Genomic DNA, 142,481 nt, shown 5'->3' on the forward strand with positions numbered 1-142,481 from the left:
GTAGTCATAGGTAGTATGTGACGAGACGGAGCTGTGTGACGAAACCATAGCAACGGGTAGAGAGGTCAATTCACCAGGTGATGAACCCAATAGCGATGATTTTTTGCCGTAGTTTGAATTTAGTATCACAGCACCGCCAAATGATGTTGCGTTTATAACAGATTGCGGCTGACTTATTGATGGGCTTGTTTGCAGAAGACTTGAGAATAATGTAAAAGTTTTCAGTGAGGTGATATCTTCAGCTGTTGAGATGCCATAATGACGAGTGTACCGTAGCGATGTGGAAATAGCAAGACTGTGTTTTTCTGTTTCCGAAACTACTTGGTTGGTACTTCGAGGACTAGGATTAGTTCTTTGTGTGACTGAAAGTGACGTGGCTTTTGTAGGTGTGAGGACTTTTTCAACTGCACTAGATCCTTGAATGGTAAATAGAGACAAAGAAGTAAATGGTGTCATTACAACAGGCGTGAAATCGTCCCTTAAAGATCCAGAACTAACCAGCTTACTCTCTGTGGAAATCAGTTCACTGAGCCGTGCGGATTGGCTGGTCTCGTGGACTTTTCTGAAAGACGACACCGACTCATGAATACTGAAACCGACAGCGGGAGTAAGAGAAACTAGCATCGACCATGTGCTTCTGCTTTGATCAGAAAAAGAAGATTTCATTAAGCTGCTGGTTTCTTTAACCGTGGTGCTGTACTGTCCATCTAGCGTTATTGGCGAGATCGACTGCGAGGACACCCACTCGTTACTGAAAGTGTTTCCCGGTAAGCTTCCCTCCAAAGAGTTTACGACGTTGGTTGATTCTGACAGCTTGTAAGGCAACGAGGAAGACAGGTTGGAATTTGTGATGGGTGAAAGTCTACTTGCAGAAATATCTGACCCTCCTATTGTTAGATTAACTGTTTCAGAACCCCAATGGTACGTGACAGCGGACGAACTTGTCGGACCTAACTTTGAACGATCACGTTCCTTCGTTGTTATTAGTAAGTCGACACCCAATCCCGTTGATTTAGAGTTATTTAACTTTGACGAATTTCTGATTGCAGTTGAGATAGAAGACCAAACATTTGTACTTCCAGGCGATGTTACTCCAGATACCAAGGTTCTAATATCCTGGGCTGTTGAAGTTAAGGTTCCAGTTGTTGACTTTTTCTTAGTAGGCAGGGACGACGTACTATAACTAGGGTTCTGAAGACCAGGTGACTTAGCTTTGCTTTCAGTAAAGTACCCAGTGGATCTAATGATGTTCAAGGACGACACTGGAGTAAGAAAACCACTTTCTGAAGATGTCTTCCTTTCAGTAGTATCATCATCATTCCAAGAACTTGTTCCATGGACCAGGTAAAACGAAGTTGTAATCTTCCTTTCACTAGATTTAGGCGTATGCGTTATTGGCTCGGAGGTGGTGTACAACTTAGTAGAGTCCTGTCTTGATAACCATTGTGACGTTGTCGATGTTGGACTTGATAACTTTGGCGGGGCGAAAGTTGATTTTGCTGGTTACAATTTTTTGTTTCATAACGCGTCACCAGATCTGAAGACTGAATTACTGTTGTTGGTGTTAACGTCCTGGCAACGGATGTTGTTTCCTCTGATAGACGACGAACTGTTGTGTGAACTGAATGCCAGGAAAGTTGTTTGTTAATGGATTCTACAAGGGAAAAACACAAAGGCTTTAATCATATGGAAAACATATGACCTTTATAGTTCGCAAGGGTTGCATGGTGAATGTCGAAACGATCAGTCTACTTAGTCCTGACCATTTCTGCCATTTTACCGCTGCTAAATTTCGCCGTAAGCTTTTCACTTCTGCATAAAATTTCTGATGGGGTCAAATTTTCTCACAAACTACCGATGAATGTATCCAAAGTAACGCTACAAACAAATCTCAGGAATATCATAAAAGCAACGCCGTCACTAACTGCGTCATTTTGTCCATTAATTATTCGACAAAGTTGTCCTTCACTGATGGAACCTTAAACCAACGTCATATCATTTATGAAATTTCGTAAAACTTGGCAGATTGGTAGTAAATATTTTACATTAGTCAGAGCTCGTCATGTTTTCAGGGAAATCTATAAGACCAGTTTTTTCGCAGCGGTAAAAGACGTAAATTTGAAAAAATCGAAAAACCTGCCTCTACAAACCCTACTTTTTTCGTGTTTAAAATTTCTGTTCCGCAGGAGGAGATATGCCGTGAAAATTTTGGAAGATTTTACCGAAGGAAATTCAAGGAAATCGCAAGTAAAGCCATAGAAAAGTAAAAAAAAAAAAAAAAAAAGAAAATAGAAAAAACATATTTGTTTGGGTATTTCTAATTCAAGACTAAAACCAATAATTTTAACAGAGATGATAGTAAAACACTACTTAATCATTGCTTATTACATGTAATTAGTTTGAGAGGACTGGGTGTAAATACGAATGCAAAAACGGCATTCAAAACAGAACACTTGCGCGCTCAACGCCATAAATGATTACCCTATGGAGCCACCTTAATCAAATTGAGCTACAATTTAAAAACCATTGTATAGAGGCAGACCAGCTTTATTACCAAATCTTACGCACGATCTTTCAATCTTCCAGCACGTTCCTTTTTAATCGAGACTTAAATTATAACTGACAGATATACTTGTGGAGTTGCTGTCAAATGACACGTCGGTTTCCTTCGTGGCTAACGGTCTAACCTCTTCCTTAGCAACCGGTTTTGCCACGTGATCATTTTTCAGACGATTCTTAAAAAGTCAAATTTTACCGTCTTATTTTTTTCGTTTCTAAGTTATTTACATAATTCCGAAAAGAAGCGAGGAGACAAAACCATTCCTGACCAAATAGTTAGGAAATACGAGAATCTATCACGACTTCCGTCGTGGAATGAAAAAAAATGATCATGGCTGTTAAGCAATCAATGATTAACAATGGTCCGCAATTAACTGCTAGCCAGTAACTATTTCCTTTTACATAGACCGTATATATGTGTTTTTTTCTATAATATTCCTGTTGTTATCATATGAATATAACTTATTTTTTCATAAATTAAGGCTGTAGGTTTGTTTCAGCTTTCTTTTTGCTACTAGTCTTGCAATTCCTGTTCTACCGTCGTTAAAAATGAAGAGAAAACATTAATACATAATTTCGATACTTTTTAGCAGTAGTTTGAAGTTCCACTTTTATTTACGTAATGAGATAATTGCAGAAGCTGTAGATAATTCAATTCAAAAAAATCGAAAAAAGGAAAAAAAAATCTTTTACTAACCAGAGGAAGGCTGTATGGTGTTGAAAGAGCCCAAGATTGTGGTAGGTTCCTTTACGCTTGTGTTTCCTGATGCAAATCCCGTGTTATTTTCACTCACTGCTCCGCTGTAATAGTGTTGTTCTCTGTTATAGAGTTCTCTTGTAACGAGGTAAATTACAACTCCTCCAATACCAAGAAGAAGAATGAAACCAAGTGTTAGCAGTGCTATTTTACGCCTTCGAAGCACTCTTCTTTCATCTTCAGTTGGAAGCTGATATTTTCTGGCGCTTTTCGACAAACTAGCAATACAGGCCTCCTCGAACTTTATCCCATCGGGAGACAAGTCTGTTTCAGAGCTTCCGACTGATACTTCGTCCGAAGCCTGTTCCAAAATAGGCGAGAAGGTGACCGATTTTGTCTCAGCCATTTCGCAGGTGATATTTCCCTTGCAGCTTGAAACCTCGACCACATCATTAGCACCCACCTTTTAGCTTCGAGACAGTTTTCATGGTAACGAAATATGTTTACAAGTGCTACGAACCACAAAAAGGGTTAACACAGTAGAACTTCTATTTCGTCATTACTTGTGCGGGTGGCAATCCATTAAGAGCAAAACAGGCACTCGTATTTCAGTTCGTAATAGATGAGGTGTTCATACTATTATATCGCTTCACGCGTTCAGTATAATCTTACCTTCCAAGAGGAAGAAAGAAAGAAAGAAAGGTGTCCTTATTTCTACGAAATAATAAAATAATTTACCAAAACAATTAGATCTATTGCTCCCGGTGTTAATGCAGTGCTTAAGGCACTCACATTAATAATTAAAACGAAGGATTATAACATTACCAATGTGCGGGAAGAAGGATCGACGAGCTTGAAAAGCACCTGCGCCTATTTTGTCTCTGCATGAATTAAAGCCTTTGGTAGATAACGCTATATTCTCGGTAACACTTAGTCTGAAAATAATCACTTCTTCTTTCTACTCCTGCTCCCCCCGCCACCCCCTCGTTAGCCATCCTTCCCATTCCGGGAAAAAATGGAACGGCTGTTGAAGTTGTAGATATCATTATACAGATACGCCATATTGATGATATCCGTTTCTAGAACTAAATTGGACTATTGGCTCCAACCGTTTATGATATGATTATCATTTATTATATAAATAAGACTCGATTTGTCGATTTGTAAAAACAATTTTCTCCCGTCTTAAAGATTTCCCAAGATTATCCGAGTGTGACAGGAACATTTTTAAACATTTCACGAAGGCTGTCAAACACTAACGAAAAGAGATAGGATGATTTTTGGCTGCAAAACCACTATTTGAAGCTAATTCCACGTTTTTTTAAAGGGTGTAAGCATATTCAAAAGCGGCCGCCATTGGCACCCTCTCGCATTTTGCAATTCAATTCTGTTTTTTTTTTTCCACCCGAGCAATCTCGCAAATCATCCTATTGTAGTCCATAAATGCTGTGTACTTTTTTTAGCACCTCCCAAAAGCCTGCTAGTATTTTTGTCCTTCTCAGCCCACAAATGTAAGTGTATTTGATGATTTTGCGCATAGTCATAAGCCAAGAGTAAAACATTTTAAAATGTTTTAATGTTGTTTTAAGTTCTGTATCTGCCGACAAAGAATTCAGAGGACATCGCAAAGAATTTTAGAATTCTCAAGAAGTGCCAAAGCAAGCTCGACTGTCATTTTTGAAATGCTTGTTATCAGAATTTTGGCCGAAATTCAACAAACAATGCGACTCGCTCCGCGCGAAAGTATTTGTTTTCAACACTTATAATTCTCTTCACCTTTTTTTTTTTAGCTTGTAGTTATAATGTTATATTTTGTACAACTATGCATACCATTTGCATTAGACTTTTTTTTTTAAATTTTTATCGCCTATTGTTCCAGATACATATTTTAGCGTTTTTAACCATATCATTTATGCCTACGTTTATTTTTTCTTCTATCGAACTTGAAAATGGCCTTTGAACGGTCGAAACGTTGTTCGCTTATAGCGTTAATAATTATCACAAAATCAACTTCAAAAAACTTATTGATTCGAATTATGGTTAGTGGCAGTTTAATTATCACTTGTATTGCCCAGCAAAGGAAGAAGAAACCATGAATATATGCTTCACGTTCTCTCCCTTAATTTAATTTGTCGCATTTAAGCACGGTGAACGATGATCAAGCAACGCGAAACTACTACTATTTATAATACCTATTGATGTTGTCGCGTGCGCTTTAATGCTCCTGTCAGACAACCGATAGTGTCTTCGAAACTGTTAAAAAGTAATGGTTTGGTACCGTTTAAACCAATCGAGTCCTGTATGACAAGATATTAAAAATAACAGTTGATAAAGGGTGATTGCTTGTCTAACATTTAAGGGATAGTTCACCCTCTTGCAAGATTCTCGAATCTTGATCAATAAAATAAATTTGGGCTAAAGAAGACTCAGGCAATCCCTCATCTTATTACAATGATGACGATGTCGCTTTTCGGTGTGTTGTGTTTATCATTTCCACTGTACGAGTTAATTTCAGTTTCCTTCAAACTTTGCTCCTGTCATAAACTTTTTCAGTTTCACAAAACTTTCAGTAGTTTCAATTGCAATCATGATGAGTTGTGTGAAAACTATCTTTTTGTGTGTGATGTGAAAGATACATTAGTTTTTGTATTTTCTGATTTTCGAAAGTTCTCGATGGAGCAAATGCCCAAGAAAGTACAAAGTGCTTTTCGAGACATTCTACAAAGCATACACATTCCCTCAGCCCCGCTCTGATGGGTAACCTCATTGTATCCTGTTTTGCTCGAGTGTTTCAAGAAGACTTGTTTTCCAAATATTCAATGATTCAGGGCAGTCGAGTAATAAGATCAAACGAATTAAAGGAAATGAATTATTGTCTCAGTAAACATTTTATTCATTTTATATTTGGGGTAATTTATCTATTCCTCAAATCTTCCACTTTCTGCTACAAACAGTTACTTATACTACCTCACGGAGGACACGAAAGAAAAAAAAAAATGGTTTCTGGAAACAAATGAAATCTTCCTTAATGGGAATAAAAACGGTTACTATAAAAATTACTGAGAACCCTGCTGGATTTTTTTCGCGCGTGATTTTGAATTATTTTAATATTTCAAATTCACTTTCCTGTCCTTGTGCATTACAACAAAAAGAGATTTCGAACAAGTCTACGGGGTATTGTTTACGTGGTGTATCTGTTACCTAATCGACACTAGTGTAACGCTCTTTCTTGATACACCCGTGTACATGATCGTAAAAGTACGTTCCTGTAGGTAAAAGAAGAATTTATACTGATTCCTAGTACTGTGGGAATCATTGGTTAAATTAACAAAGCAATGAAAGGAGTTACTCCACATAATTAACACGATCTTTCATTGTAGCTAGGTATGTACTTTTTGAGTTAAATGTCTAGAAAACTGTAAGTAGAAGTTCAGTTCATTTACACATGAAACACGGAAGAGCTCTCAGAAACTCGTACAAAATTACTTAAAGTGACAGCTGGCTAGAACGTCACATAATAAATTTATAAACACTTTATAATTATAGCAATACTTAAATTTACGCGAACGTAAACTTTTTGACTAAGCTGCTTTAAGTGCAATTCAATTTATGTACTCTGGACAGCAAGTTAGCACGAGACATATTGGAATTGCCGAAATGTTGCTGTTCAAACCTTTAGCAAACTAGCTTTCTGTTTCAGTCGTGAGTCAGTCTATCTCAGAAACAACGAAAATGCTTTCCGGATGGGGATTATCGAGTTTCCATGATTTGAGGGACAAATGTCCGTCTTTACTAGAGGCGATACACTTCGCGCTGTTTCCGACTTTCAGTGCCTTGAAAGGGCCAGAGTTTATCATGAATGACTCTGGCACAAAAGCCGATGTAGTCGAGTCCGCCTCTGTGAAAGGCTGTTGAAAGAAAACAGAAAAAAATAATGATAAGTTAATATGTTAACAAACAGATTACAAATTACAAACTTTTCATAAATAGGAGTTTCATTTAAAGAATTCTGAGCTTTTAAATTAAGGACAGTGTGGAAGTGGCAACCGGAACTTACCGAGTCTAATGAGCAGTTCAGCAGTAGCTTTGCATGTGCGTAATAAATCTCGATACATTTCGTAGCCGCGCGCTCTCAAAACACGACAACGTAAAATGAAGACATTCGAAGTGCTGACGAATTGTATAGGATCGGGTGAATTTTTCATGTATAGCCTCACACAAATCAATTTGTTCTATTCCTGTTTGTAGGAGATAGAAAGTGAGACTGCTCTAGATTATGGCGAAATTTTTGTTCCTGACGTGAGGCAAGTTTGTTTGTTTGTTTGTTTTTATGGGTGGGAGGGGGAAGGGGTCCTGACGGTTAGTTAGAAACTACGACACGGTTACAAGATGCAAGCTCACAACTGAATACTTTCTGTGCTAATCCCGTGAATTCGTCCCTAAACATTTGGCAATCAGTCGATCGGGGGGAGGGGGGAGGAGTTCTTAACAAGCCCATGCTCTTTGATGTACTAATTTTTGACAGAAAGATAGCCTTTTCGTATTGCCTTCTTAGATACTGCATCAATCCTGGGCTAGCCCAACGAGACTTGAATCAACAGTTTTTTTTTTAGGCCTAGAAATAGTGAAGTTAGATGTTCTTTTCTCTCAACTCAAAAAGCTACAAAAAGCTAGCAAGGAATGTAGCAGTTACTTATTTCAACACCAACCTGGAGGTAGATTGTAGCCGGAGTCGTCTGTTTATCTACCTGTAATACGTATTCTGTGCCATCATCAGCACGGAACTTAAAGTGATAGGAAACCTCCCCAGGGATTGCGCTTTTAGTATTACGAGTGAGTGAAATCACACCTGAAATATATAACACATATAAAAATTCTGTCACTCCAGATTTTGATCAATATTTTCGAAAATATCATAGTTATACATTCACGCAATTAAAGTAAACTATCTATCGCGGAAAAGTATTTTTGCAATTTTTGCCTTTGCCTGAAAAATATCGTAGATTTATTTTATTGCGAGAGTTTTCTCTGGGCTTCACAAGGCTTCGCACTAGTTTGCTGAGTTTGCTGAAGAGAAAGGTAGAACGAAGAATGGAAATCAACTCGGTTTGGGATAAATGGCCACAAATGTAACTATTTTATTTGAAACTAAATCGTGAAAACCTAGAATTAAAATCTCTTCAGGAAAGTTTGGGTTGAAAATTCCGTCACACTAGAAATACCAAGCCTTTTGCGAACGACATTTGACGTGGAACGCCCGTGCACTTGGTCACTTGTAAGATCGTGGGCATGCCATTGCCCGTAGCGTACACTAAATGTATTTTTCATATTCATATATGCAGATATAGTTGTGTAACTTTTAGCTTTTTTAACTAAATTTTCTGTTTGGGTGGCACCTTGCATGGGTCCTTTGGGTATTATACCTTTTCTTCCGTTTATTAGTCTTTTTCTTTTTTTTCCTTAGGGTAGCGTTTTTTTTTTTTTTGTTTTTTTTGTTTTTTTTTTACGTAATCATGTGTAAGATAATTGAAACCCAATAAAGCCTTTACTACATATTCGACGCATTGTACGCTTGAGACTTATCACTAGTTTTCCTAGCTAGGTAAATACGGCCAATCTTGATATCTTTCGAGCTCTATGATTCGATCGTAACACGAAGGAAACATGTTGTATCTTTATTTTCTTCAGGAAGTACTTTGAGGCTGAAGAGATCAAAAAATCACTGGTTTATTTTGATTAGCCGAACTGTCAAAATGTCAATTGTATTTGCTCAGTCATCACCACATCAACGATAGTTCTGAATCGGTGTGTCTATCATGTTGTGGAAACACAGCTTTCGCTACGCACTTTTTTACAGGGTGTTGCATAAAGTAAGAACTAATCAGTGACCAATAAGCTACAGACCGAACTGAACACGAATTACTTGAAAGAGTTGCCAAGGACCTCACCAAGGTTCTCTTGAAGAATGGGATTGCAAAGTGCAACCTTGAATGGAGTCTAAAAGATCTTTCAAAGTTCAGGCACTCATTTCTTTTCCACATTAATGGTGTAAATAAAGAAGCGGAGATGCCACAAATTCAGAGAAGGGCAACATACCTGACTGTTCTTGTCCTGTCCCTGTGCAGTCGACAGTTGGCGTATTGTCACCATTTTTCGTTAAAACCAAGTATTTCTGACTAACCAAGGACCAAATGCGATACTCCTTATCGGGATTCATTCCGCTTGCTGTTGTCGAGTTAGTCTGCTATTGTAAACAAGGAAAAACAGTATCCTACATTGTCACAACTGTAATTAAACTACTTAGTATAATCACCATAACATAAATATTTGAGGTCGTGGATATTTGTATATGTAGACATAACATATTAACATTTAACATTTACATTTAACATCAACATTTACCTTAACAATGGTGTTAAATATTTTCACTCACTGGACGGTGAAGCTGTTGTTAATGTGCTTTGTGATCATTCTTTTATATCGAAGAGACCGGAAGATTTTATGTAATCACAGAACATTGGAAAATGCAAAACCAGTGCTCGTGCCGAGGTATAAATTTCCTGTTAATTAGAATTCTAACATTTCGTTACTGTCTGGTCCATCCGGCTCGCAACGTTGGAATATACTTCTTTTTTTCATGACACGTGTAGGCAAAAAATAAGAATTTAAAGCAATCCGCGTTAGGAATTATAAACGCTGACAAGCGATGACACACCATTACCTGAAAAGATTAAAACAGAGAATATAATGGCAATATGATGCCATTATGATTATATCGTTCTGCCCACTTAACGTAATTTTAGTTTCCAATGATCTTGTCACACGGAAGAATGTGACCTTAGGCGACGCTTTCTGTTATTAGGACATCCTGTTTGCCCTAAAAGTAACGTGTCATTTTAATTTGAGAGAAAGCTTGAAACTGAAAGTTGAAAAACAAAGGTAATTTTGCATGTATTGTCTCTGATCTTAACGTCGCTGGCATAACCTGAGTACAATCAGTCTTTTCAGTTTCTACATGTTAGGTGCTTTGGCCCAGGAAGAATATTTTTTTACTTAATTAATGATAATATTATCTAATCAGACAATATCAAAAGAATATTTACCTAAGATCATTCCATTAATCTTGTTTCAAACACATATTCGGTCAGTTTCACGAGACGACAGAAATCTAACTGAGTTGATGACTTTGTTTAAGCAAGCATGGCATCTCTCAACCTCAGCCTAATCCTCGGGCGAAAGACAAGGAACAATGGACATTTCAGGCTACTCGCCTGGTTAGGAACCGATTAATATATGTTTTTTTTTTTTTTTTTCTGTTTTTGGTGAGAATTAAACAACCCAGAACCTTTACAAACCGTGGATTGAGGACTCGGATATTGAATATTGTTTTTTATAGTTTTCAAGAATTCAATCTTTGCTCAAATGACGTTCTGTTGCCGGTCTTATTTAGATTTCTTCTTGTTGTCTCATTCATTGCGGATTTGTTGAGGCACATTTTCATAACAGACCTCTCCATGAGATGGGGAGAATCGAGGTTTTCATAAAAAATCGAAACGGCGTTTGCTTTTGTTGCCAGACTTAAATCATACATACGACTCCAAAATAAATCTACGTAAAGAAAACAAATGAACGAACAAAGAGCGAAAGAGGGAACAAATTGAATGATTGGATACATGAATGATTGATTGAAAGAATGAACAAATGAACGAATGAATAAACGAACTAAATGAAGGAAGGAAAGAAAGTGGAAGAAAGTAGAAAAGGATGGAACAAAGGAAGAAAGGTTGGAACAGAGGAAATAAGTTACAAGAGAAGGTACGAAAGAAGAGGAAGAAAGAAAGTTATGGCTCACTCATGATCAGTGTGGTGAGAGTTAAGTCTAGTTGAGGGTCGAGGGTAATATGCCGAGGGTTTTAAGTAACTCAGAGACCCGAGACTCGGAGAAGCTGATTATTTATCAACCTTCTATAACATTCAAGTTCTTGACTTCTTTTATTCGATAGTTTCGATCGTACTTTTCCGTAGCGTGACAATGAAAACAATAAATACGGTGTCTGCTTATAACAGGGTGCTCGCTATATTTGGACCCTCGACATATGACATCAGTCAATTGCTCAATCAATATAACTGACTCATTGAAACAGACTGACTTTATGTCAGAACCAAGTAGCTTCCTGGCTTTTTGACTGAATGAAAGACTGACTATATTGATCACGTAGTCAAAAAATGAATGGAATGGCCTAATGATCAGTTTAGAAGTGTTTAATCATTGTTTCCCTCGTTCTTTAGCTTTTAGATTTGTCAGTATAACTTCTCGATTTTTCATCCCATAAAGCAACCTAGTTTATATGATAATAGCATAATATGTGCGATACGAAGTGTAGCATATATTTGTATTCTGTGCGTCTGGAATCAGTACATGTGCAGGTAGTCATGTAGTCCCTTGGGTTTTCCGTGGTAGGTGTATTTAAGCGAGTGTTTAGCATGGGTTCATTCTCTCGGCGTGTTACCAGCGCTGTTTCATTTTGTCCCTCAATTCAAGTTCCTTTATTTCTCTTTGTTTCAGTGTTGGGAATTTGGTCATTTAATTCGTAATTTTCCCAAGAGCTCTCTCAACGCCTCCTCGTCGGACCGTCCGCCCAGCCGGGAATGACTAGCCGAATCTGAACGGTCAGCTTTTGACGTTGATGTGGATGTTGTCGAAATCGATGAGTACCCTTTAATTGATGATTATTTAGGAAGCGGGGTAGAGTTTGTTGAAGGCTCCTCCGGTGTAAAAGGTCGCCTGAAGCAATGTTTCAGTTATTGAGAATCCACCATCTGTGCCCCACAGTTTGTTTTAGGCCTGATTTCTGAAGGCTATAGATTACCATTTGTCAGATTTCCGGATAAGTGCTATTTAGTCACCCCTAGAGGGTTTCTGTGTCTGCTGCTAGTTTATTGCATCAGAAGGATTTAAAACTGTGCGGGTTAAGCTGAACAGGGAGAAATCTATGTTAGAGCCAATGCAGGTCGGTCAATGGCTGGGTTTGTAATTGACACTATTAAAATGCAGTTCCGAGTCCCGCCTAAGAAAACTACCAATTTTAAGAGCAACCTCGATTCCATGATTTCTTCTGGGAGCGTTACTTTCAGGGAACTTGCTCGAGTGGCCGGCTTCATCAATTCGCTGTATTTGGAAGTTGGCCCTATTGCCAGGTTATTCACGAGGCAGATGCATGCAACTATTCAAGCCCGTTCGTTCTGAGATTATTCCTTTTCTGATTCTTCGCCTTTATCGGAAGAATTGCGTTTCTGGTCTACTAATATCGAGGCCTTTAACGGATATGGAATTCAGCCTAGGCTTACTCCAAGTGCAGTAATTTTTTGCGTTGCTAGCGATTACGCCTTTGGAGGATATCGGATCAAATTGAATGATCAGCCTCTCAGTGGTATGTTTAGCCGTTTTGAGTGTCAGCAGAGTTCTACTTTCAGAAAGCTTAAGCCATTTTCTATGTTATCAAAACGCATGTTGCATCTCTCAGGTACAAGAAAGTTAAAGTTTTTAACGGATAACGAGAATGCCTCTAGGATTGTTTCAGTTGGCAGCCCAAAGCAGCATCTTCAGTGTTTAGCGCTCGATATTTTTCAGCTGTGCCTAGTGAACGATATTCTGATTGATGCGCAGTGGATTCCTCGCGATGCTAGTGTTAGAGCTGATCTTTTAAGTCGTTTTGTGGACCAAGATGACTGGTCTTTAAACTGTGAGATTTTTGCCCAGTTGGATTCCAGGTGGGGTCCGCTTTCTGTTGCTTTCTGTTTCGATTTGCCTCTCATTACAACGCTCAGTTGAGGAGATTTAATTAGATTGCTGTCGCCAGGCTGTTGTGCAGTCGATGGTTTGTCTCAGTATTGGCATGGTGAAAAAAGTTGGTTCTGTCCACTAGTGTCTATTATTGTGGATGTTATTAGACACGCGCGTGCATGCCGCGCGATCTGCACACTCATCGTTCCTGAATGGCCGTCGGCTTTTTTCTGGCCGTTTTTCAAGCCTCGCCCTTCCAGATTCGCTTCATTTGTTGTGGATATCGTACGCTTGCCCAGAAGATCTGATATGATTATCCCTGGTCCTGGCCAAAAGGTTTTTTCAGAGCGGCAAGCCCTCGGTTTTTTTTGGTTGCCCAAAATTCAGCATGCTGGCCTTACGTATAGATTTCAGGTTAGCGTTGCCGACCTGTCAGTTTTTGTTTGTCTGTTTGTTTTTGTATTTACCATTTCTAGGCTTTACAGTTTGCTTGTATTGTTGAGCATTTGCCTGCAGTTAATCAGTCGGCCCGTGTGTGACATGCATTTGCCTCGGTTACCGGGGGGCATGGCTTGTGTGCGTTGTTACAGTCTTGCGAGTTTTGAGCGTGGTAATAGTTGTATACCACGGGTTAGCATTTGATGTGCGATGCGGATCTTACCGAGGCATCATGTTGCCTACCTTAGGCTGATACACTTGAGAAGGTACATCTGTTGTAGCAGTTTGTTGATAGCTGCTGAAGGTGCTCGAAGGAAGTTAGCGAGACCCGTCCAGCCCAAGCAGCCTTTGACGCATGACTCTATTGCTGATATTACCTTAAGCTTGAAGCATCTGCATCTTTAGCAGATATTCGCTTTTCGTTTATTCGTTTAGTACGATGAAGTTTTGAGTATTAGAGTGCGGGATGTTTCCATTTTAGAAGATTTCATGAAGGTTTATCTCATTAAGCGTAAAAACGACCAGTACAAGGATGGGCACGTTTCGGTGATGGCTAGGTCTCGGAAACCTAACTGTCCGGTGGGGATAACTGAGAGAATATTGTCTTTGCTGCCTGATTCCAGTGGTTCTAGCTATCCTATTGTTCGCAGAATCGTTAATTCTAGGCATTCTAAGAAGCGATTTCATGAGTCTCTTGGGATAAGTTATTCCACAGCTTATGCTAGTTTTAAGTCCTACATTTCGCCCTTTGTTTCTGATGGAAGTTTGTATGGTACACATAGTATTGGAATCAGCGGGGCTAACGATCCGGAGTTCAGGTCTCTTGATTCCTCAATGAAAGACAGGCATGTTGGCTGGAAGAATCCGAAGTCCAAGTTTTCGTTAGAAGAGCTTATTGCGATTACTCGGTCTATGAACATTTAGTCGACTATTAGGGGTCCAGCAGGAGGACCGGGCAGCCGTAGCCCACTTTTGTTCCTACCCAGATTTCCTGCGCCAAACTTGGTGAGGTTTTTTCTGGCCTCCGAGTGTCCGCTGCGGTAGATACGCGCTCGGCTTGCCTTGTATTGCTTGAATTTTTGCATTTTATTTTTTTTTCTTAGTCTATGTTTTTGCTAGCCTTTATAAATTTTTTGTTGCACGAGCTGGGGTATCCAACCCCCGGAGAATGTTATATTTGCTTGTATTTCAGTCTGTAATTAATATGGTTGTCGTATCTTGTTGTTTCAATGGTACGGTTAATAGCACAGAATAGTCTTATCAATTGAGCTACTCTTTTCAACGCAGCTCTAGCAACTCGCTGTTAGCACAGACAACGCTATATGAGCTATATGAGTATGAATGTTAAATCAGAGTCAGTTTCGTATTCCTGAAATTTTGAGGTGGGGTCATACGGGTAGATTTTCAGAAAAACGTGATTTAACCTACTAGTGCCCAGTCTCTTCTTTAGGTACTCGGTCGTTCATTTTGGCCATTCGACTTAAGTAAACAGTAAATAGAGAAAGGAAAAACGTCTTGGAAAATTTTTCAAAAGAGTTAGAAGTTGGGTTGTTATAATCCATCAAAACCGTAGTCAGCAACCGTATTAAGCTCCGAACAATGCCCCATCCATGGTCATGTTTGGGTTCGTTTACTGGCCTTGGTCAGGGAACCTGTTTAGCCTTGTTCTCTAAACTTTAGTTCCTATTGACTGCCTCAAGAACTCTGTTGTTCGCTTCTTAAAGTCTCGCGAAAGTGTTTGGGTTAGTATGGTATTCTAAAAGGATGTTTAATTAATCCTCTAAGGACAGTCATCCCATGTGACCCACGCAAAGCTACCGATATGCTTTTCAAGTGCTTGTGCATTTGCCAGTAGAACTGGAAGAAGAAGCAGTGGAAGTGAGACCATGATTGTGCAAGACAGTAGTCCGAGAAATAAAAGACCCAGCTAGAGACCAGGTCTAGGTACCTCCTCGTATTAACAGAGGCAAGCCGATACCATGACAGGATTCGCCCTACTCCACTTGGTCTCGCTTTAGTAGAAATGCATTTGAGGAGTAGGGATGGCGCAGGGGTAAGAGCGCTCGCCTCCCACCAATGTGGCCCGCGTTCTATCCTGGGGCCTGTTTCTCGAAACCCCCAGAGACTTTTCGGGCCCGCAAGCTATTTTTACTTTATCTGTATCAAAAAACAAAAGGTGTATGCTCCTTTAAACTTCTTGTATGACGGGAACATCTGGTCATATTAGGGATATGTAAATAAAACAGCTCTGTAATCATAAGATTTGAGACTGTTTTGTGCTACGGCTTTCCGAGTGCGAAAACTTTTCGGGACCTTCGGGAAACGGGCCTCTGGCCCGGTGTCACATGTGCGTTGAGTTTGTTGTTAACGTTGATTTTCGCCTTGGTCCGAGGTTTCTTCTCGAGCTCTGGTTATTCCGGTTCTCTTCCCTCCACAAAAACCACATCTCCAGATTCCAATTGGACCAGGATAGAGAACCTGCATGAAACCCAGCCAAGGCTGATGTGGCTTCCTCTATAAACATTGTAATTTATTTAGTTATCTATATGTATTTATAATTTTAATAACACCGTAAAGATGTTTATGTAAAAAGCACGTTAATTAAGAAGCACCACGTATACAAGTACACACTTAACTCTTAAATAAAATAGATTCAAAAGTACTGTGCAAAACAATTACTGAACAACAATAGAAATCTAAAAGTCTTAAAATCAATTCTAAAAATTTTAAATTTGTACAAAAACCTACTAAAATGTGTGTTTAAATATCAGTAAAGCTGCGCCTAACAGTAAAACGGCTAGATCTGAATAATGGTTGTGATTTTCATGGCATTGCCAAAGACCTTGAATCAGCATGTTGCTCGTGCCGATATTTTCTGGTAAACATCAAAACGGTTGTGATGAGGCAAACGGCACATACAAGGGCCAGACCCATGATACCGACTGCTAAGCCAGAGCCTTAAAATAGAAAAAGAACAAAATAATTATGTTAACGCTGTTGTTGTTGTTTTGCTGTTGTGCTTGCATGAATTATGGAATATTAGCGCGTCAATTGCTAAGTAGAGTTGGCAATAAAACAATAATTATGGAACAGTGCGTTTTGTCAACTTCACTGGGTATAGTGTCGTGCTTTTATCTATTTAATCTATGTTTTGTTATTATTTTCTTTTGTAGCTTAACACTTTTAACTCACTGTACCTATCACCTTGGTGTTATTTTGGGATCATCGAGTTTTGGTTTTCTGATTTCACAGAAAGTACACAGAAAATACAATCCAAGATTGCACATGCAAGATGGCAGAATACATCACTTAATATCCCATCATGTGATACTACAAGCAACCATCAGGCTACTTGTTTATTTGGTAACGCTTTCAAACTGTGATTTAACACGAAAATACGACCGGAATAACTGGATGAATTCGTTTTTGTTGGTGTGAATTTGTACCATGTATGAGGGATATAAATCGCTTCGCAAACCGACTTGTGCGAAATGTACTAACCATTCTTGTTACATGTACACGATTCAGCTCTGTCCAAATCTCGCTTCCTGCGCACCAAATGGACAGGACCCTGTCCAAGTGACTACCCATCGATCAAGTCATCATGAACTTCACGCTTTCTAAGTCTACCATTCGATGATGGGCATGTCTTCCTGCACTCAGACAAGGAGTCATTCCTGTCACAGATTACCACGTGACAGTGTATGAAGACAAAAGGGTGATTGCCAGTAAACTGAAATGCAGTAGTTGTGAACCGCTGGGCACTTTCCGAGTTGGTGGATAGGAAAGCGGTACTTTCATCAGCTGGGCATCTGTTGGTAATAACGTTTATGGGCTACTTATTGAGCTTGTTCGTTGTAAATGGGTTGATATTTGGCCAAGTTCCTTTTCGCGAGTTTATGGTCTGACAGGCAAACCAATGTCGAGCCATCTTGACCGAGCAAATTTATTCACCGAAGGGCTATTTCAAATGGCAGAAAGAACACTATTTTCTAGTGGGTAATAAGGGACAATTAATCCCGAGCGAGCAGGATAGTTCTATCTTGCCCTCTTGGGTGGCAGATAGCGGAGCAGGGTTTGGTTCATCTTGCCTGCAAGAGAAGCTAGCCTTATTATGAATATAACTTCCTGAATATGTATTTCATGGTTGCCGGAACTAAACTTTAAGAAAGAAAAATCTTTTCGAAATTGTGAATTACTAAGCTAACCGTTTGGGTACTAAACATGCCCAAGGCGCGCATGGGACCTTCGACCGCTTCTGACCACTTCTTACGAATCATGTCTGAACGAGCACAAACATAAAATTCGACTGGGACAAATGAAGGTAAAGGCAAAAATAGAGCCGTCCTGTGAAATTTGAATGAATTTCGATTTCCCTTCCGTCAACAACATTGACATTTTGAGGTTTAGACGGAAACCCTTGCAACGCCCACAAAGATGACTGAGGAGCTAACAAACAAATAACGAAAGTAGGAGACATGGAAAGCGTAGAACGTCAGAATAATAATAACGAGAACAATTAAACTCTGATCTGGCCTAAGAAAAACATGATGTGTGCACTTATTCCAAGATTGGATATGAAAGCGCTTGACTTGAGGTCGAAGAAAATGTTACTTTATATTTTTTGTTTTTCAGCGGCAAAGCGCATTTTGTGTCTAGTTGGGCAACCATGATAACGCCTTTTGGAATGATGTCCCAATATACTTTGCTTACCCGTTTTGAATGAAATTGTATTCTACAGAGCCACTGTGATGTTGTGTTGGCGTGGCATAACAGCGATGAGCGGCGATTGACAACTGACTGTCACCAGTTAATACAGACACCTCAAAGAACAGGGGCTGTTGGAGTTCTGCCGCAACTGGCATGTCCTTGTGAGAGTAAGGAGTTGCAAAGTCCCTGTTCGGAAACATATTCAAGGTGATGGTGAAATTCCCTCGACCTTCAACGTTAAAGTCGACAGCGTTACTTTCAGGTTTCCAACCAGATGAGGACACCATGCCAGACTTGGAGTACTGGCAACTGAATGGAATCTGCACCTGCTTTTTGCGCGTTACAGCCCCATTTATGACCATGTCTGACGGGATTTCAAGGACTTTGTTAGAGTATATTAAAGAAGTGGGAGTTTCACTGGCCGATGTGAGACAACCATCAAGCGGTGTTGTAAGTGAAAAATGAGTGGTTGACTCTGCCGCCGAACAGGAGGAATTCCGGAGTCGGAGATGTCTGCGGTCAACCCCGGGAAGAAGTGCTTTTGCTACCACGACAGTCATGTATTGGTTTTCACAGTGAACAGTTACCTCGGGAGCTGGAAAAAAATATATATATTTGTATGATTTCACACTGTGCAAAACATTTCCAACGGTTAAGAAGCTTTTCTTTTTAATATCATGATCTAGAAATATTGCTATTATTGTTAGCTCGTTCTTTTTATTTTTGCTTGTGAGAGAGAGGTTCGAATTGTGTGGCGTTATTTAGGTCAAGTGGTACCAACAACGCTCAGGAAGAACATCATGACTGTACATGTTGATGTATCCAGAGAAAATGAGGAAGAGAGCATAATCCTTCACACATGGGCTTTTTCGGATGAATTATATTTCAAATCTGTTGTTAATCCTGTTTCAAACTACATGGTATTTTGGTGTTGACAACTGATTGGTAAGTTACTGAAGTCATGTACTTCAGTGATCACTTCAGTAGTCATGTATTGTTAAGGGAGACCTTTGAATCATGGGAACGAATTAAAAATAGGACGGCACAGACTATAAATGTATTTCAAACTACCTTCGTGAGGTACAGGGATATGCTCTCCTTATTTTCCCATTTTAACACTGTTACCAACTCGACTGCTGTCAAATTCACACATTCTGTAAAGATCTTGATATGTTTCGTTGACGTACCTCGAGTTTTTTCTATCCTTGTACATTTTGCGTCTTGTCTGAGTAAGGGGTTCCGTTTGTGAGATGGGGCTTTTGAATCTGACTAAGCTTTCAGTTTTTTTCGCGGCTCGGTGGATGTTTTAGTTTCCACAACTGTTTACGACTGTTTGGTAATTTTCAGTTATTTTTAAACGTCTGAAAAACCATTCAGTTTTAAAATTAGTGTGGTAATGTTTACTTTCCATAACGTATGGCAAGTTTCGGTTTCACTTTTTGACGGCGAATTTTTGAAAGTTTTGCTTTATATCTCTGTGAAGAGTTTCAGTTCATCTCAGCCCTTAACATTTCAGCCGTTTGCTTATAACACCATCAAGTATGATGTCAAACCTTTGGATGACGTGGACCTTCTTTTTCAGTGGAGCTCTTATTCATAACAGCCAACATGACGTTATCAATGATTACACTTTACAGTGTATTTTAATCACTCTCATCTAATAGGAAACATTTCTTACTTACCCCAGAGCTTGATTTCAAATCTTTTGGTGCTGCAGTGACCGTAACCATTTCTTGCTCTACAGGTGTAGTTACCAAGTTTTTCGTCCGTCAGCGCACCAACCATTAATGTGCACCTCATTCGTGAGGCTGCTGGAGATCCAGCGTGGCATTTATCTCCGACTCGTTTATCTTGAGGATCAAACCATTCAATTATATGTGGTTTTGTCTTTGGACTCTTTGCCATGTCATCAGTCTGCCACGCAGTACAAGTCAAATTAATGGTTGTGCCAATCGCCAGTTTGCTCGATGACGGAGTCGAGGAGATTTTAATCTTAGGTTCAGCTGAAGGAAAATACATACGCAGGCTAACTTAGGTCAAAATCTGCCGGAGTCTGGTTTTCTCTCTCGGTTTAAGCCTTGCCCGTTGCTTAGTTCTCTCTCGGCTCTTTTTTCGCGAAACGGATTAAGCATTATGGCTGAGCCGAGGGGCTTGGATTTATCACGATTTAACCACAAACAGCTTCTGGGCATAACTGACACTAGGTACATGTAATTCCAATTTTAAACTTGGCGAGTTTTGACAAGTATCAGTCAAAGAAATGGCCAATGAATGCCTTGGAACCCAATATCGTTCCTTCCTCCTTCTTTGCAACTCCCTCCCAAGGCATGCCCTTAGATATGTAATTGCATTCTTCTTCTTTCTCGATATTACTGGAATTCTGATAAACGTACCATTTACAGTGTTACAATACTGACACCAGGCAGCTGGAAGACTCGACAGACCACTGATAACAAGTAACAACAGGGAATACTCTGTCCCGCAAACCAGAAAAGAAATGCTAGCCATCGATCATCAAACGTCTACATATATAAACCGTTCTTGCGGAAATTATATGAAATTTCAAACTGTCAAGATAGCAAAAAAGAAAGATATAGAATCAAAATACCATTAACTTACTTAGCTTGCTTAAAATCAATAACCTGAAACTTGAAGGTATTTGTACAGCCGTGGCCCTAGTACAATATCACGAAAAAGTAAACTGGTCCCATGAATGAAAGCAACCTATCCACGAGAACAAGAACAAGCATTGACATGTGAAGCCATTGAAACTGCAAACGTTAGAAATATGGACCCCACCTTAAACTCTGGATAAATTTGCGACAACGTTACTTAAGCTCTTAACGTCCTAAAATCATGTGCAAAAAAAGACTATTCGGCCAAGTTACCTCAGTGCAATAAGCTCGGCCGTTTAACTCTCTCGTGCATACATTTAACAAAGAATGATACTTCTATAAAATCCATAACGCACATGATAATCAATAATATAATACTCGTGGCTAGAACACATTTAAGAATGTATATTTACCTTAAATTGGTCCTACAGTCCTCTCTACCAACTTTCTCACAGAATTTATAGATCAGTACATCTTGTCATCACAATTTTATATGCTATGCACCGGAAAGAGAAAAAAAAGTCACATATAGCATCATTTTCGTTTTTTTTTTTTTTTAATCTTATTTTTCATGTCTCATTATTAGGGTCTGCACAACAACCGATAAAAACCTTTAGTTAGAAATTTCAGTTGTCATAAATATAAACGTAAATCCTGAGTCAAAAGTTTTAAATAATATCGAGAAGAAAAAATTGTTCATTGAAATATGATTAAACTTTCCTTGACAATAATTCCGCATAAGTCATGCATACAGTTTTTCGTTCACAAAATGGATAGAGTTTTGATGGAATTGTATTGGAGAATAAATATGCCCACTCACGTGACCGAAGTTTTGAACAAGGATTGGCCAATGGTTTCCGACGACGATACTCATCATGTTTTTCATGAACTTTGGGGACTAGGGTTATTTTCGGAATTTTCTAGGTTTCAGCTTCGTAGCTCATTGATCATGATTGTTTGCAGTCATTCTGCGAGTCCCGTGGTTCAAGTACCCGCAAGGGCCACAGATATAGCTTTTGTCTCAAAAGTTGTTTGTCTTTGTCCTTTAATAGTTCTTAATTCTAGAACAATAGCTGCCATCGGTAGTCATGTTTGGGTTTGCCAAGGCTTTGCCTAGGTCCTCTAATAAATTTCCTTTTTATGCGTCGATTCTCGACGGGAGAATATTTTATTAATGATATCAAGTGCTTTGCTGTTCATTTGTGGGAGTCCCATTAAAGTTTTTTGATTAGCATCCTGTAAAGATGATTAATCCTTCAGATCAGTCGTCCCGTACGCCCACACATGCCTACCGATAAGGTATTTAAGAACGTGTGCATTTCTTACCCAATCAGAAGATTATTGTGCAAGTCAGAAAATGGCAAAATGACATGAAACAATGGAAAAAGCAAATGAAAACAAGATTCCTCCTTCCTCTTGTACGATTTAATACATTGTTGGTAATTTCTTAAAAATGGCTAATTTAATATTTTTGAAAAATGCTCCGAAAAACCCAGAAAGTTGCTTTTAATTATTTTGTTGCTTCCTGTGTCATTTTTGTCGAAGCCAATTAAAAAAAAAAAAAACATTTCAGGCCCCGTCCACACTATGCCGGAGAAATTTGAAAACGGAGGTTTGACTCTGAAAACGCATATTTCATATATATTAGAAACAATGAAGGGCGTGCAAATTTTAAAGAATGCTAGCTTTGAAGTTGCCCAGAATGCAAAAAGTTCAGTGCTGAGAGCGATCGGAAAATATGCTCGAAATATTAAAAGTTGCTTTAAACTTTGAGTACAACATTAACAAAATTGATTAGGGTTATCGGAATTGTAATTCCTTTTCCCTTTTTCTTCAAAATAGCACCGATTTAAGGAAGGCGATCCGAGATTTTTGCGTGGCCTAATTTCTGGAGTAGAAAAATCCAAGTCAAGTTCCGAAATAGAAACCAGTACTCAAACTTCGTTAAAGAGCGGAAAAGAGGGGCGGGGTTTGATGGCTAGAAAGACCATAATTCTGCGCGCACTAAAATATGAACTTGATGCACGGGAACATGTACATGAAAAGGAGCAAGCCCTAGGGAATAGGGGCTACTGTGAGCTAGTTATTTTTGTTTTAGCTCCCAACTCAAATACGTTTTCCGACTGGAGGGGAACGTTTCACGTGTCACTAACTTCTTAGGGTGAGCAAAACTCACTAACTCTCTAGGGGGCTGAGGGTCTCGAGGAAAAAAATCACTGTTTCCCTTGGGACGTGTCATTTAGTGCTTAGTAACAAGTTGATTATTTGAATGCGTGAAGGAATTTTGATAGACTGGCAAACTATTAAAAAAAGATTGAGAGCATACTAGATGCTCACATTCGCCTCAGAAGTGTAAGCGTTTATTCCCAGCAAATGTTTTGATTTGGACATCTCCTCTGAATATCGTTATTTTTCAAGACATCGTTTAATTATACCATGTTTCTACAGTTATCTCTCAGTTAAAAGCTACACTGACCACTTACCTTACGCGACATGCAGATGAACACAAAGAGTGTAAGAGTATGACTTACTTTTAATAAATCTACTTTGATTAAATTATGAATTTTTTTCTTCTAGTCCCAGGGTACTAGCTAAACATTTTATTATGCCTTTATCAAAAGTGAGAACAAGGCAAAAAAACTGGACTGTGCGAGGTTTTACACGGACGGTTGTATTTAATTATGAAACAGCAGTGTGTATGATTTGAACTTCTGACTACGTGAATAAAATCATGTTGCGAAAAAGGAAAGCAAGTAGAATAATTAGTCTAATCGCTTTTCAGGAAAATCCAGGCAATGACATAATTTTTGGAGGTTTAAACTGTCAGAAAATATTTCAGTTTTTATGAAGAATTTTCCAGTACTTTCAGTTGCTGTGGTCATATACCTGTAATTACATAATTGAACGTATTTGGGAAATAATGGAAAACGAAAGACGACTCTAAAATTCTAGAATACCTGCAATCTTCACAAAAAAATAATACAGATTAGTAAATTTATAAACTTTACTTGAAATATTATTAATCAAAGTAAAATAATTTTCCAAAAAAAAAAAAATATAGACTAAACAGTTGATTCTCTTTCTTCAAAAATTGCTTCCCCACTAAAAATGAGACTGGGTCTTCGCAATGATGGTAGAGGACCTTTAAAATTATTACTGTCTAAAGATTTTAGGTGCAGATAAATTTCTTCGCATTTGACTTTGTTTTCAGTTTTAAAACCATGGAGGTCTACGGAAAGCCTCCTTTTTTTCCTTTAAAAGCACGTTTAACTGTAAGGTAAGCAATGAATATTTTTAGAAACGTTAAATTTCTCAGAATTTCTATGTAATCCACTACGTCATTCTATTTCACATTCTGAGAGCGCTTTACTTAATATGGGATAAGAAGCCCGATAAAAAGGGGAACAGTCCTCAACAACTTTAAACCCTTGTAGATTGAGAGAACTGTGCTTTACCTGTAACACCCTGATATCAACTGCTATTAGCCATGGAGAACACCAAGATGTGTCCTTTAATCTTTGCTCTCGCTGTGATGTCGTCTTGTTTAATGGTTACTTGGTGCCAGTCTTGCGGAACAAAAGCGTATGGAGGTAAGAAAAACTCAACTAAGGAGTGGGCTCATCCTTTTCTTCAATCTCTTTTTTCAACACCTCGACTTTAATGAAACCTATAAAAAATGCCTCGAATCCCTGTTTTAAGGAAACCAGGACACCATTATGTCTATGAAATGAGCAGCTTGTTCACCATCTCTCAATTCTTGAAAGGAAACTCGAAAGATAACTTTTTATTCAACAAGTGTTTTGCTGGTTCTTGATGTTCCATGCTTGTATAGGTTCGGTAACCTAGTATTACGAGCCGATCTATCTCTAACTCTGTCTTTAAATAGTGCTCGTGATTAATACTGTTCAGAGTCATCCATGAGTATCAAAATTCAGGAAAAAAAAAGTGGAAAAGGGTTAGATAGAAAACTAAGCATATTGGCAGAAAATTAACCAAAGAATCCTCCTCTCTTTTACAAGTTGCTATGAGTCACGAGCTCGTATCAATATGATGCTAAACTATTCTTTAGGAACATTCACACATTACTGTGTGGTTAAATGCGTTAAGAAAGTCTACTTTGTTACATGGCAGGTTCACCACAACTGGAATTCTACGCCACTAAACTGGGAGAGCCCTCTCGTCCTCAAGATACGAATCGTTTCTTTAATTCTGTCACTGTTCATCGAGGCTCGAGCATCACTTTAACATGTACTGCAACAGAACCGCTTGGTTTCCCATCGAGGCTTGAACCTTATTTACGGCCATATGTCATAAATTGGTTCGTGAATTCGTCCACGATCCAGGTATCAAATTGTGACGAGAAGCCCCGCAAAACGAAAACATGCTTGCTGTCATTGGTCAATGTCAAACCACGTGACAATGGAAAGTACTTCTGCCAGGCAGCCAACGAACTCGGATGCACCTACAAGCAGCTGCACCTAAAAGTCACTGACGGTGAGAAACTCTTCACATCCACATGACAAAACCGGGATGACACGAGTAAAATTGCATGCAAATTTTGAGACCTGATGTCATTGTTAAGTGTGAGATTTTTATGATTGTTTTATAAATTTTTCCAACCACCATTGAAATTTATGCAGTATTAAAATTAGAATTTTTTTTTCGATGGACCAAGTCACGTGTCACGAGCAAAAGCATCCGAACGAGGTTGGGGTGCAGGTTTTCTTATATATATCTCTTTTATTTTGTCCACTCTGACTTCCGCACGGCGCCATAGTTCGTTGGGATGCGGGAAATGTCTTAGCAACGTCACTTTTAATGGATATTTAACTGATAAGTTTGCGAGACGGTGATTTGAATTTCTTCTCCGTTTCAGGTGAACGTCCTGATCTTAGGATTGGCAGAATTGTTAGTCGCCAAGGAAATATTTCCAAGAAGTTCAAACTGAGAGCCTGATGGTTTTTCCTCTTTTTCTTAACACTTTCATTTGATGGGGCATTTTGTAAACCTTAAAATAATTTTTGGTATATTAAACTGTAGTACTAAATGCAATGTCTTGCTACCGCCTTTGCTCGTTTTTATTTTGTTTTGTTCAGTTTTCCTGTTTGAAGCCATATAATGTATGTACGCGCGAACGTTTTTGGCAAGAAATAATTTGAGAGAAATGAGGTGCCCGTGGTAGCTCTCTGTTAAACCATCAAATTAGGGATTTCTTATTTCTGGCTTCTTTAATATCCCCTCATAAATTTCTTTATCCGGAATGTCATCAAACAGTGCAATATGAAATACCAGAATGAAATAAATTCACCTTATCTCTTGGTTTAACATGCAATATTCGCGTATATTTTGCGAGTTACGCAGTAAACTACGAGAAATGACAAAAATCTCGGCTCGTAATATTTGTGAAACCATCGAATATGGAATTTATTATCCATTATTATGTAATTTTCTAGTATGCCAGCTCCTAGTTTTTGAAATACATCCTGCATCATCCGAAAATTGTACCGATCGCATAAGGTGCGTGGGATTAACGAAAGCAAAATACGTCTTGACCTATTATGGTAAAATGACGTAATATTGTCTACGAGACCTATTGCGTGTCTACGAGAGGTATTGTCAAATGACATAATATTGCAGCAACGAAACTGTACATTCATTGGCGATTTTCAGTTTTCTTCCTTGCTCTAAAGGAGAGCGCTTTGTTGTAAATGGCGCATCTTCGGAAAAATATCAATAATAATAGGGGATTGTTCAGCTTTATCACGTGTTTACACATAGCATTAAATATCACGAAAACCGAGTTGCTCAAGCCTCTTCATCAAGGCCACGCCTGGTGCTTAACCATTCATATGAAAATGAGTTTAATTTGCCTGTGGATGAAGACTCGTTCTCATATGGAAGTATGGACATCAAGACTCACTTTGGGAAAGAAGCTTAAGGTAGGAGTGATGAAGTTTTTACTCGTTTGTCTCACGATGGAGTTACTTTAAGATGTAGATCGCGAAGTTTCGACTGCTATACTGCTAGTCTTCATCAGGCGATGCGGTCAATAGGCCCTTTGCACGATCCGGTCACATGAAACGAAATTAACTACGCTGGGACGTAAGTTACATAGTGGAACTTCTAAAACAAAGGATCTCGTACCAGTTCAGCCCGACTTTCCTTTGTTTTGAAAGTCCCACTGTGTCACTTGCGTCCCAGCATAATTAATTCCGTACCATGTGACCGGATCGTGCAAAGGGCCTATTGTTGCGTGTCGCTATTTTTAGCACCTTGGTTCGCTGCTATTGGTTCTTGGTTAGCTGTTGCTCTTGTTGTGTTCATGAGCTTCTGTACAAATGAGGAAGGATATCCATTAGAAAAATGACATGAACGTGAGAGAGACATACGGTTTGCTCGTACATAAACCTCCGAGATAACAGAATACGCCAGCGAGGCGGGGCATTTACCCATTTGAGTCAAAGTCAAGTTTATTGATCGTGACCCTCACTGGTACACACGAAGGGTCAAGGAAGCTATCCATGTAAGACTTCATCCAAATCACATCAATAGAGACAGTGGAATCGAAATTCCTGAAGCATGGATACCTACATTCAGAAAGCACAACAACCGGTCAATTAGAAAGCGGACCTATGAGGGAACAGGGTCACAAAGTCGGAATAATAATGGAGATCGACATGCACCAATAGCAGCGAACCAAGGTGCTACAAATAGCGACACGCAACAATTGATCTCATCGCCTGATGAGGACTAGCAGTATAGTTGAAACGTCGCGATCTACATCTTAAAGAGACTCCATCGTGAAACAAACACGCGTGTGAAAAATCCATCTATCCTATCTTACACCACGATGAATGATGTACACATCTTTAAGCTAAAGGTAATTCGGAAATGGCATATTCGATGCTGTGATAATCACAAGTCACCTAAAATTGATCACGTTTGTCAAATACTTGGTTAGACCACAACAAAGAGGAAATGGAGCATCAATACCACTGTTTGAAAAATATTTCATTTTTAATAATAAAGTGTATTATCGTTTGTCTCACGATGTAGTCACTTGAGATGTAGATCGCGACGTTTCGACTGCTTACTGCTAGTCTTCTTCAGGCGATAAGGCCGACTGATTGCACGGTATCATTTATATCACAAAGGTCGGCTGTGATTGGTGCATTTCGATCCTCCTATTGTTCCATTATTCCGGCGAGTAGCTGTTCCCTCAGTGGTCCGCTGTTGTACCGTTCTCCTGTTGTTGTGTTTCTTGATCGGGGGTATCCATGCTTCAGGAATTTCAATTCCGCTATCCCTGTTGATGTTGTTAGGGTGAAGTCTTATGTGAATAGCTTCCTTGACCCTACGTGTGTACCAGTGAGGATCTCGATCAATAAACTTGACCTCATTCCAGATAGGATAGTGGCCGGTCTCGTGGGTGTGTTCAGAAACGGCGGAGGTTTGGGCTCGGGCGAGTCGTATATCCCTGTCGTGTTCTTTGATCCTCTCCTGCATAGATATCCCTGTTTCCCCGATGTAGACTTTGCCGCACTCACAGGGAATCCTGTAGACAACACCATCTTGTTTAGCCGGGTTGACGGTGTCCTTTGGTCGCACTAAGTGTGACCGAAGTGTCGTGTCGGACTTAAAGACGGTGCGAATGCCTTGTTGTTCTAGGCAGCGGCGGAGAGACTCCGAAACTCCTTGGACATAAGGTAAAACGGCGGTGGATTTAAATTCCGCGACAGGCTCTCTTCTTGGGGTTGTTCGTGCCTTTGTGATCTTCTGTACAAAAGAGGAGGGATATCCATTAGAAACAAGTACAGATGACAGATGTTTCTTCTCTCCAGCGATTACTGATGGTTTGGTGACGAGACGTTTAGCCCGGTCGTACAGACACTTCATAATACCGCGCTTTACTGAACGAGGGTGGTGTGAATCATACGCTAAGTACTGATCAGTATGTGTTGGTTTCCTGTAGACACTGGTGGTAAGGCGGCCATCAGGTTCTCTGTAAACTGACGTGTCGAGAAAGGCGATCTTGTTGTTGTTCTCGATCTCCATGGTGAAACGGATTGATGGTTGTTGACTGTTCAGGTGTTGCAGGAAGACGTCAACTCTATCCCGATTCAGGATGGTGAAAGTATCATCTACGTAGCGTTTCCAGATCTTAGGCTTGCAAGGTGCGGACTCTATTGCTTGTTCTTCAAATATCTCCATGTAGAGATTAGCAATAACCGCGGATACAGGGCTCCCCATGGCTGTGCCGTCTCGTTGTTCGTAAATCGATCCGTTGTACTGGAAGTACGTAGATCTTAATACGAAATTCAAGAGGTCCGCGATTTGAACTGGTGTAAGTGTCGTGCGGTCAGCCAGGCCTGCGTCGTTCTCCTTTTTTTGTAGCGCGGCTTGTACGGCGCCCTCGATCGGTACGTTGGTAAACAGTGACTCTACGTCGAAAGACGCCATGATCTCGTGGTCCTGGATCTCTTCACTGGCGATGGTGGAGGCGAAGTCAGTTGAGTTCTTCACTGTGAAGTTCGAGTTATCTGCAAGAGGAGATAATACGTTAGCCAAGAAAGCGGACAGGTCGTATGCAAAGGTGTTGACACACGACACAATTGGCCTAAGCGGTGTGTCGGCCTTGTGGATCTTCGGCAAACCATAGATCCTATGTGGTTGTTTGTGTCGAGGTCTGATCTTATTATAAACCGCCTCTGATATGTGTCCACTCCGTTTCAGGGTTAGCAGCTTCTCAGATAGCTTCCGGGTCAAGCGGTCTGTCGGATCTTTGTTGAGCAGCTGGTACGGTCCGGAATCAATTAGCGCTGACATTTTTGTGTGGTATGTGTCAGCGTCCAGGATTACGCTAGCGCGTCCTTTGTCGGCCGGAAGGACCATGATTGAGTTGTCCTCTTTTAAGCTTTTAAGAGCCTCCTGCTGTTCGTTCGTGATGTTGGGCGTGGGTGGTTGTGCCTGTTGAAGGATGGTGTTGACGGATCTCTTGACTGTGTCTGCTCGCTCCGCATCTAGTGGCCTGACTGCTGACTCAATTTTGGCGATGATCTCGGTGGCTGGGACGCTCGTAGGAGTCACGGCGAAATTTAGACCTTTCTTCAGTAGGGACACCTCAGCTTCGTTAAGGGTCCTGGATGACAAGTTGATAACCCACTTTGTTTTGTCAACAAAAGTTGTAGGAGAAACAGAAGACTGTTTCTCTCGCAAAAGTTTCTCAAACTTGCGCTGTTGACGGTCTTTGGTGGTATTAAAGACTCGCTGGGTAGTGGATTTAACCTTGTCGAGTACCTCTGCAGCGTCATTCGCAGAAAGAGCAGATGTTATGCTCTGTGCTGTTGATTCGGCTTCTTTCTTCGTATCTGCCTTGGCTCTCTGCGTCAGTCTGATTCTTTCCCTCAGGAATCACATGGATGCTAGTTCAGCGACTCTGCGTGCGCCTCTGGTGGGAACTGGCGGCCGAACTTGCAGATCTCTTGGAACAATGTGGTTATTAACACACCAAGGTCATGGAACGTGCGGTCCAAGTTCAACTGTTAGCATTTTTTGAGGTTAACAAAGTTCTGTCGGTATATCAATCCGGCTTCCGTAAGAAGCATTCTACCGAAACCGCGGTTGTCCACTTGGTTGATCATATATTAGAACACATGGACAAACAACAGTTGACTGGCGCTGCCTTTATTGACTTAAAAAAGGCTTTTGATCTTGTTGACCACAAATGTCTCCTTCACAAGCTAGAGCACTACGGAGTTAGAGGGCACAGTCTCGGCTGGTTCAGAAACTATCTCACCACCCGCTCGCAGCGAGTTCAATATGGAAAGGAGTTATCATCCAGCCTTCCTCTCGACTTCGGTGTTCCTCAGGGTTCCTTGTTGGGGCCTCTATAATTTGTGATACACATAAACGATTTGCCTCAATGTTTACTGCACTCGTCGATTAGCATGTATGCGGATGACACTGTTATCTATTATTCTGGATCTGAGGTTAGCAACATCAGGGAAAATTTACAAGAAGACCTCAACCGTGTTGAGCAGTGGTTGGTGAACAGTAAGCTAATACTAAACCAGAGCAAAAGCAAAGGGTTACTCTTTGGAACAAGACAACTCCTGCAAACCACCTCAGACTTTGTCCTGCAGATTCAAAGCAAGGACATAGAGAGAGTGACGAAGTTCACTTACCTTGGGACTATGCTCGATGAACAGCTTCACTGGAAAGAGCATATAGACACTACTTGTAAAAAAGTTAATAAGCGTCTAGGACTTCTAGCACGCATACGATCTTGCCTCACTCTTAAAGCAGCAAAGTGTGTCTACAATACCCTTATTGAGCCAATCTTAAGTTATACTGACACTGCTTGGGGTGAACTGTCTGTTGGCTCCAGCAAAAGTCTGCAGCGGTTCCAAAACCGTGCTGCCCGTATCATTCTCAAGCGTGACTCTTCTGGAGATACTTTTAATGTTTTAGGGTGGACTGACTTAGAAACGAACCGTAAAATCCACAAATGTGTTTTAGTTTTTAAATGTTTGCATAACTTAGTTCCTCAGTATTTAAGTAACTATTTCATTAGGAACTACAATGTACATGGTTACAACACTCGAAGGAAGGCTGACCTCCATCTACCCAAACCCAAACTTAGCCTTGGCAAACGTACTTTTAGATTTTCTGGCACAGCCCTTTTTAATTCACTACCTTGTAAAATCCAACAAGCTGTATCACTCTCCTCTTTTAAAAATCTTGTCAAAGCCCATTTTATTTATAGCACCTAATTTATGATATCTATTTTTTTCCCTACCAGTTCATGCTTGTAACTCGTTTCAATTTTTTAAACTCTTTTTATATAACTATTTCAACTACTAGACGTTAGTTTTTTTTAACTCTATTTTTATAACTATTTTATACTATTAGACGTTTTATATTTTTAGAAATTGTATTTAGCAGGGCCCCTCTGGATATCAGCCACTGTGCTGAATGGGCCACCCTGCATAAATAAAGTTTTACCTACCTACCTACCTACCTGGTATAGCGTGCAAGCTTGCGAGAGCAACGCTCATGTCGACGAATCAACCTTAGGGCTGTGCGCCCATATTTCTGGTCAATGTCGAGGAAAAGGTTGTTGTTGAAGATCCACAAGGCCAACACACCGCTTAGGCCAATTGTGTCGTGTGTCAACACCTTTGCATACGACCTGTCCGCTTTCTTGGCTAACGTATTATCTCCTCTTGCAGGTAACTCGAACTTCACAGTGAAGAACTCAACTGACTTCGCCTCCACCATCGCCAGTGAAGAGATCCAGGACCACGAGATCATGGCGTCTTTCGACGTAGAGTCACTGTTTACCAACGTACCGATCGAGGGCGCCGTACAAGCCGCGCTACAAAAAAAGGAGAACGACGCAGGCCTGGCTGACCGCACGACACTTACACCAGTTCAAATCGCGGACCTCTTGAATTTCGTATTAAGATCTACGTACTTCCAGTACAACGGATCGATTTACGAACAACGAGACGGCACAGCCATGGGGAGCCCTGTATCCGCGGTTATTGCTAATCTCTACATGGAGATATTTGAAGAACAAGCAATAGAGTCCGCACCTTGCAAGCCTAAGATCTGGAAACGCTACGTAGATGATACTTTCACCATCCTGAATCGGGATAGAGTTGACGTCTTCCTGCAACACCTGAACAGTCAACAACCATCAATCCGTTTCACCATGGAGATCGAGAACAACAACAAGATCGCCTTTCTCGACACGTCAGTTTACAGAGAACCTGATGGCCGCCTTACCACCAGTGTCTACAGGAAACCAACACATACTGATCAGTACTTAGCGTATGATTCACACCACCCTCGTTCAGTAAAGCGCGGTATTATGAAGTGTCTGTACGACCGGGCTAAACGTCTCGTCACCAAACCATCAGTAATCGCTGGAGAGAAGAAACATCTGTCATCTGTACTTGTTTCTAATGGATATCCCTCCTCTTTTGTACAGAAGATCACAAAGGCACGAACAACCCCAAGAAGAGAGCCTGTCGCGGAATTTAAATCCACCGCCGTTTTACCTTATGTCCAAGGAGTTTCGGAGTCTCTCCGCCGCTGCCTAGAACAACAAGGCATTCGCACCGTCTTTAAGTCCGACACGACACTTCGGTCACACTTAGTGCGACCAAAGGACACCGTCAACCCGGCTAAACAAGATGGTGTTGTCTACAGGATTCCCTGTGAGTGCGGCAAAGTCTACATCGGGGAAACAGGGATATCTATGCAGGAGAGGATCAAAGAACACGACAGGGATATACGACTCGCCCGAGCCCAGACCTCCGCCGTTTCTGAACACACCCACGAGACCGGCCACTATCCTATCTGGAATGAGGTCAAGTTTATTGATCGAGATCCTCACTGGTACACACGTAGGGTCAAGGAAGCTATTCACATAAGACTTCACCCTAACAACATCAACAGGGATAGCGGAATTGAAATTCCTGAAGCATGGATACCCCCGATCAAGAAACACAACAACAGGAGAACGGTACAACAGCGGACCACTGAGGGAACAGCTACTCGCCGGAATAATGGAACAATAGGAGGATCGAAATGCACCAATCACAGCCGACCTTTGTGATATAAATGATACCGTGCAATCAGTCGGCCTTATCGCCTGAAGAAGACTAGCAGTAAGCAGTCGAAACGTCGCGATCTACATCTCAAGTGATTACATCGTGAGACAAACGATAATACACTTTATTATTGCATCTACCACGATGAATAACAACAACCTTTTCCTCGATATTTCATTTTTACTTATGCCATCTGTACCATCTAGAATTTGAAGTAAATACAATGGAATGGGATACAAAACTATGTTCCTTGTGTGGCTAACAAGCCACATCCTCGCTTTGTAGTAGGCGTCTAGTAGGTGAAGTCAGTGCAGCCGAGTACCAAAGAGCTATAGTAATATAATGGATGCCTGCATAGCATGAAATCGTTTGCTGCCTCCAAATCTGCCTGTTCAACCGAGGATAAAAAAAAAGATAAAATTGATGTGGAGTGCGTATTAGCGACTTTCACATATATCAAATTATTAAATACTTCCAAATTTTGTAATGTGCATGTACAGGAAACTGAAATTGGTAAATACAGTTTGGAACATTACAATATTGAAATCGATCTTTTAAGACTTTTGTAAACAATGATACATAAATTCAAATTTTTCGTTTAAATGTTCACTGGCACGAACGTTTCCCCCTTTTAAATAAAACTGAAGTATCAACTAGTTTTATTCGACCGTTATACGCCCTCCATAGAAAAAGAAGATTAACAGCCAGCGCATGCATGTTTGAGGTACTGCATATCCGTTGCTAGCTAATGTTCATCTCCACGATGTTCATATCCACGATTGTCCTATTTGCCAAACTGATGGTCGATGTTGCCGCTTCAACAATCCATTCCATTCTGCCAGTAAGAACTCAAGACATCAGAAAGCATACATGGAAACATTTCCCGTCTCTTAGATATCTTCGGCTTATCACGCCCAGTCAGCATTTCTCTTGCTTTCCTGCGTTTTGAAATTGTACAGCCGACTCCCACGTTATTGTCCTGTTCCTCATCCCATATTATGCTGTGACAGACACACACACAATATACTTCTGCGTCAGTCTCCAAAAGCGTCTTCAGACGCCGTCCCAAGTACGCGATACAATTCACAATCGTCTTTATAACCAGGATTCCGCGTCACTACTAATGTCTTCATTTTTTGTATTAACATATGGTCTCTGAAATGAATATGTGTACGAGGATGATATAAGTAAAACAACGATAAAGATCGATGAGAGGACCATCGATTGGTCTGTCTGTCTGTCGGTCTGTCGGATAGTGCTTTGGCCAGTCCGTCGGTTGCTTCGTCGGACCGTTGGTCAATCGGTCGGTCTGTCCCTCATACATGCATCGGTCGGTTGTTCAGCCGGGTCAATCGATCGGTAGGTCAGTCGGCAAGTCGGTCAGTCGGTCAGTCAGTCAGCTGGTTACCCGGTAAATTGATCAGCCATGAACATGTCTGTAGCCTGTATAGGTAGTTACTAGGGTGTTTTTAATTACGTCATCATTCTTTGACCTTCTTATTAGAATAAGTAAAATCAAATAAAATGTTATTTCGTCGACCAAACTTTTAGACACGATGGATTCATGGTCGCGCATTTGTTTTTAACAGAAAAAATCACCTAACGGAATACTTTGAAAATTAAACGAGATATTCACTTTTTAAAAGGTCAAAGTTTGAAAGGCAACAGTGCTGCAAATAGCCGCTTAAACATCTCGGGCCAAAAAGACGAGACAGTGAACAATATCAAATAGTAAATGATTAAATTATTTCATATGCACACCTTATATTCTTTTGTAAGGTATTTTTGCAGCTGTTTTGTGATACCAGCAAACGTTGGCCTCATCAAAGGGTTCTCCCTCCAGCAGGAACTCATCAACATATACCTAAGGTTAGCAGGCGCATCGTTATAATCCTTATATTTTCCTTCTCTAAATAATATTTCACAATCTCTGCGTTATAATTTTTTTTTCTTTGATATAAATACTGGTTTCAATCCAAGGCATGTTTTTAGCAGATAAATATGTCCTTCTTTCCAAAAGTGAAAAGATCCAGCATTTGCCATGAACAACAAGGGAGGTCATACCTTTTAAGTCCCAAATGTAATGACCCTCGTATCGTCTGGATTTACTTATCTTTCTTTATCGTTATTTTCGGAGGCCGCTTCTTTTGGGAGGTTTTTACTTGTGGAACTTAAAGAGAGGTCTTCAATACGTGCTTCAGACAGACTTCAGAACATTTTAAGGACAACTTAGCACCAACGAATCGTTTTCATCAGGAACACCTATAAAATTTGCCTAAACGAGGTCGTTGAAGTCGGGATGACTTCTGTTGTTCGGGGCTTTATTTCGTAAATCTGGTATCATCATTTATACAATTCTATGAGACCAAGAATGTTTTTTATTTCTCGATTTATATCCATGCCATAACTCCCTCCCGTCTTTCCGCAGAAGATAATAGCATCTTCAATAATTTAATGTGTGAGCAGCGTTGAAAGAAATGTCATAAAAGGATGAATGACGAACTTACATTTCCTCGCAGCAATGGTCGGGACGAGGCATCCGTTTCCCCGAAGAGAGGAAACTTATAAGGGCGGATGGTGTGGTTATGTCAGGGTATGGCAACTCGCCTGACCAGGAAAATAAAAGATACGTTTGATTAAAAACCTCACAACTACCATCACCACGCCAGCGTGCTATTTGCACAGTAAGAGTTGTACGTGCCTGTCCCTCCAGGATAAATTTGTCTTCTCTGTGAACTCGGTAATCGTCCAAAACTCACCTCTCATTTGGTAATCGGAATTCTGACTTTGCCGAGTTGTTTGAGGTTTGAAGTCATCGCTTTGAATGATGCACGATTGTTCCAAAATGACCCTATAGGGTCATTGCACGATCACACATCAAAATCTATGGTTTTCGAGGTTTCTTTTCTCTTCCTAACTAGCTGCACGATCTCGTATTGGTAGGCTTCAGGTAATGTTGACATGTATTATTGAGGACATCTAATAAGTCCAGACGCCTCTTGCAATTACTTTCATGCATCATTTTGAAATGATCATGTTTACAGACTTACCATAGGTAGTTATTTCCCACAAAACAATGCCAAATGACCACCTACAAATTAAATAGCACATAGATATTAAAATAACCACAAGAAGTAGGACAAGTCACCTAGGAGGAATTTTTTTCAGTCGGAAGACATGATCTTCCCACTGAGGAAATACACAAGTCATGAAGAACCAAACTGGAACATGAATGAATCATTTCCACAAGTTTTAAGTTTCTTCTTTTTTTTTTTTACACAAGGCGATTTGAAATGTGGAGCCGGGTTTGTAAAACGAAAACAAACAACATTGCAGCAACGCAAATAGGAGTACATGGCATACCAAAGCCTTTAAAATAAGAAGTTCCTTTACTCTCCTATGACAATCAACCAACAAAGCACAGTAGATCTACAGTCGGTCCAACCGCCGCCATAGAAAAATTTGATTTAGCGTTGACCTTGTTTACATGCAACTGCCTTGTTGCTTTCTTGACAAATACGAGAATTTATTTTTTTTCAGAAAAGTTGCAGTGACAAGGGTAGACATTGCATCTACTCTCTGCAACTGTTGCATCAACCCAAGCAACACACGTACACAATTATTGCACCCGAAAAAAGGGTCCTAAACTAAGATAGCAACACATGCAATGCAACTTACACGTCACTCTGCGATGTATAAATCCCATCTCGTAAAGATTCTAAAGAGGACCATCTCCACGGAACTTTACCCTGTGGAGTAGAAATTTTGGCCTTAGAACTAATGAGTTTAGTGACCCCTAATGTTTGTGTAATGTTACAGCCTTTTGTTATACTAAGAGGAAATATTAATGACGATGCATCAGCCAATACGAATCGCTAACGTTATGCTAAAGCCTTTATGTAATCAGATCTGACGCTTACTCTATGACGAATCCTTCATTACACTGGTGAATCACCATGTAAAGATAAAGAATACTTGTTTAAGCAACGCGCCCCATTGAGATGTTTCAATGTGAAATGTTTTAAGTACGTTAAGAACAAGGTAGGAATGTGTATTACGATGGAGTTAGTCTCATTACTCAGGCCTAGATCACCACATGCTTACATTGGAGGTCTTGGTGTATATGCCTTCATCAGAGATGTCTCTTGCCAGTCCAAAGTCTCCAATCTTTGCAACCTTGTTATCGTCAATAAAAACATTTCTCGCTGCTAGGTCCCGATGAATGCACTGATGAAAAAAATATGTTCAATGCTTCAAGAAATTCGCATGACTCGCAAAAACAAAAACAACAAAAACAAAAACAAAATGTAATTTTGGTATAAAATTACTTTACTTCATTTAAGTGTCAGCTAAGGTCACAAAAACGAACCACAATGCACACACTGTATTCTGCTCCTACCTTCCTTTCCTCTAAGTGCTGCATTCCTGAAGCTATTTGCAGTGCGATTTTTAACAGTTCTCGGTCATTGAACTCACAATTGAGATTCGCATACTTATTCTCCTCGCCACGACCATGTCTGGACCTCAACAAACTTTCAAGGCTACCCCGAGGAATTAATTCTGTGACCACAAGGATGTTTTCTAAAAGCATTGAAAATATGCATCTGATTAATTTTACATTGGAAGGACGGATCGACAGAGAGAAAAAACAGAATGGCCGACGAAAAGGCTAAGTGGCTGACAAACGGACAGACGCACAGACGGACAGACGAGCGGAGATGGACAGACTGACTGACTGACTGTCTGACAGACAGACGGACAGACAGACGGACGGACGAACAGACAGACAGACAGACATACAGACGAACAGACGGACAGACGGACGGACAGACGGGTGGGCAGACTCACAACATATCGACTGATTTGGAGGGATGACTGACAGTTTGACTTACCCTCCTGAGTGCACGCACCAACTAAGCTGACGATGTTAGGATGTCGACCAGTTTCTTTCAGGATCTGCATTTCGCCAAGTAGGTCAACTTTGTTGGTCTCACACGTGCTATCTACACCAAGAATTCAAACAGTAAAAAACATAAACTACAAGTAAGAATCATATTATGATGTACTTCAGAAAGAGGCTAAAAAGGAGAAACGTAAAGGAAATTTAACAAGTCATTATCAGAGGATAGATGATGTCACGGTTTGGATACTTTTGATTTATCAATAAAAAAAAATACAACTTGATTTCGAAGACACAAACAAAGGAAAGAAAGAAAGGGCCTTTTAGTCAGTTAAGTGTAAATGAAGAATATATATTGCACCTTTTAACTGCTTCACCGCCACATCGATGACATTTCCATCGTCTCGACAATACCGGCCTTTGTAAACAATTCCAAACTGCCCTTCTCCGAGAACTTCAGTTTTGACTTCAAGCCTGTTCAAGTCGATTTCCCAGCCTCCGTTGTTCTCCAGGGCAATCTCTTGGTCAAGGTAAATGTTCTCTCTACTCTCTGTACTGTCATAACCACTGTCCTTACTGTTTAGGGTGTCTGACTTCTTTAGCTTGGGATCTCTGCTCCGTGACTCCATCGCATACCAACATCGCACTTTGTGCTCTGTACTCTCTTTTCTTCTGAGCTTTGGAGGTCTTTTAGGAGGTGTGTCTCCAAGGCCTGCTATTGGACAGAACTGCCTTGCTTTTGGAGACTTTCTAGCTGGAATCTCAACTGTTAATTCCCCTAACAACGGATGGCCTTCAGAGTGAATTTCGACATCTGGCAGCTGTATCTTTTCAGACTCTTGAAATGGTATTGGTGACTCTGCAGGACCCTCAGTGGTATCGAACATGTTCCTGATGTCCCCCCGTAACGGTGTGTTGTTTGCCTCAGATGACGTAAGTTCGCACGGCAATGATATCCGTTCCACAGACTCGGCGCACGTATTGAGAGTTAAAGGAATCTCTACATCACGTGCCTAAAAGAGGCGAACAAAACCATTGCGGATTTTAAATTCGCACTATAGGTCAGAAACGCAAAGAAATGAGATCCGATGCTCACTGTAACATTATCCTTTTTATTTCATGTCCTGGCTGTATACAGTTAGTGGTAGTGTCCCGAGACAGTGTGAACAGATCCTACGATGAAATATATTACCCGATCTTAACCGACTTAATTAGTAGATATTTTTTTCGGATTTAATTTTTTCGTCTTCTCGTTCATTTGTAAATTCCATGGAGAAGGTTCATACAGTGCACATCAAACGCTTCAGATAATGTTTTATCAAATTTTTGAACACACCAAATCTCGTCAACAATAGTACGTTACCCGTGTATATTAAACTCTTTCTCGGTACTTCTCATCAAGCTTACTAAATAGCAGATCACCATAGTTTCTTTCATACTGGACTGATCTCATAATTAGTCGTGGTCTCATATGTAAACTTTAATACTGGAGGGGGACATGGGGATTTACGGTGTTGGGGTGTTGATGATTTTTTAATGCGGTGATGCGGTGAATAAAATCTCAACTTGCAGTGTTGCGGTGATCTCAAACCCTACGGTGTGCGATGTTGTGTTTTTCACGCTGCGGTGTTCGGTGAAATGAAATTGTTTGCGGTGCTGGGTGTTTTTGATTTCACTTTCTCAAACCTAAATTTAGCATGTAAACTTCGTTAATCGATGCTAATTTATGACAAACACGCACCACTGAGGTTAATAATTTGTAATAAAATACAGACCATCACTTTCTAGTCAATCTTCAATATGCTTCGGCTGCCAATCCGAAGCTGTTTTCATTTATACGTAACTTGACAAATAACTCGACCTCTGCCACCCGGAGATCAGTGTTCGGTACAATCCTGGAAATTCTGGAAACGCGAAGGCCGAATATAATGTATTATTGACTGCGCAGCTTTTTTCTACGAAAAAAGGAAAAGGTGGCGAAAACTACCGGCCACAAAATATATTCAGATGTCGCGTCGGCAGGGAAGAAAGAAGGCTTTCTAATTAAGCTAAGGAAACTTTGTAAAATACACACGTTTACTATTTTTTTCCTGTGGCTATACGGCTTCGTCTATAGGATTCTGATACCGGTCTATACCCGCTCCAAGGTCCTGCGACTTTCTTGACCTTCTATTTTTTTCAAGCGATTATCGATATCGAACGCAAATGCAGCTAGCTCCGGAAAGCAATACTTTCAGTCAAGATAGGGCTTCAGTCAGTGGGTTTATACACCAAGAAAATAGAGTGAAGTAAAAGAAGAGAGGGATCTGGGGTAAACGCCATCGCTCGCGGCTCCCGGCTCTTTTTTCTTCGTCCGCTTTCTAGTTTCGTGCAAGCTTTCTTCACAAGAGCAAGAAAACTGATTTACAGGCATCAGCAGTATCGACATATGCGCAATAGAAAGAGTTGTGATGTGTTTACTTTGTGGAAAATTGTTGAGGTGTAAAAGTGTTATTTTAAGTGTAGATGAACGAATCGTGGCGCTAAAAATACATGTTGTGGTGACGGTGTTTCGTCGACTTTTCTTGCGGTGATGCGGTGTTCGTTATTTTTTTTGCGGTGTTGCGGTGTTTAGAACCTCCCATGTCCCCCTCATACTGGGTGATAGGATGTTAAAACTTCGCAATGCGTAACCGGAACCAGGAATTTCTGAAAACGAAATTTTCTTCACACCGGATGTGCCAAATCAAACTTTCAGTTTCTGAGAAGTCGTATACAACGAAACCGAAACAAAATCCTGATTGGCCCAAGGGGAGACTATTTTACATTAACGTCTTTGAAATACACAGCTCATTTTTCTTAAAAATAAGCTATATATGGGCAGCCCGATACATGGTGCTGCACCGTGGTCTCACTTACACGTCTTGATCGATGATACCACAGGAAAACACTAAGTCCACAAATCATCATGGCTAAGATGATGCTGGGTATAACAATAGCAAAGATCTTCGCTTTTGAACTGCTCGCCCGTTTTAGGACTGATGGACTGGGTGCTAGAAAAGAATAAAAGAAAGGACGAAAAGACCATGGTTTTCATCTCTATTAACAATGCAATATTTTAGGTGATAACAAAGTTATAAGATATTCTAAATAGGCTAAATGCTTGGCTAAATTTACAGCGGAAACACTTCTCATTTCGGCAGAAATCGCGTCCATTTTGAACCGCAAACAAAATTGCACCGCAAGTGGCAACAGTTCTTTTTTTTGTTTGTTTTTTAATACTCACCATTACAAATTCAAACATCTGCGAATGGCGAACCAAAAAGAGAGCTAGAAGTGCCAAAGCTCTCTCTGAGATGTTAACAACGCTCCCTACGCTCGAACTATTCACCACCACGAATAGTGCAACCGTAAAATCTGTATTAACCGGATACCGTTGAAACGCTCACTAGTGCCGCATACAGGGTGTCCGATCCAGGCAGGTTATTATATATTGTGCAATAAAAGTTAATTATTGACCTTTTTGCAACACAGTGTAAGGTGAAAGACTTTTCTTGCATAGTACAATGTCCAGACATTCAATGCATCAATCTGGAATAATCTATACTTAGATTTAACACGACATCGCTGAACAATGTTAAAGGAATCTGAGCTGAGCTTTTAAATGTAAAAAGCCGTGGTTCGCTTATTGTAGGCTTTGTGCAACAACAAGGCTTAATATTGGTGTCCGCGTCCGCTTAGCAGGGGTGTCCGCTGAATGCAGGTTTATTTTAGGGCAAATGTCCAATAGAGGTGGTCCGCTTAATATGCGGCCGCTTAAAACAGGTTTCACTGTATTCGTTAGGAGGTTTTTACCTACAACCCCTGGATATAAGAATGCCACTTGCGATTCCTTCACTCCAGCGCTGTTGTTTGCAACACTGGCATTTTCCGTAATCTTCAATGGTCACTCCTGTTATTACCAGCTGACTGAGGCCTTTGTCATCATCTGTTATGATCTTTGCTCTTGGGCTGGATTTTACCGAATGTGAAATACAAAGCCTTAATTTAGAATGAAATCGTGTGGCTAAACGGGAATTTTTAATAGGTTGGGGAATAATTTATCATGACTGATAAGAAGGATATTTTATGGAACAACCCCCTTACCAACTGGTCCTGGAAATAGGAAAGCCCTTCTTGATGCCATTACTCCAGCACTGTTGTTTGCAACACAGTGATACCTTCCATAATCTTCACTCTTGATTCCTGTCATTACCAGCTTGCTGAGACTCTTTTCACCATCTGTCGTCACCTTTGCCCTTGGATTGAATTCTAAAGAGTATAGATCATTGTCCTTCGCCCATGTGATTAATGGCTTGGGTTTACCAGTGGCAGCACAGCTGAAGGTTACATTGGAGCCTAGAACAGCAGTTTGGTTCACTGGTTGCTGGACAATATCTGGACTTCGACGTTCTTAGGAGTGAAAAAAAAAAAAAAAAAAAACATTTTTAAACATTTTTGTAGTTCTTTACCGGCAATAAGCCAAATAGACTCATTTGCCACAAACTAGCTCCCTAAGCAGATGGTGGGGAGGGAGGGGGCGGAGGGGCTGGGAAGCGAGCGAAGCGAGCAAAACGTTCCCCACTCGCCACCCCGTCAAATCTCCCGTTTTGCGCTGGCGTCCAGTTCTCTCGCAATTTTAATGGCGCGTTTAATGACGACCGAATAAAAATACGAGAAGATAGCAGGCTCTGAACAGTCCAGCCAGAAAACAATACATATTACACATGAAATGAACAGAGTTATAAGCGGATAATAAGTAAGTAAGGGACCAGTCATTATTTATCGCGGGGGTGGGAGAGGAGTCAAAGGATTTTCGGCTTAAGACAGTAACATTTAGCTGATCCCCCTTTAAATGTTATCTTATTGAAGGGATCCTCCTCTTAACTCTTGATAAATTTCTTGAACTCCCCCCCCCCCCCCCCATTCTTTGCACCCATATTCACCTTTCGACGTGTATATTTAGTGCTTTTAACGGTCAAATGAAAGCACTATTTCTAACAATGATGTTCTCACAGTGTAATGAAGCCGCCATGGTGCAGTCTCTTGATCCATGTTTTTTGCTAGTCTGGATCTCGATATCTGATCAGGGTTCTTGGCAGAAGTTTTCACAGGCGTCCAATAAAGCATAACAAGCGGTCTAAACTACACCGAAGTCTGAAGGGGCACGCCAACCTAGGGGTGTGCGGGGGCATGCTGCCGCGGAAAATTTTGATAATTGTAGGTTGCCAAAGATTCGATTTCATGCATAATGGGGGAAAAAGTGTTACGGAAATTGAGTTGTTTCTGACCATACAATTAGACGTAGCAAGTAGAGCTGTTTCACTTTTTTAAATACTATTTTCTTCTTGAAACGTCTCAGGCTGTAAGTCTTAATTAATTGTTATACGTCTTATATGAGTGCAAATTTTAATAACATTTAATTTTACAGCCCGTACCGTGGAATTCTCAATGTCCATTCAGTCAATGCATCAATCTGGAATAATCTATACTTAGCTTTAACGCGACATGAGCAATGTTAAAGGAGTCTGAGCTGAGCTTTTAAACCTAAAAAGCCCTTGAAGTGTCCGCTTATTGCAGGTTTTGTGCAACAAAATGGCGTAATGTTGGTGTCCGCGTCCGCTTAGTAGGAGTGTCCGCTGAATGCAGGTTTTTTTTCAGAGGGAAAATATGGGAGGAAAACTTAGAGACTCAAGCTGGTGTCCAATAGAGGTGGTCCCCTTAATATGGGGCCCGCTTAATTCAGGTTTCACTGTATTCGTTAGGAGGTTTTTACCTACAACCCCTGGATATAAGAATGCCACTTGCGATTCCTTCACTCCAGCGCTGTTGTTTGCAACACACTGGCATTTTCCGTAATCTTCAATGGTCACTCCTGTTATTACCAGCTGACTGAGGCCTTTGTCATCATCTGTTATGATCTTTGCTCTTGGGCTGGATTTTACCGAATGTGAAAAACAAAGCCTTAATTTAGAATGAAATCGTGTGGCTAAACGGGAATTTTTAATAGGTTGGGGAATAATTTATCATGACTGATAAGAAGGATATTTTATGGAACAACCCCCTTACCAACTGGTCCTGGAAATAGGAAAGCCCTTCTTGATGCCATTACTCCAGCACTGTTGTTTGCAACACAGTGATACCTTCCATAATCTTCACTCTTGATTCCTGTCATTACCAGCTTGCTGAGACTCTTTTCACCATCTGTCGTCACCTTTGCCCTTGGATTGAATTCTAAAGAGTATAGATCATTGTCCTTCGCCCATGTGATTAATGGCTTGGGTTTACCAGTGGCAGCACAGCTGAAGGTTACATTGGAGCCTAGAACAGCAGTTTGGTTCACTGGTTGCTGGACAATATCTGGACTTCGACGTTCTTAGGAGTGAAAAAAAAAAAAAAAAAAAACATTTTTAAACATTTTTGTAGTTCTTTACCGGCAATAAGCCAAATAGACTCATTTGCCACAAACTAGCTCCCTAAGCAGATGGTGGGGAGGGAGGGGGCGGAGGGGCTGGGAAGCGAGCGAAGCGAGCAAAACGTTCCCCACTCGCCACCCCGTCAAATCTCCCGTTTTGCGCTGGCGTCCAGTTCTCTCGCAATTTTAATGGCGCGTTTAATGACGACCGAATAAAAATACGAGAAGATAGCAGGCTCTGAACAGTCCAGCCAGAAAACAATACATATTACACATGAAATGAACAGAATTATAAGCGGATAACAAGTAAGTATGGGACCAGTCATTATTTATCGCGGGGGTGGGAGAGGAGTCAAAGGATTTTCGGCTTAAGACAGTAACATTTAGCTGATCCCCCTTTAAATGTTATCTTATTGAAGGGATCCTCCTCTTAACTCTTGATAAATTTCTTGAACCCCCCCCCCCCCCCCCCCCCATTCTTCGCACCCATATTCACCTTTCGACGTGTATATTTAGTGCTTTTAACGGTCAAATGAAAGCACTATTTCTAACAATGATGTTCTCACAGTGTAATGAAGCCGCCATGGTGCAGTCTCTTGATCCATGTTTTTTGCTAGTCTGGATCTCGATATCTGATCAGGGTTCTTGGCAGAAGTTTTCACAGGCGTCCAATAAAGCATAACAAGCGGTCTAAACTACACCGAGGTCTGAAGGGGCACGCCAACCTAGGGGTGTGCGGGGGCATGCTGCCGCGGAAAATTTTGATAATTGTAGGTTGCCAAAGATTTGATTTCATGTATAATGGGGGGGCAAAGTGTTACGGAAATTGAGTTGTTTCTGACCATAAAATTAGACGTAGCAAGTAGAGCTGTTTCACTTTTTTAAATACTATTTTCTTCTTGAAAAGTCTCAGGCTGTAAGTCTTAATTAATTGTTATACGTCTTATATGAGTGCAAATTTTTAATAACATTTAATTTTACAGCCCGTACCGTGGAATTCTCAATGTCCATTCAGTCAATGCATCAATCTGGAATAATCTATACTTAGCTTTAACGCGACATGAGCAATGTTAAAGGAGTCTGAGCTGAGCTTTTAAACCTAAAAAGCCCTTGAAGTGTCCGCTTATTGCAGGTTTTGTGCAACAAAATGGCGTAATGTTGGTGTCCGCGTCCGCTTAGTAGGGGTGTCCGCTGAATGCAGGTTTTTTTTCAGAGGGAAAATATGGGAGGAAAACTTAGAGACTCAAGCTGGTGTCCAATAGAGGTGGTCCCCTTAATATGGGGCCCGCTTAATTCAGGTTTCACTGTATTCGTTAGGAGGTTTTTACCTACAACCCCTGGATATAAGAATGCCACTTGCGATTCCTTCACTCCAGCGCTGTTGTTTGCAACACACTGGCATTTTCCGTAATCTTCAATGGTCACTCCTGTTATTACCAGCTGACTGAGGCCTTTGTCATCATCTGTTATGATCTTTGCTCTTGGGCTGGATTTTACCGAATGTGAAATACAAAGCCTTAATTTAGAATGAAATCGTGTGGCTAAACGGGAATTTTTAATAGGTTGGGGAATAATTTATCATGACTGATAAGAAGGATATTTTATGGAACAACCCCCTTACCAACTGGTCCTGGAAATAGGAAAGCCCTTCTTGATGCCATTACTCCAGCACTGTTGTTTGCAACACAGTGATACCTTCCATAATCTTCACTCTTGATTCCTGTCATTACCAGCTTGCTGAGACTCTTTTCACCATCTGTCGTCACCTTTGCCCTTGGATTGAATTCTAAAGAGTATAGATCATTGTCCTTCGCCCATGTGATTAATGGCTTGGGTTTACCAGTGGCAGCACAGCTGAAGGTTACATTGGAGCCTAGAACAGCAGTTTGGTTCACTGGTTGCTGGACAATATCTGGACTTCGATGTTCTTAGGAGTAATAAAAACAAAAAACAAAAGCAAAACAAAACAAAACAAACCAAAAAAAAAAACAAAACAAAAAACATTAATGAACAATTTTGTAGTTCTTTACCGGCAATAAGCCAAATACACTCATTTGGCACAAACTAACCCCCTAAGCAGATGCTCTATGGGTTCATATGGTATGCAATCATTCCTTGCTTGCCATGACGACTCCAAAGAAGATCCGCATATAAAAAGGCGGCTTGCCACAAACTAGACTGTTCACAGTCTCTCTCTCTCTCTTTTTTTTTTTTTTTTTTTTTTTTTTTAATGCACGCTATGGAAAGAGCGAGCGAAGCGAGCGTTAGCGCGAAGGACGGGGGGGGGGGGGGGGAGGAAGGGAGGTGACGTTTAATGGCGATCGAATAAAAATAAGAGAAGATAGAGTGTCGTGGACAGTTTAGCCAGAAAGCAATAGTTATAACAAATATACAAATGTACAGAATAGGTAAGCGCATCCGAAGGAGCTGTTAATAGAAAATGATTATTTTGGTGAAGGCCCAGGTCCCTCCATGCCAGCACTAACTATTAGAGATGGTAGAGCTGGAACCACAGTAGGGAGGGAGGCGCTGGATCTGGCCCTGGATTAAAGGTAGCTGAAGTTTAAATGAGTTTAATGAGCATGCCACAAAATAGTATATTTAGTTAAACATTATTTCTTCTCTTACCAGGAGGATAAATTTCAATTCTCTTGATGCTGCAGCGATAGTTACTGCCTGCTTGGCAAGTGTAGTTTCCAAACTGTCTTAAAGTCAGGGCACGAACCATTAAAAGACAGCTCATAGCTGCATCTGGTGGTGATCCTGCTTCACGTTTGCATCCGTTCAGTGATCCTTGTGGGCCAAACCATTGAATATAGACTGGCCTTGACAAATGTACAAATTTATCTGCCAGCTCACCATTTTGAGATGCAATGCAAGTGAGATTGAGCGGCGCACCAAAAGGCAATGTGTTGGATGACGGGCTTGATACAATTCTAACTCGGGGGTCAGCTTCACAGAAAGGAAAACGTCAATCAAAATAACTAACCGCTTGAGTCAAGCTCGGATGAACAAAAGTCCTTTATTTATGGGACTATTGAATGTGAAATACGTGTGCATATTTCACATTTGGAATAAAGCTACCAGGGCACTTATTTTGGGCCTTTTCAAAGGAATGTTTATTTGTCTGAACAACAGCAATAAGAATGAGTTTCTCCAGCAGTTCACAAAAAAAGTGTGACAAATAATTGCATGCAAAATGTTTGAGTAAATGATTAAGAAGTCACACGACTTCTGAAAAACATATTGGAGCCGCCATCCTATCCGCCAACCTGAGAATTTTGAGGAAAGACGGCTTTTTGACATCAACAATCCAAGGGGATTTCAAGGGAAGTTTCGTCTCCCCGAGGACGCCTTCATCATTGAATTGGAATTTTAAATGAGGCCGGCAGATTTTGAAATGGCAGAAGAGATATTAAAATTTGCATTTGTAAAAATACACGTGCATTCAAGCGGGATTTTACAATTGTAAGGCTATAACTGTTATTTACACTAGTATCCTGACTCGCGGTACACGTGTAAATTTTAGTGTAGAAAATACTTTTGTTGAATCCCTTGTATTTGAAGCCATGCTTAACACGTGCTTAAACTGCACGTGTAAAAACTACAAGTGTAATTTCTTAATTAAATTGACCACTGTAGTCGTATTACTATAAGTACCACTATATCATTTGGAATTTGAAGGAAAAACATTTGGACGTGCTAACAATTAAGAAAAAAATCACTAAAAGAACTTACTCTGCTGAAGCACATTATGGCATATCTGACATGTAACAGAGGGAAGGATAAATGGACCAGTGAGGAGAAATAATAAGAGAGTCTCAGATATGCAACGTTCCACCCAAGATAAGTTGGCCATAATCTCATGAACCATCAAGTGCGTTAGTGGTCAGTCTAGCAAACTCTGAAATGAAGTCAACAATTGTTATTAATGTATGCATTAAAATGCAGGTAATTCATGCCAAAAATACAAATTGCTGCAAGGAAAAGGCATTGTTACCTGACACTAATTATTGAGGTTTGATACACGGTCAGCTGGTGAACAATACTAAGAGAAAACAAAATCAAGTTTACTTATCAGCTACTTTCTAATGAGTTAAATGTATTCACACTGTTCTTCACCAAAGATATTTATCTTTTATTACATGGCTATATGGCTATATCTTACAAGGACTGGGAACTACCGAATTCAAGAATTTGACTGGCTGAAATCTATGTTGAAAGCGGTCTAGATTTTCCCATCTCGACCGGCATCTAGACCGGTAATGTCTTGCGCTGTAAAATTTGCAAACTAAAACGTAAAAATACCGTCTATTTTCTTATAGCAATAATTATTAATGGAAGTGCCAAAGAGCCTGATGAGAAAAGAAATGTAAAGAGGACGAGCAGATTTTGGCGGAAATAGGTTCAGCTCATTGCCGTTCGCAAGCAAAATGTCAACTAGTACAAACCAGTTACATTGAACGAATTAATTTTTTCTTGTTTGCAATACAATAAACAAGGAGAACAAGGAGAACCTTGACCTTGACCACCTGCTCCATTAATAAGAGCTAAATCGAGATGATGTTGGTAATCGCTGTCACGCAATGCTAGCATTGCGTGACAAAGAGAAGGCCAGATCATGTCTTTGTTTTACCATTCATCTTACCTAACCTCCTAAGTTACACCCGCTTTCGGTGTTACGTGCATAGCAGCTATCTCTCGACATGCCATCTTTTGACATGCTATGTAACCTGGCCTAAGTCAAAATGTAAGCACAAGTGGCTTCTTTACGGTCGAACTCGACTTTTAGTCATGAAAGATTGATTTATTTGACAACAAACCAAGGCTAGGAACATCAAGAAAACATTATGTGGGGGATAAATTGACTGCTTTGAATGTTAACATCTTTCGAATATTGACTGAGCGGTAGCGGCCCAATTCTACCGGAAGTCACTATTGAGAGCCGATCGACTACACTAAAATCGTTTGAATTATCCCGTGAATCGGGAGTCCACAATCTTCTTCATTCATTTGAGGTCAGTAATTATCATATACTTGTCATTTGTTCTGCTAATAACCGGAAAAATTACTAGTTTCACAGGTAAACGGTATTTCAGCCGTTTACATAGCATGTCGAAAGATGGAATGTCGAGAGATGGTCGAAAGATGTCGCCTATGCACGTGACACTGAAAGCGGGGGTAATATATTATGTCGTCGTTGTCCATTGGGAGGGGTGAAGAAACAAAAGCTCACAATACCCTCTTCACCATACCCCCTCCCCTCATTCGTCCACCCCGTTCCCCGTTGCGTGAGTTCTGATCTTCCGGGTTTATACGGAAGCCGGATTTTAATTACCGGCTGGCAAGAAACACAAGGCACGGATAGCAACGTTCGGTTTTTTACCATCCCGACGATCCAGTCAAATCTTTTGGATTTTACTGACGATATAAAAATTGAATTCTAGCCAAACATGAATGACGGGAGGCTAAACATGGCGATCTTTCATTTTCTTCGAGCAAGCACCAAACAGCATTTGAAAAACACAAGATGCGCGTGCGGAAATAATATTCGCCTACTCGACTTAACCTATAACGTACCAAACTTCTAAAAACTTAAATATATTGTTTCTTAATAGAGCTTCTATACTTCGCGTGTCAAAGGTGCTGGAAAAATCTCTAGACTTCCCAGCCTACGGACACAATTATTGACGTTCACTTTACACTAACCTTTCAAAAATGCGGCGAGTACAGCGTGTCCTGATTACCACAGAGGGTATGAAACTCCGTTGAGTTGCTACGAAGATCGTGTCGACGGTTATAATCGCCTATCATTCAACGACTTCAACCCAAACCGCGTTTTCAGCGACGAAATAAAATGTCCCGGCAGCCAAGTTCCAAAGCAAGCAGGAACTGAATAAAACGGGCGTTGTGCAACGAGCCCCATTATCATATTTTCCGTGAGTCAAAAGCTATTTTTTCCCTTCTGCTTCCATCTGCAATTTGTCAAGCGTGACGATCGAGCGTGACCCCATCACATGATTCAGTCAATGCATTTCCGGTTTTTCTTTCAGTTCTCTTTTTTCGTAAACGGAAACAAACATGGGAACAAAAAGCTTACTTTCCAGCATTTTCCCACACATTTGCTGAGACAGAATTCATAGCGAAACCTGCAGTTTGAAATAAGTTCTAAAACTACGCTCGATCGTAATTAATTCAAAGGAATCGAAACCGATTTCTAGTTACACCTGATCTTGATTTCCTGGAAAAGTTAGCTATATTGATTCTTCTGACAGTCCGCGCCGGGGCTCTGATTAGGTTTTCCACATGAACGCACATAAAAAAAAAAAAAAAAAAAAAAAAAAAAAAAAAAAAAAAACACTCTTATTTTGTTAAACTCCTGTCCTACGAAATCTATACGATGTTTGCAGTACGATGTATTTGCAATACGTGTCACAAAGGCGAGCAAAGGTCAGTTCTCGGTAACTGGCGCGTTATTTTGTTGTTCACTTTGTCAGTTAATACTTTAATTACGAATTGCATCGCTTCATCTGCGTCATTTAAAATTCTCGGAAATCATGGAACCGCACTGAAAGGAAAAATTAATGAAAGCAAGGGATTGTTTAGTGCTATTCAAGGAAACAAAAACAACCGACCGCTTGAAATTGCCGGTATAAATCATAAACAACGGGAAATACGTCAAAACCGGATTTAGCGAGATTTCGATTCAACAAATACGTTTGGTAGCTATATAGCATCCCATTCTCGTGACACACATATAGTACGCTGAACAAAATTGTTCTGGATCGACGTTTCACAACAAAAAATGAAAACAAGCAAAGCGATGCAAATACTCTTTTTCTTTGGCGATCGTAGCTTAATAAGAAATAACACACAAACTGCGGTGACAAACATGACAAGAACACGCATTTTGGAAAACAAAATTCATTAACCTGACGTTTCGTATGTTTCGACATACAACTTCAGAAGTGACCATTTGGAATAGAACTAACAACTAAATTTAGACTAAAGATAAGTAACTGATTAACAATAACAGTGACAGAAGCTGAGAAAAATTTGCATATTAAAAGATGCAAACTAATAAAGATAAAGCTTTTCGCTGCTAACATTATCGGGGTAGGTTTCAATTCCGTAATTGGTAGAGTCTCCTTTATCTTGCAATGAGTATCTGACCGACATTTCGCCAATATATTAAAGTGGTCCCATTTTAAGTTGTGACCAGTTGAAGTGACGTGGTCTGCGATAGCACGACAGCTACTTGTGATCGCTTTAAAATGTTCAGTTTTTCTGTCATGTAATGTACGTTTTGTTTTTCTAATGTAGAAATTCTGACAGTCCCAACAACTAGCCTTAACTTTTGACATTAGGGAACGGTTGATTCTATCTTTATAGGGAAAAAAAGACTTGATTCGATGAGCGCTTTGGAAAATAACCCTAAGATTAATGCGGCCGTAAAATTTATTAATGCAGGTCCTCAGCTGTTTGGTAACAATTTTGCTTTGTAACCCTAAATAAGGTAGAAGTAAGATTATTTCCTTTTGGGAGACTGTGGTGATTGGTTTCTTCGGTCTGTTTTGCTACCTGTTCAGAACATCATTAACGCTGTAATTGATAACACCAGCAGGGTATCCGTTTTTGTAACAACAACTTCCTCAGTTCATTCAAACAAGAGCGCAACAGGGAAGGTGACGAACAGATGCGGAAACAACGAAAAGTGAGCGTGCGGATGAGGTTTACTTTGTATTTCCTAGGTGTGATTTAGTCCCATTTTGTGTACAGGCCGGTTAAGGTCTTCTTCCGGTACATAGATGTTGAGAAAGTATGACAAAGGCGTTTGATGAGAATGTCCAAGAAAGGGATTGTACTGTTCTCTTCAAATTTAACGGTCAACTTGACATTTGCGTGACATTTATTGAGGTAGTGTAGAAACTGAGTTGCTGTGATTTTATTGTCAAACAAGGTGAAGGTATCGTCAATGTACCGAAACCAAAGAGAAGGGCGAGCGTTGTTGTTAAGAACCCATTTCTCTTCAAAATGGCACATAAAGAAATTGGCCAAAACAGGACCTAAAGCAGAGCCCATAGCCACACCATCATTTTGTTCATAGTATTGGCCATCAAATATGAAATGGCAAACTCCAGCGATGCAAATAATTTTGTGATTGTCTTAAACCTTGTTGAATTCCACACATGGAAAGTTATTTTCATTTGCGTTACACGTATCTAAATTTGCAGACTGGATCACAAAAGTACGGAAAATAACGCAATTTCTGAGAAAAAATAGTCATATTTTTCATCGACATCGTAATGCAAGGCCATTGTCGTTTTGCGAGCAAACATTGTTAAGTGACTTTTTGGTCATGAATTCGACGAGGAATCATGAGGAATGTGCAATGATCCATCAAAATAACACTTGTGACGCTACCACAGAAGAGCCACAAGGCAAACCAAACAAAGTGATTTGTAGCTCTTACTACCTGTGAATAGCCTATTCAAATTTCAGAGGTAGCGGCCATCTGCAAAGTTAAAACACGTTACCGCTACCACATCAGTTTCTTTACTGATGTTGAGCTATCCTGGACTGGAGTTAATCAACAGTTATCCTAGCCGGTTCCTTCGCACGAAATGGTACATAAGCACCCCTAATTTTAGGAAGCGACCGCGTTAAAAATACATACTGTTAACTCCACTGTTGAAGCTTCCGCTGCAATTCACAATATCATTATTAGGAGCTCGCTCTATGAAGCTGTCGTTCTGCCTGCTGACTGGATTCCAAAGACGATAGTTGATGTTCTTCTTGATAGCGTGAGGCCTTTGAAAGATTTGTCCACCGGAACGGTAGGAGCCTCAATCAGAAAGTCTGAAAAAAAAAAAAAAAAAAAAAACTGCGTAAATTAATGGGACACTTCAAAAACGATACTATAATCCAGCCTCCTCATCCCTCATCCCTCTCTTTTTCCTACGAGGGTTAAAATTGGCATTGGTCTGTGCCAATATTCAAATGAAAGATTTTGCACGAAGATTCGTTTTGAAACAGAGGCAGAGGTCAACTCGGAAATAGCCTATCGATTCAAATTTCAGAGGTAGTGGCCATCTGCAAAGTTAAAACACGTTAGCGGCGCCACATCAGTTTCTTTACTGATGTTGAGCTATCCTGGAGTTAATCAACAGTTATCCTAGCCTGTTCCTTCGGACGAAATGGTACATAAGCACCCCTAATTTTAAGAAGCGACCGCGTTAAAAATACATACCGTGAAATTCACTGATAAAGCTTCCGCTGCAATATGGATGACCGTCCGCCAGATCTCCGTGCGCAACGTGACAATCAGACAAGGGTGTCATGCAGTGGAGGTGAGGCCAACAATGATGTTGTATCTGTGATGCAGCCTCACTAGAGGATTGCCTTGCAGCCTAGTAACAAAGCCAAAAAAAGCACTAACTACAAATGAAAATGGGTAAACGAGTAGTAAACAGATTGAAAACCGCCTGAATACACAAATATACCAAAACAACTTCTCCTTACGTTTATGCGTCAAAATTAAACATTTTGGTTCAGTTACCAAAACTACTTTATAGCTTTCTATCTAGTGTAGCTCCCATCGATCTACACGAAAATTGAAACGAATGGGTCATAAAATAGTCTAAACAACTTGGAGAATCCAATGTCTTGAAGTATTTATACGATGTCTTTATTGTCTTTCTTTAAAAGAGAAATTTGTAGTAGTACATACTTTTAAGTATGTACTACTACAAATTTCTCTGTTAGTGAAAGACAATAAAGACATCTTTAAAAAGCTTTTCTACGCTAACAGCTGCCAGTTACAGAACAACAAGGGATGAGATCATTGTCACTTGAGAAAGACAATTACAAATCAAGTTAGTGAATTAACAAATGCTCATGATTTACTGCGATGTTGTTTCGTAGTATTATTGACCGGGGTGATCCTGAAAGAGGTGTGCAAAATGTACAAAACTCAGGGGAAAATGATATCCGTTTCATGTTAGTCTAAATAGCACACCTTTGTGGTTCTTCGAGTAAGATCACGTAGACCGAAAGACACGTGGACACTCCTCATAGATATTGAAAATAACAGCTAGAGTATCAAGGAATACCTGTTTTGCCTGGTCACCTTGGTCACCAAGGCTCGAGTCTTAATATGTTCTTCCAACCTTTTCTCATCTGAAAGTTCCACGTAATCTTTAAACTGGTCATCATAGAGTTGGAACTTGACTTGTGCTGGGGCGATATTACTTGATAGCACATCGGAAAAGACTGTAGGGAAACAGGCCTTAATTCTTGAACCTCTGCTCCTTTTTGATGCCATAGGACGCGCTTCGTTTCGTCAAAGGTCACATGGACTTTCACCGACTTAAGCATCCCTGAATATCTTAAATTCAAAGAGGATATGTACAGAATCATTATTTAAGAAATGGTGACCGTGCAGCGTGCAACTATCGAGTTATATATGCACGCGGGAGGTTGCTAAGCGCGAAAGAAGCGTAAGAGTGGCACGAGGCGTAGCCGAGTGCGACTCTAGCTTCTTGAGTGCTTAGCAAACCTCCCAAGTGCATATATAACTCGATAGTTGCACACTGCTCGCTCACCATTTCTTTCATAACATTGAGACTTGTGAAATAGTATATATTGAATATCGTCCGGCTTACATGAAGTCAAAAGCGCGATAAACCGCGCGAAAATGTTCATTCAAAAGCGACACATCAATATTTTTCTTGGATCACGGCGAGTTTTTAGTTTGCATTTTCTCGATCTCGGGCAAACAAACAACTTCAAACTGCTCGTTAACCTAAATATCAAGCTGACAACAAACGAAAATTGCATTCGGTAAAAGTGTTCCTCAAAAGTTAATCAAGTTTAAATTTGGATCAGTTTTTCGAAGAAATGAAAACCAACTGCACATGGTTGAAGCTTTTGGTTGCTGAGCTCTCTGTCCTTCATGGTCTCTTCGGCAAAAGAAAAGAACAATATGGAACCAGACATTTCTGAAAAGCGAGAGTGGAGAAGAAAGCGAACAAACACTACTGGCTTTAAGCTGTTTGAGATGTTCTTATTAAATAGTAGGTTTGTGGGTTTCGTTTTCCATTCCACTTCGTTTCAAATTGATGAGTTGCGCGTCTAAGGCCGAACTTGAACACATAAATGGCTTTCTTTCTTTCGTTATTTGGTAAAATAAGCTTAAATGAACAGCAGACTGAGGCTTAAAGGAAATTGTCAGAAATGTAAGCTTATATTTGTACACGACTCAGTCGCTCCTTCGAGCGGCTGTTTGTTCAATTTCAAGAGTTCAATTCACGATCGAGCGAGTCGAGCGATCGAGCAAAACTGAAACCAGGGAACTTAAGTTAAATAATTCATCAGAGGCTAACAATATTTTATAAAACTTCCTTTATTAATGCTCAGAAAAACGCGGATTATCTTAAACGTTTTTGGAACAGAAGGATTTCATATGCAAGACTTAAAAGAGAAATTTGTTAAAACTCTCATGTACAAGTTTTGCTCGCCGAAAGCATTTAAATGGCTTCGACGCAAAAAAAAAAGTTTTATAATGAAAGCTTGTGCAGAATTTTATTTTCGCCAAATTGCAGAAAAATTTTCTCTAAAATTACCGCTATGCATTACTAAACCCGAAAGGTTGATACAGACCAGTTTGTCGTTTTCTTTAGTCCGTCTCCGAGTGCCAAGTGCCTTTGTTCAACCGACTAATTCAACTCCTTCTCGCTTAAATTAGCAAATCTTTTAGGTGGAGGCCCGTCAAAAAACTTGAGCTCGAAATTTCGTAGCTCACAGGAATAATCTTCCTCATATCCGGAAGAATGATTAAGTCTTTCCATATTTTAGGAGAAAAAGATGGGAATTATGTTTTTAAAAAGTGTCAACATCGATGAAAAAAATTGCCGGGAGAAAGATGAACAAGCTGACGTGAGCGTGCAACCCATGGGCAAATGGATCGAGCGTATTAGCCAATCAGAACGCGCGCTTCGCTAATGCTATATTATAAATAAATTATAACTCATAGCTCACCAAGACCGTTTGGACTTGTTTGATCCCTTTTGCTTGATTTAGTCCTGTACTGTTTTTGTTTGTTGTTTCAATTGCTGTGAGTAATGTTTATTTGCTCTTGTCATTAGTTTGGACTTTTTACTTTAAGGAAAAGAAGTGACTCAAAAAATATTTGACAATAAAAAATTGCAACAGAACATTTCTTAAAAGCATTCTAAGATTTAAAAAGCTAAAAAGCTGAATTAAAATCGACGACGTTTTGACATTATCGTAATGTCATTATCAAGTCAAAAATGTATAAAAACTAGGTTCTATAAATACTAAGACGAAGTTCAACGATAAGTGATGAAAATAATTTACAAGTTAAACAAAAAGTTTCGCAGTTATGGAGTCCGTTTGGACGTTCAAATTAGGTTTGAATTTCTTGATGTAAAGCATTTCAAACACTAGACAATCAAATTTGCCTTGGCTCCTATCATGCGCTTTATGAAAATGCTTGCCGATAGCCGAAGTTTTGTGTTCAGCAACACGTTGAAAAAGGTGTCGGGCTGTGTAGCCGACATAATCTGCATCGCACAGATGACATACAAAATGATAAATTTAACAAATTGACGTCAATTTTTTTTTTTACTGCATCTGTCCTCTTATTGATGATAAATTGCGTCATAACATTGTCAAAGTGGTTCCGCAGTAAAATCTGACAATGTTATGACGAAATTTATCATCAATAAGCTAGAGGACAGACGCATAAAAACGTGACGTGACGTGACGTCAATTTGTTTTTTACAATAGCAACACCCCAAAATGATCAAATGCCGGGAATAAATGAAGGGAAAAGACATCGTTAACTTTCCGTAAACAAAGATAAGTGAATTTTATTGAAAATGACGCAAACATTGTCAATAGCTTTTCACGCTTTTTGATTAGCTACTTAAAAAAGTCCATCAAATCTCATTGGTTAAAAGGTTGACAGTTTGACAGCTGAAAGTTAAACTTGAAAGCTTGCATAATTTTTTTTTTTCTGTCAGTACTCTTATTGATGATAAGTTAGACAGTTATTGTAAAAAAACGCATTGCTGATTGACAATTGACGGCTTGGCTTCTGTAGGTTTGAGATCTCGCTCTGATATTTTGCTTACAAAAACTGGCTGCAAAGTGGGGTCAATCTTATTACTAAGATCACGCAACTGCCTCTGAACAGCATTAGCTGAAACTTGATCTGTGAATGGTAGACTAATTTTGAGACTAGGTTTACACTAGAGGAAATCGTCCCGGATTCGTGATGAATCCGGAACGCTTTAGTACCAGATTGATTTTGCCATTTACACAAAAGTGAACGAATCCGAAATAAAGACTCCCCGGTTTGGTCGTGTCTCCGGAGCTTTTTAATCCGGAATTCAATGTGGGAACTTTGAATCCGAAAACTTTTGAATCCGGAGAATTTTGTCGTATAAACGATTTTCTCTCGAATCCGTATATTTTTCCGCCTGCTATATTTTGATTTTGCGGTAGAACGAAAATGGTGGATTACATGATCCAGTCGTAGTCGAGTCGTTGGCACATTGATGGCCATTTGATGACGGTCGCAGGCTGATTACCTCGTTCTGTTACAGGTGTAGGCAATCACTTTTATAATGGGTTTTATGCCATATTCCTCAGAAACACAATTTATCGACGCAAACAATATTGACGTCCTCAATACTTTATTGGAGATGACGAGGATGGCACGATCGAAAACCTGGTTGGTTCTAGTTATTAAATAAAGACCAGAATAAATGACTGGAGGGACATGACATTATGGACAACAGTACCATGGTAAGCGAGGGGAAAGAAAACTTCAGACTGTCTCAGCCTACCCCTAGCCTTCTTTTGGGATTCATTTTGTTTCTCGTTGTCGACTTTTTAACCATTCCATCATGAATGTCCCCGGAGTTATCGTCGTGTGTAAACGGTTAGGAATCCGAATGTCCTTTCAGTGTAAACGCCTACTAATCCGAATACTCCAAAATTGATGAATCCGGAAACTTTTACGAATCCGGAAAAATCTCCTCTAGTGTAAACCTAGTCTGACTATCTTGCTCTCTTCAGTATTTCCCTGTGCTATGCTCACTGAAAGTTTTCGAGAATCTAAATTGGACATTTTTTTACTTTATCGCCTTTATCGTCTTTATCCCTACAGTATAATGTTCTCCCATGAAGCATTCTAAAGTACGCAGAGGCATCCAAGAGACATGACCCCTAATGAAAGTCGTGCAGACTGGGATAACCAGTGGCAGCAACCCAATGTAACCCTTTCCTAGCCGGTGAAATGGATTTTCTGCAGGGATAACTCGCGTAGATTATTCTGATAATAATATAACATTAATAAATGGTCTGTGAATCATCCATGATGAATAATTCTGCCAATCAGCTCACTGCTCGTCCCAGCGCAGTGCCACTATCATTACATATATCTGCAATATCTGCAGACTTTCCTCTTTCCTCTTATTTTGAAAAAACTCGGGTGTTCAAGGAGGAGTGGAGCCTCTTCCCATACTGCTTTGCGCAGCGGGTGTGAGTCATTTTCCCACGTACACGTGTTAGAAATAATTAAAAATCTCTGCCATCCGAGCATGCACCAACAAACATGAACGTGTGTATGGCTACTGCATATATAGTTCTTAATTTATTTTATAATTCATTTTTGCAAAATTTGAAAGGGATGACCCATTGTTTTAATTCCAACAGATAGCCTCCAGCTACGTTTCGATGGACTAATTTTGGGATAATTTGCCTCCTACAACGTTTTCATCAGTAACAAGGTCTTTAAAATTTCCAAACCATAAAAAATAAGGAAAATTGTAGGTTAACCTGACAAGCCGTGTTTCAAGTCGGTAATGACACAAAGCCTCTCAAGCAAACCATATCGAGAGATAACTGCTAGTAAACCTTAGTGACTAGCCATACCTGCACTTGAAATCCAGACTCAAGATCCTGATTCGAAAAATCCTGACTCAAAACTCTAACTTGGATTCTCTTGTCAAGATACAACTCGACTCAAAATTCAAGTGAAAATCCAGACCGAAGAACAGCCGCCAAAAGCCAATCTGGTTCGCGCCCAAATTCGCCCAAGTACGGACAAGCGAACGCCGTGCACACCGACATATTTTGCGGTATTCAGAGAGACGTCTAACACGAAATACACCTGGAATATCCTATTTGATTCCGGCCTGTTTTCCCTAATTAGACTTAAATATTTGACGAGTAATTACGTGAATACTCTGACATACTCCATTTATACATCGATCACGTATTGCATGAGGCTTGAATAATCTCGGATTCTATGACTTCTCATTGCATATTCGAGGCTATTATATTTCGCTTTGGCGCTGTATATCCTTAAAAGAGGGGAACTTTTTCGGGAACTTTTCTGCGTAACTTTTTCGCTTTTCTCTTTTCATACCTTAGTTCTTCAAAAGTGTTCAGGTCTCAGCTAGGTCCTCGTTCTTCGATAGACAGAAGAGGGAAGAATTAAATGAAGGATGAGTTCCACGGATAACCATCTAACTAGCCTTCAAGAAAGAATAATAACTTCTGTCACGCCCTATGAAACCCTATGAAAAGCTCGGGAAATGTTTTGATTGATCTATTCACGTGCTCCTAGAGAGGCTGGCCAGGTGTTACGTTCATCAGTAAACAAATTCGAACCAAATAGAGAACATTTCGGCAAAAGGTAGCTGATTAATCGATTCTTCAGTGATGTGGAACTAAAAAATGAAAATTATTATTCACAGCCTCACTCCAAACGCGATGTGAGAAATGTGCTTTCGCTGGCGCCGGACACAGCGAAAAAGCGGTCACCCAAGAAAAGAACGTTAACATACCTGAAATACACGCATTTCTGTAATTATGTTTCACAACGTGATCTGTTTTGTCATACTGGTAATTAACTCAATGAAACATCTGCGTGTCATCTCTATTGGCACGTGGTTCGGGGATCCGCGGTGCTTTAACACCTTTAGCTCAGCTCAGCAGGCAAAAACATTTTTAGGATTTTGACTTTGTTCCAAATTTCTTTGATGCGCCGCGCAAAAATTTTAGCGTCTGCGGCTCCTCGGAGGCCTGAATTTTTGAAAAGTGTGTATCTTTGGGTAATTCCATAATTAATCCATTCGATGATAAAGTCAAAAAGAAGCATCCTATTGCAGCTATTAATCCATGTTTAGAACCTCTTAAAGACCAACTAACCAATCAGTCAACCATCCATCCAGGTAATCAGTCAACCAGCCAACTATCCATCCAACAAAACAGCCAAACAGCCAACCGACCAACGATGATTTCAAACCATCCTTTTTTAAAATATAGAAGCGTGCTCAAAGTTACAGCCAAGACTAGTTCCCCCGGGGGGGAGGGTACGCCCGGAAAAAAAATTGGGCGGCGGTGTGCGCCCCACTTCCCAAAACCCTCGCCCTATTTATGACCAAAATCTGTGATATTCCCTACCCTATTTATGATCTGACCATAAATTCGAAACCCCGTTTATGATCTGACTCCTTAACCAAAACCCTATTTCAGACCTGCGTTACAATTAGTTCCCTAGTTCAGACCAATGCTAAATTACTGTTAACATAATTTGCGAAGGGCTTTTGTTGATTTCCTTTTCGATAATGATAAAAAAGCGGCTTCTTCTTAAAAACATACGCGTATCAAGGCTAGAGTGCAAAGTCCACACCCTATTTATGACCAAAAATGGCTAAAAGCAGCTAAAATCTATACTCTATTTATACCCAAAACGACTGCAAAACCATACTCTTTGGGGCCGCACATACCTATATAGCCCATATAAGGGAGTACCCCCCGGGTACTAGTCAAGCAGCCTGCATTGTTACGCTTAAAATGGACCGTTGACAATGGAGCTGATGATTTATGAACCGATGCTTGCGTCCAGTATGGTATTCATAAAACCTACTATATTCCCTCCTAATGTAGGAATACATAATAATCATAATCATAATCATAATCATAATCATAATCATAATAATCATAATAATCATAATAATAATAATCATAATAATAATAATAATAATAGCAATAATAATAATAATAGCTTTATTTAAGTGTCGAGGGTATTTAGCACTATTGTGCTAATTGGGGGACTCTGTAAATAAACCAAACAAATATTGCAAATAGAACACAAATTATTAAGAATCCCAACTGATGGGAGGTTGACCATTTGGCTATTTACACAACGCGGTCGAGGCTTTGAACTCGGGACTACCGAGAACAAATCCAGATTGCAGTAGGGTGAAGGATTTGAACCAGGGACCTCCAGATTTGGAATCCAGCGCCCTAAACGACTCAGCCACGCTGCTTCCCCAATATAGGAAATATTACCTGCCTCCCTAATATTAGAAGTTTAAGCATTTAAACTGTGGTTAATGAGCTCTGTAGTCTACATCATAGCTGTCATCTAAAGTTGTCAACAGTTCTGTTATCTTTCCCTTATTAGCCATTGTGCAATAACCTTAGGTCAATGTCCAATGCAACGCAATCGTTTTACGATATGGGAAATCATACGACAAAGCTCCCAGTGATTTTCCACCATGCTCTCGTGTGATTTCAGCGTGCTATACCCCTCCCAACTCCTTCAATCCCCAGTTAGTAAAATGTTGTTGCCCATATAAATATCGTCGCTGGTACTGTTAGATCTGCCCCTCCCCCTGTGCGGGTGTGGCTTTAATAATTTATACTAAATTGCACAGCAGCAGGGTCTCGTTAATAGGGAATACAATTGAACTTATTTTATGATCCGGTGCATACATGTGGTCGCATATTACTAAACAGACGTATAACTGTCATTCATTTCTTACAGTTATAAACTTTAAAAAATACTGAAATATCTCTTACGCCACAAAATTGTCAAAATGTAACTGATTCCTTGACGTTCAAATTGTAATTGATTCTCAGCCAAATGACTAGTCGATAAAAGCTTGATGATCAAACACAATAAAGGTACTTTTTTTGCTTTTAATGTTGTCATTAGTAGCCACCTTAGCTTTTTATATTAATTTTATATCGGTTTTTCTTTGTAAGTGAGGCGGCGGCGGCGAGTGGTTGTCTTTTAGACCAATGGAAAGAATAAACTCTTGAGCTGCCGGCGTTTTTGTTATGTTCGTGTTATTCATTGATTTATTTTTGCTTCAAAAATATTGTTGACATCAGATCACGCGAATGCAAAGAATGTACTGAGGGTCCGGACGCACTGGACTGACAAAATTTGTTTGGCCCTTCCAAAAATCTCGACAAAATTTGTCTCTGCCAAATTTTTAATTTGTCGAGCGTGGGCGCTGTTACCGCCGAAGAACAGTATTTTATTTTTGTTTTATTTTGATCGTGACGTTTCGTGTCAATGACATGAAGTAGCTTGCAAAACTTTGTAACCACCCGGACGGACTCACGTGGAACTGATTTTGTAAAACTTGGACGTGTCTTTGGTTATTAAAAAAGTGTTAAAATCAAATTTGGTTGTCGTTATGCGAGTTCATTGGGGACTAAAGAAGTAGCGGCAACATTTTCTGGTCCTTCGAGCCGGATTAGAACGAGCGAATCGAAGAATTTGGAATTTGGTGTGGCGAAGATTTTGGAATTTGGTATGGAATCGACCGAAGCGACTGATGGCGGTCGCCATCTTGGCCATTTGGATTCAGCTCGTACTGTGAGTACTAACATTGTTACTTTAAAAAACAAACGGGCAGCCGTCAAAAGAAGGATCACGAACACGTTGAAGAAATTAGAGTCCACCATCGAACAGTATGGTCGAAAAGCGATTATACGTGGATATGTCAACAACTTGCAGGGATATCTTAACGAAGCGAAAGGCCTCAATGATGAACTCGTCTCAGTGATCCCAGAGAACGAGCACGAAGCCGCAATAGATTGGTATGAAGAACAACCCGATAGAGTCGAATACGCTAAACTTCAGGCCAACGCACATCTTGACGATCAGGCAGAGGAAAGTTCTAGCGGATTAAGCTCGGTGAAATCATGGAAAACTTCTTCGACAAGAAATGTCTCCCAAGCGGCCGAAATTCGCGCCAAAATTACTTCAGCAGAAATTAAAGCAAAACAACTTGCCTTGGAGGAACAGCGAAGAAGAGAGGAGTTCGAAAAACAACTGGAGGTTAAAAGGAAACTTGAACTTGTCCAAGATGAAGCTCAAAGGCTAAAATTCATGGCTGAAGAAAGAAGAAAGACTCAGGAAGCCAAGGACGAGGCTGCACGCCTCGCAGCAGAAGCAGCAGTGTTACAAAAGGTACAAAATGAAGTTAATGATCCGGAAGCTTTGTCTAATCGATTGCTTGATTTTGAGGATGATTCATTGAAATTTGTTCCATCATCTAATCTTGATGAACCGTTAACAATAATTCCTCCACTACTCCCTGGTTTGTTGCAAGGAACTGGAGCAAATCATGGAACTGCATTGCCACCTGACAACCCTACAAAAGTTGTTACACCTTCACCTTCGTTACAACAGCCAAAGTCAGCTGTTTCATTTATTGCACCTCAGGGCACGAAAAAACCTAATGAAACATTGCCTTTGTATCACTCGTGGATTGGAGATTTACAAAGTGGAGTACAGCATCCAGCTTTAACTAGTACGGACAACCGAAAAACAACCATTTGTGGTCATTCTACTCGTGACTCTCTTCCAAAGTTACGCCTAAGTAAGTTTGATGGTGACCCTTTACACTGGTCTGATTGGTCCTTAATGTTTAAATCAATTGTTCATGATGCTAATCTGTCCCTTAATGGCAAACTGCAACATCTTCAGAACTCTGTTATTGGTAAAGCTAAGTCTGCAATTGAAGGATGTGGATACAGTGGAGATTCCTACTATGAAGCACTGAAAGAACTGGAATCCAGATTTGGCAAACCTTCCCTTGTTGTGAAAGTCACGCTTGACAAACTGAAAAAAACAGCTCGATTACAAAATGACAAACCTCAAGAAGTGAGAAATCTGTCAGATGTTGTGTCAACTACTGTGTGGACATTTAAGAAGTTTGGATATGAAAGTGATCTGAAAGCAGAAGTTAATGTTTCCCTTGCCGTTGACAAACTGTCCCAGGAGCTCAAAATCAAATGGAAGGACAACACCAAAGCTACCAAACTGGAACGACCTAGTCTTGATGACTTCAGTGTGTGGTTAAAAGGTCAGGCAGATATTTATGATGATTGTTGTTACCCAAAAATGTCAAGTAAGTTTCCATTCCAACCTCATAAGAAACCTCGGTCTGGTGGATCAAATGGAATGACTGAAAAACAGAACACTTTCTCAAGTAACATTTCACCTCGCCCCAGGCCAACAAAGTCCTCTTGCATTATGGGTGATGGGCAGGAACACAAGTTATCTTCTTGTCCCAAGTTTAAGGCTCTAAGTGTGGAAGAACGCCTAAATGAAGTACAGAAACATAAGTTGTGCTTTTGTTGCCTCAGTCCTCGACATTGGCTTAGCAATTGTTCAAATCAAAAACAGTGTGGTGTAAATGGGTGTACGCGATCACACAATGCTCTGTTGCACAACTTGAGAAATGTTTCGGTGGAAAGCAGTGATGCAGTGTCTGCTATTAAACCAGTAGCACAAGCCGAAGTTGGTTCGTCTACTGAACATTCTAACACATCTCACAGAAGCAGTCACACCTCTGTTCTGTTACAAGTAGTACCAGTAACCCTCTATGGTCCAAAGGGATATTTCAACACATATGCTATGCTGGACACAGGAAGCACTTGCAGCTTGCTGTTAGTAGATGTTGCTGGAAGACTTGGTTTGGATGGTCCTTTGGAAAGTGTGGTCTTAAATGGAATTCAGAAAACATCTGAGCTTATGACAAAGCGTGTTAATGTACAAGTCAGCCGATTCAATGACTTTGGTACCCAATTTGATGTGAATGGAGTTCTTGTAGTTGATCACCTGAATGTGCCAGAGAAGAAAGTGAAACTTGATGAGCTACAAGAAAGATGGCCACACCTATCAGACTTGGAGCTGACTGAAGTCGCTGGGACTCAAGTCACTTTGCTCCTTGGTAGTGATGTCCCGGAACTTATTGTTCCCCTGGAAACTCGACATGGTCCAAAGGGTTCCCCTGTTGGTGTTCGCACTAGGATTGGATGGACTGTTACTGGTCGCTTACCTGGCCATATTCAAGAATGTGAATCTGTTTGTAAAGTTCATGTGGCGACTCCGGATGAGGAACTCAATGACACCGTAAAAACTTGGTGGCGAACAGAGAACTTTGGTTGTCGTTATGACAATGATACCCAGCGCTCAGTTGAAGATGAAAGAGTCATGAAATTCTTGAATGAAAGTACACGTAAGGTGGATGGTCGTTATGAGGTTCCTTTGATTTGGCGTGATGACAAAGTCGAACTTCCTGACAATTTTGCTGCAGCTGCTCAACGTCTGAATTTTCTGGAGAAGAAGCTTAATCGTAATCCCGAGTTGGCAGAAAGATACAGGAAAACTATTGACATGGATATGGAAAAGGGATAAATCAAAAAGCTTACTAAGGAGGAAGCAACTGCACCAGCCATGCGCAAATGGTACCTTCCTCACCACCCTGTTCTGAACCCCAAGAAACCTGAGAAGGTTCGTCGAGTATGTGATGCCACTGCAAAGTTTCAAGGCTCATCATTAAACAGCCAACTTCTTAGTGGCCCAGATTTGCTGAACAACCTTGTTGGAATTTTCATGAGATTTCGAGAAGAAAAGGTTGCGCTTTCAGGAGACATTGAAGCGATGTTTAACCAAGTTGCTGTCCCAGAAGAAGATCAAGCTTCCCTTCGATTTCTGTGGCGTCAATCTCCTGAATCATTGACAGAAGTCTACCAGTATGTGCGTCACATATTTGGAGCCAAATGTGCGCCAACCTGTGCTAACTATGCTCTGTTGAGAAGTGCAGAAGATAATGAGAAGCAGTTTTCGAATGCTGCCTTTGCCGTAAAGCGAAACTTTTACATGGATGACTTTTTCAAGTCTGTTAAATCAAGTGATCAAGCTCTGGAACTGCAACAAGAACTTGTTGAAATGCTAAACAAAGCAGCTTTTCACTTGACCAAGTGGATCTCTAATGAGACAGAAGTGATCGAGCGAATACCAGAATCGGAAAGAGCGCCCTCTATCAAGGTTGTGGAGGAAAGCATCGTAATGCCTATGGAACGTGCTCTTGGTGTCGTTTGGGATACCAGCTCAGATTGTTTTGTCTATGAAGTGGTGAAGAGAGACATTGCGGACACGCGTCGGAAGATTCTGAGCTTGATAGCATCCCTCTTTGATCCGATTGGATTTCTAGCTCCATTTCTGGTCAGGTCAAAAATCTTCCTCCAGCATGTGTGGCAGTTAGGTATTGGATGGGATGATGCACTGCCACCAGAGTTTCTAAAGGAGTGGTCCAAATGGCAGGAAGAGCTGGATGGAATTGCACAGTTTCACATTCCCCGTTTCTATCGTCACATACCAGACAACCCGTCTGTTATTGACATTCACGTCTTTGGAGATGCCAGTGAACAAGCATTTTGCGCAGTGGCTTATTTCAGATTCTGCTATGTCAGTGGAGCAGTGCGATGTGCATTTGTTACAGCGAAGACTCGGGTAGCCCCGAAGAAACCCTTGAGCATCCCAAGGCTTGAACTGCAGGCTGCTGTTTTGGGTGCAAGATTGGCTGCTGTAGTGATTAAGGAACATGATTACATCATTGATTCCACCTATTATTGGACAGACAGCAGTACTGTGTTTCAGTGGATTCGTGGAGTGTCTAAGCGCCACCCCGCCTTTATTGCTAATAGAATTGGAGAGATCCTGGACAGCACCGAACCCAACCAATGGAACCACTGTCCTGAACAGATAAATCCTGCAGATGATGGCAGCAGGGGACTTCCAGTGAGCTCTATTACTTCTGGGAGTCGTTGGGTAAATGGCCCTGCCTTCTTACACTTACCTGAAGAGAGATGGCCAAAGGGAAATGCAAAGCTTGAAATTCCCAAGCCGTCCGATGATGACCCACAAGCCCAAGAAATGGCCATTACTTGGACTGGTGTGGTGAAAGGTTCAAAGAACGATTTCTTATCTCCAGCGAAATACTCATCTCTAACAAAGCTTCTCAGAGTAACTGCTTACCTGAAACGGTTTATATATAACTGTAAGCACCCCAAATCTGAACGTCACATTGGTTCTTTGTTGGTTGAAGAGATGGAGCAAGCTCGAAAGTTTTGGATCTGCGTTGCCCAAGCAGAATCCTTTCCTCAAGAAGTTGCAGTTCTCAAGTCGAAACAGCATGTTTCAAGCAAGAGCAAATTGGTATCTCTCTCACCATTCCTTGATGGGCATGGAATCATTCGTGCAGGTGGTCGAATTGAGAGAGCCGATATTCCATTTTACAGTCGTCACCCTGTGGTACTAGCACCAGATCATGAGTTGACCCGTCTCATCATCATGAACTGTCACGAGAAATTGAAACATGAAGGAGTGGACCAAGTACGAAATGAGTTGAGACAACAGTATTGGATCTTACGCTGTCGTGCTACAGTGCGAAAGATTCTTCATCAGTGTTCTTACTGCAGAAGGCGAAAAGCGAAACCAGAAGCACCCTTGATGGCAAGTCTACCATATGATCGCTTAAGTGTTGCACCACCATTCTCGAAAGTTGGCGTGGATTTCTTTGGTCCTCTTAAAGTGAAGCATCTTAGAAAAGAGGAGAAGAGATATGGTTGTCTCTTTACTTGCTTGGTGACTAGAGCAGTTCATTTGGAGGTTGCATTTGACTTGTCAACCGATTCCTTCATCATGTGCCTTAGGCGGTTTATGGCTCGAAGAGGTAAACCAACTGTGATTTACTCCGACAATGGAACAAACTTTGTAGGAGCAGACCGTGAGTTACGTGAATGCATCGATGGCTGGAATCAGCATAAGATCGGCAGTGAGTTGAGCCAAGAGGGAATTCAGTGGGTATTTAACCCGCCTGCCGCACCTCATATGGGAGGTGTATGGGAGCAACTCGTACGATCATGCAAGAAAGCCCTTAATGTTGTTCTACAGAAACAAGTTCTTACTGATGAGGTGTTGCTTACCGCCTTTGCTGAAGTGGAATGGGTTGTGAACAGTCGTCCGCTTACTGAAGTCAGCTCGGATGTGGATGACCTTGAAGCTCTGACACCGAATCATTTCCTCATTGGAAGAGGATCTCTCAACTTACCGCCCGGTATCGTTGACGACAAGGAGTTGTCAAGTCGCAAACGTTGGCGACAAGCACAAGTGGTGGCAAATCATATTTGGAGTCGTTGGTTAAGAGAGTACCTACCTGGTTTGATTACTCGAAAGAAATGGACTCAACCTACTGTAAATGTCAAGGTCGGTGATTTGGTGTTAGTGGTTGATCGGGCAGTTTCAAGAGGTTTCTGGCCCCTTGGCAGGATCGTAAAAGTCTTTCCTGGACTTGACAGTATTGTAAGATCAGCAGACGTGAAAACGAAGTTTGGAGTAATGAGACGCCCTGTGACAAAACTTGCCGTCCTTGAAGAGTGTTCGACCAACTAAATCGGGCGAACACGGGGGGAGGATGTTACCGCCGAAGAACAGTATTTTATTTTTGTTTTATTTTGATCGTGACGTTTCGTGTCAATGACATGAAGTAGCTTGCAAAACTTTGTAACCACCCGGACGGACTCACGTGGAACTGATTTTGTAAAACTTGGACGTGTCTTTGGTTATTAAAAAAGTGTTAAAATCAAATTTGTTGTCGTTATGCGAGTTCATTGGGGACTAAAGAAGTAGCGGCAACAGGCGCACTGAATCACAGCAAAATATTTGTTAACCACAAGTGTCAATCACAGGGAAATTAACATCATCGCTTGCGCGCTTTCAATTTGATTACGTGTAGTCGTGAAATTTGCACTTGTACTTGTACTCGGCTGACTCGGGTGGACAGACGGATGTACAAATTGAGCAGAGCTTGGTCCTGGAGATGCAGCTGGAACGTTAACGTAGACTTGGGAACCGTAATAGTTGTACTGTGCGAACGGATCGTCATGGAGCATACCGAGGTACGAATCTTCCATGTTTATCGTTGATTGCGGCGCAAATATAAATTTAATTTTGGCGGGCTTCGGACTGAAATACTCCGACTAAAAATAGAGATCAAATTTTGATTGACATTCTCCTTCAAATCATGGCGTGTAAATTGACAAATCTGTCAGATTTCACGCCTGACAAAAATTTGTCCTGCTCCGTGGCAGGACGACGGCGTCTTTGAAGTTTGGTAAGCCTTGACAAAATTTGGTAGATCTAAAAATCACCGGACGCACTTGTCTAAGGGAATTGATAGCAGATTTTTTTTCGCAAAATTAACAAAAATTTGCCCAGTACGTCTGGGCCCTAACTGAAACAAACTAGATATCTGCACTTATCAACAATCTGCATTTATGTTTATCAGTAAGATAAGCAACTGATAAATTATCTGCAGCTGGCTGTTCCACTTACTAGTACGTACGTCTTCCTGTTTCACGCCCCCGCTAAATCAACAGCAAAATATCCCATTTTGGACGCAACATGAAGTAAGTGTGTAAACAGGAACTTGCATCAACCAAAAGTAATGATGAGTGAAACGGGGAATCGAATGACGTTCACCCAATTCTTCAGCTTGACCTCCTTTGTTTCATGTTTTCCTTATGCCGCATTTTCATGCCCTTGAACATCAAGTGAAAGCTGGCCTACCCCCATTTCCAAAAATAAAATAAAAACCTATAATAATTCTCTTTCAGTTTATTTGTTTTCATCATCAGTCCTGCTTCCCCTTTTCGTTTTTCTTATTACGTAACTTGTTCAGTATCTTCAAAAACTTTATCATTTTGAAGACACTTTTGATGTGGAAATTAACACGTGTTTACCACAAAGGGTACTGCACGCTTTTTTTCGCGTGGTCAGGTGAAATATTTCAAGATAATCCTTGTCTTTGTACGCATATAAATCAACAACAACATACCACTCGAGCCAAGCGGCATTGCGGCGAAGTATGACAAGCAGTTCGCGTCATCAAATCGTGTTTAGGATATCATACTTATTAGAAAGATGAGTCGCGCGAATGTTCCTTTGGAAGTGAATATAAATAGGGCGGACTGTAAAAATGAAAATGCGACGCCCGGTTGCTCAGAGAAACTAATAATATTTAGAAGCACTTTTACGGGCAATGGGTTTAGCAATATTAACATTTTATAGCACGTGACAGTGACGTGACTTGCAACAAGCAATTTTTTGTTTGATGTCCCCGTAGGCGCCCCATACTCAGTCTGGAGATCTATTCTTACGTTTATTTTCTAATGCAAATAATTGAAATCTCTAGAACACTGACTTTGTTGTTTATTTTGCTTCATCTTAATGCCGACGCTACAATGAGACTGGAGGGTTTTGCGCTGCTACTCTGGGCTGAGCTTCTTCCGGTGTCGTAAACTAGCAAAGAAAGGTGTGAAGCCCAAAATGTTTTTGCCAGTTGTTTCCGTTCTTGTTATTTTGTCAATGATACGCAGGCGATGAAAAATTGACTCTATAGACAAATTTTGTCAATCATGTTATCAATGTAACCGTGTAAAAGGACAAAACTTATTTCCGATAACAATCAATAATAATCGATACCAATCGATGAATCAATCGTGAATTGTCGATTACTACTATCGGCAATGGATCCGGATAACACAACTTTTCTTCTTCATCAATTTCTATCGCGACTGCTATCGGCAATTGGTGTTAATCGAGATTGATATCGATTAATACCGTTAGTCGATTAATATCGAATATCGATTTATCGATTTACTTCGCCTGGGATTAATTAATTCTATTTATTTTGGGGGGTGACGCATGAGAGGTAAATATCAATCAAAGGGCAGTGAACTCGAACTAAGTGTGACGTATACACTGTTTGACTGCCGTGATGAAAACAAATTCAACTATCATTAATATCCCGGCATTGTAAGTTTTATGAATATTAAATTATTCAAGCAACACTTTCAATTTTGTTTCTCAATTATCCTGAGCTGAGGAGGACATATATGGTTAGAAGACCAGGTAAGCTAGTCATTTTCTATCCTACGATAAAGTTCTTATGTCTTGCTGTGAATGCACCGTCCGCAACTAGAGTAACGAGCCATTAATATAAAGGTTTTAGCGAGAATAATTAGCTACTGTTTGGTATCGAAAGAACACTGTGCAAATTTGTGATGTTTATACATTTTACGAAGAAACAATCAAACTTAGAACTGAGCCGTTGTTTTAGACTGCTAAAGGAAATGAACATGCATCCGCGTTCTTTGAGAGTTGACAACTAACACCGGCACTCAGAATAACTCAGCTGTGGCGGCTAAGTGATGCCATCTGACGAAGGGTTATATTATCGCTTCGAAACCGTGTTTCATAAGAAACTTGTTGCAGAAGTAGATTATAAGATAACAACTGTGAGAGGCCAGTGGGTTCTCTGCCGTTGACGAGGACACATAGGATAGCGGCCTAGGAACATGACTCAGTCGCTATTGACTACTGATTGTCAAGCTCAAAATAATATCATAGTTACGTCATGTTATTTACTGCGTTGATAGTTGGATGCTAACAACTTCCCAACTGATTTATCATTTATCGGAGTTCATATTCATAGCTGTCAGCCAAAATATGAAATCAAACAGTAGAAAAGTTTTAAAACAGCAAAGAGATGAGGAAATCGCTTACGCAACAGACACAAACTACTATTCCGGGGTCACGTCAATAAATTTACATCGAATGTTCGGCTAAGTCTCTGAGACAGGAAAAAGGAATTACAAATCTGCGAGCCTGTTACTAACGATTATTTCAGAAAAAGATGTCCCATTCCAGACAGTAAGGATACACATTTAGGACCTGCTTGTGAATGGTGGATAGTCAAAACCGCCAGTTCTGTAATTTAGCGATCAAGCAAGACGGGAAGCGACTATTCGGGATAAATACTCGATCGGGAATAATTATGGATTTTGAAGTAACATATATATGAAATCGATACTGTTCCAGAAATAAAAGCAGAGTTAAAACAACATGCGCTTAATTTAAAAAGACAAGTAAACTATTGTTGTCTGGGAGTGCTCTCCCATGTTGATAATTACATTCTTGTAGCATAACGTTGTTGTTTTAATTAATACAGGAACATCAGTTGTTGCGTTCAATGACAAATAGCATCCCGAACATTTTAAGTGATGAAATGCATAGTACGTTGCTGATAATGTTAACTTAAGTGAATAATTAACCTGCGGATAATATACATGTTAATAAAAAGTACGTGCACGGCTAAAAAAGGCTTTCGACTTCGCGATGCGAGTTAAATTAATGGTGTTGGTGAATGCATGATTGGTTGCATGCAATAAGAGTTAGATATTAGAGGTCTGCAATGCGTACACATGAGTGTTTACTTAGTGCATTTGCATGTTTCTTTTGCAAAATAGGTAAATCTGTATTAAGCATGTTAAGCATGTTAAGGCCCTGTAAATCATTGATAGTGCACAATAGCTCGTCCAAAATGATTATGTAACATTTGCATTAGTATCATAGAGTTCTAATATAAAAATCTATAGAAACACGGCAAATGACTTTTTTTGGGAGGAGGGGGGGGGGGGGGCGCATATAAATTATTTTGCTCGTACTTTCCTTTTTTCTTCGTAGTTGCAGTTTTATACGGTTGCAGCCCGTCATACATTGTTGCATTGATAGCTTTCCATCACAATGCTGCCACTTGGTTTAGTTTTTACAATTTTTCCCGGTCTTTTCTACTGCCAGGAATGCGTACCTTCGGATCAAGTTATTTACGGTAAGTAATAACAAACACAAAACCCTGTGACAGAGGTAACTAAAGTTGTTCTAGGAAAATAGCATCACTTTTGGCTAGCTAGCGTGGCATTTACCTGTCACAAGTGTGTTCTTTTTTTTTTTTGATTGCTAAATCAAGACGTGGCTGTCTGGCTGTAAGATTTTATTCGATGCGACGAATTTTACTCTTTCATTAAACTGCCTTCCGCAGACAACCAACTTTGAGACAAGATCACATACCTTAAGGCTTATTTTCACTAGCGACGGAGTCAGAGTCATCATAGTCGGAGTCAATAGAGCGCTTATGACTTAGTGAAAATCAAAAATCGGAGACGTTGGCGCAGTCAGAAGTTCGAAGGAATCGGAGAGTGAAGAATCAGAACATTCCCATTTCTTCCGATTCCGTTTACGATTGCGTCGTTTATGATCCAGTGAAAGCTACATTGTAGAAGTTGAAAGCAGAGCTGAAGAACCAACCAATCACAAGGTCGACCGCGGAATCGAGCAGTTGAGATTAGTCTTCATCAGTTCATGCCTCCGAATCCGACAGTGTAGTTTTCACTAGATCGTAAGTGACGGAGTCATAAGCGGAATCGGTATTCTGCTTCCGACTTCGTTGGTTTGATTTTCATTAGGTCGTTTCACTGTAATCTGCGCCTCTGATTACGACTCCGACTCCGTCGCTAGGTAAAACTAGCCTTTAGCTATGGCGACGTCTTTTAATCCACACATTTTTGAGCAAACACATTGCCATCAAACTCGTGTAATTATTATGTGAAGCTGCTCCTACTTCTACTTCATCGATGTGCAATCTTAGCTTCCTCTGGTTTGTTCAGTATAGCGCAGATCGACTCGAGTCTTTGTAATGTTACTAGAACTAGCTATTTCTTGCCTGTAGCTAACCACTCTCAGCATCAGGCTGGGCTTTTGGACCTTCTGAACAGGGCCGGGGGAAGTTAGGGACTGCTTCAGAGTGCCCCGCGTCATTTAACTTCAAAATCGTTTATCATATGGGCACCACTTGAATTCTAACAATTAGGTATAACTTTTACTTATTCGCACGCAGTATGTCGAATATAAACGTTAACTTCTAAATTTTGTCGTTCGAAATGGAATACATTGGAATATATTTCGATCATGTTTGAAGAGCCACCAAACCTATATTCAAAACTTGAAACGGGTTTCGTAAACGTTACAATGCGGGTTAATTTGACTTTTTTTTTACTGGTAAAAAAAAAAAGAAGTTATGGACAAACAGTACCTTTTCATGCTTTTCAACTACGTGTTTTATAACAATTTAAAGTCTACTAACACTTTGATGATCATTAGCAGCAGCAGCAGCAGCAGAAGCAACAGCAATGGTAATGACGTCTTCAAAGGGTCATACATGTACATATTCTAGCTCTATAACTTTTCATTTTAAATTGCAGATCCTTTGGCACCTTCCCTAGGGATACGGGTGTTTTCCGATTACAGCAAACTGATACTGGCCGGTCACAATTTCAGTGTAGCTTGCACCAGTAACAAGTCTAAAGAATACCAAAATTATAGAGAGGACGCCCAGCCCCAAGAAATTAGCATGTTTTTTGGAAATAGTACGCCGAGAAAAGTGTGCGGTTCAGCAGGCGAGCCAAAAAAAGACACGAAAACGTGCACTTTGGTCATCTCTAATGCTACACTAGGGAGTTCTGGCTACTATAGTTGTATGGCAACGAACTCGTGGAGGTGCACCACAGCCACGATCTTTGTAAAGGTTGAAGGTAATTCCTTTTCGTTGTGACAAACATTAATAATATGCAGCAATATTCCCAAATGAAGTTTTTTTTTCTTGACTCAGAAGATGACTTCCGCTCAGGTCGTCGAAACGTCAGTCAACAACAGTTCTTTTCAGAACTACCCTCACCCAGACGATCACACTATACGAACTACTGATACTCTTGGGTTCAAACCATTTACTATGTTATGTTCACCTGGACGACAGAGCGAGCGCGAAATCTCGTGACTCTGAAGAAGACCTCCGCTCAGGTTGTCGAAACGTCAGTCGCCAACAACAGTTCTTTTCAGAACTACCCTCACCCAGACGATCACACTATACGAACTACTGATACTCCTGGGTTCAAACCATTTACTATGTTATGTTCACTTGGACGACAGAGCGAACTCGAAAATCTCGTGAATCTGAAGAAGACCTCCGCTCAGGTTGTCGAAACGTCAGTCACCAACAACAGTTCTTTTGAGAACTACGCCTACCCGGACGATCACACCGTGCATACAAACTAATAATAAGCAGCATGCATGATCGTGAAGCAGTGCTATAACTTTGTTGCCTATTAACAAACGCCCGATTTGATAACAACTGAATTTGGGAACAGAGCAGTTAAAAATCCCCCATTTCAAATTATATGCTAACACGTTAAAAATCTGCTCGTACGAACGATGTTTAGGATTAAACTAAAAACTCACTCTCTCACTTCACTGACTCGTTCGTTTGTGATTCTTCACAACTTGTAAATTAAATTGTAAGCTCACCAACCATAAAACAATTCATAAATGTCTGGGTGCTGCACTATAATGAGAGCTAGCCTAACACGATAACTCCGACAAGCACATGAACATGCCGGGAACTGTCGTTAATCCATCCGTCTCCTTCGAATAGATGTAAAGTAAAAGTAACGTCTGCACACCAGCCAAGGGGCCCATCAGGCCGGTGCTTATCCCAGTTTCTTTAGCATAAAGCGACTAGGATGTGTATTTCTACTCCCCGCCCCCTCTCCATAGATGGAATGCTAGTCCATCACCGGGTTACCTCCAGCATTAAGTTCGCCGGTACCCATTTATACCTGGGTGGAGAGAGGCACCGTGAGAGTAAAGTGTCTTGCCCAAGAACACAATTCAATGTCTCCGGCCAGGGCTCGATCCCAGACAGCTAGATCTGGAGACGAGCGCACTAACCATGAGGCCACCGCGCCTCCCTCTCAAATAGATGAAAAAGGTTAGGTAAACTTTTAAAACCACGATATTTCCTATCATTCACCGATTGGCTACAATCATAGCAATCATAACAACATGAGCTCACCAAAAATTAATCTTAATTTTCTTAAATGCTGAATTTCTAGAACCGTCCCCACCAAAGGTTACAATTTATCCAATGGGAAAACAACTGAAGATTGCATCCGGACGCCATTTTAACTTAAGCTGCGAAGCAGAGGGGGCTCCCCCACCAAGCATAACTTGGTTTAAGGATGGAAGTCGCCTTACGAATACCTCAATTAAAAATGTCAGAGAGACCTCAGTTATGGCTTTCACGCCAGTCCGACCAGAAAACCGAGGACATTACTGGTGTGAAGCAAACAGCACGGAAGGACGGACGCAATCGTCCGCGGTATTTTTGAGAGGTATTTTAAAAAATAAATAACTGACAACCTCGAACATATATCTGAGCTGTGTGAACTGGAGTATTCTTTTATCTTCTTAACTGTTCTTTTCTTAACCGCAGTTATGAGGAGGCCATATTTTGTCATACATCCTGAAGATGTTTCAGTTTACGAGGGACAGAACGTCACTTTGTTCTGTGGCGCGGCCGGTTTCCCGGAACCAGTGATTGGTTGGTTGAAAGACAATTTGTTAATCGACAACTTCTCTTCGGTTGGCGGAAACTCGTCCCTGGCTTTACGTTTCGTAGAAAGGCAAGCCACTAATGCCAAGTACAGATGCGTCGCCAGGAACTCTTTGGGCAAAACGTTCTCTTCAGAAGCGACATTGACGGTATTAACTCGACAAACAATAAGGAGTAAGAATTCCATGGCCATCCCGTAATTTAATTACCTACGTGCAATAGAATAGCAATGAAGCAAGGCTGATAACTACGTAGAAAAGTTAACTCGACAACGACTTGATAGAGTCGTAGTTATCAGCCTTGCTGATTGGTATTATATTTCTATTGTTGGTCGATCAGATCTTTTATAGATCCTACGTATCCCAGCAGCACTTTCGTTTGCGGTCCCATACCACATTTGTAATTACCTAAGCCGGTAGCTATCCCTTGAAAGTTGTATTGCAGTGGGAAGTCCATACAAAAGTTCGTAGAAAGCTTGACAGTGGCCTTAAAGGTTTCATATTAATAATACCACTGTCATACATCGTCTTTTAAAAAATAACTGAGCTACTACACGCGCTGTCATTGGTCGATAGGTGTGTTTAGATGAGAGTATGTAAACACGTTTGCGACGTTTTAAATTCGCGCGTATTTTCGAGAATATTATTTTATAAAAGCACGAAGCTATGTAAACACGGAAAAAGTGCTCTATTGCTTAAGTCCAGGACGACCACTCCATTCCTCTTGTCCTGTTTGAGCAGGGCAATGGACTGGTCCTACTTTAATTTCTTCAAAATGGGCAAGATCTTGTCTCATCTTGTCTTATCTTGTAAACGTTTACATTTCCTCTCACCGGCCCTCTCAAACTGATGTCAAGATCTTACTCATTTTGAAAAAAGATGTTTTATTGACATGTTCTCAGAGCTACCTTTGTCTGACGTATACTACCTTTTGTTTCAGACAACGCCAATGAAAAACCTTCGTCGACAGTCTTCAATCCTACATGGGCATGGCTTGGTGCTGTAGTAGCAATACTGCTTCTGTCGACGGCAGTGGTGGTTATAAGGAAATTCAAGCACGACAGACCTAACACGACAAATGAAGATGACCATGCGACACAGAGTGAGGTTATCACTGGTTATGCACGGTTTTGAAATCGCCATTTCAGTCATAAAACAATCAGCTCCAAAATCTGGACGGCTAGCGTCATATACCACATGGAAGCTGTTACTTACAAAACTTAGTTTAAAAACAACAACAACAAAAAAGTACATAATTATAGCGTCAACACCGAACACATTTTAACAGTGACTCAATTTTAACTGACTTGAATTTGCTTTCGTGTTGACGGTGTATGTATTTATTATTATTATTATTATTATTATTATTATTATTATTATTATTGAGGTCTTCCATTTGTGGTGCTTTTGTTTTTGTATAAATACCGATATGATATTATACTATAAGAAGAAAAAAAAAATAGCTTTACAATTTCTCACGTTCCTCCATGCTTACATTGTACTTTTGAAAAGTTTCACTGACAAGGAATTACGACGTTGTCCGTGGTATTGAGTTTTGAAGAGTCAGCGCTACGTAAATTTGCTACTTTTAATCGTCTCTAACGGATATCCTGGCTCAAAGTGTATTCATACATTGTTAGTTTATCAGTCTCAGACAACGTAGTGACGTCACAATTGATGACTAAGTGAACTTGGCGCCGAACACGTTACAGTAATCTAGAATCAAAGGAGGCCTATGGCCAAACTTGTGGATTAAGTAATCTAGAGATTAAACATGTTGGTGAACTTGCAATTATTGGTGTATTATTAAAGGCTGTTGAAACAAGCCGATCTCTTACCATGCAAGGTCGGACTTATCTCACAAAGTGCAGGCTTTTTTGTTGGCACCCATACTACAAACACATACGTCCAGAATAGCTAGGGTGGCAAAATTGTAGCTGAACATGGAGAGGTAAAGGTTCTTGGGTCACATATGACACTCCTTCCCAAAAAATCATAGAGTACCCCCCCCCCCACACACACACACACACACACACACACACCCACACACACACCCACGCACACCCACACACACACACCCAGATCTTGATGCTGATGTTTGTTTGCCTGCTGGGAAAATTTGCATGTATTCAAGTCGTACGAGCCTATAGACCTTATCAATTGCACTTCACTTAAGGCTATAGGTAAGGTTTCTTATCACATAGCACTTCTTTTCCGCTTGGAACCGCTTGTCTCTATATATGTTGCACGTAAAATACGTCAACAATACGACGCCCTAAGCCTTATAGTTAAAACAATATTTCGGCTGGCTTCAGGTTTAGATGTTATTTAATTTTTAATATAGATAGGACCCTGCGCGCGCTCTGATTGGTCGAAAACCCATCTTTATCAGAGTATAAAACATAGAAATAGCGTGTTTTATTGTTTTTCGCCGCATTGCCTCTATATCAACTCAAATGAAGAAGTCTAAGCCGTGTCTTACACTGTGATAAAACACGCCGGACATTTGGGAACACTCGAGAAATGTAGCAAACACGAGCCGCGGGCGAGTGTTTCCTACATTTCCTTCGTGTTCTCAAATGCCCGTCGTGTTACGTTTTATCACAGTGTAATACACGGCTTAAGCTTCTTTATTTGTCAAATAAACATGAAATTACAATATTATATAATGGTGCCGATGTTTGTCCTGTTTTCAGTGGCTGTTTCCTTCATTCCTTCGTTTCGCTCATATAAGTTCATTAAGGTATACGAATAAGACACTTTCTCATGTCACTTTCCAGCAAACAAATGCTCATCTCCCGGTCATGTTTAACGCCTGGACGAGTCAAATGCTCATGAAATTCAGCCTTCGAGTTGGCCATAATTATACTAATTCGAACATTCGAAACCAACTCCATTTCAATTTAGCGAAACACCTAATAATGGTTGTGTAAAACAATTCGGGCTGGCACGATGCACGCTTTGAGTAGTAACCGCACAAACACGAAGGCGAGGCTCGCGCTGACTGTACGGTAAATATTTCAACATGACGTCGGGCTTGGTTACTATTCCAACATGGCGTCGGGCTCGGTTACTATTCCAACATGGCGTCGCGCTCGGTTACTGTTCCAACATGGCGTTGGGCTCGGTTACTATTCCAATATGGCGTTGGGCTCAGTTACTATTCCAACATGGCGTCGGGCTCGGTTACTATTCCAACATGACGTCGGACTCGGTTACTATTCCAATATGACGTCGGGCACGGGCGCTCTCGTTCGGGCCGACTAATTACGAACAGCGTCTACACCTGAGTGAGTGAGTGACACATTTATATAGCGGAATCCCCCAACAAACGCGTTTCTACGCTGCGCGTATCCACGAGTTTAAAAAGGGCAGTTCGTATTTGAAACCAGCCTCGCGACAGATGTGGGCTAAAGAACCTGACTAGTTTTAAAAGCAATTGTATTGTGTAGCCCCCTGTGTGTGTAGTTCTGAGGGGAGAGCTATAAATAGTTAATCTGCACCAATTTGTTTTATTTTTATTTTTATTTTATTTTTATTATTATTCTTAACTTACCATCTTACCAATCGTTACCCGATCATAACCAACGCGGTTACCCTATCGTTACCCTATTATAACCAACGCGCATAACGCGGTGACTTGATTACCAGTAACAAACTTTTTAAACTAGAAAAGCTCAATTCTTTTCTGCAGTTTCAACTATTACTGATATATCGTTACGAACTAGTAAACAAAAGGAAGCTACTTTTAGAGCCAATATAAAAGCAAGACCATGAGTTTTGTTATGTCTACTGATAGGCGAGTTTCACAACCAAAAACAAAACATCACGTCTATGTTTGGATAGCTACACCTCTGAATAAGCGATGTCAGAATTATCGTAAAGGACAGGCTTTTACCAGCTTTAGTTTTTTTTTGATTGGATGAGAAACAAGGTCCGCGGATCCGGATGGCGTTTATCACGAATGTGAAATAGCTGCGCGATTCCTGCACTGCTACATCCCAGAAAGTCGTTCTGGTGGGAATTACTTTCGAACAACACGAAATTTCCGTACAGCCATGGAATGAGACGGTCATAATCATTCAATGGATCCTAAAGAGGCAAACAGTGATGAGTTTTATCAGTCCAAAAAGATCATTAAAACGCGAAAGCACAAGAAATTACTTCATCTTTGAAATAAAAGTGTTATGGTGAAATTTCCCTTGAATTTATGTTGACCACATAATTCTGTCTCTATACTTACAAGCGTTTTAATTTAATGAGGGGCTCTGAAGTCTGAACAGCCTTCCCCTACTCCCCCTGTCCCCCTGATCTGTATAGGAGATGACAATTCTGAAGAGTACTGTAGTTAATGGGAGGACTTGGGTCAGGAAATAACGAAAGGTGAGTATTATTATTTTTATTATTACTATTATTATTATTATTATTATTATTATTATTACTATTACTATTGTTATTATTATTATTATTATTATTATTATTATCATTATTATTATTATACAAGCGAATGTATGAAAGATCTTATATTTGAACTACGGAGAAAGTGTCAGAAAGGTATGAAGATCCGATTGATCATCGCAGTTGTATACACAACAGTAAGAAGTTGCAATTGTGAAATTAAAGCCTGAAAAAAAATTGAGGTTTGAACGGGATTCGAACCCATGACCTCTGTGATACCGGTGCAGTGCTCTATTAATTGAGCTATCAAGCCAACTGGGAGCGGGTCACTTTGTGAGCTCGTAATATACCCGTGGAAAGTGAAAATACAAGTGTATACGTGAAAGATCATATATTTGAGCTGCAGAGAAAGGGTTGATAGCTTAGCTGGTAGAGCACTGCACCGGTATCGCAGAGGTCATGGGTCAAATACGTGCTTCATAAAGGTGATGGTGTAATAAAAATTGTTATGTTCACAAAACAAAGACCAGGCCATAAAATAGCTACTGCATGTATGTAAAGCAACGTTAAATAGCTTCTCTGAATTTGCACACGGATATAAAAGCTACAATTGTAGCATCAATTAGTTTGGTGTAGAATTAGTGACAAAATGATCATGATGCAATTAAAATTTAGAGCCATCCAGGATTTGTTCCTCTTCAAATTCACCCATTAGCCGCCATTTTGAATTTCATCCAAGCGAAACGTGACGTCACACTGGCGGTGATGACTCAACCAATGTTTTGCTTAGAGACGCCCCCTCCCTCCTGCCTACAGGCTTATACAGCCCTTTTTTTCTGGCAATTTGCCTGCTTTAGTTATGATATGCTTTATACTACTCAAGCTTTATACAGAACGGGGTTGTGATGGGGTGAATCGACTACTTCGATATATACTTTTCAATGCCTAACTAAACCAAAAAAACAAAAAAAAAAATAGGTTATAACGCTTTTCCAGGTGGCCTGTTTCATGCTCTCGGTCAGTGGACACGATCAAAAAGCGGGCAGGCGACGAGCGGGATCAACGACGAGCGAGATCCTTTTATTTCTCTGAGCCCGCTCATCGCTTGCCCGCTTTTCCGATCGTCCCACTGACAAGAGCCTGGAACAGACTATTGTCGCTGTTCATGTGACTTTATCATTTTCCATAATAAGAATTTACCAATCCCTCTGAAGTTTTAGTTTGATCAGATGTAAGACCTTTTAATAACTTGATGTTTTGCAACGTTTAAGCTCGACAGGGTTCCTCATTTTGAAATAGGGCACGTTAGAATTTCCAAGTTTATGCGTTGTGTGACATTAAAATGGCGGTCCGATAAGGCTCTCGAGTAGTCAAAAAGATAAATAATTGCTCAAGTTTTTACTAACTAAACAGTTGTTGCTCTATAAGAAGTGTTAATTTCAACGTGTCGGAGCTCTAGAGTAATAACTTTTCGTTTCAATTGCAAAACTCGATGACAGATGTTTCTGTTACTTTACGGCCGCCATGTTTGTGTCCCTTCGAGGGGCACAAACATGGCGACTTCATACAAAGCTCTATAAATCTGAGAGAAACACTTCTCCGAATAACGGGAGAATGAAAAACTGCACAGACCTAAATCTTGGCGAGGGTGTTTATATATTAAACATCTTTCATATCCCAGCTTCTTGACTTAATGTATTGAATGGTCATGATTTTTATTTTTGATGGCGTCACGCTGCAAACCAGCCTTCTCAACCATGTGGGGTCATCATCCCTGAAAGATTGGGCGCTTTCCATTCAACCAAAAATTCTCGAAGTTTTCGAAACGGGGACAATTGGTACGGAAATTTCTAGGGAAAGGTTCCAGAAAGTTCGAAAATTGTTGAATTTCCGACAAAAAGAATCGTTGAACCAAAACTTCCGGAAATTACGGGATGAAAATCAAATGGAACGTATGGAACGGAAATTTCTAGGGAAAAAAAATCGAGAATTAGTTTATACTTCAGGAGGTTGTCCTCTTTTTTGGTAAATTATGTACGATAGCAATTTTCTATTCAGCGCTAGTTCTTTTGACGGCGATCTCAGCGAGTTGGAAATCCCAGGCGAAGATGACGCGACGCGCATTCGAAAATGGATTAATAATTTACCTTAGAATCTTGCCTCTTGTCTATCGATAAATACTAGTACAGCTAAATATGTCAAGAAAGCGTTTAATTCCACTAAAACAATACGACCCCGTGGTGTACTTGTTTATTTTTCGTTGTTTTACATAGGTTAGCTAAGAAATCAGTGTACGGAGATTTATAACGCGTGCAGAGCCATTGTACCACCCAAAAAATCTTTTGTTTCGCGGCGTTTTCGTTGCCGTTGTGAATTAAGAGCTTCTGCCTGAGAGACCGGGGCAGACTTGGAAATGAAGATCGGCCGATTTCGCTTAAAACTGGTACACAAAGTCGTTATGTGGACTTACGTAATATGCCAAAGTTTCAGGATCAACGACCATTTTTTAGTCGAGTTCTGGATATCAGCCCCTAAGGGGTCCCCAGAGGCTGATTTTCAGTGTAATTTTGGCCAGTTTTCAATCTCTCTTTTAGCAACGTGCAATTGATTTCAGACAAAAACAAAACCATATTTATAATGCACTATTCCTGGGCGTTTATGGGTGAAAACATTAGCTCACGGGAATTTTTCGTTAGCACGTGGCTGTTATCACAACTTGGTCCTATTTGAGGCACATGGGAAGCAACCGGAAATGGCCTGTTTTTCAGACCGCATATTTTTCATGCCCATGCTTTATATCGCGAAGTCTTAGTATCCTTACAAAGTTCAGCCCTTAGTTTAGTAATATCAAGAAAAAAATACTAAGGTTGAGGCTTTTTTACCAAGAAAAAACTTGCAAGAAAATAACTAACCAGGCCACTTTCGGTTAAAGTTTCAACAAAGCGTGTCTGTAAAAATCAGCCATTTAATTTCGATTAATACGTTTTTTCCTTCTAAGTCATGAATTAGAGACTCTGGAGTTAATTGTAACCGAAAAGATTTGCCGTTAATCAAAATTTTTCATGTGACTTTTTAGGACCGATCAGATTTTGTTCCGGCAACGGTTATAAATTTTGTGGAAGAACTCTTGAAAATTACAGATAATGGAGTCACTGTGAAAAAAACATAGATACACCTAACAATCCATCTCTTGCCGGTTAATCACAATGTACCATTGCATTTTTTTTGGTCCAAACTACAATATTAAGTTTATTCAACCCGTTCAACGAAACAAGTCTGTGGTCCCGAGTAATGGAGCGCTAATTAATTCAGGGAATAAGCCGCCAAGCTTTGTGATCCCATTTCGTATCATAACCCACCTGTCAGGGAGTTCTTTTCTGAAGAAAACAACTTATCAATCACTCTAAATGCAATTACAACGTCTCTCGTAACACTACTTTAAAATCGCTTTGAACCTAGTAAGAAAATTTCGAATAGAATTATAGCTAATTGTCTAATACAAAATGCAGTCTCGCTCTTCGAGTCCATGCGCAAAGTGTCTGGATAAATTCACTTACAACAAACGCTTACCTGGCTTCAGGTTTAGAGGCATGCCCCTTTCTTATAATGCCTTAAAAGTTAAGCAACGTTAAAAACCTTAGCCTCAGCGATAAATTGGTCGTGAGTGCGTTGTTGCCAGCAATGAAACTTCAGGTTGATTCATACCGTGCATGGCGACGCTACGACACGCCAACTTATCTGTAGTTTGCTGGCTATGATTGACTTGGAATTCAGTTTTTTCTCGTCTAGATTCGTCTCCTTGATACTGCAGAGAATGATTAGGTATAAAACTTGCTTGAGAACCTAAAGAACGAATGGATATGTCACTGAATATTTATTCACACCTAGTCCCCCCCTGCAAACATCCCCGGTATTATAAATTGACGACGTCCAAGACGGTCCGTTTTCCCCGCCAAGTCGCTGAATGTCTGACCAAATTACCAGAAACTTACTCATTGGCACACTTTCCCTTTCTCTGGGCATTTTCCTTTTGTTGCTTTCTCAGTCAGTACACATCCAGACTAAATCGGTGTACAGCGTATATCCAAAGATAAGACAGGGTAGGAGTGGATTTCCCTTCAAAAACTACTGCTTATGGCACCCCTAGCTGTAGAATTGCTGGCCCTTAACTCTGATTTCCATAGTAAGAAGCGATAATCCCTAGGATGATCATGACTAGTATGCTTGCTGAGGTGGTAAGGTAAGTCGTTACAAGGCCCAGTGCCTCATACCTGCTAGAGCTTAAATTGGTTACTGCTCTTCTTCCCTGAGCAGGATGATAATCACCGGCTCCCATTTATACATCTGGGTGGAGAGAGGCATTGTGAACGAAAATTGCCTTTGCCAAGACGACATGGCAGCGCCCTAGTAACCAGGAGCGTTCGATCTGGAGTCCAGCCCGCTAACCATCAGGTCGCGGCCGTGCTATGCGCTAGGCAGTTGCCAGTTTTGTATAGAATCCGACTGCGTTACTACGTTACAGGTTTACTTCAGTCTGTCGTAAATTGATGAAATGCAACCGCGAAATGAATATATGGCCAGCACGTGGACATCTTGCCGGCTGGATTGTTTATTTACAAGAAAAGAAACTATCTGCGATCAATTAATTAAACTAAATCTATTTAGTCTGTAAGTGAATTTGTTTCATTCGAGTGTGCTTCAAAGGCAGAGGAGCGAAAGTCTGGCTATTGCAATTTAGTCTCCTGGAAAACTACATGTAGAAACATGAGTATACGGTGTCCCTTTTAGAAAGAAGATGCCATATGCGGGGCATGAGATAACAAGCCATCAGAGCTTGCTGTGACTCTTCCAGTAGCGATGTTAGATTGAGATGTTACCCACCTGATGGTCAAATTAAAGTGGGCGCTGGTGGTAATAAGCTGGCCGCGTCCCACAGAGTTGACAATTTCTCTAAATGGAAGTTAAAGTATGAATTAAAGAAGATTGTGATTTGCCCACGTCACCGCCGAAATTCACCTGTTTGCGTGACCAAAGTGGGGCATGTCAACACCCTTTCAATCAAGGAGAAAAAAGAAATTGAAGAAACCGAAGAAGATTACCGTTGACGTTTCAGATAGAATATTTTAGGAGTTCGGCATTGTGATATCTACTGCATCCCTTAAGTACCCTAGGGTAGAGTGACTGCATGCATGTTCATCAGACATAAATTCATTTTTAACAGAGAAACAAACAACAACATGATATTAAGTGTACATTCTAGATCGTGGGTTTAAATCCCATATGGGACTCGGATTTTTTCGAGTGTACGTTTCTCCCAGAATTTACACTTAAAGATTTTTTTACACGCTTTAATGTCTTAAATTCGTTCCACTTGTTCAAGGATCGTTCTTCCATCATCATCTGCATACATATTTGAACAAAATATCTCTAACTTAAATTGTCTATCCACCCACAATTCAATTGTCAACATTTTCGACGCCATATTGGATGTTGTTTCACTTAAAAAGTCGAAAGGGGTTGGAGATGAATTAAGTAGTTTCCCATGCCCAATATTAAATCACAGCGGAGACGCTTTGCGTGTCATGCTCAAACAATGTAATCTCCAGGCGAAAATAGGAAGTAATTTGCCCCCCTATTGTATCACGAGGCTTACATACTTACAATCTCTATCATAACGATGGTATTCGTATTTAGAATCGATACCAAAGAGAAGCAAAGACCGAAGCTTGAAGGAAAGCACCTCTGGGTATGTCGTAGTTAAGTCGAAAATTTCGGTACCACTAGTCACACAAGATATTTGTGATCTTCTGGCAGAGAGAAGGAGAAAAACAACTCAAGGCTTAAAAGTCTAATAATGGTGAATAGTCAGCTATGAAGGCACTTTACATTAGAATGTCATAAATTCCAAAACATCCATCATATTGAATCCTCAGTCTGGATTTTATGACTATTCCATGAAGTCAAAATATCGTTTTTACCAATTATAGCAAAATTAAAAGAGAAGAGAAAGGGTACTAAAGGAATGAAAAAGTGCAAAAAAACTATATTTGTCCTGAGAAACTTGAAAAGGTCAATAAAAACAGAGAATGAGCTGAGAAAACTTAAACTTAAGGTAATTATGCCTGACAAAACAAGGTTACCATGGAACAAGGCAGAGTCCCATAAATAAGGCGTTTTTGGGCTCAGCTTTTCCCACCTAACTTATACACTCAGTTAACAACTTTTTTCATTATATTTTGATTACTTTTCTTGTTATCAACGTTTAAAGTTTCTCCCTCATCACCTTCCAGTCCCCAGGGTACAGGGTACAAATGCTGCATAAAATTTAGTTTCAAATCTGTCAGTAGGAAAATTAATTTCTAGTCTATGGTTTGTAAACATATATTTCCTTTTTATAATTCACTTCGAGATCATTAATTGTATGTTAATTTTGCGGCTAATGTCTAAAAATCTCTCCTAATAAGGAATTAAGACTTTGGCAGGAAGTGCGTAGTAGGTAATTTCTCTTGAAGTGTTTCGTATAAAAAAGCCTCAACCTTAGTATTTTTTTCTTGATATTATTAAACTAAGGGCTGAACTTTGCAGGGATACTAAGACTTCACGATATAAAACGTGGACATGGAAAATATGTGGTCTGAAAAATAGGCCATTTCCGGTTGCTTCCCATGTGCCTCAAATAGGACCAAGTTATGATAACAGCCACAAGCTAATGCAAAATTCCCGTGAGCTAATGTTTCTACCCATAGCAGCCTAAGAATAGGGCATTACAAATATGTTTTTGTTTTTGTCTGAAATCAATTGTACGTTGCTAAAAGAGAGATTGAAAATTGACCAAAAATTGCACTGAAAATCAGCCTCTGGGCACCCCTGTGGGGCTGATATCCAGAACTCAACTCAAAGAAGGTCGTTGAACCTGAAACTTTGGCATATTACGTAAGTCCACATAACAACTTTGTGTACCAGTTTTAAGCGAAATCGGCTGATCTTCATTTCCAATTCTGCCCCGGTCTCTCAGGCAGAAGCTCTTAATTTGTAAATTCTGTAAGGTCTTCGCTTTTGTGGTCTAAAAGTCACGATGCCGGCGCACTTGTATTCTGCTTGCTTCTCTGTTTGCGATTTAAGCCTCGAAGTCATTGAATAATTTCAAGTGAACAAACGTTTGAGACATTTTCAATTTTGGAGGGAAAAAGCTGGAAAATTATGTTCCTTCCACCTCAAATGGAAAGCGCCCATTGTCCCATGTCGAAAACCGATTAATTACGTAAATAGTATAATGCTCTTTACCTCCTCTACATCTTTAAGAACCACTGCTTTGGTGCCAGGATGGATTGACAAATTATATGTTTTTCCACTTGGTGTCTGGAACTTTATGGACACCGAGGCCGTCGGGTACACTGTGGTATCTTCAAACTGTGCCGGTTCTACATAAGATAAGAAAGATCATTGTTAATGTTTGGTGGTCTTAACTCGCATAATAATTAGCCAGTCTTTCAATCAATCAATCAATCAATCAATCAATCAATCAATCAATCAATCAATCAAAGTAACGGTTTTTACTTAATAACTCAGATATAAATTGAAATTCCAACGTTTTACTCTGCAACTGTACAAGATCATCGTCTATCCCGCTTCAGAAGTAAACTCCGGGCCAAGTAGAACAGCCGAAAGTACGCTATTGATCTCACAGATCCCAGCGATCCACGTTCTTAGAAATTACAGAACAAGAGCAGTTTTTGTGAAGGATAAGGAACCCCGTGCGGCATAGAAGAAAGCAAAGTGTATACGTCGCTTCTTGGAATTGTTTCAAAATAGAGTCGCAAGCTAGCTTGAAATTGTCTATTGCTAGTTTGTCGAGATCTCTTTTGTGTGCTGTTATCTTATTTTATCGTTTTAATCGACGGACCAACTCTCCTTTTAGCGAGAGAGGGAAACAAAACATTTTATGTTGGGGCCTAATAAGGAAAATAATGTTGAAAAATAACGGCAAAGGGCGCCCATACAAGCGACGTGTCTGTTTGTTTGTTCGAAATATAAAGAAATGTATGGGAATATTAAAGAGTCTTATTATCGTAAACTGATATCGAGTAATGTCCATATTAAAGCTCAAAACAAACGTAGATCTACCTGAGGAGAAAGCTGAGGAAACACTCGCCTTTCTATGAGCTCGAGATTTCTATCGCGTAATAGTTGACGAGGGCTCAGCCCGAGTCAACGATCGGACGATAGAAATTGAGAGCGAATCGAGATCTAATTATTTTTGTATAAATCTGCTAGTCGTTCAAAACTTTATCTAAATCCTTTTCACAAACACTTCTAAAACGCCAAGAAGCGGCGCAATTTTGTTGACAAGTTCACACTTGTACGCGACTCACCATCTATCACAGAATAGATAGCCAGTAGCGTAGCCAATCAGAGGACGGCATTTGTGATAGAAAGCTACTAGATTTATACTAAAACTCGATAGTAACACAGAACTAGTGCGAGCTGTTGACGTAATAATGGCACGAGCAGAGAAAATTTCCATTTTGATGATCAAAGTAAACAATTTGTTCTTCTTATTTTCGTCGCGGTGTTTTCTTAAAGAAATAGAAAACATGCTCTCCGTGTTTCTATCGAGTTATAAAAACACTCGTGAAAGTTAGCGCGAAGCGCGCGGGCCACAAATCGAAGAGGAAAAAACGAGGATCCGTAACTTACAGTATGGACCGAGAAAATAAGGTTAGTAAGATATTTATTATATCTCTACCAGGTGTCTGACGGGTTTGGGAAAGACTTCTATTCACAGAGAACGGCCTCAAATCTCTGACGCACCTCGAAAGCTAAGCTAGTCAATTTGAAATCGTTAGTAGGTTTTAATACACAATTTCAGAAGTAAAAGAAATTTTTAAACTTTTACCTGCTAAAAATGTTAAGAACACTTGGCAATAAATCACGAAACATTTTGGCAACAAAAACAGCTTTAAATTTTTAGCGGGCCGAACTGTAAATTACGGCCCGCTAAATTGACCAATTACAGCGCGCGTACTAACTGATAGATAAAATAAAATATTTTACATGACTGGGCAAAAGATAAGGTACGAAAAAATCTTCTCGAGGAATTGAACAGGTACGAGAAGCATAGTTTATCAGGAAGAAGAAAGATAAAGCCGCTTCCTTTTTAGAAAATGACCGAGAAAAAATAATCGAGCAATCTCATTCGGCAGTCGAACAAGACTAGACCAAACACAAAATTGGTCTTGGTAAGCCGAGAAAAATTGCTTTATCTCGAATTTAACAAGCCCAATAAACAAACTGTTTATTAGATTGATTATTTAAAAAAAAAGTTCATCTTTTCTCAGTCTCAAAATAATTGTTGACACACTGATTGATGTCAGGAATGAAACATCAAAACCGCTTCTTAAAATATAAACATATTACCTTGCTTTTCAATGCGAATGTTCCAGTCCGTTTCAGGGCACAGCAGCGAGCAAAGTATAGCTCACTACAGCTCACGGACAACTGTATCGCAGCTAAAAGGTGTCTCCGACACTATTTCAAACTGATTTGAGAACCACCAACAACAGAGGACATAAATTTCCACCATCACTAACGCTCCTTCCATTCCAAACTCGAATCGAATAGCCTCCAGGTTGACCGCAACCGCAAGTTTTCCGAGGGTATTTTTTCAACTCCTGCAATATTCAAGGCAACGTCCAAGCTTTTCGGCTCACAGGGCTGCTCTGATAACAAAAACTGATTTGACTTATTTAGCATTTTCTTTAAGATTTCGCTGTTCAATTCTGCTTTCGCTGTACGTTTTCATTCCGCGAGAAGCTACGTTCGAGTCAAGTTTGACAGTGGCGTGATTTTCCTCGACCAATCACAATTCTTTACTAAGCATAGCAACCAATGAGATTGCTTCATTTTGTATGGACATGTACAATAGATTTTTTCAAATGGCTTTTTTCGTGTTCGCCAAAGTTGGCAAAGGCCGGATTTCGAGTTTAATTGTTAAAAAGCTGGAGTTTAGATGAATTTAGCGTACGGTCATATTGGTTGATTTATGGTCACGCGGCAATAGCTATATCGCTAAATCTAAATGCCGCCCGGCGGACAACCAATAAGGAACTGTTACCCGCTCTCTCACTAACCAGAGGTTACTTTAACTTCTTCTTGACTTACAGACTTTACACTAAACTCTAGCTATATAACAAAACCTTTAATTACTCCTCACTAGGGAAAATTGGTCTAGCGAAGCATCGAAAATTCTCGCAAAAAACAACACTTGAACTGTTTTCGAAGGGACCAGTAATTCATTTCTACATAATGTTCTTATTTTATTTCCGAAACAAAATAGCTACATACACCTTGTGAAAAGATTGTTCAGCTTACGCTGAACACGTTTTGTTTCTTTTTGGACAGAATAGGTTAACGTTAATGAGCTACTTGAGCTAAACATAAAAGCTTTGAAGTTGTAAGGCTTGTTTCTAGCCTGAGAACACAATCTGGTTTCCGAGTGCTGTTTCAAGTCGCACGGAAAATGACCCATTGCAATCACAGGCTATATGTGTGTAAGCTTTGCAATACACAAGCTATGCGTATGTAAGCTTTGCAACACACAAGGCTCTAACATATTACTTTTATGACACATAATACGTTCATACCTTGGCTGAATGATCCAGAACAATTGATGAAAAGTTGTCCTTTATCTTGTGATAACTTAAGTAAGGAGTCTCCACCATCACTAACCAGACTCCAAATATGAAAGTGACCATTTCTTGGTACCACCTGAAAGAAAATAAAAAATAAGCAAAACCCAAAGAACAGAAGTAATGTCATTGCAATTTGCTTGTCAATTAAAGAACAACTTTACTTGTTTACAGCCCTGCAGCTGTCATAAAGACCACTAGATTATAGCTGTTGTTACCAAGCCCACATATTTCGACGTAAACTCAGAACTTTATACTTTTTTAGAAAACAGTCCTAAGAAAATACGCGCGCTGATTGGTTAAAAATTGTGTTTCTATAACTCGATGGAAACACAGAACTAGCACGAGCTGTTGACGTAAAGATGGCGCGAGCAAAGATAATTTACATTTTGATGATCAAAGTAAACAAGCTGTTTTTCTTTTTTTCATCGCGGTGTTTTCTAAAAGAAATAGAAAACATGTTCTCCTTGTTTCTATCGAGTTATAGAAACACTCGTGAAAGTTTGGGAGAACGCGAAAAAGCTGTGGAAACACTTGCCTGCGGCTCGTGTTCCCACAGCATTTCTCGTTCTTCCAAACCTCGACTCGTGTTTCTATAACTCGATAGAAACACGGTACATGTTTTCTACTTCTTAAATACTACCTGGAGATATATAATAATAACGCCAGTCCAAGCTATGTAGGTTTTCTACAATGTGTGAACAAAAGTCATGAGTACACTATATGAAAAGGAATCAAACTTATCAGTAAGCCGAAATTGTACATACAAAAACTCACCGACTGTTTCGTTCTAACTTCTGAAAAAGTGTCGATAATGTGGCTTGATTAAAGAAACATTTACGTCTACTTCAATCTCAAGTTCAAATACTCGTGTTCGACTACTGTTCGAAAAATGGGTTCCTTCATGGTGTAGAAGACACGGGACACGTCACAAACCTATTGTTTTCATTGTTTTCCTCGTTCTTTTGTCCTTTTATTCCCTGTTGTTTTAAGTGCGGGTCCGCATTAGGTGTCCATCGGTAGCTACAGTTGTGTTGCAAAGCTCAAAATCGATAAACGTTCCCATATATATATATATATATTTTTTTTTTTTTTTTTTTTTTTTTTTTTTCTAGTTACAATGTTCCTGATCGAGCTACAAAAATACAAGTACATAGTTAAAAGGTACATGGTTGCAAGTCCCATTAGCCTGATGTATTGAACACCTTTGGTGTGAAAAACTCAAATTTTTACAAAGAATGTTTGACCTTCTTAGTGCATAGACAACCCAGAAGTTTTGGAGTTTTTGAAAGACAATTTCCCCTTGAATATTGCATAAAAAGAGAAAAGAACCAAACATGTTACCAATTGCTAAACTTTACAAGCACTTTAAATTTAATTACAAAATAACTGAGCTACTTCGCGCGCTCTCATTGGTCGATAGGTGTGTTTAGATGAGAGTATGTAAACACTGTTGTGACGTGTTAGATTCGCGCTTATTTTTAGTTTCAGGGATGGCGTTCTTCATCACTTATTGTGTTATTCATGGTAAAAGTTCCATAACTCTGCTGGTTTTTACGCGCAAGTTTTGGTTTCCGCCGAAAACAAGTAAGCTAAGTGGTGGTTACCGTATTCTTAGGTATAATTGACTGATAACGAAATTCAGTGAACAATTCATGATCAGAAAGCTCGAAATCCGTTATCCGAAACTGAGTGTAAAGAACTTCTGATCTGGGCTTTTTTTTATTGGTTATTTTACTAATTATGGGATCTCTTGGACTGGTTTTTAACATTTTTAAGCCACCTTCATTCAGGAAATTTTAAAAATTCTTAATTCATGTGCATGCTTTCCCAGTGGACGGTATGCTCTCATATAGTCCCAATCTATGGAAATAAATAACTCAAACTGCTGTGATAAACGTCGTTAACCAACGCACTTTCATTCTCAACTTGACGTTTCGTGCGCTGGGAAAAAGACGACTCCTAATAGTAATAATGATATGTATACTTGTCAAAAAAAATTACTTTTGAGAGCACTTGTTGCTACATGGGATACGAAACGTCAAGTTTGAAGTAAAACGATTGTTGGTTTACCAAGTTTTATTATTTTTTGGGCTCTATTTCCGAACAGGCTTCGATGGCTTTACTAAGAAAAAGAGTTAATATGGTGTAATTACAGTGTATATACTTACCATTTCCACCTGGCCATAATTTCCCTTGTACTTCGAGGATGCTGGATTCTTGAAGAGAGAAAGAGAGACAGAGAGACAGAGAGACAGAGAGAGAGGTAGAAATTGACATTGATCCTAAGAATTGGTCCAAATTTTTGCTGTCAGCTGGCAATTGCAAATTTCCATCTATTAAAGTCACCACTAAGCTGGAACGGTTATAACAAAAATCAAAGGTCGTGTCTTTGAGAGATCTCCCCCAAAAAGTGTCCTCATGTCAGAGGATATTGGATGAATAATAGATGCAATAGCATCTTCATTTGCACATTGTCTCCCCATCGAAGCTCACAGCTTTCTTCTAGCCTTTTTGGGGAGGTAGAGCGTAAAAAAAATAAACTATTCTGGATCGACGTTTCTCAACAACAACAACAACAAAATTAGAAGTATAGTGACGAAAATGATTGTGTGATTGTCTAAAAAAGTTATCAAATTTCACAAAAGGAATTTTATTTTCGTAGAAATCATGCATTTTATACGGCTCCAATTATTTTAGATTGATTGGAGAGAGTATAATTAGTTTCTTATTAATTAATTAATTAATTGAGTTGTACAAATATTTTTTAAAATTAATTTTATTTTTTAATAGTTCCTATCTTTATCCCGAAGAGCTCTTTTGGGACCAATAAAGTATGTATATATGTATGCAAGTAAGGCTTGCGTTACAGCGTGTCCAAATTTGACGAAGAACATCGTTACGTGTTTGTGGATTTTTTGCGTCAAAATTTGACAAGAAAGCACCAGGAAGACAACTTATTTGGCCACTGAAGTGCGATACTCTTTTCGGAGATTTATCTTCTCTGAAATGTTCTTGAAACTAGATTGTTCTTGCACCGGGTTCTTACACCTGTTTAAACATGGCTGCCCGCTGCTCGCGCCTCGTACAAGCCCCAATTGCAAAAAAAACCCTGTTCTGTAGCCTGTGTTAAAGCGCTGTTGGCTATTAGAACTTTAGACACTGCTATTTCGCTTTTGGGCTGGAGTAGTCGGACCTGTTTCTGGGCTCATCTAACAGGAGCTTGCCATTTTCTCTCGCATAAGAGCTCGAAATAACTTTGTGGCCCTTCGGTGGTAGCATCACAACTTGAATCTTCGATTCTCTAACTTCTGATGTATCACAGGATTATAATGCTGTTTAGATGGATTATTTCACCTTCATCATGCCATCTCGTCGAATTCATGACAAAAACTCGAAGAACACGTAACGATGTTTTTCGCACAACACTGGTCTAATACTACGATGTCTATTGAAAAAAAAGGCTATTTTCTCTCAGAAATCGCGTGATTTCCTGTACTTTTGTGACTCACAGTGCAAATTTAGATACGCTGTAACGCGTCTTCCTTGCGTGATCCATGTGTCGAATTTAATAAGGTTTAAAAAAGCGATTATTAAGGTCAGAGATTAAATCCTCCATGTAGGCCTTACACCCAAGGTAATCTCTAGACACAGTACCCGGCTCGTCCACGTATGTTAATCGCGGGTTGCCTGGCTGTTTTCGTGCAGAACTTGTTTATGTGTCGCTTTGTTTCAAAGCGAAGGAAGACCTCCAACGCTGTGGGGATGTCTTATTTTATGCAAATTTCAAAGAAGCAAAGAAACTTCTACTCTATCTATGTTCCACTCTTTTTCTTAACAAAACCATCCAAGCTCGCACGAAGATATAACACAAACTGAGCAGTAATTAACATAGTAAACCCACGTCTTTTTATTCCAAACTTGACGTTTCGTATGCTTGGCATGTAATAACAAACTTTGATAGGAATTTAAATAAGAGACTGGTGTCTCCTGTCCAGACAATAATAAACTCGATGAACGGTAGAGAAATGAGCAGCCAAACGAGTGCAAAGCAAACGAACGCCCGAACACAACGCAACTGAACAAACGGAGGGTCCATCCGAACGTGTAGACAGACATTCGCTACCCAAACAACATAAGGGAGCACGTTAAGCAACAACGACAAAAACGCCAAGTACAATGCCAATTAAAGACTACTTTATATTCAACCCACGAATGTCGCAAGAATTTACATTCATCCAGTTTGTCTATCGCTGTCAGAGATATTTTAAACAGAATATGTACGACAGCATGAAAATTCGAAAAAGAAATTTTCAAAATTGGCCGTCGTATTTCACGTCCTCTAGAATATGCAGAGTGTGATAATTCCATGTTGTTGTTTTGTAAAGAATGGCAAACGGAAATGAACAAAGAATTATAACGCACCCTACACAGCCATTGCACTCTTTGCCGTTGCCGATGTGGTTTGCTTATTTTTAAACTCGATCCGTAAAACGGAATGAACGGTGAAAGAATAAATAGCCAAACGAGCAATAAACAAACGAAATCCCAGCCGAACAAAAAGACGGCTGGGAGTGCAGAAAACATCTCTGCTATGAAACGTCTTCTGAAAACCAAAACATTTAAAATGACTTTTCACCACATTTCCCTCCATTGCGCCTCTTTCTTCGACTTGCTGTCTCCGAGTCTAAAATCGTAGTCGTTTTATATCCTATCTTATTTGAATCTGGCCCTCAACAAGGACAATGTTCAAAAGCAATCGTAGCGTGACCACCGTTTTACATCTTCACTGCTATAACAACTAGAAATGGTTAATGAAATAAAGTTTGCCTCCGGTAAACGCGAAACGCATGTAGAAATTCAAGTAAAAGAATTTTTTTCTTACACATGAAATAAAATTCTATGAAGAGATGTTAGGACTGAATTTGAGAAGGTCACTGATATTGACATTGAAATTTCTTTGGAAAAAAAAATTAAATTAAAAAAAAGCCTAAAACAAAACAAAAACCTTCCCTTCGTTTATGCCGCTCTTATAGCCAGCCAGTTGCAACAAAGACGTAGCCAAAATATTTCTGTCCTGAGATTTTAAAACGGTAGCTAACATTATCATATTATTTCGGAACCGTCAAGCCTCTCCCTCTTTCGTCATCGACATCGGCACTGTTGCTTTTAAAAACAATTTTAATTACTTTTCTGCCCTCTGATGACTAGCCGAATCGCATCCTTAATCATCTAATAATGTTGCAAGGGTTGTAAAGCTGAACCCGCAAAGTGACTTTACGTTTCCCAAGATATCGCCTCGACAAGCGGAGGAAGATGATGATCAACCTGCCTGGTTGTGGCGTTTGTTTGGCCAAACGCGTAAGGGAGCGTAGCTTTAAGTAGGGCTGTGTTCAATATTTGTTTAAGCTTGGAAAATCGACGTCACGTGTTATGCAGCTGCAGCTGTCGTCTTATTAAAGATGGATGGGGCAATAAATCACACTTAGAGGATAATTGTTCTATCAAAGCCGTTTTACTGTTGATTACTAATGCAGTTTCTGCCGCAGCGAAAACAAGGAACCCGAAGAACAGTCGTGACTTGTAAACAAGGTCCCTACTTTTGCAAATATTTTCTGGCAGAGCGCATAGGAAGCCATATTATGGATTTACCTTTTCCACGAAGATTGCGTGAGTGAGCCCCAAACCTGCGAGCTTGTGGGCAAGAGGCGAACTGGCGTGTGGTGGGTAAATATTGGGCGTTCAAGTTTGCTCTATTAACAAAATACAAAAGAGGCCCTAATTGAGATAAATTACCTTTCTCGTGGGAGTTTAACATAGACATAAAATCGTGTCGTAAAAATGTCCTAAGCAGCTGGATATAAACACGTGCAGACCATCATTCTTGACAATGTCCCCACAAGCACAACAAAACGTCAAGAAACCCAAAAATTAAAATTAAAAAAAAAAAAAAAAGAAATAGAAAGGGAGCTGTATTGCATCGAACTTAGGAATTGCAAAATTCTGGTGCCTAGTAACCCGTTAGAATACGTTTCAAGACTTTCTAGGCACTGCGATAACAGGAAGCATAAGACCGAAACGTTAGTGCGACAACTTCGACTTTGAATTTTTAACCAATCACTGCATGAATTTTAACTTTGAATGGAATAAACAAACATTATGCCGATAACCGAAAGCATAATTTTATTTTATCGCGAGACATTTCCTATGTTTTATCAGTTTGCGGGTTGTGTCCTAATCTGGCAACAATGGGAGTCTCATTTCCAATGAAAAACTGGGCGCGTGTCACAGTTAAGTACAAAATCATTCCCGGTCCCCTTCTACTATTGCCATCATTGCAAGAATAACTTTTCTGCTATTTAAGGTTAAGACGTATTTGTTCTTTTTCCCCTCCACCTGCCCGGTCACCGACTCGTAGACTGTCAACATATCTTATGTAGTATTTTATTTTAGTTTTTATTGTTGGCGAAAGTTTTAATCCCACGTTGCTTGAAGACATTTTAATCTTTGTTAGCCTTGTTAACCTTTTAAACTCGTCACATTTGTGGCCATTTATCCCAAACGATTTGCTTTCACTGTAGTCTACCTATCTCTTCAGGAAACTAAAGCGACGCCTTGCGGAGCTCTCGATATCTTAATGTTTGAAAATGACTCAAGATATATATAAAAAACTGTTTTTGCCCGTGATCAGTCAAATCTTGACAGTAGCGATGGGTGTACTGTTATTTGTGGTGGTTCTCATTCAGTGTCGATCAAAGTGTGGCTCATAAATAAAATGTGGCGGAAACTCATTAATTTGAGGTGGAATACATTAATGTCTGAAAGATCTCAGACAAATGGCGTATGGACATAATACAATGTCAACATGTCAGGAAACAATTATTGTTCGAAAAAGCCTCATCAGGAAGGCGAAGTTAATTGGGTTTCTTCTTAATTCATTATGTGTTAAAAATAAAAGCAAGCCTGAAAAGAACGTCTGGTTTTTAGTGACATGTTAGACACTAAGCACCCTGCGGAAAGATCACAACGACGACCCATCGTTTTAAGTGGGCCAAGCAGCTGCATTATTGGTTCAGCCACCGCTTCCAACCCATGCAAAGAAAAAGAAGACCGAATGAGCGAATGAATAAGTGAATGAATGAATGAATGAATGAATGAATGAATGAATGAATGAATGAATGGATGAATATATCTGACTGATTTTCCACAACATACCCATACAATTAAACTCCTTTGTTCATGTAACCTGCTATTTGTTTTTTGTTTCCTAAACGCAGCAGCTTGTAAAGCCTATTTAGTCTGAAATGTAGAGAACAGCTTGCTGTGTGTTTCATTTATTTATTTATTTTATTTGTCGATAGCATCCCCCGTTCCCTTAATAATTGATGTTAAGTTTAGCCCATCCTACACTCGTCTGAATTTTAGTTCGCATGGTGACTCGGAGAAGGAGTGATCCATTGGCTTTCTAAAACTGCTGTCCAACGAAAGGCAACCCGGGGACATAATTATTCCAATGGAAGTGGAAGTCTAACGATAAGTGTCGTCAATAATCCTACATGAGACGGCCCTGAGATGCAACGGGTCGCCGTTTAGCCACGTAATTAGGTCGTTTGCATTGTGGCGATAATGCTTCAGACAGCAAAGAGCTTTAGCCACATCGACTAGGGCTTCGAAGTGCAATTGAAGGGATTTCTGGAAAGAAGGTAGTCTCAACATCCTTAACGCCAGAAAATGTTATATTTGGAGTATTCAATGTCGCAGAGGACTTTCATATTTCAAACCATATTATTTTATTAGCTAAATATTATATTTATAATTGTAATTTAAATATCATACATCCTTCTCTAAAAGTCTTCATAGCCAAGGTTAAAGCAACTTGTCAGATTGAATAGAAAATTGATGTTTCCAGCAATAAACTGGTAAAACATTATGAAAAATGGAACTAATTTGTACCTTGCTTCACCTAATTTAGTTTATGTTTTGTGATGGTGTATGTAGAGAAGAAAAGACCCTCGCTCCAAGAAGTTAAATATAAAGACAGAGAAGAAGCCCTAAAACAGAAATCGAAAATTGCAGAAGGAACTACTACCCTTTGTGTCGGGCAATTTCACTCAACCGTCAATACCAAACTTTGGAAAGCATAATCACGCACTAACGGTACTTTTAAATACAAATAATCAGAGATATATTCAAGGAGCACCCTTGATCTGTTATAGAAAAGGAAAATCACTGAAATACGTGCTTGTAAAAGCAAAACAAAGGCTTTGAGCAACACAGTAGCCACACAGCACGAGTCACGCGGACTCATTTGTCATTGGCTGGGAGAATATCGGCCAGATCAGCACGGTCTAATTTTTTAAATCCAGCTTTTATACAATGGAATTGTTGCCAAATTACTGTGTTAGCACTCATCGGACATAAATTTCCTATCGCTAGAGATTCAAATTAACGTTTTCTTATTTTTAGCGATGTCTGATTAAAAAAGCTTGGGACATTTCCAATATATAGAGGATATTACACGGTGGCGAGGACATATTGGTTAGCACTGGTTAATGGCGGGCTGGTCACGTTTCTCTCGCTCCCTAATAATCTATCTCTTAGTTGGTTTAATCGCTGTCCAGTTCTTCAATAATGCTTCCAAACTGCCTATGCATGATAGGCTACAGATTCTATCGACATCCCAGGACCTAAACCGACCTAAAATCGACTCTGCACCATCCGAAACGAAGTCAAGCTCCAAATCATCTTCTAAAATGGCGCCGACGTCGAAGGTAGTCCTTGCCGCGAAAGTTCTGAATATCACACTAGCTGCAAACCTAGTACTCCTGGCTAACGATGTGTCTTCAAATCCAGGGCCTGCAACATCACTGCCTTTCGAAGCGAAAGGTCTCCGGGCATTTCACATCAACATCTGTAGTCTGAGGAATAAGATGGACGAGTTGCGGCTGTTTTGTGACAAGTTCAAACCTCACGTCCTGTCCCTTAATGAAACTTGGCTGGACGACTCTTTCTCGGATGTAGAGTTTTCTCTCCCTGGGTATCAGCTAATGAGAAGAGACAGAGACCGCCATGGGGGTGGTATAGCTGTTTACATAGCAGATAATTTGAGTTTAAATCGCCTCGATACTCCCGCCGACAATATCGAAGCTCTTTGGTTTGAGTTATCACAACCGAACAGTAAAAAGATCCTGTTTGGGGCTATTTACAGACCACCAATCCTCGACGCTTCGACATTTACGGACAGCTTGGAGGAAATGTTAAATAACCACGTAAATGAAAGTCTCGAAACTGTTCTACTTGGTGATTTCAATTTTGATTATACTTCACCAAATGCGGCGACAAAAAATTTCCAGCGCATTGCAAATTTATTCAACTTGAAGCAACTCATTACCGACCCTACCAGGATTACTCAAAATTCTAGAACTCTTATTGATTTATTTTTTACTTCAAAGCCTGAACTTTATGTATCTGGAGTATTACCGATCGGTTTTTCCGATCACTCGGCCATTTTTGGAATTAGGAAACTTCACAGAATTCCGCTTCCACCGCCAAGGATTGTTGAGGCCAGGAATTATAAACATTACGACCCCGCTTTGTTTTGCGAGGATCTAAACAGCATCCCATGGGATATCTTGGAACTTGACCAAACTCCTAATGATGCGTGGCAGTCATTCAAAGACCTATTTCTCACAGCGGCCGATGAACACGCGCCCGTTGTCACGCGCCGTGTCCGCGGAAGATCCGTGCCATGGCTAACGCCAGAAATAAAAGACCTCATGCACCAGCGTGATCATGAACACAAAAAAGCGATGTCAACAAACAAAGAGCTTCACTGGAGCAACTACAAAAGATTACGTAATGCTGTGGACACAAAAATGCGTAAAGAAAACTGTTGTTATTACTCCAGCCAGCTCTCAAATGATCAAAGCTCGAAAGAAATGTGGCGAACACTAAACAAGATCTTACCTAAACAAAAGAAATCTGCGTCCGGAGGATCAGAAACAATGTCGGCAACGAACTTTAACAAGTTCTTTTTATCAATTGCAAAGAATCTATGCAGCGTCTTCAAAGACCATACCTTGCCAAGAATTTTAGCCCCCAGAGTTAACAATGACTTTACTCTGCAAGAAGTTAGCGCCAGTTTCGTGCGCCATGAGCTGTCAAAGCTAAAATCATCCAAAGCTACCGGGCTTGACAAAATACCCGCAAAACTCCTCAAAGACGCATCCTCTGTAATAGCCAAGCCAATCACTTATCTCATAAACCTCACAATTTCGTCTGGCGAAATCCCATCTCTGTGGAAGGAGGCTAAAGTAACTCCCATTTTTAAGGCAGGAAAAAAGGATGACGAGAACAACTATCGTCCGATTTCAGTTCTCCCCCTCGTTTCCAAGGTCATGGAACGTGCGGTCCAAGTTCAACTGTTAGCGTTTTTTGAGGTTAACAAAGTTCTATCGGTATATCAATCCGGCTTCCGTAAGAAGCATTCTACCGAAACCGCGGTTGTCCACTTGGTTGATCATATATTAGAACACATGGACAAACAACAGTTGACTGGCGCTGCCTTTATTGACTTAAAAAAGGCTTTTGATCTTGTTGACCACAAATGTCTCCTTCACAAGCTAGAGCACTACGGAGTTAGAGGGCACAGTCTCGGCTGGTTCAGAAACTATCTCACCACCCGCTCGCAGCGAGTTCAATATGGAAAGGAGTTATCATCCAGCCTTCCTCTCGACTTCGGTGTTCCTCAGGGTTCCTTGTTAGGGCCTCTATTATTTGTGATACACATAAACGATTTGCCTCAATGTTTACTGCACTCGTCGATTAGCATGTATGCGGATGACACTGTTATCTATTATTCTGGATCTGAGGTTAGCAACATCAGGGAAAATTTACAAGAAGACCTCAACCGTGTTGAGCAGTGGTTGGTGAACAGTAAGCTAATACTAAACCAGAGCAAAACCAAAGGGTTACTCTTTGGAACAAGACAACTGCTGCAAACCACCTCAGACTTTGTCCTGCAGATTCAAAGCAAGGACATAGAGAGAGTGACGAAGTTCACTTACCTTGGGACTATGCTCGATGAACAGCTTCACTGGAAAGAGCATATAGACACTACTTGTAAAAAAGTTAATAAGCGTCTAGGACTTCTAGCACGCATACGATCTTGCCTCACTCTTAAAGCAGCGAAGTGTGTCTACAATACCCTTATTGAGCCAATCTTAAGTTATACTGACACTGCTTGGGGTGAACTGTCTGTTGGCTCCAGCAAAAGTCTGCAGCGGTTGCAAAACCGTGCTGCCCGTATCATTCTCAAGCGTGACTCTTCTAGAGATACTTTTAGTGTTTTAGGGTGGACTGACTTAGAAACGAACCGTAAAATCCACAAATGTGTTTTAGTTTTTAAATGTTTACATAACTTAGTTCCTCAGTATTTAAGTAACTATTTCATTAGGAACTACAATGTACATGGTTACAACACTCGAAGGAAGGCTGACCTCCATCTACCCAAACCCAAACTTAGCCTTGGCAAACGTACTTTTAGATTTTCTGGCACAGCCCTTTTTAATTCACTACCTTGTAAAATCCAACAAGCTGTATCACTCTCCTCTTTTAAAAATCTTGTCAAAGCCCATTTTATTTATAGCACCTAATTTATGATATCTATTTTTTCCCCTACCAGTTCATGCTTGTAACTCGTTTCAATTTCTTAAACTCTTTTTATATAACTATTTCAACTACTACACGTTAGTTTTTTTTTAACTCTATTTTTATAACTATTTTATATTATTAGACGTTTTATATTTTTAGAAATTGTATTTAGCAGGGCCCCTCTGGATACCAGCCACTGTGATGAATGGGCCACCCTGCATAAATAAAGTTTTACCTACCTACCTACCATTAAATCAACCCCAGACAGTAAAATGATCACCACCGAGTTTATTTCCAGTATTATTTGTATGACTGAGCTTTCAAAAGTAGCCTGTACACAACTTAAAGGTTTTACTAGGTTATTTCCTTTCGATTTATACCTAATTAATTTCGTAATATTTTCAGACCATTACGCGATGTAAATTCCACAATAAACCTCACGCAAGCAACGGAGTTTATCGGTAGATTTTGTCACATATTTCACGGTTATTCAAACAAAAACTTACATATTCCACATATCAACATTGCCCAAATCCATTCGCGATAAAAACGACGGCGAAAAAGAGTGGATCTCTCTCAAAAATCGTTTTTTTGTACCTCGAAACAACTTTTTGCCATACATTTCCTTCTAGCGACTAGCAATGTTTGCCCCCTGACGATCCCAGAGTTCTTCGCGCAAACACGGGTATCCGATTACTGGCAACTCATTCATTTAATTTTTTTGTAATTGGATACCCACGTAAATGACACGTCAATTTACGGGCGCTTTAATAGGCTTCCTTCGCAATGTTTCCTACAGTTTTAATTTCAAAACTTATGAAAACCGCTTCATACGTTTTCGTTGAAAAGTAAATCTCAAAAGACATGTTTAATTCAAAAATTTGTTATGGATAGGATTAATAAGTAATTGGACCTCGGATCGTACAATTCGGGGAGTAATCGTGCTCGTAATTTCAAATGGAAATTTACTCGCGTGATTAATTATTGTAATTGAATTAAGTGGAGTGCGATTTTGATCGGAAATCGTACCAGTAATTTCAAAATCACAAGTACGATTTCAGACTAAAATTACACAACACCAAGTTCAATTGCCACTTTCATAGATCCTTTTTGAAATCTCACAATTTTATCTGTCTGATTTTAATCTTTATTGACCTTAGTTTCAATTAAACTCGTCACATTTGTGGCCATTTATACCAAACGATTTGTATTCCCTGTGGTCTAACTATCTCTTCAGGAAACTAGAGCGACGCCTTGCAGAGCTCTCGATGTCTTAATGTTTGCAAATGACTCAAAATAAAAAAAAAAATGCTTTTGTCCGTGATCAGTCTTGACAGTAGTAATGGGCGTGCTGTTATTTGTGGTGGTTCTTATTCAGTGTCGATCAAGGTGTGGCTCATAAATAAAATGCGGCGGAAACACATTAATTTGAGGTGAAGTAAACTCATTAATTTGTCCGTGATCAGTCTAATCTTGACAATAGTGATGGGCGTACTGTTATTTGTGGTGGTTCTTATTCAGTGTCGATCAAAGTGTGGCTCATAAATAAAATGCGGCGGAAACTCATTCATTTGAGGTGGAATACATTAATGTCTGAAAGATCTCAGACAAATGGCGTATGGACATAATACAATGTCAACATGTCAGGAAACAATTATTGTTCGAAAAGGCCTCATCAGGAAGGCGGATTTGCCAGGTTAATTGGGTTTCTTCTTAATTCATTATGTGTTAAAAATAAACGCAAGCCTGAAAAGAACGTCTGGTTTTTAGTGACATGTTAGACACTGAGCACCATGCGGAAAGATCACAACGACAACCCAATGTTTTAAGTTTGCAAAGCAGGTGCATTATTGGTTCAGTCACCGCTTCCAACCCATGCAAAGAAAAAGAAGACCGAATGAGCGAATAAATAAGTGAATGAATGAATGAATGAATGAATATATCTGACTGATTTTCCACAACATTCCCATACAATTAAACTCCTTTGTTCATGTAACCTGCTATTTGTTTTTTGCTTCCTAAACGCAGCAGCTTGTAAAGCCTATTTAGTCTGAAATGTAGAGAACAGCTTGCTGTGTGTTTCATTTATTTATTTACTTATTTTATTTTTCGATAACATCCCCCGTTCCCTTTTTAATTGATGTTAACTTTAGCCCATCCTAAACTCGTCTGAATTTTAGTTCGCATGGTGACTCGGAGAAGGAGTGATCCATTGGGTCTCTAAAACTGCTGTCTAAAGAAAGGTAACGGGGGGACATAATTATTCCAATGGAAGTGAAAGTCTAACGATAAGTGTCGTCAATAATCCTACATGAGACGGGCCTGAGATGCAACGGGTCGCCGTTTAGCCACGTAATTAGGTCGTTTGCATTGTGGCGATAATGCTTCAGACAGCAAAGAGCTTAAGCCACATCAGTTAGGGCTTCGAAGTGCAATTGAAGGGATTTCTGGAAAGAAGGTAATCTCAACATCCTTAACGCCAGAAAATGTTATATTTGGAGTATTCAATGTCGCAGAGGACTTTCATATTCTAAACCATATTATTTTATTAACCAAATATTATATTTATAATTGTAATTAAAATATCATACATCCTTCTCTAAAAGTCTTCATAGCCAAGGTTAAAGCAACTTGTCAGATTGAATAGAAAATTGATGTTACCAGCAATAAATTGGTAAAACATTATGAAAAATGGAACTAATTTCTACCTTGCTTCAGCTAATTTAGTTTATGTTTTGTGATGGTGTATGTAGAGATCTATTTACATTGTAATGATGATAGGCTTCTTTACCTCCCTTTTTCTTCTTTTTTTTGTGTGTTTATTTGTGTGTGTGTCTGTATTGTAAAACTAGCATTATAGTATCTCTTTGCTTGTCCCTTGCACAACTTACAAATAAAAACCATAAAATACAAAAAAAAAAAGATATGCTATTAAGTTTTGTCAATAATCCTACATGAGACGGCCCTGAGATGCAACGGGTCGCCGTTTAGCCACGTAATTAGGTCGTTTGCATTGTGTCGATAATGCTTCAGACAGCAAAGAGCCTTAGCCACATTAATTAGGGCTTCGAAGTGCAATTGAACGGACATCTCTAGCTGCTCTATTTGGCCTGAACTTTAATGAAGGTTAACTTAAGACTTACATTTGAAAGAAACTGTTCAGTAGTGTTAAGAACGGTGCTTTCCTGCTCGATGAAACCCAAGTACACCTGAGGCATTGTTTTTGCAAGGAAAACATGGCCATGAACCAGGCAGTGTTGGACATGACTCGCAAGGCGTATTGGGATAAGTTTTCGCTCGAGGTTATTTTCATCTGATCACCGAACGGCAAACAAATATCTGTACGCTGAAGGTGAAATGACAGTGAAAATGAAGGTGAAAATGTGACTTCAGTGAAAGAAATCTCGAAGGACATCCATATAATATATAGATTTAACCAGGCCTAAAGGCGGAGCTCCTCAGAATTTTAATTGGATGTTGTTAATAGTTAAAATCATTATATATTGTAGTCACCATCTGTCTTCTCATTGGCTAAAAAAAAAAACTACAGTTAATTCTGGGAAACAGCGCAACCTACAGATTATTCACTAATCTGCTAGCAGATCAGTGAATAATCTGTAGGTTGCGCGCGCCATGCATGATTTTCAAGAGTAACGTCAAGTTCACGGACAGCGAAGTAAGAACATGGCTTGTCGAAAATAAACTGTGTTCGGTGCGATAATGCATTTGTCGTTATTTTCTTTAAATCAATGTATAAGAAAACAATTATTAGATTCGGTTTTTGTGATATCCGAAATAATCAAGGGCTCGGTTAGTGTTATCAGCTTCACTTACCTCCACCTTGATTATTCCGGATATCACAAAAACATCAGCCAATAAATTGTTTATAATCCAACTTGCATGGCATCCGCGTTGGATTACATTGTAATGCAAATAAAAAAAGCTAAGCATTAAACTTAAAGGGCTATTGGGCTGAATTGTATGCACCAAATAAATCAACGTGTGAGAAGAACAGAGAAAGGGTTTTTCTGTATTGAACACATTCCTCGTGTGTGCGGCCCCACGCATGCTTTACCGAAAACCGTGGGAAAGAACGCAAAACAAGTAAGCGTGCGAGCGTGACTGTGAGCGTGACGTGCGAGCGACGAATGGCAATGCCGCGAGCGGCTAGCAGCCGTCTTCCGATGTCCGCGCTACTAGCGGCTCGCGGCATCGTTGCTCGCACGTCACGCTCACAGTCATGAGTCACGCTCGCGCGCTTACTTGTTTTGCGTTCTTCCCCATGGATTTTCGAGGAAGAGAGAGACTGCTCGCAGTCTAGGTGATGTGATAATGAAAATGAAAATTTAGGCCTCACGGAATGGTTTGCAGTACATCAGCAGGAAAAAATTTATGACATGCGTAGTTGAACCGTTTCTCGGAAACACTTGCTCCAGTCAAGTTATTGTAAACTTTTTGGCTGAATATCGTCTTCCGACGCGAAGTTTTAGGCCCATAGACGTGCAAAGAAGGAAGAATGGGACACGGCTGAAAGTTCTACCGTTTTAATTTTTTCTCTTTCGTCGCGTAAGTGGCAGAAATACGTATTTTTTTACTTTTTTGCCGTCCTCAGCGGGCAGAGGCGGTGATATCGAAAAACCGAAACGGTGAAATTGGAGATTTGCCTTCTAGTTTCCTGGATAATGAAGGTCTGGAGGCCTAGACTGATTGCTCTTGAAGTTATTTCAACTTTTTCCCCGCGCGCCCAAGATATTGTAGTGAAATAAATATTGAATGCACTAAGCGCACGGAGACAGCTTGGGAGATGTTAAATTCGAGGCTACGAGAGGTGAGTTCACGCTCCATTCTTTCAGGTAAATGCAAATAGTTACCCCCTGCTAGTATTGATTAGTAAGCCACAACAACTGTTTGGTATTCCAGTAATGATTTTTTTCCAGCATAATAGGCACTTTCATTTTTAATGTTCTGAATAAAGGTGGTCTTGTTTAGACATCCCGCTGTTGATAACATTTTCATATTTTGGGAGGGAATAAAATTATTCAGTCTGTTGTGCGTTTTATCAGTTACATCAGGTTTTAATAAACACTGCTCTGCTTTACATTCCACTATATTAGGCTACTTTCGATTCCTTTCTACCTTGTTTTTTCTCTCATGCAACATGGTACCTCATGTACATTAGTACACTGCTTTATGTTATTTTATCTTATACAAGCTACACTCTTGTGTAATTTTAAGCAAACTTTACGTTAAAAATTACCAATACTTACATTTTTTACTGTGAAAATTATGCGGCTCACTTATCATACTAGTTTTAAACAACTGCCCCATATGAATGATAATGAAAAACAATTATGTATGTTCAAATCCATTGTAAACTGCCGACTGTACAACTTTACAGCAATCATGCATTATAATCACTCAGAAGTATTTTTATATTCACATTCACTGTAAACTGCTGACTGTACAACTCTACAGTAATCATGCATTACATTATAATCACTCAGAAGTATTTTGATATTTATGATCACTATTATTTACACTGCAACAATTTGTATTTTACAAATGGGTAAGACTCCCCACAAACTAATTACTTTATCTGAATCTCAGATAGAACATAGTTGAAGCGCATTTGTTTAGTATGAAATTGTTACAATTGAAAATAATCTTTTTGTGAAAGAACCTTTTTAGAAAGAGCCACCCCATATTTGACTTTCATTCTTCTTGTATAGGAAACTGGGTGGTATGCATGTCCAAAGTGCATGGAAGATCAATGTTCAAAGACTGTACAATGTTTGACAGGTTTTGTACGAAGAACTGGCATTCTCTTGGTAAGTCATGTGTTGAAAGTTCCTGTCCATAACCCCATACCTCAGTAGCTGCAAGTTGCATTAGAGATGGAACCTTTCCAGCTGTTCTGAATTCTGTAATGACAGTTGGCCGGAATGACCTCTGGTTTTCCAATTGTGATGTGCCTTTGGTGGAAGCTTTCCACTGCAGTTCAAGTTTGCGGCCTTCAGCTTTGAGGGACTGGATCATGCTTGAGGTGTTGCTATTTAGTTTCCTTGCTTCCCAAGCTTTGGGATATACATCTTTTGCAGTCAGTGGCTCATGGTTTTCACATTTTCGGATCATCTTTAACTTCTTTCTTGCCTCTTGCAAAAGGTCTGAGGTCAGCATGTTTGCATATGCCTTCATTCTCTCTTCATGTACTTCTCTTGCTGCTTCAGTGGTGCGGTTGTTGTTTTTTCCACTGTGAAGTATGTTCTCAACAAATGTTATCGAGGCTTGTTTTGACAGCTCTGACATGTTGTTTTGAAGATAAAGTTGTGAAAGGTTGAACTGCCTTTCAGCAATTACATTGTTCACAGGAATACTGAAAATGTGTTTGGCATAGAACTCGAAAAGGTGGGGGTTAGCTTCTTTACTGATGAGACTACTCTGTGGTGATGTTGCAACTCTTTTGATATCATTCAGTAGTTATGGTTCCTTCAAGTTCCAGACTTCTGCCCATTTAACTAAACCAGTTCTGTCCTTACAAACCAATGTGTGAAGATTTTGTCCGTGGACATAGAAATTTTGCACTGACCTGCTTTCTTTTTCTCTTTCAGTTGGCAGCATGACAGGAATTTCAAGAGCCTTCAAAACAGAATACCAGAAAGAACTTTGGTATCTTGGATCAGCTCCAATTCCAAATAACTTGGGGAAGGACAACCACTCTGATCCATGGTCTTTAACAACTTTAAGTGCTTCTTGCAACATTGGCCTCTGCACTTCCTGACAAAAGTGGTTGATGGCTGCAGGATCCTTCAGTGACATCTTCATCTGCTGCTCAGTTAAAGGAAAATATGCTGATGGAGACATCAACATTTTACTTAATGTTTCATGATGTTTAAGGACAGTTGCTGGCCATAATCATGCCAGGTATCCACTGGAGAAGCCAAGTTCTTGATCTGTTGCTTGTGATGCATTGAGAGATGGAATAAGAAACTTGTCAAGAAACTCGTACAAAAACTTAATTTCCACTTGAATCATTGGACAGGAGCTCAACTTGATAACATTCTGCCACACTGTGTAGTGGCTGTCTGACTTTGGCATTCTTTCCAGGACACTCTCTCCAAGTTGTAGACAGGCTTTACCATACTTCAAGTGCCATTGAAGTGTCTCATAGTAGTATGTCCACCTCGTGTCAATAAAGGACTGGGGAAGGGGTGGCTCTTTACTTAAGATTCCTAGTGATACATACATTGATTTGTACTGACTTGGGCGTTCATGATGAAGCCAAGATACCTTATAAAGTAGTTGCAATACATGGTTGTTATTCATGTCACCCTTGGCCCCAAACCCAGCTTGGCACATCCTTCTTAACATAATGTTCAGGACGTGGGGGTAACATCCAACAAAGAACATGTCCTTTTCAAAAACCCTTGAATTATTTGCTATTAAACCATTAGCCTTCCCCTTCTGGGTTGAGGCATTATCCCCAACCAAACCTGAAATATTAGTTATGCCATATTCATCATGAACAACATGATATTCTACATCAGACTGGTGTTTTCCTGACCCACTCGCTGTCAAACTGTTACCAAGGACATATGCCCTGGGTTCATTGATCTCTGGGCACCAGGTATGGACACCTACAATGTGCCGCTCTTCGCCACCTTTGTTGGAGTCATCACTCCATACATGGAAATCATATTGGCTACTTGCAAATCTTTTGCGTAATATCAGTTTATCGGCCTCCCCTAATAGGATATTCCAGTCTGCCAGTGTGGATGGCGAGACAACAACATTTGTTGGGGGGCTACAGTTGAATAAATACTGAAAATTAGATGTAATGCAATGGGTGTCTTTTGGCTAGAAAGCAAACATGCATGCTGTAAATATCTCATCCAGGCCATAAACATGACTGTTCTACGATTTGTTCCATTTTTGCCATGAGAAAATGTGTCCACAAGGGAATACCTAGGTTTCTTTACATTTTCATCATTTTCCTTTAATTGTCTTTTCAGCTTTGTGGAAGCAGATTTTGTCCCTCGTAGTTTGTTACCGACTTGTTTCGTTTTCAATTCAGTAGACTTCAAAGTTCTTTCACGCTTCTTTGCTTCACTTTGTAACTTCAAGACATCTTTCCTTAGGTCATTGTTAATTCTTCTCAAAAATACTGTAAATATGAAAATGTCATAATTAAAAACTGTTCCTTACTATGATAAATAGGGCCTTACAAGTTTTACTTGTATTTTGTTTTTTTTTTAAACAATAAATTTAAGGATAGAAAAACTAAAGTATACAGTGTACTTGTGTGGATTTCTGAAAGTTACTGTTTCCTCGGCGGTCCGCTTATATCGAGTCGAGATGTTGACTTGCGAATTTACAAAACGAAAGGCAGACAAACCCTTTGGGGAAAAATTGCATTTTCACAAAATTTACGACTAGACTAAAATTTGTCGGTCGCTTTTGGTTAAAAGGCTGTTAACATGAACCTACGAAAGTACCTGAAGTACTGGCGTAATACACGAAAGCCGGTCGGCCACAGAAAATTAAAAATAACCTAAATATCTATCTAATTTTGAACATTTTGCAATGGTTCGAGCAAGCAGACTTTTTTAAAAGAGCATTTAGCTGCGATTCAAATCTTGTTTACTGCGTACCCAGCTATGAAGGAGCCCTTTTTTTGCGAAGCGGTGATATCCAGTCCAGAGTATGTTATTAAATTTTTGTCTGCTTCGGAACTCGGTGTCCAACTCGATCGCCAAAATCGCCGCTTCAAGTTTGGTATTTTGACACAGCCGTGTCCTATGTGACCATACCATTTAGTTTGCTTCATTTTACAAACTTTTTAAAACTATTTTCGTTTTAAGTATTCCTTGACCCCTTGTAGTGGTAATATATTATTACGTTAAATAAGTTTGAGTTTAAAAAATTTAGTGACAACATCGAAACTCGCATTAATTGACATCGCCACGAATTTTTAATGTATTTGTGGGAAAGCGGCTTTTACTGGTAATTCAGAAGCTTTAAGAAACACTTTTTAGGAGATTTATAGACGGCTTGATGACTACTTGAGCAGACACTTACCTATACTTCGTCGTAGAGTTTGTATTGTCCTCTTCAGGCCGGCACTTTCACACTGTAGGCGTTTACAGTCTCGCTCGAGTTTGTCGATTTTTTCCTCGCTCGACAGGTTTTTCAATTCTACTCGGACACTGCTTGCAGCTATTTTTTTCACGTTTTCATCGGTAATTTCTTTCTTCTTCTTTACTGACGGTTGATTTAACCGGGAAAAATGACTGCCGTGAACTCTTTTTCGTCCCATCTGCTCGACATTTTGTTGCAATTTTAAAATAATTTGCTTGAGTGAGCTTGAATGTAAACAGCGAGTTGAGCCCGCGTATCCCTACGAACAGCAGTTTCCCAAAAAAAAGTACTCTGCGCATGTCACAAAAAATTGGGCATCAGCGGTCCAAGGGGTAGGATACCGTTCCGTGAGGCCTAAAATTGAGCGTTAATTCATGGGCAGATTTCAGGGGAACTTAAGAGGCCACCCCTTCCCCCTCCCCCACGACTTTTTTCTATCTAGATCTCTTCGAACGTTCGTTGCACAAATCGTCCCATGTTGGGTCGCCGTTCACGTAGCCCTGCGCCTGCACTCAGCGGATTTTCCCCTTTCGAGAGGGGCCGAGGAACACTGGGAACAAGACATTAATTCGCCGCTCGTGGCAAGTATATAACCCTGCAAAACACGTCGGATTTAACCATTTTGATCAGAGTTTTTAGGTTTCAAGTGATGTTTCCTCTTTATTAGGTATCGGAAAAATTAACGCTCAGTTATAAACATGTCAGATCATAAGCAACGTGTTCACGAAAGGTCTAACAAGATCCGCAACAGAAAAATTCGAAGTTGAACGCCATGAAATGTTGACACAAGAATAGGTACTTTCTTGAAAAGATTAAGAGGTAAGCCATCTGATATTTTTCATTGTAGATAGTGGTAGGCTTTAGGGTTGATTACAATGTTACAGTGTAGGTAGGCTTATTTTACACTAGATTTTTGATTCGGTCAGTGTAAAACGCAGACTGCGGACTGCAAACTACAGACTAAAATGTAGACTGACCATTGAGTCCTAAGCGAAAACAGGGTAACTGGAGGCTAACCTAAGTGATATCCAGGCCAACTGGAGTGATATTCAGACTAACCGGAGCGCGAGTCAGCTGACCGGAGCACAGTCTTTCACTGCAATTAGCCTGAATAATCATGTTTAAGACCAGCGCCTGATACGATTATTATAAAACGATATGTACTTATGAAGTCTGTAGTCTGCAGTCTGCATTTTACCCCGGTTTGCAGTCCACAGTCTGCGTTTTACACTGACGATTTTCAATTTGATTGCCAGCAAAGTGGAAGTGAAATCGGAACATCTTTGTACATTACTAAATTACATAAGCCATCAAGGAATATTCGACCGTACAGGCCCTTTCATAAAATAACCACAGAATCATTTAAATAATATATAGAACAGCTAAACTGTTGGAATTTTGTAAGCAGTATCATCAGTACAGAGTAAATGATGCAGTGCATAAATTAGTATCTTTAGAACATAAAGGAAAAAGAGTCTACTCCCATATACAATGTACTTAAATGTTGGGTGTTAAAGTTCAAAATATCATAGGTAATCAAATTTCTGTGGGTCCCAGGTTAGAATCTAGTTGTAGTTTATAACAAATTAGGTGGCTATTATGTTAGTTACAGTAATTTAATGGAATAATTTTGAATAATTAATTTGTTTATATATTTATGTCCATTTATATTCTGTTTGCAGAATGCTAAAATGGATACAATTTATTGGTTCTATTTGACAAACAAATCAAACAAGACGCATGCAGGTTGTGGTTTCACTAGATAGTACAACGGTAACCAGAGTTGTGGGAATATCGTTCCAGATTTGTACTATCCTTGTCAGCAAAAGCTTATACTAAGTATGTCAGTTGCTTGACTAAAACAATAATGAGGGTTAATCATTCTGTAATCATTGCAGGCTTTGTTAAATTTACTTTCTAGACTGTTCTTCGTTTTTGGACTATTTGTATTTTGGCCAATGTACTATAATGTGTTGTCCCTAAAAAGGCCAACCACTGTGATAAAATTGTACAATTGAAGTGCATGGTACCTTTGCAGTTATTGGAGAGCAAACTGAGTTGCTAGTTTAACCAAAGATGATACCAAAGTTAGCGAAACCACCAAAATTTTAAATTTTTATTCATCCCTATTTATAGCTGTGTCAAATTAACCATCGCTTTACTTGAGTAACTGTAAGCGTCGGGGGATTCTTGTTTTTCAAAATCCCACAAACTATTAAAATACTGGATGTGGTTCTTGATACAAAAGGATAGCAATTATGTGGACTTTCAGTAATATATAAAGACAGAGTGTTTATCCTGGGACAAAACGAAAACCAAAACTATACATGAATTTATAGTTCCATGGCCTATGCAATACATCCTTGTTCTGTGGTTTATGTGGTTTGAGATCTCACTTGTGATTGGTTATTACACAATAAACATTCCAGGCATATTTTAGGTGTTCACGGTTTTGTGAGTTTGACGGTAATAAGTATTTCTTTAAAAAAGTCTTTCCTGGATTTTAAGAATACATTATTGGGAAACTTTGCTTGAACCCCTAACAAGTAAGCTGTTAGTGGTATTTCTGTCTTATGTAGTTTTGACTTGCAGGAGTCACAACCAGAAAGTACAACATAAAAGATTTTCAATTGTTTACTCACATCACTCCTCTCCTATTGGCAAGCAAGCTTAAAATGCATAGGGCTGTTTGTACTTCAAGCATCAATTTTCAGGGTAGTTAATTTTTCAGACATTCTGAGGTGTCACCCATTATATTTAGGACATTGATATGAAGTGGGAGAAGTTGTGTATATCCACCTGTAAATTTGATCATTGACAAAAGAGCATGCATTTTCAATGTAATGGAAATTTTGATCATGTAACAAAACTGTCTCCTGTGCTTGGTGACATTCTTATTGCCTCCTTAAGCAGAAAGACAGCATTATAATTAATCATTATATCCTTTGTTTACTCAGTTCCTAAATCTCTACCATATCTCCCCCCAAAATATCAAAAGTTAATAGCTAAGTGTACCCTTGTGTAAAGTTGGAGATTTTTGTATCTAACTTGAAGATACAATTAGTGCTCTTCACTTCTGCTGGAACGGTTTGCACCATCTCGCAAAGTATAACTAAGTATAAGCAGGGTGTGGAGAAATGAAAACCAATTTTTTGGCCTATCCTCTCAGTAAGCTGTAACTATGATGTACTTGTCTAAAAGTCATTCTCGCGAGCCCCAAAAAATTTAATCTCTCACAGTACTTCTGTAGTTTGAATTTCTTCAAAGAATTTCCCAAGGAACTGCTAGGCTTTGTGTTATCAGACATGACTTTCTTTGCAAGCTAATAAGTTCAGAAGCTAAAAGCTATTTTCTTGAGTCAAACAACTCCCTCATGTACATGTAGAAGGAGTTGAACTTGCTGTTTTCCCTTAACTTATAAGCCTTACAGGTAACACAGGTACTTAAATAATTAAGCTATTTAGTGAACTTCTAGGTTCTAATTTGTTTGAAATAAAATCAATATTGAGATGTTCATGCTAAAAAAACCATTCAATCTAGGACTCAAATCTTACCCAATCTGACCTCAAGGATAATCTTCATTTGCACGTGACATGATCATTTTCTAAAATCCAAAACTAAAGAGACACCAGTTAAAGTTTTTATCCTCATCAGGCATAAGAGTAGTGTAAATTTATATCTTTTAACAACTTTCCACCTTAATAACTTACTTTGTCTGGAAACAAGCACATTTTGAATTTCAGAGTTATGGTGATGCATAACATGAAGCTACGAAAGCATTTGTCAAAAAATATTTACTTATCTCGTGGCTTTTAGCCTTTTTAGAAGTTAAAGTATTAGGAAAAGTGCTTATTATTTAGATGTTTGCTTGTTCAGTTCAGTTAATCAGCCACCTAGATATCCAAAGTAACTTCCAGATGTTTACAACATTTGCCTGCTGCAATGTTGGTGTACAATGGAGGTACACCAACATGGCAGTTTCATACTGGGCTCTGTAAATTTGCGCAAAATATTTCAACAAATATCTGAAGCTTGGGAAGATGCACAGCCTGTAGAGCTAAAACTTGGAAAGGTGTCTTCTTTATTTATCTCCTATAATATCACAATGTCTTGAATTTATCCACTGAATGGTCAATTCAAATTAATTTTTGTGTGACAGTGCAAACCAAGAATACCAGCTCTAGAACTCTGTCTACTTTTTTCCTAATTTAATTAATTAAAAGTCATTTGCTTTTATGTTTATTTAAAGTTTTCATCAGCAATGTATATGCTTTCATGAAAGGTTAGCACAGGCATCATGTTTGTCAGTACCATAGTTGCATCTTGTGTCATTGATTGTTGAGTACTGTTTGAGAAGGATCAAGAACCATTCATTTGATGTATTTCATGTGATCTGAAGAGTTCATGCAAGTCTTCTGAGTTGTCTTGCAGGTAGGATTGTCAAAGTTTAATTAGCATGTCTCTCTTACTTGGTATCTCTCTTACTTACTTTGTATAATTGCAATCAACAAATGACACTGGAAGATCTTCCTGTCTTTGCTGGGGTGATGTCATCCACTATTGCAATAGGCCTATTAGGAAAATTATTTCAAATATGATCCTTGCGACCTTTTCATGAAATATATGATCTTGAACATGATGACACTTCAGTCTGGACTGAAAAGAAAAGAGTAACACTTTTGCAGTGTCTATGAATTGTTTGCATTCCATCTAGTGGCTTCAACGTTCTTCTCAGTTTATGTTTATTGTCCTGGTCCAAATAATTATAGACATCTTGATCTTCCATTTAGGTCTTAAAACTGTTTGCATTCCAGTTAGTGGCTTTTCTTTTGTTGTCCTCAGTCTGCATTGAATGTGCTGGTTAAAAAAAAACAAAAACAAAATATAAACAAATTGGGATGTCAAGTCATCTTGGCAAACATGCATATCTGGGGTTATGCAATCCCAAGCTTCCTCTTTTTGAAAAAGTCAGTAGATCTGATCTTGTCCTTGCCTTTAGATCATGAAGGTTATGCAGTCTTGACTGACAGTGATATAATTGTGTAGTCTAGATCTAGAATAAGGATATAGTTTAGAATCACTCTGTCGTAAATGCTGTGTCTTTAGGGTTACCATGTGCCTACATCTAAGCGATGTAGCTAATTTGACATGTAAACAACAAAAACATGTCAGGGGATATTTTATTTTGAATTTTTTTTTTCCCCAAGAGTGATTTTTGTACAATCACTTCATATATTTTTTTAATCCTATTTCAAAATTGTTCTGTAGCTTTCATGTTTACTGAAATTGAATATGGCAAAATGCAGACATATCGTAATGTTTAAGCACTTTGGGTCTAGAATCTGAGTAACATGTTAAATTAGCAAAAAAATTGCATTGACCTGTAGCTTTCTAAAGGTGAATTGGACACTCCCCTTAGGGGGCCTGGATAACTGAATAATTCATTTTATTTCAAAATTCTTGGTCTCATTTGATAACCAACTCTATAAGCTTTAATTTGATATGGGGTTTAGGTAGCTACAGTACAGTGTGAAAGGGGAGCATTACTTCTCTTGGATGCGAAACACCTCTCAAGGTATACAGTAACCTTAAACCATGAACTTATTGCTTCTTTCCATTTTATGTGAAACAGTATATGACACAGCCACCTTTATAGCAGAGCTCCCAGGGGCCGCCACCAAGCGGAGTCCCATAACTATAGAAACAGAACCACATGCACGCATACAAATAGAAAACCATAGAACTATTTTTTCATGGTCAACATGTCTAGCAGTGTGGATCATGGCAGGTGCACCTAACAAAGCTAACGCCGCAGAACATGGCGGCCATAGTTTAATCATACATGTATGATATTGGACATCCATGTCATGGTCAATTGACAGCTGTCAAAACAAGGTATCTGCTGACCAGTATTATGTGACCATATCACAGGCTCAGGTTAAGAGCTCATCAAGGTCACTTGTTTTTTAAAAAGTTGACCGCTGACAAAGTACTGGTTTTCTATTGGATCGTGGGCTCAAGCTAGGTTAACTTCTTGATCAGGGCCAGGTTGTTCAGAAGGTATACTAATGTTTTTCACTGCTTATGTTTTATGTAGTTTGAGATTATTGAAACTCAAAACAGAAGGCCAGACATTATAAACAGAAAAAAACCCTCAAAGTTACAAAACTCACATCAAAATCCTAGGTTAGCTTACTCGGACTTTAAGCAACCTGGCCCAGGAGCTCCACTTTTAGGCTTGGCTAAATCTAAATATTACAATGTTTACAATTGACTCAGTGGTGGCATGAATTTGTACATGTATTTTGTAACATAATTGTGCATTGCTATTTGCCTTCATGCTGTACATCCATCAATAGTTCATTTTTTTTTTCATAAAATATGCTATTAATACTGTCTACCTCTTAAAAATTCCTGGAATTCTACATAGCCTTAAGACACTTCCCAAAAGTGACTGTAAAAAGATACGGTTAAAGGTATGACAGCTGTACAGTATTAAGAACAGCATACAGGAATATAATGAGATCCACTGCAACATTGCAACATTCACAATGAAAAACTTCCCCTGGCATTAATGGTAAAAATAACACTTTGTGGATGAATACTTACATGTGGGCTACCATTAATAATTTTATAATTCAACTTCAATAATTGATGTGTTTTTTTTTTTCTCCATGAAGATTGTGGACTACAGGGACTGTTAACTACTGGGTGACCCCATCATATATATAATTTTGTAATTAAATTATGTCAAAAATTAATCAGTAAGCTATAAGTAAGTTATACCATCTACACATATTTTGCCTTCACTACATGTAGACAATTGAACACACTCGGAGGTTTTGATGCATATGTGCATTTGGTCAACCAAATTCAAGATATGTTTAATTAAGAAATCAGTAAAATTGCAGCTAAATGGATAAAAAAATGTATCCTACATGCACCAAAGTTGAACACGAAAAGCCCCCAAAAAATTGAAAAATAGGGACCATGTATCCCCAAATGCAGTGGCACCATCGGAATCGTCTCCGTGTAGAGCTTTGTCTGCATGTAGGGTCACTGATTGATGTAGAAAAAATAGTTCATGTTCATGTGCAAAAGGGGAATATGGAGGTGCTGATAGCAATTTACCACGTTTCAGAAGAGTGTATGGATTTACTATTTCGGAAAATTATATTCCATACTTGCTGCACCAGCAAGCCTAGTGTAATACTAATCATCCACTCGACATTTCAACAACAACAACAAAACTGAGGAAAACTACATAAACACAATATGGGTATCACTACACCTGAATCAAACGAAGGATACCAGAAATGTTACAGAAAATTCGTTTAAGATTTATTATCATTCCAGTTAAAGCCAACAAATGCATTTAGAAGCCAGAAAACGTCCAAAATCTCAAAGACTTGCGGTGTTCAAGTTTAGTAATTATTCGCGCCGAAGCGTAATTTGAATATTATTTTCGCCGACGGCTTCGCAGTCCTTTTTTCGGCCGTGGCTTAACCAGGCTTTTACCAATAACCTTAAAAGAAATTCAGCCAAACATTTCACTAAACCCAATAAATTAACCAAACAAAACGAGGAAGTTTCCATAATTTGTAAACGCAGTATGCATGACAACATACGAGCGTCAAAAGCTGTCAAGGGTAGCAAATCGATGGTTTTCCTTCTTCCCAAGGTAAACAGAAGAAGAAATTATAGCAGTCTACAAAGCGGCTGTCCTTACTAAAACAAAGAAAACTTCAAAACTCGGCTGGCAGTATTTACAAATACAGTTCTATTACTTGTAGACGTGAGGTTATCGGTATACGGCGAAAAACAACAGAAAACTAAGCTTGTTTGTTTACAGTATGCAACTTTATATTCAACGACTCTAGTCTTATTGTTTGAAATTTATCAAACTTCTCCCAGTATGGTTCCAAATCAGATAATCAGGGAGACTTTAAAACTCCTATTGAAAATATAAGCTTAACTTCTAAGCTTATCTCGCCGAAGCAACTACATAATTTTTATGGAAACGCGAAAGTTTCTATGTAAAACAGTCGCTTACCACAATTTGGCAGTTCACTTCAGTTTGAATCCTATAGGCAGAAACTTCCAGCAAAAGTTGCTAAGACTGAACTGAACTAATCTTTTCGATAGAGCAACGAATCAACTACTCTTTTCCCGCTGTGTTTTTTCCTCTAAACACAAGAAACACGTTTTGATTTCTCTTGTTGATCACCTGATGAAATCATGTGACTTCTTGCACGGCTACACATCTCGACGCGCGAAGTTGTGTAGTCTTCTGAGTAAGTTTTTCGGGTATTCCAGCTCTTTTCTATAGCCGTCGTTCGCTCTGCCTCACGGCATTGTTCGGTATTATTTCATATCCTTTCTCTAGCCCTAACTCGATCTAATTCACAGCACTGTTCAGTACTACCTCGCCTCCTTTCTAGCCCTGGCCCGCTCTTTCGCGATCTTCTTCGCCACTTCTTTGGCTGTCAATCCTTGCTCTCTGCCGTTCTCTTTCACGTTCTGCTTCAGTTAAACCCTATCTTGAAAACGTTAGATCAACCCCTCCGATCGTTTGTTAACATAACAAATAGAAATAAGTTTTTTTTTTTTTTTTTTTCCCCTGACTTTTCTGAAAAATCCCGCCCAGAACAGATGGCATTCCCTAGCTTCCCCGTGAGGGCTACCGCGAGACGCACCCTACCCCTCCCCCAGAGTCTGTACGGACGGCGTTCGCTCGCTCGCTCGTACGCTGACGTCATAACCAAATTTTCTCGGCTTGATGGGTTACCAATTTTGCTTACCCATGGTGCTTCGCTGGCGCGCTTCGCGGGCTGAAGCTCCGCTATAATCTTACACAAGCGAAGTGAAAGCTGCAGATGTCTTCTGCTTGACTTATCGATTCACAAAGTAGCCTTTTTTCAGTGGGGTACAGCTTATTTTAGAAATCGAAGCTTCGGAGTACGTCGGAATCTCCACGGTTGAACTGAAGATTACTCCCATTTATGAGATATCTTTGAATTCGAACTTTTAAAATGGCCGGAATTGAGCTTAACTTTGGCACTTTCTTTCTCAGATATGTCGACTTATCTATAAATACATCGGTTTATTGATCGCCGGCCAACACAATGTGCCCTTTCTTGGTTTTTCACGGCAAGAGAGCTAAGAAAACCTACAAAGAAAAGGTGAGGATAATCGAAAACAAAGCTATGTTTTGCCGTTGAAAACTTATGTAAAGCTTGAATAATCGAGTTTCGCTCTGTATTTTCGTGTTAATCTTATCTATAACAAAATTTCCGATTGTGGTTGGTTCTCCGCGCGCCTGTTTGCCACGCATCGCCGCGCGATCACGTGGATGTCAAATCACAGGTATGGAATTTACACTTTTTGTAATTGGATACCTGTAATTGGATACCCACCTGATTAACACGTCAATTACGCTCGCTTTAAAGTGCCACTGTGATTAAATTCTCCATACCCATTTTTTTACATTTTCGCACACAATAGGTCTTTCCTAGATTTCTTGCCAAATTTCAATCTATTAGGAACATTAGAACTAATGTCGTTTGGACCTTTATTTCCGAGAATTTACGGCCGCCATTATTTTTCCTTGTTCCAAGTCTTGGTTGAGAATTTGAGAAAATGACGTCATTTTCTCAAAAGTACCACACGGGTTGAAATTATAATAACAATTAGCACAGCAATTCGCATAAAGGGTAACAAAAACTTTTGCTCATATATTCGCGCAATTTTTTACATTAATTGCTATCATAATTTCAACCCCTGCGGTATTTTTGAGAAAGTGACGTCATTTTCTCCAATTTTTTAACCAGGACTTGAAACAAGGAAAATTAATGGCGGCCGTAAATTCTCGGAAATTAAGGTCCAAAAACCAGGAGTTTTAATGTTCGTAGAAAATTGAAATTTGGCAAGATGTCTAGGAAAGACCTAACGTGTGCGAAAATGTAAAGAAATGGATATCGAGAATTTCATTATAGTGGCACTTTAATGGCCTCCTTCGCAAAGTTTCCCACAGTTTTAATTTCAAAACTTATGAAAACCACTGCATTCGTTTTCGCACAAAAGAAGTTCTCAAAAGGCATTATTAATTCCGAAATTTGTTATAGATACGATTAATTAGTAATTGGACCTCTCGTATCGTACAATTCAGGGAGTAATCGTACTCGTAATTTCAAATCGAAATTACTAGCGTGATTAATGATGGTAATTGAATTGGGTGGAGTGCAATTTGGTCGGAAATCATACTGGTAATTTCAAAATCACAAGTATGATTTCAGACCAAAATTACACAACACCAAGTTCAATTGCCACTTTAATAGATCCATTTTGAAATCTCACAATTTTATCGCCTTAAATTTAAGATTTTGGTGTATTGATCCGGCAGCCGGTTTGTTAAAACTAGAGGAACCGGAAACGCCTTTACGTCTCATTAAGCGCGCAAAACAGAAAGACTTAGATGTTATGTGACCAAAACTCATTCGAGCATAACAACGGAACAAGCAGCTCTGAAGTCAGAACGAAAACAGTCTCCTTCTTGTCGCCTGAATCAGTGATGGAAGGCCTTCCTTTCTTCTGTAGATCTGGCTGAGACCTCTCGTTGTCTTCGGAGAAGGAATTGAAGGTGCAGCCTGTGTAATTCTGCGATGGAATTCTTTTGAGTTGTGAAATTCCCTCGAATGCACGATGCTCAGTGGACAGTTTCTCTCTTTAAGTACTGTTCAGTGGCGCTCTGCATGATTTTAAGGGATTCAGGCTCGTTATCATCTCCGTTTCTTTCTTTGACCTTGGCGTAGAACTTAATGCTCAGGACCTTGTCAAGTTCTTGCGGCGCCATTTGTTTCAAAATATATTCAAGATGGCGGAACTGGCACCAGCTTCGGAAGACATTCATTCACTGTTTTGTGGAGCGGGGCGTATTTTCACTGTGTTTATTCAGAGCGACAGTGTTGAGCTGTTGTATTGCTTCGTTTAAAACTGCCGGAAACCTGGAAGCATCCTTCTTCAGATGGCTCTGGATTTGTTGTTTTGTGTTTTTCGTTTGTTTATGTTTTGTTGTTTTGGCAATAGAGGTTGCAAAATTCGCCACACAATGGCTTTTTGTCTTTCATTCTCCTAAAATTGTATTGGTTATTTCAAACTAACCTTGAAATCTGATTGGTTGTTTTGTTTTACTGTCCCATTCTCATTGGCTGAGAAAGAGGTGCGATTTAAGAGCAAAAATTAGTGCGACTCATGAATAAATCGCACCGTTGAGAGCCAATCAGATTGCAAGGAAAACAAGTGATTTCAAAATGGATTTAATAAATCCCTGGATGGTACTCTACTCGGTCCAATTACTATTACTAATTAATAGGAATCACTGATCAACGGCTTGCTAATATAGCAATGGCTCTTTTAAAATAACAAAACTTGCTAAATTGAAATAAATGGGATAAAAAACCATTAGGGTAGATTGATAGCTGTGGAAGTAAAATATGGTTTGGATCAACAACCCCTAAGTTGAAGGTAATCAATGTAAGTGGCAAAAATACTTGTACTGGCCCCCTGCACCAAGATCTACCAAGTCACACTTTCAGTATATTCTTGTTCAACTTACAGATAAAAAATTAATGTAAAGTATAATTGTGTATTTTGTAGACAACGCAATAAACACGATTTTGGCCTTGCGACATTGCCAATGGCAATATCAGTGTTCAAACTGATCACTGAGAATTCTCTCCTTTTGACGTGCTAGGGTACTGGATGTAACTTGTATTTTGGTCTAAACACCTATTCCTGGGTCCTCGGTGAATACGAGGCGACTAAAAGGGAAATAGGGCTCAATGAAGAAAGGGCCTAGTTGAATAACATGAAATTGTTTTGGCCAAATGATATACTCCTCACTGAGAAGGATAACATTGGGCGCAGTAACCACAAAATAGAGAAAACTGGAGGTGGAGGACATCGAGGAAGGACTATAACATGGACATTTTTCAGGGCATTACAACTATCTCTTAGAACATGGGTCGAGGGAATTCTTTACTCAGAGCAGTGCTATGCCGATCATTGAAGTATCTGTCACTTTAAATTCATTCATTGCAAGTCTTGCGGTCAACAGCACAGTGGTCATGTTCTTCTTTTTACATTTTCTATATTAGATGTTAAATATTTTGCCAGAAAAAGACTCCACAGCACTTCTTCACAATGACTGTAACCAAGTTTGTACATGTAGCTGTATCGCAGATCATCTACACTATGATTTTTTGTTATGACGAAATTTGTTATCAATAAGAGGACAGACGCATAAAAAACTGACGTCAATTTACTTTTTTACAGTAACAAGATCCCAAAACGGTCAAATGCCGGGCCTTATAAATAAGGGGAAAAGACACCGTAAACTTGCCGTAAACAGAGATAAGTGAAGTTTTTTCAAAATGACGCAAACATTGTCAATAGCTTTTCACGCTTTTCGATTGGCTACTTAAAAAAAGTCAATAAAATCTCATTGGTTAAAAAGTTGACAGTTTGACAGCTGAAAGTTGATTTTAAAAGCTTGCATAAATTAAAATTGTATCCGTCTGTACTCTTATTGATGATAAAAATGAGCCAATCAGCGAGCGAGAAATTAGACAGTTATTGTAAAAATAATTGTCGACAGATAACAGCTAGGTTTTCAGCTGGAAGACGTTGACAGTTAATGGTTAGCGATATGCTGCTATTCTGGTGTTCCTGGTTTAAGTACAGGTTCATTAAACTTGATTTGGTCACAGTAGGATAATTTTGTTTTCATTTTAGTCGTGTACTTGGTAGCGTAGCTGATTGCATCAATGTCAACCCCAGCGCGCGCGTAGCGCTTAAACCATGGCTTGCGGGATGCGCAGAACGTGTGCGCACTAACAAAAGTAGGCACCATCCTTAATTTGATATAAAAAATTCCTTACCTGGCCTAAATATTACACTAGCAGCTCCCAGAAAAGATTCGTTGGATTCTCTTGATGAGCGCAGAAATCGGTCGAGAAACGACAACCTACTCTCAACTCGCAACGAAAATACGGTCCGCCGATGCTCCGGCTGAGACGACATATGATTGGTCGAATACTGTCATGTGAACTCTGTCCAACATCGCCTGGCGTCGAACAGAGTCAAGAAAATCACTTCAAGCGCTGATGTAAGTAGCATTTCCTTGTTTTATCAATTTTGGGCGTTCTCGGCTTGGCTAACAATTAGAGCTGTCTGTGATTCGCGAGCGCAGAAGGAATTTGATGCGTGGTTTTCCTGTCGATAAATGACGTGAACAACTTGCGTAGTTTTTGCTTACTCAGAGTTATGGCCTAGTTTGCGCGAAGTTTAATCGATTCTCGTAGGAAGCTCTTTTTTAATCCATTTAGGACGATGCAGGCCTTTGGAAACCTATAGATCGGCTCTCCGCCGGGGTTTTCATATGTGCAGGTTTGTATTGATTTAGACTCGCATTTCATATTGATTACACTCTTAATCAAAACTACAACAAAATTCTCGAATGTGATTGGCTATCAGCAGCCAAATTTGAGCATTAATTGGAGACTGTACGCGTCATGTTTGTAATTAGACAGTACGCGTCATTTTGCGCGCGCTGTTGCGGTGCACTTTGTTGAGTAAACTGCTGTGTTTTTCAGCATTCATAACGACGTTTAATCGTTCACCGCTCAATCGATGGTTTGTTCGTTTCTCGAATTTTGTCATAGTTTTAATTAATTGGTAACAGGGCTACGCGACGTCCAATTTAGTCTGTAACCATACTCGTGATTAACAAATCGGACTCCCACTTCGCGGTCGTCCGATTTTGTTAATCACTCGTATGATAACAGACCGAATTGGACCCCACTCAGTCCTATTACCATTATTAATTAAATCGTACAGCTCATGATTTACTGAAAAGACCGGGAATGCAGTCTTTCTGGCCTCAAAAAGCATACAGGAGAGTTAGTTCCTTTTATTTGAGCTACGATAAGCCCAGTCGAAAGCTAGATCTAGGACAGAACTACATCAAGATTATCAGTGACATACCAAATTTTGTGGCTTTGTCTTTTCGAATATACAGTCATATGAAGATGAGTTTGTTCCGACGGCTAGATAAAAGAATAATAACAAGAAGAATTCTGCCTCGCATTCTTAATGTAAGTTCATTTTTACACCTTTTTTTGACTCCCAGAATTTAAATTCCTTAATATTTTCCATTACCTTAACAATGGCGCCATGAAGATACCGAAACGTCGGTTTTTTTTTTTGATCGTTAGTTTTTACTTGTTTATGAATAAATATATAAAAGCATAAGAGGCAGCACTTGTGCATGTGAAATTTCAACCGGCCATAAGTCATCTTAACAAAAACAACTACGTGTCACTCGATCAGTAGTGATCCTAAGCAAACCACGACGGCGACGGCAACGACAATTTCACTAAGCAAATGGTTTAATAAGCAGACCAAATGCTGTGCCCGTGCGTTCAGAATCGTTGCCTGTGAAAAAAAAAAAAAAAAAAAGAAAAGAAAGAAAAAAGAAAAAGCAACGACAGAAAAAAGTTCTGCGTAGTCTGAAGCTAACGACGACGGCTAATTTTCAGTATTTCCAGTTGGAATTGAGTGTATTCATTGGATATTTAGCCTAAGCCCGATTTTAGAATATTTGGCGCACCGAACAGATCTAGACAATTGCGAATACCGCTTGTAAAATTTAAATTCATTTTTGACTAGGCGTCGTCCTTGGCGTCATAGTCGTCGTTGCTTAAGCTGCCTGATATAAAGGACCGTCAAGGGTTTTTACGGCGTTTCTCAAATAAATTCAGTGCATGGTCTATATTTTCAAGTAAAAATTACCCTACTCTCAACAAAAGACCACTCGTCTCAGTTACAGTCTCCTGAACAATTCTCAGCTGCACGTTTAAAATAAAATCATCATCATCATCATCATCATCATCGTCATTATCATCCAACAACAATCGGTAATCCTTAAATATTTTACACCAGAGCGGAATTAAATATAATAATAATAATAATAATAATAATAATAATAATAATGATAATAATTTTAAACGATAACAATTTTATTGGGCTCATGAAAATTCTTCACTAAAACTTTACATGATAATTATTTACAACACAAAACTATTCACAATAACAATTGTATTAAAGTCGTTGCAAGAAGGCAAAAGATAGTTTACAGAAATGAGGAAACCTAAGAATTATAATACTAATAATAATGATAAAGTAAATCGGTTATCAAGTAAAAGTAGCTTCCTCCACCCCCTTAGAAACCGTGGACCGATTGCTTATTTACCAGGCGTTAATTTATTTCTTCCCCCTCTGCCAAACAATTCCATTCTATTGTTCCCAACAGTGTCAATATGCCAAGAAGCAGCATATTGGCTTTCTGTAACAGATTTTAAAAGAGGCATGAACAAAAAAGCTCTATACCGGATTTTGCTGCTCTTTGAATTTCATCTTTATCCTAACTGGCTCGAATTTTCCAAAGCAGAGCCCTGCATAAAGAAGGAAGATGTCTTTAAAGGTGAGTAATGTGACAACAAAATTTATCTGATATCGGAAATCCTTAAATATTTTACCCCAGAGCGAAACTCAATAGCGAGATAACAAATGAACGTTTTCATCCCCGTTTTCCCTAGTACAATACATATTACAGTACATTTATCGCTAAAGGAATTGAACGTTTACATCTTGAAACAGTGTCTTTGCGCAAACGTGTCGTCAAATTGTCCTCATATTCTTACCTTTTTTCAATCGCGCGTTGTCTTCAATTTATAAACGTTTGTAAGAAAATCTAAATTGAGATGCAATCTAAAAAAGCCCTCATCTTCAACTCAACTTTTCTTTTCTAAGCGTTCTTGCAGGATTTCGAAATAGTCGTTTGCATTTATCTCCCCACAAAGTTGAAAAGCGTTTTTTATACTAATCTATTTTGCTAGCTATTGCTGTTCAAAACCAAGGGAATTTTCACTTACATAAATATATATTTTTCGTATGGACGTAGTCAAATTAACACTACTGCACGCATTTCTCTACCATGTTTTCAACCTTACTACGATTTTACGAATATTGATAAGTGACGGAGCTCGAGCAAAGCGAGCCCAGGAAAAATAGGTAATGCGACAGTTAATAACAGGATCCGTTTTGCCTCTTAGTAAATGTCCTTATATGCAAATTCTGACTACTCGTTGACGTTGAGGTGTACACCAGGGTAAGAATGGAACTAAAAATCTTTCTGGCCTAACAATCTTCCACGACGGGTCAACTAAGTGCGAGTTTTGCCGTCGGCAGGAAGAATTGTTATTAGTCGTTAGCCTGTGTTGTTACATGTTTTACCAAGGGACATCTGCGGTAATGTTTTTCTGCCCATCTTGACTGGTTACGCGACCTATACGTCACGTTATACATCCATTGCCTACACAAAAAAGTAAGATAACAATCGTGCTAGTTGCCACGGGTTCAATTTTGCGTGGATTTAGAGATCTTGGACGTTTGACGGGCTTTGTTTACATGTTGATTGATCATTCTCTATACTGTTATTCTAAGTTTTGCGAGAAAAAAAGGACAAAAAAAAAATAGTAATCCAAACATCTGTATACTGAGAAGTTTGAAATGTTTATATTTATTACGATGATGGAAATGCTTAGAATTCTTAAGACAGCAGATTCTCTTGCACAAAATTTGAATTGACAAAAGCAACAGATTATTTAACCGCACCCAAAATTATACATGATTTTCGCGCAGAAGATCTTAAAGTAAGAAATTTTCGCCATTACTTAATTGTAAAAAAAACCGCTCACTGAGTTAATATCTCTCTGGATTGAAGTGTTAACCCTTGAACTCCTGTGCGTGAGGTGACAGTTCCTGTTTGCCTGAGTGCTCAAGTGGTAAGCAATATATCTTACCAAAAAACGTTAAATGTAGAGGACACGCTGCAATTGATATTTCACTAGTTTCAGATGGCCGGACCGTCAGATTGGCGCCTAAAAGAAAATTAATAACCCATCCTTCAAAAGAAGCCTTTATCTTTAAATCCAAAAAAGATTATTATTTTCATGGACTATAACCCCGTTAATATACTTTTTTTTTCAAATTAAGTCACTGATGTAAACACATGTTCGATATACGTGGAATATATTCGCGAAGGTAGAACGCATTTTAACGATTCCACTAAAGTGGTTTCATGTTACTTTTTTTTTTTTTTTTTTACTTAAGACGTTAAATGAAAACAACAGGTGTTCGCATAAAGTCCTTGTATTTCACATCTTCGTTGCTGGAAATGTGAAAAAAAAGAAAGAAAGAAAGAAAGAAAGAAAGAAAGAAAGAAAGAAAGAAAGAAAGAAAAAGAAGGAAAAAACAAAGCTCATTCTCCTGAGAAAAATTCCTCTAAAGGAGAAGGTCACTCCAAAACGATTACTTTTTTGTCTTAGCCTATAGCAAGTAAACATTCAGCTTTTCCACTCACCAAAGTTTCAGCCTCTCAGGTGCCCGCCATCGTGAAGAAATTCGTCTCGAAAGAAGCGACTTCAGAGGCCGACGTCATTCCGTCCGACTCGAAATTGGCGGGAAGGAGAAAAATCTGCAACGAACTTGGCATCCTTCACTACGTCAGCAAAATCTATTTTTTCCAAGCAATCACGCACTTCATTTTTTTTCAATGCTGTCATTTCGGAGTTTGGAGCATGTTTGGCCCAGAATAATATGGCTCATGAGCAGCTATAACCCAGAGACGTAGTTAAAAGGTTCCTCGCAAGCCATTTAGACAAAATCTCTGGGACGGAATGACGTCACGAAAATGCTGTCTGGCTGATGAGTACTGTTCAAAATGGCGGCAATGATGTTCGAATTTTGGGCTTCTTTGGAGACGAAATTCAGAAGGAAAACCAGCACTTTAGAGGCTAAGACGTCGGTGGGTGGCTAAACTTAGTGCAAGGTTTCTATTAGCGTTGACAAAAAAAATATATATATACGTTTTTTAGGAGTGACCTCCTTTAAAATGAGCTTCAAGCTACATTCGCATACCGCATAGGAAGGCGTCCACAAGCCTAATCCAGTTTTTACGGTGGCCCGTAGGGGCAAAACACAACTCAATTTCTCTTCTGAAACACAACAATCTTTTGGAAAACACAACAATCTTTTGGAGAACACAACAATCTTTTGGAAAACACAACAATCTTTTGGAGAACACAACAATCTTTTGGAGAACACAACAATCTTTTGGAGAACACAACAATCTTTTGGAGAACACAACAATCTTTTGGAGAACACAACAATCTTTTGGAGAACACAACAATCTTTTGGAGAACACCACACTCTTTTTCAGAACACAACGAAATTTCCTGATTCACAACAATCTTTTTCGAAACACAATAAAATTTTCTGATACACAAACGCAAACTAAAACACAACAAAATTAATTGAAACACAACAAAATTTCAAAGTACTGGTAACTAACCCTGATGCTGAAAGCGACCGGAACCTGGGACTAGCTCTGGTCAACGTCACTGAAAGGCGCCATTTTTGTACCGTTCATGTGGTGGATTTGATCTGAAATGGCTTCTTCAGGTTCAATAAGCTATAGTCCAGAGGAGGAAAGCATAATTTCGTATTACTTTTCAAGAGGATATACGTATGAAGTCATCACTGAATTTTTAGCCAAGTTTCATGGCATTACGATGTGTGTACGAACATTGAAAAATAGGTTGAAGCAATTGAACTTAAGGAGAAGATTGTCATCTTTTGATATGGACGTCGTCCGGGAAGAAATCATGAATAAGCTTAGTGGCCCAGGCTGCCAAGGTGGATACAGAAGTATGTGGCATACCCTACGACTAAAAAATATTCAAGTTCCTAAACATGTTGTAGCTGACCTTATGAGGGAAATGGATCCAGAAGGATGTGGGCAGAGAAGGGCAAAAAACCTTAAAAGAAGAAGTTACTTCTCATCTGGTCCAAACTACACATGGCACGTCGACGGATACGACAAATTAAAACCTTATGGATTTCCAATACATAGGTGTATCGATGGCTGGAGTCGAAAAATAATGTGGCTAACAGTCACAAAGTCAAACAACCATCCAGAAATTATTGCCAATTTCTATTTGAACTGTGTGGCAGAGCTAGGAGGCTGTCCAGTGAAACTGAGGACTGACTGTGGAACAGAAAATGGCGTGATGGCAGCGATGCAATGTACATTTCAAGAAGATGTAGAAGCGCACAAGTATGGGTCATCTCCATCGAACCAAAGGATTGAGGGCTGGTGGGCGTTTTACAGAAGAAACAGGTCTGGTTGGTGGATTAACTTCTTTAAAAGCCTTATAGAACAGGAAATCATTAACCCAGGAGATAAGATTCAAATGGCATGCCTCTGGTTCTGTTTTGCTCAGTTACTTCAAGATGACCTAGACAAAGTTAAGGAACACTGGAACACACATTTAATAAGGGGCTCTAGGCATGACACTATCAGTGGGAAACCGGATGAACTATTCTTTCTCCCAGAGCTTCATGGAGGAGTAGATGGTCTACTTCACCCGATATTGGATGATGAGATCCAATCTATGAGGGAGAACCTGACCTATGAAGAGGAGGAGAGCATCTACCAAGGGTACTTTGAATATGTACTGGAAAACACCGAGTTGCAGCTGCCCCACAGTATTGAAGAGGGTCTCTCTCTGTATAAAGAACTCCTTGAAATTGCTAACATAGATGATGTTTAATGAAGAAGAAAGAGCTGTGCAATATCAGTAGGGGCAGGTTCATACATAACTGTTCACTTTGATACAGGCCCATTACCTTGTATTTTCCATTTCAGTAATGTGCAAGTAAAACTTAAAAAGGTACCCATCAGACTCAATGTTAAAATATTTTAATATAATTATCCATCATCAGTGGTTACAAGTACATATCAAAAAGCAGTTGTCTTTTGACAGCAACTGAAAGTACTCATAGGAACAAAAACGTGATCAGTAAATTTCAACTGGACAATGTCATCAAGATTTAAGTTAATGAACAACTTGGTAATTTGCTTTCTTTCTTTGATTACTGAAGCAATGACATCCACCAATAAGGTAAGAACCAAAACAATACCAACACAGGGGGGTTCATTACTTATGACCAGGGTTAGAAGGGTTGGCAAAACTCTTCCCAGCAGTAATAATTTCTTGGGCACACCAAAAACTACAAACAAACAAATAGACTAACCCCCAACAGGGTTTCTCCCCCTCCCCCCCCCAAAAAAAAAAGGAAAAGAAAACACCCCATAATTTTGCAGACTGCCTGGTCATAACAAATGAAACACCCCTTACTGTGGAATGAATTGCAACAATATCATTGTGTGATGATTTATGAAAATGTCAACAATCTTAATCCTTTGAGCCCCAGAATCCACATACAAACACTCCTTGCTGATCTCCTTACATTTTCTTCTGGTAGAGATGGATAATTTATTAATTTAAAGATGGCATATTCATTATTTCGTTTATTCCCATAACCTTTTCCATTGATCAAGTATATTGAATATTCTGGGAAGATATTTGATATTGGCCACTTCTGGCACTTAAAGGGTTAACTATTGAAAGTGTTCTTGTCTCAGTTTGTGATACTGGATGTTTTACATACACTGTGCTTGCATTAACTCGTATTGATGTTCGTCAACAGTTACATGAAATATCAACTATGGCATCATCATTAATCAGTGCACAGGTGCAGACTCTAAACAAATAACTGGATCATCATGGAAATGAAAGGCGCACACTATTGTGAAGCCCCATGCTTCTCTATTTGCGATTAAATTTGCAAATTCCTCTGCTAGCTCATTATATGACTGATAAGTTGTAGGTACTTCCAGAACAGGTCCACAAGTACGTGCTATAGGGCTGCGATGTGCCCCATCAAGTGAATTAAAGGAAACAGTTATTTCTGTCACTGCAATTACATCACTACCTGTGGTAAACTGAAGAAATGCTTTCAAAGCAACCTCATCAAGAGATTTTATATAACGCTTCAAGTGATCAAAACTGTTCCGTTCTGACTCGTTTTGTGGGTTTGCCACTAGTAACTTGATAACCTTTTTTCCTGTAGGCTTCTTTGCCTCATACATTTCTGTCATAGAGTCTAGTGATCTGAACTGTCAAAAAATCTTAAGAGAAGAGACAATTGGTTTCCAACAATTTGAAATATACCTAGGCTTCTGTATTAGCTCTTGATGAGCTAGTTGTGTAATAATCAGTTCTATATTCTCCTTTGTTGGGTTTTTGTAACATTTATAGCTACTTAGTACTTCAAGTACATCATCATCATTAGCATCTAACTTGCCCTCCTTACACTGCTTTAATGTTTCTCCTTCATCTTTGCTTATGTATAAGGAAAATGCTTCAAGAAGAAAACTGTCAGAAATATCCCTTTCCTCAAACAAGCAACTCCCCATGAAAACACCCGAAAGAGCTACTGGGAAATACTTAATTTCACAATACCCATACACCAATATTTTACCTATGGCTTCCCATTCTAGGTGCTGGTATGCCTTACTGAAGGCACTTTCTCTGTTGCACCGGTTGACAAAGACGTAAAAAATTGGTGCCAAAACATTGTGATTACTTCTCGCACTACACCAAGACCTCTCCCTTCCTCAATCTCCCCACGCTCATTAATTATAACTAGATTTAGGTGGCCCCTGTAGGTAGGAATGTCCAGAGCTTTGAATGCTTCTATCAAGTCTTTGAGAACTTGGGATCTGTGTACAAACACATCCTTGACTAATACAGGTGCATTACCTAACAAAAACAAACACAACACTGAATTTTAAACAAATGGGTTGGTTACCAGTAACTAATCAAAATAACCATGGTTATTAAACAAGAGAATGCGGCTTCAGTGTCTAAATACCAGTTACCAAGCATTATTATTTGTGTCAATGAATATTCTATTAGCACATACCATTGTCAAAATCACTAAGTACATTTCCATCACTAAGCTGACTTTCACCACCAGATACAGGGCATCCACTAGTCAACGCATGTTCACTGACATCATCAGAGTTCAAAGCATCATTGCTATCTGATATGGCAGCTTGGCCAGCATCACTGTGAGCAGCAGCTTGGTTGGCATTTGATGTAACACCTGTGATATCATCTGCTCTGGTAACTGATCCAATACTTTGAGTGACATCCACAGGGACAAAACCTAAAAGAAGCAATATTTATTAAAACCTGACCGTCCTTTACAGGGAATCCGGGTGGGAAAAACAGAAAGCAACCTAACTTAGGACACTTCAGCGACAACAAAATGAATTATCAAATAAACACCACCGCATATTTTTCTTTGAAAAAGAGAAATGAATACAGAGCTCGACATTGCAGTTACTTGTAATCAAAGGGCACGTGAATATGAAAGTGTCCTAAATTATGCACGAAATCCGATCAAATAACCATAAAGCTAATACACCAAAGAGGTGACAAATCTACAAACTAAAATAAAAACATGATATAGATAAGTTCAAAACTTAGGCAAACATACCAGAAGAACTGCACTGAACTCCACTCGAAGTTGTACTAGTAAAAGATCCAGTGGACGCAGCGTCAAATGCTGGGAATATATCCCTGTCATCATCACCAAGATCTAAGTCATTCAACCATTCATCACTTAAGCTCTCTAATTCTGACGTGCAAGTCCGCTCGGGTTCAGTGTCTGAAGCATCTTCTAATGGGCATAAGAACAACGTAATGCGTGTGCAAGTCTTCCCAAGGTCTTCCTTGTATTTTTCCAATGTAAATGGCTCTTTTGTTCCCGGAAGAGTGCTCACTTCGTTTCCATCCGGAAAGCACAGTTTATAAGTCTTGTCACTTCTGAAAGTACGGTCGTAAGAACTTCGTTTCTTCAAGGCTTCGTCAAGTATTGCCTCGGCTGAGGCATGTTTCTTGACTTTTAGGGGAAGGGACTTGCCTCTCACGGGCTTGAAAACGCCGCACGATAGAGAACCAATCCCGATGGTTATGGTTACAAATTCGTCCATCTTCGCTTTCTTGGACTTGGAATTGAAGGTGGTTTGTCTCTCTTTCGACTTTTGGGATAAAAATTTCTTGAAAGAGGACACTTGACTAGCTGACGACGAAGATAAAGTTACACCGCACTTTGGGCAAAACTTGTGATCTGCTCTTCTCCAACCACCACAACTGTGACAAAACATGGCGGTCAGCGGGATGGACAAGAGCAAAGGGTCCATGTGACCAGAGCTAATCCCAGGTTCCGGTTGCTTTCAGCATCAGGGTTAGTTACCAGTACTTTGAAATTTCGTTGTGTTTCAATTAATTTTGTTGTGTTTTAGTTTGCGTTTGTGTATCAGAAAATTTTATTGTGTTTCGAAAAAGATTGTTGTGAATCAGGAAATTTCGTTGTGTTCTGAAAAAGAGTGTGGTGTTCTCCAAAAGATTGTTGTGTTCTCCAAAAGATTGTTGTGTTCTCCAAAAGATTGTTGTGTTCTCCAAAAGATTGTTGTGTTTTCCAAAAGATTGTTGTGTTCTCCAAAAGATTGTTGTGTTCTCCAAAAGATTGTTGTGTTCTCCAAAAGATTGTTGTGTTCTCCAAAAGATTGTTGTGTTCTCCAAAAGATTGTTGTGTTTTCCAAAAGATTGTTGTGTTTCAGAAGAGAAATTGAGTTGTGTTTTGCCCCTATGGGCCACCGTAAGTTTTAGTTTCTCTGCTGCAGGCAAAACAAATTCCCACTGAGACTAATTGCTTTATATTGCAGTTCCCACAGCTCCATTAATTGCTATCTTTATTTCTGAATTCCCGGATGATGACGTGATACCTATTGGTTATGACCTCACAATTGTTTGCATTGGAAACAAATCGAGAGAGGGGGACTTACATAAGTTCTCCGAACAGCCATATCAGGTGCAGTTGTTTTTTAGAAACCACCAAATTAAAGAGTGCGGGCGGATCACTTCTGACCGGAACGATACCAAAACCTGTGCGTATCGCATCGAGAAGGCCTCGAGAAACAAATCTGGCGAATATGGCTGTATGGTGACAAATTTTATGAAATGTAGCATAGCGTCACTTACTTTACATTTGGGAGGTAAGTATGATAATCTCTTTGACTGGGTCATGTAAGTGAATCATTGACAATTATTATGAATTGCTATAACAAAGGTTGAAACCGTGCTTTTTTCAATGGTCATCACCAATATATGGGGAAACAGTTCTTGTCAATCTTCCCGAGGCAAATGATACACAAAAAGCAAACGAAAACCAAAAAAACAAACACAAACACAAATAAACAAAGTTGTTAAGTTTTTTTGCAGGATAACTACTACCATTATTGCTGATCTCGCCGAAATACGAACTATAGCAATATTAAGCTCGTCTTACATGCCGTTGAAATCTATCAAAGAGATACGATTAGGTATAAGAATTAGGTCTTTATTCATTGGAAGGTTGTATCTTTCAAGGGTGTTTGACGTATTTTTGTCTAATTACAAGTTTGTGGCTATCACCTTTGGTAAACCTTTCCTACAGAACCCTCAAAACCAAGATTTCAAATCCATCCAATCTCCCAAGACAATATTGCAACAGGAGAGAAGGTCAACTTCAGCTGCGAGGCATTTGGGATTCCAAGGCCAGTTATAACTTGGTTTAAAGGTAATCGTAGCGTGACCAAAGACAGCCGAATACATGAGACCAAGGCATTGTCAGTGTTGACTGTTGATTCTGTCACGCCGCAAGATCAAGGAAGATATTGGTGTGAGGCAAATAGTTATGAGGGATGGAATCGATCCACCATCGCAAACTTAACTGGTGAGTTTACAGTTATGGAGTCTTATTTTCCCTTTTGATTGTCCAGAGTTAAACTGAATTTGCACGTTTATTTGCTTTTTCTTTCTCAGGCCTCAAGCGATTGCTTTGTTAACGATTAAAATACACCCTGTAAGAAGGCAAACACTAAAGCAACACTCCTATTTAACAATTAGATTACGAGCCAATGGACTGGATTTCTATGGTGTTATAGTTGTCCAGTCGAGTCAACTATGACGCATAGAAATCAAGAGCGAATTGAATCGTCTTCGGTATAAAACCTCTCTGAAATCGCCTTGAAAAGTGAATTAATAGATTCATAATAACAGATAATAGATAGTGAGTAGCTTAGCCTATCAGAGAACAGCATACGTGATGGAACGCTGGCAGTTTTATACAAAGTTTAGAGCCAGCACAAGCTGTTGATGTACTGAAAGATCGTGCGGGAAAGGATAATTTGCATTTTAATTGTGGAATTGAACAAGTTATTTCCTCCTCTTTTCCTCCCAGTGTTTTCTTAAAAGACATATTAGAAAGCATTTTCTCCCTGCTTCTCACCTGTGGCTCGTGTTCCCACAGCATCCTGTTCTCTCAAACTTGAAATTGTGTTTCTACGACTTGTTAGAAACCGGAAAATGTTACCCATTTCTTAATTATTATTCTTGTCAACAGTTATCTGGAAACCAGGTTTTTCAGTTCAGCCGGGAGACCTCGTAGTTGAAGAGGGACGAGATGCCATTTTTGAATGCGGAACAACTGGTTCCCCGCGTCCTGAGATTACTTGGCTAAGGAACAACGCACTCCTCTTAAATCTTACCCTGATTCAGAACGGCAGCATTTCATACTTGGTTCTCCGTTCGGTTAAAAAAAGAACAAAATTCTGACATGTACCAATGCATAGCAGTGAATATAGCAGGAAGGACGCCATCGAAGACAGGAATGCTGACAGTAATATCGAAAGAAGCAGAAATACCAACAGCAAATGCATCCCCACTTGACGGTGAGAATGATTTCAGATGCGGCTTTCCAAATTGGTATATTTTAATTTCCCTAAATTCCTTAGCGTACAGTCCAAATATCTTAGTATCTACTACACCAATTCTTGTCTGAATCTGGTACGATTGACCACTGTAGCTTTGATGAATCATAACTATGGCTTCCATCCACTCTAATGAATAAACAAGAATAGTTTTTTTACCCTTATTTTCTTAGGTTCTGCGTCTAGATAATTACGCTAAGGCCTAACAACTTGACATGTGGCCGTTTTCTTTTTATTATTTTAGTAGGAACCGATGCACTGGATAACACACCCAATGGTTTCCCTGTGGAAAAAGTATCGGCCTCAGTGAGTTCAGTGGTCGCCGTTATAGTCTTGGTAACATTTCTTTTCTTTATGAGAAGGTCCTGGTGTAAAAAGGAAAACAGCAAGCCTGATTCGGGGGTGAGTCTAGTGACGCAACCAACAGCTCACTTCTATAACTAGTGATGCTTTGAGTCAAGAGATTTGACGTTCGCGTTCATGGGATTATTTCAGTGGAGAATCAAACTTACAACACCGGAACTCTGACTTGAACGCCAAATGTCATGGCGGTCCGGCATCGCGAATAAAACGTTTTAAAAGAAATAAATTTAAAAAATGTCTAACAAAGCCTAAAGGTTGAAATGTGACACGACATGTTTCGGTGAACTCTCAGCCCAGGCCAGTTTCGATATTTTCAGCCTAGCCCATCAATTGAACTTCTTTCGACGTGAGCTACACCATCCTTATAAAATTTCATTATAAATACTGCTATCTGCAGTATTATGATCGCTGATAGTCATTTTAGAGGTTTTCTTTTCTTAAACCGATCTATCTTTTCTACTAAATTTTCATTGCTAAAACGTAAAATGGTTCTTTCTCGCTCACGCTACCTGACAAGTCCGCGTGCTGTCGTGAAGTGGGCGCTTCTTCACAGGATATTTGCAACACTGCTTTAGTATATTCGAGTTCTTTTTGCTGGCTAACGAAGAGTACAAGCGTATAAAGGTAGCCATAGCCACAATTGTCCTTATTATCACAAGATTACAGCAAAGATTTAATTCTTAGCATAAACTTTTAAACCGTTGAGCTTTCTCTATTTGCATTACAATCTCATAATGTACAATTGGAATGAAAAGAATTGCACTTGTGCCTTTTTTTTCATACCCAGTAAAATTTGATTTTTTAAATTGTATTTTATAGCTTTTAGATATAGAGGGTCAAGGCCACTTTCCAATGTTAGACACCGCCGGGGATACATTGGCCCATCTGATGGGCGACCAATCTGCTTCAAGATTCCAAGAACGTAGCCAATCTATGGAGGATGATCACGAGGTCGTTGATAACGAAACGTATTTGATAGAAATGGAAATTGACAGGAACTGGCAAATTCCTCGAGAAAAACTGGAGATAACGGGAGAGAAACTTGGTGGAGGAGAGTTTGGTATTGTATACAAAGGTTTCTATCTGAGGCGAGACGATAGCAAATTGCCAGTTGCTGTCAAGACTCTAAGAGGTTTGTGTTTCATCTCTTTATGCTGAGCAATACCTTCAAACGTTAAAAAAAAAAAAAAAAAAAAAAAGACGGAGTTAAATTATAATGTGTTGCGTTCTTTTGAATTTTATACGGATGTGTTAACACAGGGAGGCAACGCTTGGAAAATGAGCCCCCTTATCCAGTACCTGAGCTACGCAACAGGCAGGAAATATGAGGATTTGCTTTGCCGGGAAAAAAAAAGACGGGTTCTATTCTTAACAAATATATTATGAACGAATATTGACATAAAATAACCGTGCTTCAGGTGTATGTTACCCAATTGTTTTTAGTGAGGTTTTCTTGGCTGGTTTATGGACATTTAGGTGGTTTTTAGTGTGGAAGAGTAACTAGTGCACCTCATTAGTCAGGAAGTGATCTTTAATACCTTGCAGACAGCAGCAAACAAGCGGATCGACTGGCACTCATCAGTGAAATGGAGACGCTTATCTGGGTTGGACGCCATCCAAATATCGTCACCCTGGTCGGAGCGTGCACGTTTGAAGGTACGACCAAGAATTATGTTTAGAACACTGTAAACGTCTTCGAATAAGTGCCGCTGAAGCTATAAAGTAGTTTGATGGGGTTGCGCATTTTGCGCTGATTGCTAATATTTTTGCTCCCACGTGCGGGTCTTATTCGAGAGCGATACATAATCTGAGGCGGCGCTTGTTCGCGTGAATATGCTGAGAACCAAAGGGAGACACAACTAATCGAATAGAAAACAAATATGGTTGATAAAGAAGCTGTCAAAGTAAATAGAATCTTTATTGTATCATATTGTTCATTTCCTTGCATCTAGTATTGGGTTTTCTCTGACATTTTTAATGGTAAAATCCTCTTCAATGAAGTTATTTATCGTAGCGTAACCTCAGTCGTACTCGACAATTAACCTTCAGTAAAATAAACCAATATATTTCTTCTATCTTATATTCCTCTACATGTAGTTATTTATCCTTCACTTGCATGTTTATACCATTAGAACCGTTATGCGTTGCTGTTGAGTTTGTACCTGGGGGAAGTCTTGATAAGTTACTCCGCAAGAGTCGGGTTCAAAGATGCAGAGAACAAGAGCAACCATCGTATGCTAACATACGGTCCAGACTGACGGAAAGGCAATTGCTTAGAATTGCCTCAGATATCGCCAATGGAATGCAACACTTGGAAAGTAAACTGGCAAGTCACACCCTAACTTATTGAGGGCATTGCAATTCTGAAGTTTTGAATGTCGTATTCAGTGTCATCGTGTATTATGATAATTGAAACGAAAATTTACTGAATGAATGAAAGAACGAGCGAACGAGCGAACAAATGAATGAATGAATGAACGAACGAAACCTTTGTTTAAGGGTTTAGTTGTTCATCTTTTGTGTTGCCATTTACATTAACTTTGACCAGAATCTACAAATTAAACCAATGATAAATACAAAACTCTTAAAATGTCCCAGAATTTTCAAAAATAATTAGCAGTTGAGCTACGAGCTGAGCTGTATGAAATGTTAAAGTCATGAAAAATAGTTTAAAAAACAACATGTGACTCATAAACTTCAGTCTTTGCAGCTGTTACAAATTATGTGGAATCCACCCGGCTGCGCATGCCCTACGAATTGAAACGAGTGGACTTGGCCTGGGATTACAGAGAATGGCCGTCACCCAGTTGGTCAAATTAAACAATTTAAATAAGCCTTTATTTGTAAACTGTGTGAAGGAATTACGCTTCTAAGAGAGATGAAGGTTTTTTTCTTTTATTTTACTTTTGCAGTGTGTTCATCGAGACCTAGCTGCTCGGAATATACTTGTGGGGAAGAAACTTATTGCAAAAGTGGCGGACTTTGGAATGGCACGAGATGTCTCAAAAGATGGCGAGTACATTAAAACCACTGAGGTACTATGACACTAAAATGAAAAATGAAAAAGCAAAGAAACAAACAACCAAAAAGGAAAAAATAAACAAAAAAGCAAACAAACAAATAGACGCAGAAAAAACGAACAAACAAACAAATGCCAGATACCTTTG

At 39.6% G+C, this 142,481-nt stretch overlaps 9 protein-coding genes, 1 long non-coding RNA gene and 6 pseudogenes across 20 annotated transcripts in view; 7 read left to right on the plus strand and 9 right to left on the minus strand.

The window, feature by feature from the left end:
• Positions 1 to 4,040, minus strand: part of LOC110069459 (uncharacterized) — a 7,256-nt pseudogene extending 3,216 nt beyond the window's left edge. The window contains exons 1-2 of the transcript XR_016207267.1: positions 3,257 to 4,040; positions 1 to 1,654 (exon numbers count right to left, since the gene is read on the minus strand). The exon at positions 1 to 1,654 is cut by the window's left edge and continues 1,565 nt beyond it. The product of XR_016207267.1 is annotated as an uncharacterized LOC110069459 (transcript). The remainder of the gene's footprint in view (positions 1,655 to 3,256) is intronic.
• A 2,085-nt stretch (positions 4,041 to 6,125) lies between these two features.
• On the minus strand, positions 6,126 to 10,065 carry LOC110068730 (uncharacterized). Of its 4 annotated transcripts, none has more exons than XM_020776154.2 (4): positions 9,690 to 10,065; positions 9,353 to 9,500; positions 7,966 to 8,105; positions 6,126 to 7,164 (listed from the first exon to the last, which is right to left on the minus strand). In XM_020776154.2, exons 2-4 carry the CDS (start codon positions 9,471 to 9,473, stop codon positions 6,964 to 6,966), a joined length of 462 nt encoding a protein of 153 aa, XP_020631813.1. In that variant the 5' UTR covers positions 9,474 to 9,500; positions 9,690 to 10,065; the 3' UTR covers positions 6,126 to 6,963. The 4 variants fall into 4 exon arrangements, with proteins under 4 accessions (XP_020631813.1, XP_020631797.1, XP_020631805.1 ...); XM_020776138.2 differs by having other exon boundaries at positions 9,353 to 9,481; positions 9,659 to 10,065; XM_020776146.2 differs by having other exon boundaries at positions 9,353 to 9,497; positions 9,659 to 10,065.
• A 6,039-nt stretch (positions 10,066 to 16,104) lies between these two features.
• LOC110068836 (ZP domain-containing protein-like) lies at positions 16,105 to 20,696 on the minus strand. The gene is made up of 5 exons (XM_089288864.1): positions 20,582 to 20,696; positions 19,871 to 20,191; positions 18,192 to 18,783; positions 16,980 to 17,290; positions 16,105 to 16,435 (listed from the first exon to the last, which is right to left on the minus strand). The coding sequence occupies exons 1-4, from the start codon at positions 20,694 to 20,696 to the stop codon at positions 17,062 to 17,064; spliced, it is 1,257 nt and encodes a 418-aa protein (XP_089144990.1). The 3' UTR covers positions 16,105 to 16,435; positions 16,980 to 17,061.
• A 3,464-nt stretch (positions 20,697 to 24,160) lies between these two features.
• LOC110068846 (uncharacterized) lies at positions 24,161 to 26,135 on the plus strand. The gene is made up of 3 exons (XM_020776261.2): positions 24,161 to 24,393; positions 24,935 to 25,297; positions 25,680 to 26,135. Exons 1-3 carry the CDS (start codon positions 24,291 to 24,293, stop codon positions 25,757 to 25,759), a joined length of 546 nt encoding a protein of 181 aa, XP_020631920.1. The 5' UTR covers positions 24,161 to 24,290; the 3' UTR covers positions 25,760 to 26,135.
• A 911-nt stretch (positions 26,136 to 27,046) lies between these two features.
• Positions 27,047 to 31,860, minus strand: LOC149111798 (uncharacterized; annotated as a pseudogene).
• A 1,673-nt stretch (positions 31,861 to 33,533) lies between these two features.
• LOC110069442 (fibroblast growth factor receptor 1-A-like) lies at positions 33,534 to 51,111 on the minus strand. Of its 2 annotated transcripts, XM_089290443.1 has the most exons (16): positions 50,466 to 51,111; positions 48,757 to 48,804; positions 48,495 to 48,660; positions 47,385 to 47,708; positions 44,411 to 44,716; positions 42,449 to 42,754; positions 41,222 to 41,355; positions 38,685 to 39,336; positions 38,316 to 38,426; positions 37,823 to 38,004; positions 37,528 to 37,650; positions 37,102 to 37,172; positions 36,474 to 36,514; positions 35,931 to 36,030; positions 35,185 to 35,287; positions 33,534 to 34,578 (listed from the first exon to the last, which is right to left on the minus strand). In XM_089290443.1, the coding sequence occupies exons 3-16, from the start codon at positions 48,628 to 48,630 to the stop codon at positions 34,519 to 34,521; spliced, it is 2,649 nt and encodes an 882-aa protein (XP_089146569.1). In that variant the 5' UTR covers positions 48,631 to 48,660; positions 48,757 to 48,804; positions 50,466 to 51,111; the 3' UTR covers positions 33,534 to 34,518. The 2 variants fall into 2 exon arrangements, with proteins under 2 accessions (XP_089146569.1, XP_089146568.1); XM_089290442.1 differs by lacking the exons at positions 47,385 to 47,708; positions 48,495 to 48,660; positions 48,757 to 48,804; positions 50,466 to 51,111 and adding an exon at positions 46,378 to 47,042.
• A 2,119-nt stretch (positions 51,112 to 53,230) lies between these two features.
• LOC149111799 (uncharacterized) lies at positions 53,231 to 55,133 on the minus strand (annotated as a pseudogene).
• Positions 55,134 to 66,339: 11,206 nt separating this feature from the next.
• LOC149111800 (uncharacterized) lies at positions 66,340 to 69,339 on the plus strand. Its single transcript, XM_089288865.1, has one exon. It carries the CDS (start codon positions 66,340 to 66,342, stop codon positions 69,337 to 69,339), a length of 3,000 nt encoding a protein of 999 aa, XP_089144991.1.
• Positions 69,340 to 71,568: 2,229 nt separating this feature from the next.
• On the plus strand, positions 71,569 to 79,024 carry LOC110069307 (peroxidasin homolog). Of its 3 annotated transcripts, none has more exons than XM_020776830.2 (6): positions 71,569 to 71,859; positions 73,474 to 73,618; positions 75,048 to 75,377; positions 76,734 to 77,012; positions 77,114 to 77,382; positions 78,173 to 78,451. In XM_020776830.2, exons 2-6 carry the CDS (start codon positions 73,534 to 73,536, stop codon positions 78,236 to 78,238), a joined length of 1,029 nt encoding a protein of 342 aa, XP_020632489.1. In that variant the 5' UTR covers positions 71,569 to 71,859; positions 73,474 to 73,533; the 3' UTR covers positions 78,239 to 78,451. The 3 variants fall into 3 exon arrangements, with proteins under 3 accessions (XP_020632489.1, XP_020632481.1, XP_089146574.1); XM_020776822.2 differs by having other exon boundaries at positions 71,600 to 71,859; positions 77,114 to 77,407; positions 78,173 to 79,024; XM_089290448.1 differs by having other exon boundaries at positions 71,618 to 71,859; positions 73,588 to 73,618; positions 77,114 to 77,407; positions 78,173 to 79,024.
• A 1,714-nt stretch (positions 79,025 to 80,738) lies between these two features.
• LOC149111801 (uncharacterized) lies at positions 80,739 to 94,533 on the minus strand. The gene is made up of 4 exons (XM_089290474.1): positions 94,490 to 94,533; positions 92,274 to 92,397; positions 88,915 to 89,051; positions 80,739 to 81,324 (listed from the first exon to the last, which is right to left on the minus strand). Exons 1-4 carry the CDS (start codon positions 94,490 to 94,492, stop codon positions 81,136 to 81,138), a joined length of 453 nt encoding a protein of 150 aa, XP_089146600.1. The 5' UTR covers positions 94,493 to 94,533; the 3' UTR covers positions 80,739 to 81,135.
• A 14,484-nt stretch (positions 94,534 to 109,017) lies between these two features.
• On the minus strand, positions 109,018 to 113,283 carry LOC149111802 (uncharacterized; annotated as a pseudogene). Its single transcript, XR_016207494.1, has 2 exons — positions 113,046 to 113,283; positions 109,018 to 112,131 (listed from the first exon to the last, which is right to left on the minus strand). The product of XR_016207494.1 is annotated as an uncharacterized LOC149111802 (transcript).
• On the plus strand, positions 109,718 to 115,539 carry LOC149111803 (uncharacterized). Its single transcript, XR_016207496.1, has 3 exons — positions 109,718 to 109,798; positions 110,579 to 113,924; positions 114,788 to 115,539. It is a non-coding gene; the product is annotated as an uncharacterized LOC149111803 (long non-coding RNA).
• A 12,880-nt stretch (positions 115,540 to 128,419) lies between these two features.
• LOC110068996 (fibroblast growth factor receptor 1-like) lies at positions 128,420 to 141,735 on the plus strand (annotated as a pseudogene). Its single transcript, XR_016207502.1, has 8 exons — positions 128,420 to 128,646; positions 136,867 to 137,196; positions 137,637 to 137,915; positions 138,585 to 138,912; positions 139,196 to 139,353; positions 140,134 to 140,446; positions 140,860 to 140,970; positions 141,447 to 141,735. The product of XR_016207502.1 is annotated as a fibroblast growth factor receptor 1-like (transcript).
• Positions 131,441 to 133,313, plus strand: LOC149111804 (uncharacterized). The gene has a single exon (XM_089290449.1). The coding sequence runs from the start codon at positions 131,675 to 131,677 to the stop codon at positions 132,836 to 132,838; it is 1,164 nt and encodes a 387-aa protein (XP_089146575.1). The 5' UTR covers positions 131,441 to 131,674; the 3' UTR covers positions 132,839 to 133,313.
• Positions 133,352 to 136,305, minus strand: LOC110069185 (uncharacterized; annotated as a pseudogene). Its single transcript, XR_016207493.1, has 3 exons — positions 135,636 to 136,305; positions 135,057 to 135,302; positions 133,352 to 134,893 (listed from the first exon to the last, which is right to left on the minus strand). The product of XR_016207493.1 is annotated as an uncharacterized LOC110069185 (transcript).
• A 251-nt stretch (positions 141,736 to 141,986) lies between the features above and the next one.
• The window catches only part of LOC149111805 (tyrosine kinase receptor Cad96Ca-like), a 3,491-nt gene continuing 2,996 nt past the window's right edge, over positions 141,987 to 142,481 (plus strand). Inside the window, exon 1 of the mRNA XM_089290475.1 lies at positions 141,987 to 142,349. Within this exon, the coding sequence (XP_089146601.1) occupies positions 142,302 to 142,349 (48 nt within the window). The 5' untranslated portion in view covers positions 141,987 to 142,301. The remainder of the gene's footprint in view (positions 142,350 to 142,481) is intronic.

This window comes from Orbicella faveolata, unplaced genomic scaffold, assembly GCF_042242905.1.
Source record: "Orbicella faveolata isolate gen_17 unplaced genomic scaffold, um_ofav_v1 contig_2, whole genome shotgun sequence".
NCBI classification, from domain to species: domain Eukaryota; kingdom Metazoa; phylum Cnidaria; class Anthozoa; order Scleractinia; family Merulinidae; genus Orbicella; species Orbicella faveolata.

What these genes read in the sequence shown, in the direction of transcription:
- LOC110068730 (XM_020776154.2), bottom strand. Translation starts at nt 9,473, where the DNA reads ATGAATCCCGATAAGGAGTATCGCATTTGGTCCTTGGTTAGTCAGAAA. An exon ending in GACAGGACAAGAACAGTCAG is followed by an intron (nt 8,106 to 9,352) that starts GTATGTTGCCCT and finishes TATATATTTCAG; the next exon opens with GTGTGATTTCACTCACTCGT. An exon ending in CGGCTACAATCTACCTCCAG is followed by an intron (nt 7,165 to 7,965) that starts GTTGGTGTTGAA and finishes TTCTTTCAACAG; the next exon opens with CCTTTCACAGAGGCGGACTC.
- LOC110068836 (XM_089288864.1), bottom strand. Translation starts at nt 20,696, where the DNA reads ATGGCTAGCATTTCTTTTCTGGTTTGCGGGACAGAGTATTCCCTGTTG. An exon ending in GTATTGTAACACTGTAAATG is followed by an intron (nt 20,192 to 20,581) that starts GTACGTTTATCA and finishes ATTTTCCTTCAG; the next exon opens with CTGAACCTAAGATTAAAATC. An exon ending in TACAATTTCATTCAAAACGG is followed by an intron (nt 17,291 to 18,191) that starts GTAAGCAAAGTA and finishes TATTACCAACAG; the next exon opens with ATGCCCAGCTGATGAAAGTA.
- LOC110068846 (XM_020776261.2), top strand. Translation starts at nt 24,291, where the DNA reads ATGGAGAACACCAAGATGTGTCCTTTAATCTTTGCTCTCGCTGTGATG. An exon ending in CGGAACAAAAGCGTATGGAG is followed by an intron (nt 24,394 to 24,934) that starts GTAAGAAAAACT and finishes GTTACATGGCAG; the next exon opens with GTTCACCACAACTGGAATTC. An exon ending in GCACCTAAAAGTCACTGACG is followed by an intron (nt 25,298 to 25,679) that starts GTGAGAAACTCT and finishes TCTCCGTTTCAG; the next exon opens with GTGAACGTCCTGATCTTAGG.
- LOC110069442 (XM_089290443.1), bottom strand. Translation starts at nt 48,630, where the DNA reads ATGGTTCATGAGATTATGGCCAACTTATCTTGGGTGGAACGTTGCATA. An exon ending in AATTGAAATTTATCCTCCTG is followed by an intron (nt 44,717 to 47,384) that starts GTAAGAGAAGAA and finishes TTCACTCCTAAG; the next exon opens with AACGTCGAAGTCCAGATATT. An exon ending in TATACACCAAGACCTCCAAT is followed by an intron (nt 37,173 to 37,527) that starts GTAAGCATGTGG and finishes TCTACTCCACAG; the next exon opens with GGTAAAGTTCCGTGGAGATG.
- LOC149111800 (XM_089288865.1), top strand. Translation starts at nt 66,340, where the DNA reads ATGCGCAAATGGTACCTTCCTCACCACCCTGTTCTGAACCCCAAGAAA.
- LOC110069307 (XM_020776822.2), top strand. Translation starts at nt 73,534, where the DNA reads ATGCTGCCACTTGGTTTAGTTTTTACAATTTTTCCCGGTCTTTTCTAC. An exon ending in GATCTTTGTAAAGGTTGAAG is followed by an intron (nt 75,378 to 76,733) that starts GTAATTCCTTTT and finishes CTGAATTTCTAG; the next exon opens with AACCGTCCCCACCAAAGGTT. An exon ending in GTCCGCGGTATTTTTGAGAG is followed by an intron (nt 77,013 to 77,113) that starts GTATTTTAAAAA and finishes TCTTAACCGCAG; the next exon opens with TTATGAGGAGGCCATATTTT.
- LOC149111801 (XM_089290474.1), bottom strand. An exon ending in TTCTGGATCATTCAGCCAAG is followed by an intron (nt 89,052 to 92,273) that starts GTATGAACGTAT and finishes TATCTTATGTAG; the next exon opens with AACCGGCACAGTTTGAAGAT. An exon ending in TTCTTAAAGATGTAGAGGAG is followed by an intron (nt 81,325 to 88,914) that starts GTAAAGAGCATT and finishes TTGCCTCTTTAG; the next exon opens with GATCCATTGAATGATTATGA.
- LOC149111804 (XM_089290449.1), top strand. Translation starts at nt 131,675, where the DNA reads ATGGCTTCTTCAGGTTCAATAAGCTATAGTCCAGAGGAGGAAAGCATA.